General features: G+C 48.0%; 4 protein-coding genes across 7 annotated transcripts; 2 read left to right on the top strand and 2 right to left on the bottom strand.

The window, feature by feature from the left end:
* Positions 1-32,798: 32,798 nt before the first annotated feature.
* ALX3 (ALX homeobox 3) lies at positions 32,799-42,300 on the top strand (the record flags this gene model as incomplete). The annotated part of the gene is made up of 4 exons (XM_079934193.1): positions 32,799-33,075; positions 38,215-38,531; positions 41,382-41,510; positions 41,924-42,300. The coding sequence occupies 4 exons, from the start codon at positions 32,799-32,801 to the stop codon at positions 42,230-42,232; spliced, it is 1,032 nt and encodes a 343-aa protein (XP_079790319.1). The 3' UTR covers positions 42,233-42,300.
* A 4,629-nt stretch (positions 42,301-46,929) lies between these two features.
* On the bottom strand, positions 46,930-65,325 carry STRIP1 (striatin interacting protein 1). 3 transcript variants are annotated; one of them, XM_079939313.1, is made up of 21 exons: positions 65,066-65,325; positions 62,561-62,633; positions 61,741-61,815; positions 61,175-61,309; positions 60,956-61,076; positions 60,107-60,175; positions 59,006-59,112; positions 58,770-58,897; positions 57,327-57,509; positions 56,720-56,937; positions 55,463-55,528; positions 55,294-55,357; positions 54,129-54,200; positions 53,578-53,652; positions 53,283-53,380; positions 51,855-51,981; positions 51,544-51,644; positions 50,721-50,787; positions 50,085-50,189; positions 49,252-49,473; positions 46,930-48,085 (listed from the first exon to the last, which is right to left on the bottom strand). In XM_079939313.1, exons 1-21 carry the CDS (start codon positions 65,243-65,245, stop codon positions 47,906-47,908), a joined length of 2,466 nt encoding a protein of 821 aa, XP_079795439.1. In that variant the 5' UTR covers positions 65,246-65,325; the 3' UTR covers positions 46,930-47,905. The 3 variants fall into 3 exon arrangements, with proteins under 3 accessions (XP_079795439.1, XP_079795437.1, XP_079795438.1); XM_079939311.1 differs by having other exon boundaries at positions 46,931-48,085; positions 49,269-49,473; positions 65,066-65,321; XM_079939312.1 differs by having other exon boundaries at positions 46,932-48,085; positions 49,269-49,473; positions 62,561-62,630; positions 65,066-65,320.
* A 9,368-nt stretch (positions 65,326-74,693) lies between these two features.
* Positions 74,694-75,311, top strand: LOC307189636 (thymosin beta-4-like). The gene has a single exon (XM_079927898.1). The coding sequence runs from the start codon at positions 74,748-74,750 to the stop codon at positions 74,880-74,882; it is 135 nt and encodes a 44-aa protein (XP_079784024.1). The 5' UTR covers positions 74,694-74,747; the 3' UTR covers positions 74,883-75,311.
* A 6,710-nt stretch (positions 75,312-82,021) lies between these two features.
* AHCYL1 (adenosylhomocysteinase like 1) lies at positions 82,022-122,811 on the bottom strand (the record flags this gene model as incomplete). 2 transcript variants are annotated; one of them, XM_079909848.1, is made up of 17 exons in its annotated part: positions 122,406-122,810; positions 96,527-96,638; positions 93,869-94,012; positions 92,607-92,707; positions 92,070-92,172; positions 90,811-90,905; positions 90,123-90,229; positions 89,163-89,279; positions 88,844-88,907; positions 87,950-88,038; positions 87,516-87,586; positions 87,045-87,139; positions 86,861-86,959; positions 86,398-86,466; positions 85,863-85,941; positions 84,602-84,722; positions 82,022-84,080 (listed from the first exon to the last, which is right to left on the bottom strand). In XM_079909848.1, the coding sequence occupies exons 1-17, from the start codon at positions 122,523-122,525 to the stop codon at positions 84,074-84,076; spliced, it is 1,593 nt and encodes a 530-aa protein (XP_079765974.1). In that variant the 5' UTR covers positions 122,526-122,810. The 2 variants fall into 2 exon arrangements, with proteins under 2 accessions (XP_079765974.1, XP_079765975.1); XM_079909849.1 differs by lacking the exon at positions 82,022-84,080 and having other exon boundaries at positions 84,598-84,722; positions 122,406-122,811.
* Between the last annotated feature and the right edge of the window lie 10,757 nt (positions 122,812-133,568).

The following is a 133,568-nucleotide window of genomic DNA, read 5'->3' as shown; positions in this document are numbered from 1 at the left end:
TCCGCTGCCTGAGCCAGGGCTGGTTATTCATGCTGCATCCGCGCCTGCGTTCCACAAACATTCCTCACACACTAAATCCGTGCCAGACGTTTGCGCTAGACGGTGAGGAGTAATCTCCGCTCTGCAAATCTAGCAGGGGCAAAAGGTGGGGCTCGGGCTGGACTCCGACTTGGCAGGTGGGGCACCAGAGGGGCAGGTGAGAGGGAGAGAAGCAGTTTTCTTCTGTCCTAGAAAAAGGGACAGGCATGAGGCTCTGGGAAGAAAGCTAAGGCAGAACCAGCCATCACCAGCTTCCCAACATCCATCAGGGCAGCATGGGGGGGGCTAACTGTGAAAAGCCTTGTTCCAGGCCAACTTTAATTTAAAGTCCTCCGGGAGGCTGTGAGCAGCAAACGATCAGATAGTGTCAGAGATCTGGGGAGGGATGTGTGCGGCGAAATAGTAAACTGCCTTCGTCACTTGGGGCCGGGGAGTGGGGATAGCTACAGGGTCCTGGCGGCTGAGGGAGGGCCTGATATGCCAGGCCGCGTGGAGCATTATGGGGCAGATTCTGGTTCCATTAGGACTGACGCTCTGCAGCCCATCCTGTGTCCTTCAGTTCCTGAGTTCTATTTCCCCCTTCACTTCCTAAAAAAGAAAAAAAATCTATAGTTTTGTCTTGGATGCAGCAATAAGAAAGATTTATTCACATCTAAGCCAGATTAAATGGAGAAGCAAAGGGGCTCCTGGGTCAGGCAGAAGGGTGGTAGCTGGGTCCATAGATCCAACTGAGGGCCAGAGTGGTTCTGGAGGGCCTAGCATTGGCGGGTACCGCCCTGGGAACAGCTTTGATTAATCCTCCCCTCCCTCCAGGGATGACTGCTCTTTGAAGATCTGTGTCATCAATCAGAGTGGCAGGAACCCTCCACCATGCAGCAAAGATCAAACATGATGCATTAAAACTGAGGACAGAGGAGGTGCCCACAGAGCCCTGCCCTGAACAAACTCCTGCTCTTGCTGGTCTGCGAGTCCACCACTGGGTCTGGATGGAGAAGTCAGTGGCCATCCTATGCTGCCACACTGATTCTGCAGGACCAAAGGGGCCCCTTGCCGCTCCTGGTGAGATGCCAAGGCTGGTCCTCCAACAGGGCAGCTTGTTCCACCATCTCAGTCTGGCTGTTGACCTAAGGATGCTCAGGCCAGCCCTTGGTTGAGATTGTTGCCCACCAGCCCCCTTCCCTGAATTGATTGAAAGGCAGTCTCCTGCCAGGGAAAACGGCATGTAACCAGCCACAAGACGGTTGCCCCAAAGACGCTGGGACCAAAATGGAGGTCCAGAGAGAAAAGAGGAAAGAAAGCTGGGAACAGACCAGGTGAGGCTGGGCTTGGGGGTACTGAATTACCTGGCAGGCAGGCCTCTGTCAGGAGAAGAGGGACCGAATTACAGCTGACAAAGGAGCTAGTGAACTTGGATTTGACTTGGGCTTGGACAACTACAAGGACATCCAGCTGGCAGGTGGGGCACTGGGCTGGGCAGACTGTTGATCCTGTAGTGGTTGACTTCCTGCTCTTCCAGCTGGCAGTACTAACCAAAGGCCGTAGCCAAAAGCAAGAGGGAAAACTTCTAATCCAACCAACAGCTGGTTGAATGTTCCAGGCAGCAGCATGGGCCGTATGAACCAATGGAAAATCTCGGGCCCAGTCAGGAGCTGCCTCACCCTTCCTAGGAGATATCAGAATTTCTTCAACTGAGTCAGTCCTGGTATGGAATCCCAAGAGACCAGCAGCCTGAGATCCCAGCTGATGGCCTTCCCAGGGTCACCAACATGGGCTCAAGAGCTTCTCAGCTGTAAGAATATCACCCTGGACATTTTGGATATTAAGTCCATTTCCTAACAAATGCTCCTGGGACTCCTAGACAAGTCAACCCATTATTCTCATTCACAGGGGACTGATTAAGAGTTAAGTGTCGGGGATAGCAGGACTCAGGGTCAGGCAGGGAGCACACAGCAGCAGGACCAGATTCGAGAGTGGCAGGGGCCCTTTGCCTTGGAGAGAAGTAGAGAATGTCCAGGGAGCCACGAGCCAGCTGTCAGCCCTGCCCCTCCCTTGGCCTCTCCAAAATACTGTCCCCCATTGACACCCTTAATATACCTGTGTCTTCCCACCCAGCAGAACTCTGTACCTCAGATTCAGTAACTGATGGCTTGAGGCTGTGTCTGGCATTTTCAGTTGGTTTGGACACAAGGTGCTCAAAAGAGGCCTGGGAGGCAGCGGGCAGGTGGCTGGGTGATGGTAGGGCCAGGCTGAACAGAGGCTGAGAACTGGTCCTGCAGCCCTACCCCTGGACACCAGCTTCCTGGCAGGATGGCAGCTGCCCGTCAGACGCCAGTGTGTGTCAGGAGTGGTGTGTCTGCAGTGACAGCCCTGGGGCCAGGAAGCGGGGTGTGGGAGGCAAGACAAGAAGAGGAAGGCTCCAGACTGGAGAGTTGTGCGGAAATGGAAACAAGGCCCTGGCCTATGGCTTCTGACTAAGCTTAGGTGCTGGGGATCTGGTCTTCAGCCCTGAGGCCCTCTGGCCCACTGGCTGAGGAAAGGCAGAAGCGACCGAGCTGCGTTCTTTGCCAGGCAGGAACCACTGGCCCAAGAACAGGGTCTGGTGGGAATCCCGTGGGTTGGCAGATCGGCTCTCCTCACCCAGCTGCTTGAGCGGGTCACAGAGTGGTCAGTGCAGGAATCACCTGAGCTGTCCAAAACCACAGTGCACCCTCTCCAGCTCATGGCTGGGGAGAAGGGCAAAAGGGGATCTGGGTTCAGAAGGATTTAAGGTAACATTTAGGGAGAAATTTCTGATATGAAACTGGGATGCTGCTTCGTGTAAACTTTTAGCAATAAAGAGAACAAGCCCTGTTTAATCGACCCAGTTAGCCAGGAGGATGGAGACACAGATGACCTTGACAAGCAGATGCCCTTGACAAGCCTTCATGGTAAACTCAAGCAGGGGTGCCAGGACAGAAAGACCCCTGCACTCGGGTCCACCAGGCCTCAGCCTAATGCAACAGGAAAAGAACAACTGAGATGTAATCCTTGTGTTCTGCTCAGTAGAAGAGGTGATGAGACGGTCCTGCTGTGGCCTAGCCTGGGGACCCCTGGGTGGTAGAATCATAGGTTGCCAGAGAGAAAGGGGAGCTCAAAGAACAAGACCTGCTACCCCTATCAAGAAACTGGGACCAGAGAGGTAACTTGCTATTTTCAGCCCTATTTTGGAGGGGTTTCCATGCCCGTGGACCCCCGGGAGAATGCCTTCCAGGAGAGGAGCTGAAGCCCAGCTCAAGGAAACGAGGGAGGACAGCCACGGGGAGCTGGGTGTGGGGAATGGTCCCCAAGGCCCCAGCCAAGCTTCTGGGCCCCAGATGAAGAGTGAATCGCTGGTTCCCCCTGGAGGGGAGTAGTCAGCCACCCCGTAAAAGTTTATTTTTATACATGTCTGATCTATTTCACATCCTCTCAGATATTTTGACACATATACAGGAAATGTAACTCTCCCCCATATGGCAGTGTTTGGTTGGCCAGACCTGGGGAAACTCAATAGGGTCACAGAGAAGCAGAGGGGAGCTGCAGCGTCAGGGAAGAATGCCAGAGGCCTGAGGCCACAATGGGCACCTGGGGCCAGCAAGCCAGGGACAGGAGTCAGAGCGAAGTCAATGCAGAAATCCCCCTGCCTGGGTACAGGGCTCCAGGGCCCCAAGCCCAGGAGGCTGAATGTGCTCCGGCCGCTGCTCCCAAGGAGGGACGAAGCGATCCAGGAGAGGGCAGCTAGAGCCAGGGAATGGGGCTGTTAGAAAGACAAAAACAAGTCAGGCCTGAGAGCCAAAGGCTGAGACACCTCAGCCATCAGCAGGGCTCTTCTCCCCGCCCCGCGCCCTGGCCTCTGAGCGAGAGACTTACAGCTCAAATGAAACAAAGGTAAGGGGGAAAGAGCTCTGGGATGGGCACTACCCACCTGGACCTTCCCTGCCTCATTGAACTTCTATGGGCCTCAGTTTCCTCATACACACATCAGGTTGATACTATTCAGCTGGGAGGCCGGGAAGATTAAAGCGGAGAATGAATGTACTGTTTCTCAAAAGGGTCTGATAGAGAAGAGCTTTGGCAAATGCTAGTTCTCTGTCCTGAACTATAAAATGCGGAGGATGCTGGCGTCTCCTACGCAGGGCAGCGGGAGGTAAAAACGGGACGATGTGAGTGAATCACCCGGCACAATGCCTGGCTCCAGGGGTGGCCAGACTCTTTGGTTCTTTCCTTCGGAACACACCGGGTCTCTACATGATGCTGGCATCCGCGTAGGGGTGTGAGCACAGGATGCTGCGGAAGAACAGAGAGGGGCGGCGTGCCCCTCCACACGGGTCAGGGAGGGTCCTTCTCAGCTCTCCCAGAGAGGAAAGTAAACTCCTCATTCCATGACGGACAGTGGCCAGAATAGCACACTCACTTTATGGGGCCTTTTTTCCCTTTTGTATTTTTATTTTTTGAAGTTGAAATTCATGGACGTCGCATTCCTACAGGGTGCCCTTCGGAGACAGGTTGAGGGATGGGCACCCCTAACTCACAGAGATGGGGGCAGATGCCCAGCGCTCTCCCCATGATCCCTTAATGCTGGCATCAGACGCAGGGCATGGCAAGATGGGCCATGGAACAAACTCTCCAAATGGAGCCATTTGGATTGTCCTACTGCTACGTGTTTGAAAACCACACGGATAGCCTGGCCTCTGCCTATGTTTCCAGGGCTTCCTTCCCCCTGGCTGTGGGCATTGCCGGCCTGGAATATGTCCCTGCCTTGGTCACCACTGCCCCAGCGAGCTGGTTCAGGATCTCAAAGAACCGAGGAAGAGCCTCACAGCGCCGGCTTGGTAAATGGAGTGTGACAGCTGAGAAGTCGCTAAGCCCTCCACTTCCTCCCTTCTCCTGTGGGACCCAGAGGGTTGAAGCTCTGAAAAGCCTGGGGAGTGTCAGTCGGTGGAGGCTGTACTTGGCCTCACCTCACCCCATTCCCCCACCCATCTCCCTGTAAATCCTGGCGACACAACAGGAAGGCCCTTTAACTAGCACATAAAAGTGCTTTGGGCTTTCAAAGCCCTGCTCTGCATTTATGGGGAGCCCGAGACTTTTACGGGCCATTTCTAGTCCTCCTCTCCCTGACCTACTGATGCATCGTGGTTTCTAGCTGTGGTGTGGGCAATTGTCACAGCCCAAGGCAAGTGACCATGGGGCAGGGAAGGAGAATGAGACAGCCCTGAACCTGGGAGGCGAGGATGCCTCAGCAAAGCCAAGCTGGTCACCCACCCTCAGTGCGCCAGTGTGGCCCTCTGATTGGCCCTCTGTCCTTCACATGGGGCTCAAACTAAGGTTGCACAAAGTTGGTATTGATCAACTGACCGACTTGCAGTCACAGTAACTGTGGGTCAGTCTTGGAAGGGGCCCAGCAAACTCCTCTGAAGGACAGGGAGGGCCTTGTCCTAAGAGGTATTCAGCCCATTCTGGAGTTGGCCAGGCAGGTGAGCTGTTCACACTAGCATTCAAACAATTGATTTTTAAGATCTTGTTTAGCCCTGAAAGACTGAAGCTATAGACATCTAAGGATTTGGGGGAAAGATGATTAAGCATCTCTCCAACGTAGAGCTAGAGCTTCACCCCAGCAGCCTCACAGAAGAGCCCAGGAGAGTTTTCCCCACCTGGGCCTCTGATCCTACTCGGTGCAGAGATCTCTCTGGCTCAGTGCATAGGCAGTGGGGATGGGGTGGGGCAGCCTGGGAGCTGACAGAAGCCTGGTGGAGAGGAAGAAGCGGCCAGGGTCTCCACCTGCTCCCGGGGTCCCCCTGCTTCTCCTGCCTGGAGACCTCAGCCAAGGAGGAAGCCCAGCCCTCCAGGCTCCCAAGGCAGACCCCGAGACCCCTCATTGAGGCCTGCCTGTGTCCCCTCTCCATCCTGCTCACTGCCCCTCCTTTCTTGACTGTCTTCTCTATCAAGCTCCTTCTCTGCTATTTCTGGAGCGGCTGTTGTTAGTTTTTCCTCTCCCTCCTCATTCTCCCCTTTTCCTTTTCATTAGTCTCACCCCTACGCTCATTCTCTGGACCCTTCCACTTTGTATTTACCTTTTCTTTCTCCTCTTTCCCTTTCTATCTTTTTTATTTGATCTACCCATCTTATTCCCTCCTCTCTTGGACAAGACTGTCCCTTAAGGTCTCATTTAACAACGAAATCACATAATTTTTAAGATTCAATAAACACAGCACTTTCGTGGTTATTATTACGTTTAAACTTCACCATCATTCTCTGAGGTTGAGTCTGTTCCCATTTTACAGGTGCCAAACTGAGGCTCAGAGAACAGGCATGATTTGCTTAGAACCACACAGCTATTAGATGACTGATCTAGGATTACCTCCACCTGCCTTCAATAATAACGATGATCAAGATTTCTTATGGTAGCGGTATATAGTAGAGTGTCAGAATATAGTATAGTATATGCCAAATACAGATGGTATATTTAGTATAGTATACAGTACAGGGCTGAGTGTTTGTGTTTGTGTTCCCAGCTCACACCCCTAGGAGGTAGGTACTGCTGTTACTACCCCGTTTTACAAATGATGAAACTGAAGTGCAAAGAGATGAAATAACTTGCCTGCGTAACTAGTAAGCAGCAGAGTAAGATTCAAGCCCGGGCACCTGGCCTCCGGACTCTGTACGCACCATCTGCACCATCACTGGGCCCTCCCTCCTCTCCATGCTCGACAGCAAGTGGTCCCTTCATCAGGAAATTCAGGGTGATGGAGGCATCATCTCTGGCTCAGACAGTAACAGAGTCCTCAGGGGCCTATGGGCCTAGCCTACCAGGGGAAGGTGTCCACAGTGTGTGTCTGGGTCTGTGTGTCCTGAGGAACTCCAAGGCCAAGTGCTGAGCAGGGATGTCACAGGGGTCGGCTGAGACAAGAGGATTATGTCTCATTTCCAGACTAGAGAGAATAAAGGCCTCTATTTGGAGCCCCTGCCCCCCAGCTGGCCACTCTGCTCCCAGAAGGGCCTCTCGTTCCCCTTCTGGGAAGGCCTGGAGAACTTGTCCCTCCTCCTGACCTGCCCGGGGAGCAGCAGCTGAATCCTGCTCAGGGAGGGGTCCAACCACTATTGCTGGACAGCACCCCACTTGGACGCATGGCCTCCCCAGCTGCTGCGGACTTCTTGGCGGGTACCTGGTCTGGCTCTCCCCCCCTGGCATGGCGAGGAATGTGCTTTTGTCATCCTATCCTCCCTCCCCGACCCTAGCCCAGCGCACAATTGGATTAAGAACAAAAATACGAGCTGTGTTTGTTTTAATCAGCTTCAAGACATGGGGGCTTTTAAAGGGAAGGAGAGCAGGCCGGAGCTGGCCCCGGGGCAGGCAGGCTGGGCGGTGATGCCATCCCAGGGTCAGGAGCACGCCGAGCAGTGAGTGCATCTGCAGGTCAGATGCTGGGGCAGATAAGGGCTGAGAGGGAGAGGACCTGGGGGGCCAGGGGGCTGGGGGCCGAGGGAGGATGAAAAGGATAGGAAGGAGGGAGGGAAAGACACAGGTTTTCCCTAAGAGTGCAGAGGGCTGGCAGCCTACAGTTCCCGTGCTGGCACTGGTGTGAGGCAGGAGGGGAGGATGCTGTGAGGCTGGGGGAGCCCCCTGGAGCCCAGAAGAGCCAACGGGGAGCCGTTTTTTCCAGAGAAGAGGCTTCCTCCTGGCCCTTGGAATGAGAGATGATGGGAAAGCGGTGAGGGAGAGTCAACCATGGTCTCCACCACCCAATGGCAGGAAAAACCCCTGCCAGGGGCCACCACGGAGTCTGAGCAATGGTGTCTGGACTCAAGCTTCATGCCAGAGGTGCCAGCACCAGAGGGGACAGGTGCTGATGGTGAGTCAAACACGCAGAACCCAGTGGAAATTGCGAGGTGTCAGGGTCAGGTTGAGGGAATTAAGGCCTGAAGGAGCAAGAGGCTGGAACAATAATGCCATGACTGGGCAGATTTCAGGTTTGATGAAGACCTGGAGGCTGTGCGGTGTAGAGGAAGGGCTCGGAAGCCGAGCCAGTGGGTGCTCTGGGATCCTGGAGCAAATGCTTTTTAAAAAGCTCCTGTGACTACACAGCTGTACACTTGCTATCCGAGTGGCTAACCTCACATTTGCCCTATGAGCCAAGTAAAGCGGCCCAGACAGGTTCAGGGACTGGTCCAAGGTCACACAGCCTAGGAGAGAAGAAGCTGGTACAATCACCGAAGCCTCGGGATATCTAGCCAGTGCTCCAACCCCCCTGAATGGAACGGCCTCGGCTAGTTCTCAGGTCAAAGCCTCCAGATGGAAACAATAACATCAGACAGTTAAGGGCAGAACCCCCAGAGGCCCTTCCCAGACCCCTCCTGCTCCCCGGCCTTCCGAGCACCAGGAGAAAGGCCTGGACTGGCTCTGCCCATGCCCCAGTCACACTCCAACACTTTGGGCCACCCTTGCCCGGAGGCGACTATGAGGTGATAGCTGGACCTCTGGGCCAATCCCCACTCCCCCTTAGACCAAAGCATGGGCTCCTTGGGACAGAACTGGGTCTTCTAATTCGGGTCCAAGGAAGGGCTTTTGTCCACGATGATGCTTTTACCAGTCAGAGGTGAAAGAGAAAAATCGATAATGAATTCTGTATATGGCAACATTTAGTCAGCCTTTAAATTTGAAATATCGTCTCTTTTCTGATTTAAAATGTTCTTCTTTCTTGTTACAAAACATGATGAAAGTAGGACTTCTAGAAAACCTATTCTTGGCAAAATTATAATTGTCAAACCTATGTCCATCCCCTTAATTTTTAATTGGTCCATAAAATCCACAAGTTTGGGAACAACTGTTATTATTTTATTTGGAGACATTCTTACCTAGCCTGAGGCACAGTTCAGACCTCTGCGCGCTGCGAGTGCTTAATACACGTGGAGCATGGGACATATTACAGCCTGGGTCAGCAGGGACTTCGGGTGGGGAGATCTGGGCCATAGAATCTCAAATGGCTGGGCAAGCCTGAGCAAATTACTGCACTTTCAGCCTCAGTTTCCTCTTGTGGAGGAAGAGACAGAGGAGGAGACAGGACTTTCAGGCAACCTCTAAGATGAATCCCAAGGGCAACATTCCACGGCTCTGGGAAGGGTGACTGAGCTCCCGGGAAATAGACGGGCCAGTCTCAAGCACTGAGTCTGCAGCTCTGCTCCAGGCAGAGGCCTGAAGGGGGTCGGGGAGAGGCACCTGTTCAGTCAGCCCACATGAGAGAAGTTCTAGTAACAACAACCAAGGGTCTGCTGGCCATGAGACAAGAGCTTAATCGGACAGTAGACAAGACTTAGGCCCAAACCAAATGAATGCCCACTGGCCCACGCCTTTGGATGCATCTCCCAGCCCCGCCAGGCTGGGACCAGGCTGAGAGCCATCCTTCCACCGTGAGTCTCCCCACCCCTCTGTAGGTCAAGTGGATCTAGTCCAATGCAGCCAGCCTCCACTTAGCCCCTGCTCTGTGCCAAGGGCAGGGGACGCACACATGATCCAGGAAAACGGAGCATACAGTAATGCCACATCAGTTAAATTTAGAATAGAAGAATTCATAAGCATCCAAGTGTGTTAAGAGGCAATCAGACTAAACAAAATACGAGCAGTCTCCACACTCAAGGACCGGTCCTCGGAAAATAACTCTACTGAGGGGGATACGGAGGAGAGAGGAGACCCAGTCCTCCCCTAACGAGAATTCTGGACAGAAAAGGTGGGTGTCGTGCACAGACCCAGCAACAAGGTAAAAGCAGAGGCAGAAGGCATGGACTTGGCCATCCGTGGGGCCTGGGATGCAGCCATCTCTCTGAATGCGGAGCAAGATTAGAAAGGACGTGTGCCGGCCCAGAGCCAGGCACTGTCACCCCAGGCACTGTCTCCAGCGTGTGGGTGACTTTTTAGCCCTGACCCAGTTGTGAAGCAGGAAAGAGGTGTCTTTGCCAGGGTCCTTGGGTGCAGGGCAAGTGGGCACAGATGCCTGCACTGAGTATGGAAGGAACAGGGAGCCGTGGGGGCAGGGTGGTCGTAGCCCTTCCACCCCTCGGGCGGCTCAGCTCTGCACAGTCTCAGCCCCATTCCCCAGACGCCAAGGGACACCCGCTGCTGACACCATGGCATTGGGTTTCCCCTGGGCTGGCTCAGGCTACTGTCACCAGGCCTGCCAGGAAATTGCTGCTGACACTCAGGGAAGGGCCCCGGGAGCGGGGAGGCTAGGGATTGTGAAGTCGGTGAGTTCTGAGCAGGCGTTAGACGGGGCTGGAGCAGGGGAGTCAGCTATAGGTCTGAGGGGGATTCTAGCCATGTGAGTACAGGGTGGCAGTGTGGGAGTCCAGCCAGGGGACCCCAGAAGGTGATGGACAGGTCCTGGTACCAGGCTGGCAGCCTCCGACCTTACCAGCTGGCAGCTTGGAGCCTTCACCCCCGACAAAGACAGGTCTCTCTCCAGGAACCCCTCAAGGGCAGGGATAGAGCATCTCTGCAGATGACCAATCCATCTGTCCACCCATCAGCAGGTGTTTTAAATACCTGCCGTAGGCCTGACACAGTGACAAACACGCAGAATTTTCTCGGAAAGGCCTCTCTCCCCCTCAATCTAGGAGACTCGGGAAGGCACCTGAGAGCAGTGCCGGGCGGGGCAAGGCAGGGGGTGGTGTCTAACTTGCTTGAAATTATTATTCAATGTTCTTACTTTTCATTTAATCAACTAAGGATATTAAAGAACAGACAAAAGGAAAGTATTTTAACACTTTTTAAAAAAACTAAAGAGGATGAAAGACAGTTTTTCCCAATATCAGTTAGTGATAGAGGTTAGACTAAGGGTTACTTTGTGGGGAACTGAATCAAAGCGACACCAGGAGGCCTGGGGGGTACTAGGCCAGTAGTAGCTCCAGATCCGGGAGTACGTGGAAATTTGTTGATTTGTACTCTTGGTTAGAACACTTGGCCCACATAAGTTACACCTCAACGAAAAGAGCAAATAGAGACAGAAGTCGGACATTAGATTCACGGAAGCTCATGGACTTGGGGCCACGCTTCATGAGTTCAAATTCTAGCTCCACTTCTTGGTATCTGTGTGACTTTGAACAAATTACTTAACCTCTCTGTGCCTCAGTTTCCTCATCTCTAAATGAGGATAATGATTATACTTACTTTAAATCGTCCTTGTGAGGGTTAACCGAGTTAATACATGCGAAGCCCATCAAAGTGTTTGCCATGTAGTCATCGCTCGGTAAGTGCTAGTCATTGTTATGAATATTATTCCAAGAAAGTGCAGCTGCCAACTTCATGCTGAAATATAAAAATAGATGAAACAACCTCAAATTAAGAAAACATAAAGTGACATTTCATAGTATGAATTACATTACATGATACTGCTTTCTTACACAAACTTATTAGAGGCTCTATATTTGATTACTCATTCATCACTCAAGAAATATTTAGCGAATGACACTAGCCTCCAAAACTATTCCAGACAGCGGAATAAAGCAGTGAATTAGACAAAGTCCCTGTCCTCATGAATTCACATTCTCGTGTGGGAGACAGGACAGAAATAATCAAATAAACATATAATACAGCATCAGCAGAGGACAGCAAGCAGGATAAATACCAAAAAATCTACACAAAGCCACAACACACTGAAATGGCAGAAAATCAAGACAAATAGCAAATCTTGAAAGAAGTCAGAAGGAAAAAGAATGCTTCCCACAGAGGAACAAGGTAAGAATTACATCAGACTTCTCCTCAGACACTTCATCATACAGACAGGATGAAAGGGGAGTGAAATATTCAACGTGCTGAAAGAATTCTGTATCCCGTGAAATTATCTCTGAAAAGCGAAAGAGAAACGGACTTTCTCAGGCAAGCGATGTCAACGGTGGTAAATGCCGTGAGGAAAAAGAAAGCAGCATAGAGGGAAGGTACCATCTCAGAGAGGTCAGGGCATCTCCCAAAGGGGGTGCCAGTTCCGTGGAGACCTGAACAAAGGGAAGGAGCAGAGCTGGAGCCCTGTGGGGATCAGGAGTGAGCGCTCCTGGCAGAGAGAACAGGAGGTGCCGAGGCCCCGGGGTTGGTGGGGTGTTGGAGAAGTAGAATGAAGCCAGCACTGCTGGAGCGTGACAAACCCAGGGCGGAGGGTGCAGTGAAGAAGGAAGGACCCAGGGCCCGGGTCACGGGAGGAGTTTGAGTTCGGTTCCGAGTGCCAGGAGAAGCCACTGGAGGAGTCTGAGCCGAGTGGTGATACAATCAGGCCTCTCACTTCCAAAGATCACGCTTGGCCTTGGTGTGTGGAGAACGGGCAGGAGCAGGGAGACCAGGTTCGGGGCAGAGGGGGTGGGGAGAGTCATTGGCTTCTGCATACTTTGGGAAGGTGGAGCCAACAGGATGAGGGATGGACTGGATCTGGGGTGTGAGGAAAGGGGTCACGTGGGTCTTTGGCCTGAGCAACCAGGGAGGGGCAGTGCCTGTAGCTGAGGGGGGGCGCCTGCGAGAGAAGCTGGTTTGCGGCGCAGTGGAGAGTTCTGCTTTGTTGAGACGACTTTTAGGCTTGCAAGTGGAGAGGACACACGGGCAGCTGGACATACCAGTCTAGAACTCAAGGGAGCGGGAAGAGTGGAAAATACTACTGGGAATCGGCAGCAGCAGGAAGTCGAGTTCAAATGCCCTGCCTGTTCTCACGCTTGGGGTTTTCTCATAGTCATGGAAAACTGCCTGTAGCTCTGCTAAGAAAAGTGGAAACATTCTTTCTAGGGTTGTCTCATTAAGGCTGGAATATTCTACGCAACATCAGAGAAGGGGAGACGGGCACCCTTTGTCTCCAGCAACTCCATCAGTCCTCTCCCAGTGGGCAGGTGAGCAGACCTCTGATGGCAGGAGCTCCAGGAAAGGTGTGCTCAGGAAATCAGCCGAGAGGGATGCTTTGGGCCAGTGGCCAGAGGAAAATACCTCCTGGGCAGAACCACTCAGGGCTCTGGGCAGAACTGGAGACAATCTTATATGGTGCCCTGAAGAGACAGTGAAATAATCATTCCGGTCCAATTCTCTCTCGGACCTGATCACAATGTGACTTTTGAATTACAGCTGCATCTGGTCACTAAAACTGTGGCCGATGGGACTTGAACTGCCTCTAACACTTGCTGACATTCCTGTTTAAGGGAAGAAAGCAAATCTTAGACTCAAAGCCTTCCAAAGGCAACTCTAGCTACAATGTAATCACATCCTGTGCTTTAGTTTCATTTATTTTTCTGGCTACCCTCTGTTTAAGACAAGTGCTACTGGTGTCCCATTTGGAGTTAAGAATGTACAATGTCCTTTTGAAAGATATTCGTGTGTATGTGTGCATACGTGTGTGTGTGTGTGTGTGTGTGTGTGTGTGTGTGTAGTCAGTTAATTTAAAGAAAAATGTTAACAGTACAAGTGGCACTCATATGAGGCCAAAATGACGAAGGTGCTACTCATATGACTACAGCCTGAAAAACCATGGCTATAAAAGATGCAGAAATGAAAATAAGAGGGCATCCCTGATGGTACAGTGGTTAAGAATCCACCTGCCAATGCAAGGGACACGGGTTCAAGCCCCGGTCCGGGAAGATCCCACATGCCGCGGAGCAACTAGGCCCGTGCGCCACAACTGCTGAGCCTGCGCTCTAGAGCCCATGAGCCACAACTACTGAGCCCGTGCACCACAACTACTGGAACCCGCGCGCCTAGAGCCCATGCTCCGCAACAAGAGAAGCCACTGCAATGAGAAGCCTGCACACCGCAACGAAGAGTAGCCCCCGCTCACCGCAACTAGAGAAAGCCCGCACGCAGCAACGAAGACCCAATGCAGCCAATAAATAAATAAATAAAATAAGTTTATAAAAAAAAAAAAAAGAAATGGAAATAAGAGCCCTGAGCCTCATATTCATACACAAAGCTCATAATCACCCGAGATCAAGGGCGAGAGCATCTTCCTTTCCCTTTATAGCCCTGTCAGGCTGCAGGTGGATAACTTTTTCTCTTCCATGTTGCTTTTGGTATTTGCTATGGCTAGATTTCACCAAAGGCAAAAATTCTCTGCATAGAGAATTCTCACCATCTCAAGGCCACGAATTTGATGTTACCAATGTTATTTCCCCAAATGCTGCAAACTTATGAAATGCCTTCTGAATCAGCAAAGATTATTATGTGCCCTTTAAATAACAGCTGCATCTGATCACACTCCTAATTCATGGGGATTGAAGTTCTGGACCAAAACGTCCCCAAATGATGCACTTACCAAATGATGCACTTACCAAAAATAAGGAGTGGGTTTGGGCATGACTCAGGGCCTTGAGCAGGCCAGACCTCAGGTAACTCTGTGTATCAGGTGGTCCCTGCACCGCACTGCCTGCCCAAGTCAGATGACAGTGTCCACGTGCGGTCCATAGAACCAGGTAGAGAACAGAGCTCAGGCAGAACAAGAACAGAAGATATTCAGATGCGAGTCGTGCTGACCTCTTAGGGCCCCAAAGAAGCCACCACACCCCTTCCCTGGAGACCTCTTGGCCCAGTGATGTTATCCCAAAAGTAGGAATTGTGGGTCCTGGGTTCTCAGCACCCCCAGCTGCGCGGCTGGGCTGAGGGAGGCACAGCTGTCTTGCCCGAGGCTGTGTCTCTTGTGAAGGAGAAACATCCGGCCAATTCCACCAAGAATGTCAGTCAAAATGCAGCGCAGGACTCGGTCAGCTCAGCCATCCTGCCCAGCAGCTCTTGCGTCCTGGGAGCAGGCGCCTGGACCGTCCTCGGCCAGGATAGGGAGAGGCTCGTGTCCCAAGGGCTGTGGCCTTTGCAGCCCCCTCATCCCCGCAGTCCTCTCCCACCTAAAACCTGCAGCCTGGGGGAGCTGCAGGACTTGGAGGATGTGACATAGGATGTGGGGACCCGGGGGCTCCGTGGAGAGATATGCAGAGGTGAAAGGGCAAACCTGCTTCTAGTCTCCTTATCAGGAATGGCCGAGGGAAAGGGAAGTGGGTAGCCCTGGAGGTCAGGCTGGGGGGTCATGGCTGGGGCAGGGTAAGACCCAGGAGACCTAAGAGGAGACCCTGCTGGGTGGGGGGAAAAGGAGAAAGGGGTGGGAGACTAGAGGAGGGCCAAGGAGGAACTAGCTGCTTGGCCCTTTCCCGAGGGGTTGGGGGGGCGGAAGCTAGGGTGGCCAACCCTCCAGGTTTGCCTGCGACCGAAGGGCTTCCTGAGAGACAAGACTTCCCGGTTTAAAACCTGTGTGGTTGGTCCCTCGAGGAGCAGTCCTGCCTAGGGACTCACCATGCCACCCTGTTGGAATGCCTTCTGACTTCTCCCCCTCCGTTTATCCACGCAACACATAATGAAATGTCATTATTTGCTCAGCAGTGAAAGGACAGGCATGACCTGGCCATTGAAGCCCGCAGACTGGGCCTCCCTTACAGCTCAGGCCCCCGAACATGGGGACTGCGTCTAGTTCATGGCTCCACCTCCCGCTGAGCTGGCCCTGGGCCCTGAGCGGGACGGGTGCTGAATACATGTCTTCGGCTTGAGGGGCTAAGGCACCTAGGGCAGGCTGGGAGTGGGGACACCTCGGCGACCAGTGAATGCCCACAGCCTCTCACCCACACCAGCCCACAAGCACACGCACCTACGCACACGGGCCCACCTAGTCTTTGAGCGACATTCTTCCTGACCCAGCACAGAGGGCACCCACCCCTCTCAGCTGGGAAGGGGGAAGAGGACACACGGCAGGCCTGTAGGCAGACGCCAGCCTAGGTTAGGGGAAGGTGGTCCCCTAGATGAGGGGGACCAGAGCTGGCTTGTTTTCCCCTAGCTGCGAGGTCTTAGCCTCGGGCTCCAGCATCCTGTTCCCTCAGGGGTCCCACCTGCAAGGAGCCCACAATAGTCAATGTACCCCACGTATGTCTGGGGTCATCACGGGAAGGCAGAGGCTTCCCTTGGCCTTGGTTCTTGCAGCTGGAGAAACCAGTGGGGACCCTGAGCGGAGACGAGGCCTCCGGGGCACAGCAGGAACTGCTGGGGTAGGGGGCGGTGCTGGAAGAGGCTAGGGGTTCCAGCTACAACTCCGACTGACTCCTCTGCCCACTTAAGGAGTAAGGAACTATATTACTGAAGTCACCACGGGACTGTAAGTTTCTTGCAGGCAGGGGCTATGTGCACTCATCTTAGTCTACCCTGAAGGGCAGTGCTTAGACGGGCTATGGACTCTCCACACTGTCCATGGACAATGCCCTTGGAGAGCAGCACCCCACGTTTCTGTCCTGCCCCCTGGTGGCGTTTTGTCATATTGCAACTCATGAGATACAACAAAAAGCAAGGGGTAGGATTTCGGACTGGCTGAGTTCAGCCCACTGTACCCCCCATTTGGGGAGCCGGATCTTGGGATATCATTAGGATAAGACCCTTTGAGTGTTCTAGGAATAGCTGGAACCTAGCCACTCCCAACCAGCTGAGGAGTGGGAGAAAAGAGCAGGATGTGGGAAGACAACTTCAGAGAAAACAGCAGCCTGGGACCTGATGCACACTCTATCCACAGACCACAGACAGACAGTGAAAGCACAGAAGGGACCTTGGATCTTTTAAATCAAAACTTAGGTGCCCAGAATTGGATTATCACAGTCTTTGGCAAACATACACTCATGCTTTCATTTGGTTAACTATTCACTTAGTTATTTTTCATAATTCATAAGTACCTATGAAGTAGGGATTTTCTTTCTTTTCAAGCGGTAGAGCCCCGCTCTTCTTCTAAAGGAAATTTCACAGGAACCCCGGGATATAAAAAGTGGAACTGGGCTTCCCTGGTGGCGCAGTGGTTGGGGGGTCCGCCTGCCGATGCGGGGGACGCGGGTTCGTGCCCCGGTCCGGGAGGATCCCACATGCCGCGGGGCGGCTGGGCCCGTGGGCCACGGCCGCTGGGCCTGCGCGTCCGGAGCCTGGGCTCCGCGGCGGGAGAGGCCGCAGCAGTGAGAGGCCCGCGTACCGCAAAAAAAAAAAGTGGAACTGCCCTGGCTGCTGGCTGCTTGGCCTCCCCTTCACTGCCCCAACGGCCCTGAGTAGCCCCTTAGAATTCTGTGCAACAGGATCTATAGCAACATGATCGATCTATGCCAGGACGGCAGAAACCTGTCTCCTTCATTCCTATACCCTAGTGCCCAGCACATGCCCAGTTCGGTGCCCGGTTTCAACAAATGTTGGGTGAAATGAATTGAATGAGAGAAGCTTGCTCTAATAACTGCCCAGGTCTGATTTGGAGAGAGGGCACCAAAAAGCGCCTCTGCCTCCAAATGTCTCCCCCATCAGCCTACCACAGTGCCTACTGTTCCGCATTACCACGCAGTCTAACCCTGCATGTCCTCCAGGACCCAGAGCAGATGCTACCTCCTCCGTGAAGCCTTCCCAGATGTCTCCAGCCAGAGTCATCTTGCTGCCTTTGAACGCTGGGGCCACTTTATTACACCTCTTTCCTGCATTCTTCACACTCACTCAGCCCTCAGCCCAAGTTATTTGCATACATGTCTCCTTTCCCCAACAGTGCAGATGCTGCACTCCTTAAGGGTAGGACACGTTTGATTGACATTTGCTTCCATCTCAGTGCCTTCAAACAGTAATATTCAATACATTTGTTTGAGGAAGAAGGAAGTCTCCTGATACTCCTAAGGACACTGTGTCTCCAGAAAGGCCCGTTAAAGTTCTCAAGAAAGGCACCTGGAATCAATTTGACCTACTGAGACACGAGCATGGAGTGGTTTCTTCACTTCACAAACCGTCACCAAGCAGAGAGCATGGAAGGAAATCGAAAATAGGCAGGTTTGGGTGGAAAAGAGACACCTAGAGCCGCACTAGTGCCTGAGCTGTGTGCAGAGGATGGGTCCCTGGCCCTGAGAGAGATTCGAAAAATGTGGCCAAGGAAGAGCTGGAGGAAGGGGCCACAAGAGGAGAGAAGGGCTGGAGTGTCCTGGGTCCTGAGGCACTTGAGTTCGCCTCCCCACGCCTGTCTCCAGTGCCTGACAGGCTGGGACAGGGGGACTGGTTCCCTTTTTCTCCCCCAGAACATCTGGGGCTGCATCAGACATAACGATCTGGTAAAGAAAATTGTTATGGAAATATGTAACCGTGAGACGTTATCAAAGGCGTCTTTAAAGTTCCTTTTCAACCCCCAGCCGGGTGGAGGGGATTGGAAATTGGAAAACTGGGAGACGATTACAGGACCATCAAAGTGGTCGAAATTCAATCCAATCTGCAGGTTTAAGGATGGCTAGCAGACCCCTGCCCCAGCCCAGAAGGCTGCAAACCCACTGTTTAAAAACCAAATCAACAGCATCATCAGATCTGGGTCTGGAGCAAACAAACGGCGCCCACAAAGGCTTCCCTGGATTTCCCTTGCATTGAGGAAATCTGAGAAGTGAGGCCCTGGGGAGGCGCCTAGCCCTGGGAAGGCTCCCAGCTTCCAAGGCTTCTATCTTCTCCTCTCCAGCCCACCCCACCCCCATTCTGGGCTCCGCTCTTTGTCTCTCCATCCTTGATGCCTTTCTTCTACATCTTTTTGTGCCTACACTTTCTCCTTCCATCTGTCCCTCTTCTCCTTCCATCTCTCTTTATATATTTCTTGTCCTAACAGTGCTCTACCTCTCTCCTTTTCCCCTCTGTTTCCCTCTCAAATCTGTCTTTTTGTGACATTTCCCTCCCTTTGTTGTGAATTTCTATCCCTTTTGTCTTTCAGCACTGCATCTGTCTCTTTACATTTTGTCTTTTCTTTCTTTCTTTTTCTTTCTCTCTCTCTCTCTCTGTCTCTCTCATTCTCTTTCTTTCTCTGTCTCTCTCTTTCTCCGTCTCTCTCTCTCTCTTCCTTTTTCTTTTTCACAGCAACAACCTCTTTTCTTCAGCCTCTCTTTAATTTTTCTGCCCTTTTTCTGCTTGTGGATTTCCTGTCATTTCAGGCTATGTATGAGAGGAAATCGTCTTTGGCTGGTGTATTTACCATTATGAGTCCTGGGTGTTTCTCCCGGGGGTCCAAACACAAAGAGTGCTCCATGCATATGCTCATCGAATGACTCTTGTCCCAACGTCCATCGCCATGAACTGTCCATGGCGGCAAGATTACTGTGCCAGCACACACAGGCACACAAAATAGACATGTGGTTTTACCTATGAGCAGGCTCTGCAGACATGTAAATTTATGTCCGGAGGGGTGGAATGCTACAGCACATAAAATTGATACAGGCAGAGAACGTCGGTAATTTACAATTCTTTTTTATGTGGAGTGAGAGAAAGAGACTATAATTTTGCTACTAATAAAGTTCTCCATATTTATCCTCAAGATGTGAGGGTTTATCTTCATTCATATTTCTTGTGGTCGTAACTTTGAAGCCTCTATGAGATTGCAGGTTTATAATTAGAAAAGAGCTCAATTTGCACGTCTCATTGGAAACACCGGGGAGTTTCATTCCACCCTGCAAAAGTTGCCGGTGACTAAGCACGAGAAGAAAACTCCATTTGGTCATTCACCTTAGAAGAATCGTTTTGGGGACGCAAAGGGAAACACACGTATGGAAGAACGGAACGGAGAAAACGAAAGCAAACGCACAGTCCGCGCCGCAGGAACCCAAGGAAGACGCGGGAGCCGGCGCGGCTCGGCGCGCACAACCGACGGAAAGTGGCAATTAGCTGCCGGGCCGCTCGCCACGGCCTGCGGCCCGCGGCCCGGAAGAGAGCGGGACGAGAACTGCAACGGCGGGTTCGGAGCAGCCGACACCCGCCCTCCTGTCTGCCACCCTCCCGTCGTGCCGTCTGCCCGTCGCGGGTCGCGGACCCCGCGCGCCGCGCTCCCGGCTCGCGCGTTTCCTCTGCCCGCCGCCTCCAGCTCGGCTCTCGGAGAACCTCGACGCGCGGCGGACAACCTGCGTGCCGCTCTTAATTCACCAGGCCCCAAGTTCACGGGCGCCGCCCCGGTTCCGCTCGCGTGCGCCCCGGCCGGGCTCAGGCCCCGGGATGCGGTGCTGGAATCCTCGGCCCCGGGTGGAGAGAAGAACGCGCCGGGCGGCCGCGGGCTCAACCCCCGGGGCCCCCTGAGCCCCAAGGCCCCCGGCGATCCCGGAAGAAACCAAGCGCCTGTTCTCTTTGATCTGGTTTTATAGAGATTTGATGCTGACATTAAACTTCGAATGCTTTTATCTATTTCAATCTCTCTCCTATTCCTTCTTTGGGCGGGGACTCCTGTGCCAGCGCGACAATGTCTAAGGGCTGGCCAGGGCGCGCGGTTGGGACTAGGGCACCGAGGTCAGCGGGCCCGATGGCATGTCGGCGCGAGGGCGACGCTGGGCGCAGCCACCTACCCACCTTCACACGCAACTCCCGATCGCCCCACGTATCCCTCCTTACTCCCACTCGCGCGCCAGGCCGCTTTCTCCGCAGCGGGAGAAAGCAGAGCAGGGTTGGGAGGCGCGGGAGGCAGAGCAGGGTTGAGGCGCGGCGGAGAGACCGGGGCTCGGAGAGGCGCAGAGCATGGGGCCGGAGAGGAACTGGGAGCCGCCGCCGCCGCCACTCCGTTCTCCCTCCGCAGCCCCTGTACCCATGCCGAGACACTCAATTACTTTCAGGTGTGGACCACTTAATAAAATAAATCTTCCGGGGCAGGAGGCAAGTTTTCAGGGGCCTAATTCAAATCAGCAGACTTTGCATTGTAAAGAGGGGTTTCCCTAAAATCCCTACGGTTGGGGGACGCGAGGGAGTCGAGAATAGAGGTCTTCCTGGGATGATACTGCCAGTGGCTGTGTTGGGGGACCCGGAGAGCCCCTCTCTTTGTTTCTTTCCGTCGCTCCTTGGCTGTGTCTTTTCTATCTGTGTTCCCGGTACATCAGAACGGAATCAACCATTTTTGGACTGAATTACCGTTTAACTAACTAGAGCCCTCCAGCCCACACAGGAGACCCAGTGGAAACAAAAGGTTCTGCCTCGCCCCACCCCCCCACCTCTTGCTCTCTTTTCTCCTCCTTTGTCTCCATCATCCATTGCCCAATGTCCTCTTGATCTGAGATTTCCAAACCTGGTTTTGCAGCACTCTAGGGAAACTCCAATTATCTCCAGGGCTTTGTGAAATGCTCAAAATGAAATAAACTTAAATTAACTTTAATTATTTAACTGCAGGTTATGGACCCCTGATTGGCAGGAAAAGCAGAGGAGAAGGTTGGTGAATCAGATAAAACATCCCTGGGTGTCACAGCTCCCTGAAGGTGAGAAATGCCAGCTTCAGAGATTTCAGGGCTCAGGAAAGAATCCCAGGCTCGGGAAAAGAAAGTCAAGTTCCCATTAATGTTTGGGGCCGGGGAGGGCTCTCTAACAAGAGAGGCCAGGGACTCTGTCCTTCCCTGGGGCTTCCTCCCCTCACCCTCTTGCAAACCATCTCTATCTAGGCCTTTGGAGGAGGAAGGGAGTGGGTTTCTCCCTTCCTACCCCACACCACTCCCATTGAAAATCCTTCAGGAAGGTCCAGTTTACACTGGAGAAAGCAAACTGGTTCCTTCCTCTTTTGCTAGGAAATTTAGACCACAACAGAATTTTTGTATGAATTTCCCAGGAATCTGGGCTGCTGTAAACAGGCTATCTGTCATGGTTCTGCTCTTTTAGAGGAGTTACTCACCCCAAAGTCTTGAAGGGCCCCTCATCCTCCTCACACCACCGGATCTAGGAAATTGCCCTTCTCCTGAGCACAGGTACGGGAGCCCCAAGAGGTGACCCGATGGCCATGGTGGAGGGCAACTCGCTCCCACGGCGTCTGACAAGGGCCCACATGTTTCCCGTACAGAGAACAAATCTGCCCCATTAAAGCGTTACTCTGTTGGGGAAAACACTGATGCAATATTGGAAACATGCTGGGCCCACTGTGAGAGCCGGAAGCAGAGGCAGGTCTTCTCAGGAAGGCAGAGAAGGCCAGTGGGCGAAACTAATCCCACCACGTCCACCCTTGCTTGGCCCTGCAAATTGAGGGAGGGATTATTGACCAAAACATCCACACACAGAGGGAGCCTATGGGGCTGGTGGTGCAGTTACAGAGAAGGCAACTGGGGATAGACAGGGGAAGAAGGTGCTGGTGACTTGGGGGCCGCTGCAGGAATGGGACCTGGCTGCCTGGACTTGGGGCCAAACTGGAAGGAGAGTCCATTTCCCCGAGCCTAAACTTTACAACCAATAACTCCAAGGTTTGGGCCCCAGCGACACTGCTGATCTAAATGGTTTATTAACAAATGGAAAATATATAAACACATAACAATTGCCTCTAAGAAAAAACTTATTAAAATCCCCCCGTGTTATTTTCAAGATAAACAGCTGAGACCATGTGGGTGAGGGGGAAGGTGGCTGTGTCCTAATTAGCTCTCTGTTCCTGGCAAAAGTTCCCTCTTTAGGCCTCAGTTCCCTCATTTCTAAGTGAAGATGACAACCTAGATCAGTGATTCTCAAGCTCTAGTCTGCATCTGTATCACCCGGAAAAAAAATGTTAAAACAGAAATTGCTGGCTCCACCCCAAGAGTTTCTGACTTAGTAGGTCTCACGGAGCACCAACAATCTGCCTTTCTCACAAGTTCCTAGATGCCACTGCTGCTGGCCTGATAATCTTTGGGCTAGATGCTGTTTAAACTCGCATCCAGATCTAACACTCTGTTCTATCTCCACGCCCTTGTATCTTCCCCTCATCCCTTGAGGTCTTTGGAGCCACATAAGAGAGGGCTGATGTTTTCACACTCAAGCTTGTATCCCCTGTCATCAGTGCAGGATAAATCTTTCGCTGGCCAACAGGGACTGGTCACCCTGCCCACTGAGGAATCCCTGCCCTCTCAGTACACATATTCCAGTTTGAATTAACCCCAGCTGGCTGACTGCAGGGCCTGAATCTCCAATAGTGGCTCTAATGCTTCTTTCCCTTTGTACCAAGCAGGGCTGGGCCTAATCCTAGCTAAATCTCAAGCAGGCCTTCAGAGGGGTTGGCAAGAGCCCAGGGTACATCTTCAGGCCCCTCGATGTAGCCTAGTATCTGCCAAACACTTGGCCCGACACACACATGCGCACACTCCGTCACACAGAGAACCCCGGTCGTCAGGAGAACTAGTTTTACTTTGATGTACCTCTCGCCGCACATTTGTTTCAGCTCCTCTCCTGGAGCCACGGCCTTATTTATCTTCTTGGCATGGGTTCTTAGAATACTTCCATTCAGGCAGCAGCAAAATCACTCAGCTCCACTGTTTTACGAAGTTTATCAAACAGCAAAATATCCGGTCTCTTTGTCCGATGGATCTGGTGTGAATGTGCCTACAGAGCTGCCTTTCCCCAGATGCCCTGGGGTCTGTGTGTGCTTATAGATACTCTCCCCTCTGAGGACCCCAAGAAATCCAGGGCTTGCCTACTTATGCTGCAAGGGGCCCCCAGAGCAAACGCAGGGCTTCGCGGCATCTTCCCGAATAGGGAGACCCAGCCACCGTACTCCACACGTGCACGCACACTCCACCAGCAGAGCCTCAGGCGCCCACAGCGGACTAACAACCCGGCACCTCACCCCCGTGGCCCCTCTCCAGGCCTGGCAGAGCGCCCCCAGCCCCAAAGGACGGAGCTGCTTCTAAAATCATCACTGTCATCTCAGTCCTGAAGTTTGGGAGCTCGGTGGAGGGAACCACCTCTCCCGCAGCTGAGGGCTCGGGCCCTCTCCACCCACTTAAAGGGACCAAGGTTTCGACTCAGAACAAGGTCTCCTCCGCTGCTCTCCCCCCACCTCAAGCATCCTGCTTGCTTCCCAGGAATCATCCTCAGGGCTGGGCTCCCTGCCTCCGACAGCCCCTGCAGCCTCACAGCCAGGGCTCTTTGAAGAGCAAGAGAGTCAGTAGCCAGGCCCACTCTCACTCAGCACCTGGGATGCCCCGTGCTGTCACCAGGATGGCACTGATCACAGGGTTCCAGAGCCCAGAAAGTCCACTCGGTGCCCTCCTCCCTCTGCCCCTTAAGGAGATCCCCAGTGTCCAGCGGGTAGCCTGGGGCTTTGGAGATGCACTGGCTTTACAGTTGACAACGTGCACTGACTGAGTGAAGGACCCCTTTCAGGATGGAAATCTGGCTCAGAGGTTCAAAATGTCCCCTGAAGCCATGTCTCTGTGCCCTGTCTCTGCAGCCCCCGTTCTCTGGGCTGCGGGTCATCCATACACCCCACCACCCATGTGACAATAAGTCTGGTCTCTCCTTCCCACTAACTACCTCTTCCTTTCAGCCGTCCCTCTTCATTTCCTCGGCCACACCTCAGTCAGGCCTTAGTCACCCCATGCCTGGACGACTTTCCTATATGCTGACTATGTCCCTTTCTCGTCTGTCCCCTGGCAACTCTGGGCAAGTTACTTACGCTCTGTGTGCCCTAGTTTTCTCATCTGGAGAAATGATGGTACCTGCCTCATAAGGAATTACATAAGACAATGTACTTAAAAGACCTGGCTCACAGTAAGTGTTCAATAAATGTCAGGTACCATCATTACTATTATGATTCTGCTCAAGCTACCAAAATCATATTCCCAAAGCACAGCTCTCATTCTCCTGCTAAATAACAACAACAACGATGACAACCGTAATAATACTAACACTTATTATGGGCCAGGCCCTGCTCCAAGTGCCTCTCAATACCCTCCCCACTGCCCAAAAGAAAGTAGGCGCCATATTCTGCATGTGCCACCTTCTGGTGCTGCCCAGCCTATGTGTCGTCATGTCTGCTACTCCTTCACAAAACCCCCTGCAGGAGGCAGTCGAGCTCCCTGTGCCCAGACGCGTCCTGCCCACTCGACCCACGCTCAGCAGCTACCCTCCTCTCCATCGGCCCACATTTTCCTGACCCTTCACATTTTCCTGGGCTGCTCAGAGATCTCCCAGGATTCCCTGAGAGGGGGAATGATCCTTTGCCTTGGTCCTCAGGGTGTGCAGCTGGGAGTCCAGGGCTCAGTGCTAATGTGCTCATGACCACCGAGTGGTGTCCTTCTGCACCTGGAAGTGACCTGGGAGTGCAGCAGCCCCTCCCTGCTCACATCTGTTCCTCAGCAAGGGCAGCCTGTCTCACCCTTAGCAGTTATCTTAGAGGACTACTGTTCACCTGTCCAAATCTCATCTCCCCAGGAGAAAAAATCTTAGAAGAAGGACCCACTCCGGCTTTGGAGTCGGGGTGCATCCCCCCGGTCCGCAATTCTGCCCAGCACGGTCTCTGCCTCACCGAATGCTCAGATCCACTGAATGGCTGGGGCAGGTGCAGCCCTTGTCTGTCTTTGAAGACTCAGGCAGTGTGCCTGCTGGAGATGGTGCAAGCTGACCGGGCCACCTGCCTGGGGGCCTCCTGGTTCTGTCATTTAGGAAGTATGTGACATCTTGGGCCACTTACTTCATTTCTCTGAGTTCTATATTGTCATCTGTAAAGTAGAAGTAATAATAGCTACCTCCAGAGCAGATGATATGAAATTTTAAAATGTAGAGTGCCGAGTTCAGGCAGACCTCACGATGGGCTCTCAACACTATTTCCCCTCCCCATCGCTCAGCTCAAGCTCTAAGGCCAGGGTTCCCTCTGCTAAGCTGACAGCGAGGCAAACAGGGAATCTGAATACCCTTCTCAGATGAAAGGTGAGTCTGCTTCCTTCCTCCACCCATGTGAACAAAGGGCCCCCCGTGGAGCCCTGATATCAGCTCACTGTACTGAGGGAGCCCCCTGGGAGTTTGCCTGCTGTGACAGCTGAACACCCAGAGTGCACAAAACGTGTATGGTCCCATTTGGGGATCTCCCCAGTCTCCCTCAGGACAGGCAACGTGGCTCTCACTGCCCAGTGGGCTTTGCCACTTGCCTGCCAGGCACCCCATCATGCCCCGTGAAGTCCCCTTCTTAACCCATCAATGCAGCCACTCCTCCCGACCCAACATCTGACATTAGAGCCTTGCCTTCGGGGTCAGGCAACTTGGGTTGGGATCCGAGCAGCACTCAGCAATGGTGGGATACACGGTGGCGCCCAAGGAGCCGCAGTGTGGGATCCTCTCCTACGCAAAATCAGGACTGATTTGTGTGGCCAGTAGAATATGGCAGCAGTAACGGTGTGTGAGTTCCGAGGCTGGGCCATAAACGGCATCTCAGCTTCTACCTTGGTCTCTTGGTTCATTCTCTGTGGGGCAAGCCAGATGCCAGGTTATGAGGCAGCCGCGTGGAAAGGCCCACATGGGGCTGAACTGAGGCCTCCCGTCAACAGTCAACACTAACCAGCCAACCATGTGAGCGGGCCACCTTGGAAGCAAATCCTCCGTAGCCTGGCCAATGTCTGACCTGGGGTCACGAGGCACCTCAAGACAGACCACTCGGCCAAGATGCTCCTGAATCCCTGACCCGCAGTCACTGACTATTGCTGTTTTAAGCCACTAAGTTTTGGAGTGATTTGTTATGCAGCATTAGATAACGAATACACAGACCAGTCTCAGCTTCTTCATTCTGTCAAATGGGAATATTACTACCGACTCTGTAACACAGTTAGAGAGGACGGGAGACGGTGTGTGCCTGGCACACTGTAGCTGCTCTGTGAGTGGTGGATACTATTATTGTTACCAATCCTGCTCCCTCTCCTTCCCAGGAGACTCCAGAAGAGGCTGGGCAGAGGCCCTTCCACCCTCTTCACTTGCTTTTCTCCCAGTCCCTTGTAAGGTGCAGGCCCGGCCTTCATATTCTCTCTTCCTCCAGCGCAGGAGCAGACCCTGGGCTGGAGTGGATGTATGTGTGACATGGTGGTGAGCTCCATCCAGAACCGTGGGGTGGGTTCCGCTCACATTTCTAAGGGTGTTCAGTGGTGTGTGTTTGCATTTCCTTTGAAGGGCCCCAAATGTGATAATTACATACTTGTTAGCCCTGTAAAATAACAAATCTGGAATCTACACTCTGGAACCAATGGATTTCCTGCTGAAATGAGTTCAAGGGGTGCCCTGACCAGCATTCCCGGTAAGAGCCCTGCCCCACGAGGTCTTGCAGACCACCTGTCCGCCCACATCCCTCAGCTCCTCTGCCCCTCCACTCAGCTCTCCACCTCATGGCTCCCGGGAGCAGGTGTGCTTTTCTGTTGCTGTTGTTTTCCTGTTTTCTTAATATGCGCCCTCTGGGTGTGGCTCCTGCATTCCCGCCTTAGCTTAGGGAGGCCTTTAGGGACTGGGGCTTCCTCCTCTACGCCTCCCACTAGCGAGTCCAGCACTTGCAGCTGGGCTTGGCAGATGGTAGGGACTGACACCTGAGGTGCCAGCCTGCCCTCCCCCCAGACCTTCCCTTGATTCCTGTGGACTTCCTCCCACCCCCCCTCCCCAAACTCTCTGCCCGCCCAGGCCCCAGAAATATTCAACAAATCCAAGTTCCCCAAACTTGGCTTCCTCTTTCTCACCTCTGGGCTGTTCTCTCTGGAATGCCCCCTCTCCCTGCCGTCTCCATACACCTTCCCCTGGTTGACCCTCACTCAACTTTCAGGGTTCAACCTGGAAGTGTTCCATGGCCAGCTGCCCCCAGCCCAAGGCTGGGAAAGTGCCCGTCTCATGGCCCCCATAGCCCCCTGTGCCCTCCTGCCTCAGCACAACATACCCTGCTATATACGTGTCTGTCGCTCTGTGTCTCTCCTTGCTGGTGTGGAAAAGCCCTGAGAAAAAGTGGCCTGTCTCTGAGTCTATCCCGACCGCACAGCCCCACTGTCTGGCACATGGCAGGCGTTCAACAAATGCTTGATGACTAAACGAATACATAAAACCGATTGATCAAAGTGCGAAAATTGCCAAGAAGTCTAAACCTGCCCCCCTCTGTTTCACACCAAGAAAGAGTTTATCAAAAACACCCTCACAAAATGACTTCCCCTGGTCCATGCCGCCACTTGCCTCAGAACCCAGTCACCTCCACTCAAAGGCAGCAAGGCACACATCAGGGCAAACCAGACCCTTGGGACACCGCCACATCCCAGACATAGCTCCACCTCTCCGGCCCCTGCCCCCATTCCAACCCGACCCGAGGGAGGTGGGTGGAGAAAATGAGCAGACAAATACAGGTTCGGGGGGACTCGGGCTCAAGAAACATCTCTATGCATACTGTTTCATTCATTCCAGAAAAGCTGAACTACAGAAGCATCCCTCTCAATTCTCCAGGGGAGAAACTGAGGTACAGACAGGTTAACTGGCTCTCTCAATGAACAAGATCAAATCAACAGAAGAGAAAAAATAGCTCCCTAACTGTCCAGAAATTTTACTCCGAAGCACAGACTTCAGCCTGGATTGTCCGAATGAAAGCCAAGGATTCTGGGTACCCACAGCACAAAGCTACTGCTTTCTTCCCCCCCGCCCCGCCCTTCCTTTCTTTCTTTTAAATATCATGGATGAGGAGGAAGTACCGGATCTGAAGGTTTATTTACCATTCCTTAGCCTGACCTTCCAGGAAGAATGTCACTAATGAGAAACAATCTACTTGGGCTCCCCGACCCAGAATTTTCATAGGGATCAATTTAGGATTTCAAAGTCTAAACAGGACAAGGGTAATACTGACTGTCTTGCCTTCAAAGAAAAAAAAAAAAAAAAAAAGCAACTGAGTTTTTCCTGTCTGGAAGGAAGTTTTGTATATGTCAAACAAATGTCAGATCTGAGGTTCCATCTTTCCCGTTGTTCTGACCGCGTTTGGACATCCACTGGGAGAGAAAGGAGCACATTCGCCTTCGTGTGGTGTAGGCTGAGAGAAGTCGAAAAGGAAAGGAAAGCTGAAGTTGGGACTGATGTTTCCCTAATTCAAGAACTGACCTTACAGTCGAGCCTAGAAGCCAGGAACTCTGCTCTGGAGACCAGATTCCATTCTCATTCACATCCAAATGACGATTTTTTTTTTCACTGTGGAGGAGACATTTCCATTCCAGCAAAGTTTACACTCCACGAAAGCAGGGGTCATGTCTGTCTTGCTCTCTGCTGTATCCCACTGCCAGCAGATGCCTGTCACATAATAGGTCCTCCTATTAAATGAATGAATGAATGAAACAACCAGTCACTGTAAAACAGTTGCCTAGAAACAGCCAATAAGTATCATTTCCTTTTTTTTTTTTTTTAATTTATTTTTTGGCTGCGTTGGGTCTTTGTTGCTGTACGCGGGCTTCTCACTGCGGTGACTTCTCTTGTTGTGGAGCACGGGCTTTAGGCATGCAGGCTTCAGTAGTTGTGGCACACAGGCTCAGTAGTTGTGGCTCGTGGGCCCTAGAGCACAGGCTCAGTAGTTGTGCAGGGGCTTAGTCGCTCCGCGGCATGTGGGATCTTCCCGGGCCAGGGCTCAAACCCGTGTCCCCTGCATTGGCAGGTGGATTCTTAACCACTGTACCACCAGGATAGTCCTTCATTCCCATTTTAAAAGTAGGTTTTCCTCAGCAGGTGGAGACATTTTTTTTTACATGATAGGACCCAGAATTGTCTGGATCATCCTATCAGCTCATCTCACTGAGTCTTTGGACACTACATCAGTGACAAAATGCTATTGTAATTCAGCTGGTTATTAAATAGCACGAACGGTGAACTCACAGATTCTCTTAAAACTCTGCCCCACGTCTGGCTGTGTTGGTGGGTCGTAAAACCTCTCAGGTGTTAGATGCCCTGTTTCATTTGGTCTCAGCTTAGCAGAAACCACTCTCCACCTACTGTCCTGGCCACCACAGCTGGGTATGGCGAGTCTCAATAAACTGTCACTTGGTGATCAGAAAGGCAGCAGTACGGCTCCATCTTGGACCAACTGTCCCCATCCACTCTGGCCTCAAATTCCCTCTCAGGAAGAAGTTCTGACCTTCCTCTGGGAGAAGGAGGGTGTGCATCGAATGATTCCAGCTTTGTTACGTTAGCTGAAGAACGACTGAGAGACAGCTGGTGTCAGGTGGGAAACCATGGATCTGAGCGTAAATTTAGGTTCTGCTACTAAGTGGCTGTATCCACGCTAGACAGATGGCTCCCTTCTGTGGCCTCAGTCTCTCTCTGTAAAATGGGGATAATAACTGTGCCTCCTTCCTGGGGTTGTTGTGAGGGTTAAGTAAGTCAGTATAGAGAGAATACATTAGACAGTGCTGGCACACTCTACATACTATGGGTTAGCTGTTGTTTTTATCTGTAAAATGAGGGCCCTATACTTCATGATCCCTCAGCCCTCCTAAGAAGGGAAAACTTAATAACTCTGAGGTTGCATTTTTGTTTTTCCTATGCACCTGCCCAGACCATATACGGATAAAGGTAAGAGTTTGCACTAGTGGTTTAAAAGGAGAGAAGGAAAGGCTCCTCTCAGTGCTCTGTTTTGCAGGGTCCTGGAAGAAAACCCTCCCAGAGGGGCAACCCCATCTACCTAACCCAACTTAAATGTAATCTGTAATTTCCTGCTACCTCAGTGCAATTGGCAACACCATCTCAGCATGGAAATTGGTTCTGTTCAAAGAGCGGGAGAATGGCAGGAGGAACTTCTGGGCTCGGGAAGGGGTGCAGGTCCCTAGGGCTCTCTGTTCAGCCCCAGATTCTGGCCCCTTCCACCTGGGGTCAGGAGCCTTCCACCAATTCAGTGATGTAACCCAGAAATCTGGGCTGCAGTTTCTGTATCTCTTAATGATAATGATAATCTCTTAAATGAACACAGTTCATCACAGCCATCAAAATAAGTGCTTCTCAAATATCCCTCATCCATGTGTGTGGCCCATTTTTATGATGAGTAAACTGAGCCTCAGAACGGTTATCACCGGAGGCAAAACACTTGGCATTTAAGCTAAGCTGCCTTGTTTAGACTGTTGATGATGTTTTTCCTGTGTCATACTTCCATCTTCCACAGTAAACTGCCTGATTACTTTGTTAAACAGAAGAGGTGTCCTGAATTGATATTAACGTGCTCCTAAAAAAGTCAACAATATCTACAGCCTTACCCCAATATCTGTTATTTTTTAAATTGAGGTATAGTTGACTTACTGACCCAATAACTATTGAAAAACCCTTATTAATGGGCAAAAGTGATCGATACAAGTTGGTTGCCCAGAGCTGGGATCCACTGGATCCTGGAGAATGGATCTCCCTGGGGAGGCCAGAGAGGAAGCTTAATTCCAAGCTAAGCCTCCCTCTTGGCTGGAAATAGCAGCCCCAGGTGCTCCCATCTCACTACCCCAGTCTGCAGTCTGTGATTAGGGGCCCTAATGGCCATAATGCCTCCAATGTGGTGTTTAAACCAATAAGGCTTCAGAGAAGTTACGGTATGTTTAATAATGGCTTAATGACTACTCGTGAGATGCAAGGCTTCTGGTTCCTGTTTGGCCTTGATTTACAGCCCAACTCTGGCTGAGGACAGCCAAGAAACCCCCTCTAAGCCCCCAGCGGAAGAGGGAGGTGTTCACACCAGGGCCCTTGGATTCCTTTAAAAATTGAGAATTCAAATGAAATACAAATGATGTTTGACTCCCCATCCCTCTTGCTAGCCTCTGGAGGCACTGAAAATAAAAATCGGTGTAACCAGACCTAGGGACTCCTCAATCCACTGAAGTAAGCAGGGTCCTAGGGCCCTTGGGTGTTTCTTCCCAGATCTTGGGTAGGGTGGAGGTTGTTTCACTTTTTGGAAATTCTAAGCTACTGCTTTAGTCCTCTGCTTCCTCTTGGCTAGGGAGACCCAGCTCTCAGGAGATGGAGCTCCCACCTTGGCCTCCTTCCAAGGTGGCAGGCCTGGGGCAGCAGAGCCCCGAGGTCTGAGCTGCAGACAGCCTCTCTCCAGTGGTTCCCCAGGCACTTCCAGATCATTTGCCCACTAAAAGGCATTCACTCCCTGCCTGCTGTTCAAACACAAAACCCTCTAGGTATTCCTCCACCTGCTCCTAAGGTAACCTCTGCTGGACTCTGTTCAGTCCTGAGCTGCCTCTGGGAGAGCCCCTGTCTGCTCTGGCCCTGCCTCTGCTTCTGAAACCCACCAGGAATATACAGAAAGACTATGAGGATTGACTCTGTCCAACCTCCACAGTCAGATGAGGACACTAAGTGGCTAGTTCAAGGCTCCACAGCTAAATAATGATCGTGCCCAGCTCCCAGCCCCCATTGCCAGATAAGAGCTGTTTCCACACAACACTCCCAGTGACTCCTCTCCCCACCTCTCCCCGAAACAAGAGCTCTCTAACGGAGGTGTTTTTGCTGGAGGCAAGTTTTTCCAACTCCCAGTAAAGAGAGTTAGATAAAGTCCCAGCCCAGCTCCTACCTGCTGCCTGGCCATTATCCCAGGCTAATGTCAGGAGACCAGGCCTAAAAGTATTTGTTGTGGGTGGAGGTGGTCTCTACCCCTGAACTGCCTCACCCCTCCAGGGTCAAGAGCCTCCAGGCCAGATATCAGGGCCAAGGGTGCTGCTCTAAACAAGGGACTCACCAAGATGGGCAGACAAAAAGGACCCTGCCCTCGAGAGGGGGTGGTTTCCTCCCCCTCTCCAACTGCTTCTGATACCGCGACTGGAGTGAATCAGGGGGCTCCCGGGCTCCGAGGGGTTAACCCGCGCGGGGCCGCACGTGACGTGGATGGTTCCAGCATTAAGTCAGAGTGCGGCCCCCTCCCCTGTCCCCCGCCCCCCGCGGCGCGCGCCGCTCCCGGGGGCTCCGCGCCCCCGCGCCCAGGTCCCTCCCCCTTGGCGGGCGCTCACAGGCCGCGCGGGCAGCGCGAGCCCCGGAGCCCCCGGCGGCCTGTGTGCCCCGAGCCGGCATGGACCCGGAGAGCTGCGCGCCTTTCGGCGTGGGGCCCGGGCCTCGCCCCTACGCGGCCGCCGGGGATGAGCCTCCGGGCCCCCAGGGGACCCCGGCCGCCGCGCCTCACCTGCACCCTGCGCCACCCCGCGGCCCGCGGCTGACCCGCTTTCCGGCCTGCGGGCCCCTGGAGCCCTACCTCCCGGAGCCGGCCAAGCCGCCCGCCAAGTACCTGCAGGACCTCGGCCCCAGCCCGGCGCTCAACGGCGGCCACTTCTACGAGGGCCCCGCGGAAGGTAAAGCGCGGCGCGGGGCGTAGCGCGCAGCCCCTACCAGCTCTCCGTCTTCCATCCCCGGGCCCGCAGGGGCCTCCCCGCTTCCCTCTCCCGCTCACCTACTCTTAACTTTTTACCTCTCTCGCCCTTCGCCGCGGCTCCCTCTGAAGCCGGACCGGTGCTGGTCCCGGCCGGGCGAAAGCCAGCGCGGTGCGGGAGGCAGAGCCACGCGTGCCTCTGGTGGCGGGAATGGGAGGCGGGAGGTCGAGAGAGGGTGGAGTGGCGACGGCCCGGGGCCCACTCGGGCCCGAAGGAGGCCGGAACCGGGAAAGAGAGATCGTGCTTGGCCGGAACTGACACCGACCCAGAAGCCCGGACCGGGCCCAGGACCCGGGCGCCACACTTAACTCTTGGCCCGCATACGGGGAGAGAAGCGCGGCTTTTGTGTCTGGCGCCCGCTGAGGGCCCTGAGGCTGGCCCCGACCTACAGTGGCCAAGCCGGGACTCAGCCGAGGGCTACGGCCTGGCCTCCCCGGGAAAGGCTCTGCTGCCTGCGCCTTAGGCGCTCGGCGCAGTGGCCGCGGCTAGTGCCGCAGTGCCGGGGCCGTTCTCAATACGGAATAACTGTGTTCTTATTTCCCAGACTAACCTGGCCTCCCCGTCGTTATGCACGGCGATGGCCGCCCTTCTCGCAGTCTTGGCTTCCTCGCACTGGATCGTCATCGCGGGGCCGTCGGGAGCGGGCCTAACCCCTGGGTGCCTCCGGCTCCTGGGCCAGTGCCCTATTCACTAAGGCCAGTTGGACCGCGCAGTCTCCCAAGAACGCGCCTGAACTCCGGGGCCTGGCGGGCGGGTTCGCAACCCCGCCGCCGCCCGCTGCACCGGCTGACCTGTGGAAATGTCGGTGCCCGCGCCCGCCTCATCTTTGCTGCTGCATCCCGCAGCTTAGGCCCAGAGCTGGATCCTCCGAGATCGGCTGCAACCCGCCTCCGCCCCGCTGGCGCCTCGCGGGCCTCCTCGGAGAGGCCAGGCAGCTCGGGCCTTCGCCCAGTCGGGGCGGTGGGAATGTGTAGGGGAGGGCTGGGAGGTGTGTGGGGGTCAGCGGAGGAAATGAGCGAGTCCGCGGAGCTTCGTGTCTGTGCCCTTTGAAAGAGGCTCTCCTGATAAAAACCACAGTTGGGACTTAATGAGAAGCAGTTGGCCTGGCTCCTCTGATCCCAGACAGACGGCGGCGGCCGCGCAGCGCCGTGAGCACCGCCGGGGACAGGTACCCGGCCTGGCTTGGTGCGCCACGTCCGGCAGGACCCACCCTGCAGGTCCGAGTCCCTGCTGGGCGCGACGGATCCCGCACTGACCGCCAGGATCGCGACCGGCCCCGGCCCCAGCGCCGAGCAAACTACGGAGAGCGCTGGAGCAGAACGAGCGGGCGGGGAGGAATCTAGCGACGGCGAGGGTGTTCACAACGAAATGCGTGGAAAGAAAACCAAAAAGTGTAAACAACCACCAAAAAGAGGGAAAAGGAAATTGGACAAAACAACAGAGGAGAGAGGAAAGAAGGAGAGCTAAAAGGCGGTCGGCGAACTGGGCAGAACGGAAAGGAATAAATGAACGAATGAAAAAAAGAAAGCAAGGGGAGGATCGAACGAAGCGGGTAAATGGAGAAGGAGGGAACGGAGGAAGAGAGAAGCAGCAGACAATACGAAAGAAAAAAAGGACATCCTAAAAGAGTAGAAAATAGCAAAATGGGAACAAGTGGGAGAAGGAAATTAACGATTCCAGCTGAGCAGAGGACAGACCAAACGAAAAGGAGGTGCGGCGGGTGCGAGCCGAGTCTGGGTAGAGACCCCGGCTGCCACTGGATTCCTCAGTGCCCTGGCCTGAACTCGGCAGGCGGGCGGGTGGCCTGCGTCCCTGTGGCAGAGCTGGGCTGCTAGGGAGGGACAGCCTCGGGGACTGGGGCCCGCGGTCTGCTTGGTGGGAAATATTGGTCAAAGGGAGAGCCCGCTTAGTTTCTTGGCTTTTAAAATAACGAGCTCCGAGCGTTTCCAGTTCAGACCAGTGAGCGCGCAGCTGCGCCCATCTGCTGCGCGATCCTTGCGAGGCCGGGCAACTGCGCGCTCGAGAGCCTGGCACGGCGCTCCTCTCCAGCCCTTGGCCGCCCTGTGCGGAGAGCGCCCAGCCCTGGTCTGCACCGCGGTCGCGTCCTGGCGGCGCCAGCCATCTTCGCGCCCTCAGCGCGTGGCTGCTCAGAGGGACGGAGAAGTGCCTGGCTGTTCCTTCCTGCTCTGCCGGGGTCTGTCCCCTAGCTTGGCTTCTTGATCTCGGAACGCGCCCGCCGCCGCTGAGGCCCTGAGCCGGATAACCAGGCTGACCGCGGTCTCCGGGCCGGCCGCGGACTTCGAGAAGAGTCCTCAGCCGTTGGCCCCCGCTGAGGCCTCTAGGGCAAGGCTGGGAACCTCGAGGGAGAGCACCAAGGCCCCACTGGGGGTTTACAAACGGCGTGTAGGTCCACACCAGCTTCGGATATTCAGCCGGAGCAGCGGAAGCGCAGGCTTCAGAGCGCTCTGCGGGTCGCTTGGGAAAGGGCGCGCGCGGAGCAAGGCTGCCGCGAAAGCTGAAAGCCGGATGGCTGGTCCTGCGGCGTCGATGGACGCCATCCATGGGGCCAGTGGGGCTCCCGGTAGGCAGCCGGAGCCGTGCGGCTCCCGAGCTGCCAAGGCTTCGAGGCAGCCGCTAGTAGGGGCTCTGGCAGCCCCCCGCGTGGGGGAGTGCCCGGGGTGTGAGAGCCCAGTCAGGGACAGAGCTCTGCTGGTTCTTGTCTTTCAGGCCCAACAGACTGCTGCTGTGGTTCTGCGGTTGTGCAGGCCACGGACACCCCAGTGCTGAGCTCCAAGGCTTCTTGTCTCCAACGGGAGCACTACCCTCTTAATCACCCAGTGTCCCCACCAGGTGCAAGTGACTCCTGTACAGAGCCTGTGCACATCTTAAACATGCACCGGGCTTACAGTGCACCTTTCCCCTGATAAGCTTAGATTCAAGCTGCTGGCTTCTGTTCCTGCTCTGCCTTTCTTTGATCGCTGCCCTTCGCTTAGCCCACCTCCATCTCTTTTCTCTTCCGGGCCTTGCTCCTCGGGAGGCCGCTTGGTGTTCTATGAGGCGTGCCCCTGTCTCCAAAGTGGGGGACTGCTGCCCTTACACTGGAGTCCTCCAGGCGGATGGAGGTTCCAGGACAATGGCAGTGAAAAGGGAAGAAGTTCTGTGGGCGTCTGAGAGGGCTGCAGAATGGGCAGTCCTGGGAGGCCACGTCCCAGGAGGCCAGCAGGCTTGGCTCTGTTTTTGGATAGCTATTCCGAGACGGGACCTGCTGCATTTTCATCCTTTATCCTGGTAGCTAGGTGGCTTAAGGTCAAGAGGGCAAGTCCCAGAGCTCCAGGTCTGATCACTTCCAATCTGGGCAGATCCTATTGAGATAGTCACTGAGGGCCCAAGAGGCAGATGAGCCAGCCCCAGAGCTTTGGGGAGCCCTCTGCAGTGACATCAGTGCTCCTCTGACCCCGTCCCTGAGCCACCCTCGCCCTTTTCTGCCTGGAGTCCAGCTGTCCCTCCCTCTGAATCCAAGATACCGAGAGCCCTCCCTCTTAGGCCTGCTGTGTGTACAGTGCCCCCTCCCAGTCTCCCTGGTCTTCCCGACCATTTAAAATTATTTGGTTTAACTTCCATTGAGTCCTCCTTCCTCAGGTCCTACCAGGTGGAACTACCCCAGAACCAAAATGTGTTGCCCAGGAATAGAAGTCAGGGACTGAAGCATTTTCCCCACCTATGCTCCACCTGAATTACGAAAGAAGCCTGGTGTCTGGGCTGTCACTAGGCACTGGCCTGAGAGCGGGCCCTACCTGACTCTCCCCGGCCTCCAGGACACACTCACAAAGCGTAGCTTATTTCACGGCCTGGGTGGTCCTGGGAGGTCACCCACCACCTTCCAGCTGGGGGGGACCTTGCCCAACTTGTCCTCCACAGGCAGACAGGGACTCGTCAGACCCAGAACCCCAGCGCCCGTCTCTCCATTTCTATCCCCACCCCCCAAGCTGTAAGTCCTGGGAAAGAAACTGCCTCTTGGTGCCGGGTCACTGGGCCTCCTGGGGGCCAGGCCCCCCCTGGGGATGGGCCTGGGGCCAGGGAAGAGGCTGTGTGAATCAGAGGGGCATCTTTGTGGCGCTGTTTCTGCCATCCCAGAGGACTGTTAAGAAGAGATTTCATGGCGACGCTGCTGGGGGTCCTTGCCAGAGGGAGAGGGCGGGGTGATCAGGGTGACCTATTTTTCACCATGCCCCAGTTGTGGCAGAGCTCCATCAAGTTTCCTGAGTGAGGGCTAGCACGTCAGAGTGGGGCTGCTTGTTAATCGTGGGCAGTGGGGGAGCCATCAGAAACTCCTGGGGAGGGGAGGGGCAGACGATGACAAGAACGATGGGCTATGGAACTGTGCCCTGTTTCCACTGTCCCCTACCTCTCCTTTTCCGAGCATAGCCTGTCTCTATCTCCTGCTCTCTACTGCTGGAGCTTAAGTCCTTGCCCAAACATCAGTATTTTCAGAGGAATTTGACAATCCTCTTGAAGCTTCTTTGCCCCATCTTGCCTTTCATACCCCAGGGCAGGGGGACTTGACATTGTCCTGAGACTCGGGGTTCAGAGAATAAGGCCCAGCCAGACCGGCCAAAGGTGGTCTGAGCATCCCTGTCCCTATCCAGTCCTGGAGCAGAGGCACGGGCATGGGAGCCAAGGCCTGCAGAGTCAGGGTCAAGGAGGCCACCCCCACTTCCCGCCCCTGTGCTAGGCCCTGCCGTGGCATCCATCCTGGTACCTCCACACCCTGTGGGACGCGCCACCACAGAATACTTCCCCGAAATGAACCCCCCTCCGTCCCCAGCAGATCCACCCAGACCACAGAGCACATGGCTCCCCAGGGCCCCCTCCCCAGCTGGAGGCTCAGCAGGCAGGCCTCCGAATGCCAGGCTCCCTTGAAGGGTGGCTGCCAGGAGGACGGGAGGAAAAAGGAAGGGGGAGGCGGGGACTGAAGCGTCAACGTTCTTCCCCCTCCCTCTATTCCACCCACAAAACCCCCCGGTTCGGTTTCCATCCTCCTTTTTGTGTTTTCCATTGCAGCTGAGGAGAAGGCCTCCAAAGCTGCCAGCTTCCCCCAGCTGCCCTTGGACTGCCGAGGGGGCCCCCGAGACGGGCCCTCTAACTTGCCAGGCTCCCCAGGCCCCTGCTTGGCCGGCCTGCGTGTCCCTCTGTCCCCGGGACTCCCTGACTCCATGGAGTTGGCCAAGAACAAGAGCAAGAAGCGCCGTAACCGCACGACCTTCAGCACGTTCCAGCTGGAGGAGCTGGAGAAAGTCTTCCAGAAAACCCACTACCCTGATGTGTATGCCCGGGAGCAGCTGGCTCTGCGCACGGACCTCACCGAGGCCCGGGTACAGGTGAGGGCACCCCGGCCACAGGGCTCTCTGGCTGCCTCAACCATCCAGACCATAAGCCGGGCCCGGAGGGGCTGGGAGAGGTGGACGCTGGTTCCACACAGAGTCGGCCTGCCCCCGTCGGCCCTCCTGGGCTCCCCTCCACGCCCTGCTCTGCTGCAGCCACAGGCTTGCGGCCCAAGTTGAGGCTCCTGCATGGGATGGGGGTGACAGGCTCCTGGAGTCAAAAGACCTGTATGGGAGTCCTAACTCTGCCACTTCTAGCTGACCAGGTGACTTGGGGCATGTCACTGAATCTCTGTCTTGGTTTCCCAATTTAAGAAAAGGGAATGATAGTACTACCTACATAAGGAGTATCTTTGAGGATCACAGATGTGTGCATTTTGGAAGACGTGAAATGCTAAAACACGAATCCGGGCTTCTCCCAAGGTAGCTGCCCAGAGTGGGGAGGGTCCCTGCCGGGGGGGTCTCAGGATCGGTGATGCTTAAAGCCATCCTGAACCAGTGACCTCAGTCCTGCCCACTCCCAGACTGTGGTTGGGAGAGCCTGTCCGGGAGCCCCTGCCCACAACAAACTCTTCCCCAACAGAAATCAGGCCCCGGGGCGGGATGGGGCTGTTGCCAGCTTCACTAGGGTGGAGCCCAGCCTGTGTGGATGGGGTGGGAGGATGGAGGAATGCTGGGAAAGGACAAAGGGAAGGGAATCCATGTCCAAGGCATGCTGGAAGCGAGCAAGAACATGAAGGTGGCAGACAGGAGGTGGGGATGGAAAAGGAGGCTTCAGTAAGCGTCTGGCCCAAGAGGAAGATGGTCACTGCTGCCTTGCTCTGAACCTGCTTCATATGCAGCAGGCTCCCTGATGCCAAATAAGAGGCACCGGGAGAAGGCTTGGTTCTGGGCCTCTTGGGAAAGGTGAGGAGGTGACCTCTAAGCAGAGGACAGTCCCTCTCCCGGCAGAGGAGACTCACAATCTGGGTGGGGCCCCTCCAGAGGCTCCGAGGGCACTGGGGCAGGGGCCAGCTCTGGCAGAATATGGGAACCAGCAGTCAGTCTATAAAGAGGCCAGCTGCGGCCTAGCAGAGAAGGCCCTACAGCTGGATTCAACATAGGATCAGAGGGAGTTGGGCTGTTTCCCCTTCTCTGCTGGGTCTTCCTGCTTCCGTGTTCCTACCAGGTGGAACCCAAACCAGACTTCCAGAACTGTTCCTCAGGGCTCCTCAGGGCCTGGGGCCATCAGGGTAAGAGGCCCAGCATTCAAGGTAACCCCAGACCACATAAGCCGTAGAAGTCCAAATGTCACCTATCCAGACACCCCAGCAGGCCTTAGTGAGGGTGGGGGGACTCTGAATAGCTGCCCCGGTGCAGCTGCTTTGGGGAAGCGAAGCACACTTCCCCCACTGCTCTTCTAGGCCTTTGCAACCCTAAAAGCGTGGAGGCGTGGCCACAAGGCCCCCCAGACCTAGTCTAGAAGCTTCAGTGATGATTGAAGCCCAAGAGTAGGGATGCTTGGCAGATGCATGACACCACCCATAGACCTCACCCCGTTGGGAGGAATAAGGGGACCACACACGGGACAGTGCAGGGGGCAGGTTCAGAGCGAGGAGGGGAGAGCGGGGTGGTGACAGGGAAGAATTCCCAGAAAAGTGATCAGCAACTCCAGGCTCTTTCATCTCCTGCAGGGAAGGGAGAGTAGGGAAAGGAGAGCCGGTTGTGGGTCCTTCGTCAGCCTTGCCCCAGGCCTGCTCTGGGATGCTGCCTGCATGAGAGGCGGTGTGGGGAGTGAGGGACTCAGGTAGGGTTACTTTTACACACTCGCAGCTTCTTTTGTTGTGGCTCCCAGCTAAATCCCTGGAAAGCAGGAGGATTTTGGGGGTTTGGTTTGGTTTTGATATTGCCAATGTCTAGCCTAGAGCCTGACACATAAAAGTTTATTAAATGATAGAAATACACGATACGTGCACCAACACACATAGGGCACACACCAGATGACAAATCCACCCCAGATATGCGCACAGCACACAGGTATGCCACCCCACCCGCCAAGAGCTCACAGATGAATGGGAAAGGCGGATTCCAAACCAGATAATGGTAGTGGGATGTGGTAAGTATAATGAGAGCAATGCTGGCGTATTTAGGAAGTCCAGTGGAGGATGCCCAGCTCAGATGTATGTGTGTGGTGGGGATGGGTAGCGCAGGCAGGGAAAACGTGGGCAAAGGCAGGAGGAGTGAGAGAGCAGTGTTTTAAAGGCGAGCTGGGGTGAGAGGCAGCTAAGAAGAATTGAGAAGAACTGAGTGTTGTTGCCTGACAGGAGATGAGGCTGTGGGGAGGGGCAGGGTCAGTGCCAAGGGGCCTTGTGAAGGAGCTGGGCTCTCGGCCGAGGTCTCCAGGGAGCCTCTGAGAGTTTAAGCGGAAGCAGGACCCAAACAGAAGTATCTTTAAGATTTCTCAGATGCGGTAAGGTGGGAACACTGGGAAAGAGATGAGGCAGGGGGGCTAGACACCCAGCATATGTGTACTGGTCCAGGGCCTCTGAGGCCACGGACCCCAACGATACCCTTACCAGACACAGCCAGGCTGGAGAACCAGAGAGTGACTCAGCCCGGGAGCGGGGGAGGGCCTATGGGGCCAATAAACCCGCTCTGGGCTTGGGCCTCTCTTAGGCCCCATCCCAGCTCCCTCGCTGGCCCTGAGGATGATGTGAATTTATAAGCTCCTGCAACTCGAGATCCTCCAGCCTGGAGCCAGCTCCCCACCGCCCCACAAGAGGATGCAACCATCAACGGTCTCCCCGGTGGGCTCCACGCCTCAGGGCTGCTTTATCACCCCCTCAACCTCTCCCAACCTGCCCCCAGGTCTGGTTTCAGAACCGCAGAGCCAAGTGGCGGAAGCGTGAGCGTTATGGGAAGATCCAGGAGGGGCGGAACCCCTTCACGTCTGCCTATGACATCTCCATGCTGCCCCGAACCGACAGCCATCCCCAGGTGAGACCCCTCCCCCCCCAGACTCGGGGCCTGGCAATTCCGTGGGGAAGCCAGCAAGAGTGTGAACTGTGGTCCCAGGGAGACCTGGAGCAGCATTAGAGCTCCAAGTGATTGTGGGTAAATCACTTCTTCCCCTGCAAAATGGGCTCTTACCAGTCTCATGAATGGTGTATGCAGAGCAGCTGGTACAAAGGAATCACCAGAGGAAATCTCATTTTGAGATGTAATGGCAGGGGCCTTCTGAGATGCCACTGCAAGTGTTGGGGGCAGGAGGGAGCAGATTCTAGACCTGGACCAAGTGGAATTTTCTTGTAAAGTTTCTGGAGCCGTAAGGGCAAAGAGAGAGTCCCTAGGTAAGGAGGGCCCCTCAGGCTCCCGATTCATGGGTTTTCTTTTTCTTTCTCTCTTTTCAGCTGCAGAACTCCCTGTGGCCCAGTCCAGGGTCTGGGAGCCCCAGGGGGCCCTGCCTCATGTCTCCAGAGGGCATCCCCTCCCCATGCATGTCTCCATACTCCCACTCTCATGGGAATGTGGCTGGCTTCATGGGGGTACCAGCCTCTCCTGGAGCCCACCCTGGCATCTACTCCATCCATGGCTTTTCCCCTGCCCTAGGGGGCCCCAGCTTTGAGCCCTCCCCGGATGGTGACTATAAGTCTCCAAGCCTCATCTCACTCAGGGTGAAGTCCAAGGAGCCACCCAGCCTGCTGAACTGGACCACATGATCTGTCACGTGGACATGCAGACTGAGCTGCCCAACCCCGTTTCTGTTTCCAGCTGCTCCCACCCCACCCCGGCCTGGATGCCAGAGAGGACACACCTCTGCCTCCAAGGCCCAGATGGTTCCTGGAGGCCCCGGCAGAGCAGCTGGGACCCTCAGGCTTCCGCAGGGAACAAGCTACAGAATCTTTTCTGTTAGAATAAGGTGAGGCTGCCCAGGAGAAAAGGGGCTTCAAAGCAGGTAGGACTCTTCCTACCACACACTGGGTCCCCTCCCCCAAACCCTGGGCCAGAGGGAAAAAGATACTGCCCTGCTTCCTTCAGACTTTGTCTGAGTTTAACTGTCATCCCTCCAGCTGAAACAACTTAACTGGCGCTTCATTCAGGGAATGCAGGAAAATGGGAGGACGAAACAGGTTGAACTGGGCGGCGCTCTCTGCCTCTTAGGGGAAACAATCTTGTATGACAACCTAGGGCCGGCCTCACTTCCCCCTCCCACCACAAGGGGGCGTGCACCCAGCATCTGGCGCTGACAAGGGCCTGTAAACTGGAGGTCAGTGTAAAAGGTACCCCTTCTCCCCTGCTCAGCCGTCTCTACTCTTGACCTGCAACATGTGCCCCCTCCTGCAACATGCTATGGAGTCCTCTTACCCCTCCAAGGGGCAGAAACTCCACCAGAAATCACCAAATATTTGGATTCTCTTCCATGAGATCAGGCCAGAGCAATGCCATAGAAACCTTAGGCTCCCTTGGTTTACTCATTGGCTGTTGGTAAGAATAAAACAGATTTCCACAGACTCGACCCCTGAGATTCCAAACCCCACTTTTGTAAAGGTACTTTTGTAAAAAATGTGCTGCCCAGCATAATAATAAAGGTGGCAGTATTTTTTATACCAGGTGATTGTGTATCCTCAGGGTTTGGCACTTGGTTGCTCTAAGGCTGGTCTGTGCCCGGGGTCCAAGCAGGGATCCTAGAGGCTAGGGGAAGATGGGCCTGCGGCCAGCCCTCAATGTGTGCCACGCCTGGCTCTGTCACCTGCTCGGGGTCCCTGTGGCTTCGGCTGGTAGAAGGAGGAAGGGGGAGAAGCCCGGCTCTAGGGTTGCTGGGCTCATCTGGAAGGGAAAATGTGGCATGGGAAGGGGAGTGAGAGAGCTGAAATAAGATTGTGGCTGAACGGACACTGGAGGGGAGATGGAACGGAAGTCCGGGGAGCCCACCGAGGGTTCTGAGCTCCCCTAGGCTGGGACCCCAGAGTAGTGGGGGTGTGGCCATTCCCTGCTCCCAGACGCCCAGGAGCATGTCTGAGCTGTAGGGCAGAGACGAAAGCCAGGACTCTTTCTTGTGGTTTGAGAGTATTACCCATTCTATCCTTCATCCCCGCTTTCTGCCTTATCTTCCTGGAAGGCAGGAAAAAAGCAGGCCTGGCCCTCCCACCCTCCCAGTAAACACAACCACATTGCTCAGAGCAGCTCAGCCTCAGCTAGCAGCCCAGCTCCCCCGACCCCGGGCCTCCTCTCCTCCAGGCCCAGAGAAACCCAAGCACACAAAGATTCCAGTGGCCAAGGCCGTGCTTCTTCCCAAGGAGAGTGCAAATCCATCAGATCGGATTTGCCGGCCAAGACAGTTACTGTGACAAGGCCCAAGCAGCACCCAGAGGAAACCAGTGTCCTCCTTCTCTTCCCTTCCCTTCATCTGAGGGCCTGGCTTCTGAGGTCCAGGTGCGAGCCCCATGTGCATCAGGAGGGGAAGAGTCTGGGCAGTAAGGAGAGGCAGCCCCAGCTACTGCTGATGAACAGAACCACCTTTGCCCAGCTGGGCAATAATGAACTGGGGTACAAACCCACCCTTCTAATTCCAGGGCTAAGAGAACTGCACTAGAAGTTTCTTCACCCAAGGAGTGGCCAGCAAAATTTTGGACTTTTTGTCTCACAAAAGTTAAGAGAGATGCAGAGAGAAAGATTAGTTTGTTCTACAAATACTGAGTGCCCACTCGTGCTAGGTATTGTGCTGGGTGCCAGAGACAGAGTGATGGTCAAGAAAAACCATGATTCCCTCTCTCACGGCTTAGAAAGAGGGAAGAGGAAAGAATCTGTGAAAGCAAAGGAAGCAGAAGTGGGGAAGAGACAGGCAAGAGAAGAAACTAAAGTTGAGTCAGAGATCAATGCAGCAACGGCAGGAGAGGCAGACAGAGGCCAGAGCGGGCCCTGTGCGGGAGGGAGGCCCTGGTGGGGGAGGGCACAGGGAGGCCAGAGACCAGCTACTGGCTCCCATCCAGGGGCATCTGCCCACAGCTCATATTTTTCTGTCTAGTGACAGCTAAATGAAGAGAAAGCTAACTTTACAACCGCCCACTTCACACATAATGAATATGAATGGGCATCCCGGAGCCTGTTCCCTAGGATTATCTGTGAGTTGACGGGTTCTCCCACTGACTGGGCCATCCCAGCCAGCCTGTCCCCTGGCTGGGACTCAGGCAGCCCTTCCACCTGCTTCCCATTAGCCGTCCTTCCATCTTCCCCTCCTCCTCCACACCCTAGGCGTCTCACCCCTAAGACAGCCCCCAGGTCTCCAGACGCCCCTGCCCCCATGGCCTCACTCCAGAGGCAACCTCAGCCCTCAGCCTAGGCCCGATGTTTTCCCAAGGCCGGGCTGGGGCTCTGGTCGGCCCCTCTGAAAAAGAAAAGGGAAGTGGCCCCACTTGGAATCTCAACCTAAGAGAGGTGCTAGGCTCGGTCTCCCTTTGCTAAGGTTCCTCTCTGCTCCTGTGAGGCCCACCCAGAGAAGCCCTAAATCTTGGTCCTGGCAGGGGCCCGGACACCAGGCCCGGAGAGGAGGGCCCTAGCCAGATCGCCCTTCAGTCCCAGCTTCTAGCCTCAGTCCAGCATCAGGAAATGCTTCTCATTAGAGGCATTCAGTTTTCATGCCCGGCCTCCCCCAGTCCTTTACACATCAACCTGAATTACAACCCCTAAGTGCAGACCCTCTGCAGTCACAGACAGGAACAGAGCCCAGTATCCCCAGGAACTGGGCATTTCCTGTATCCGGCAGAGGGAGAACATACCTCACCCCTGCTCCAGCCTTGGCCACGGGCTCATCCCAGCATGAGCACAAAGCGTCCGCTCTTGGAGCCCTTGTTCCTGATGCTGGAGCCCCCTTGCCTTGCCCTCAACAACTGCAGCCTCCCCTCGCCTTGTCCCTTCTCCAGTAGGTGGGCACCAGCTGGGAGCAAAGGGTCCTGTGGAGCCCTGAAGATGTCTGTCTCAGTACCTAGCACACTACTGCTCTTACTTGCTTTTATGGCCAGCTCTCCATCAACTGTGAGCTTGTCAAGGAAAGTAAGAGTGTGGTGTCCTATTCACCTGGACACTCAGGGCACCCAGAACGGGGACCGCCAGAACAGGCCTCCAAGGTATGATGGCAGGGCTGATGCTCCAGAGGTACTTCTGTACAAAGACCAGGCTTCAAACAGCCAGTCTGCCAGGTACAAAGACCAGGCTTCAAACAGCCAGTCTGCCCAGAGCACACTCTGTGGCCATGGTAAGGCAGCTCCCCTCCTGGGCCAGCCCCTGGGCCCACAGATGCGGGATCCACCTGCCCAACCTTTACAGCCCTTGCTGCTTTGATATTCTGTGTTCTTTCTGCACAGAGTTATATAGAGATATTTACAGACATTTGCAAACCAAGAGAGAAAAGGGCACCTCTAGTTAAGGTGAAGCCTCAGAGAAGCTTCAGAGGAGAGATTTGGGGAAATCAAAAAATGGGAAGGAGGTCAAAGCCTCAGCCAGACGGCTTCAGTAAACCAGGCTGTGTGGTCAAGCAAGAACGTGAAATTCCAGCTTACTCAAATTGCCACCTCAAGATGCATACTTCCTATTGACCCTAGTAAGAAACAGCAGAGGATCCACTGTGCACACATAAATTGTGTCAAAGTCCCTTGTCCTGTGCAAGTTACTTTGTGGCAAAGGCCAATCACAGGGACTTCCCATCTCCTAGGCCGTGTGACTTACATACGGACGCACTGCTGGCTCCTACCGGCTGCTCATAATCACACTGGCGCATAAAGGCCTGTCCTAGAAGCCCAGCTCAGGGCCTGGACTGAGGCTCAGTGGACACGTACTGAACGGAAGAGCCAACAAAGGGGAGATTTCCCCCAGAATACGTTTCTTCTATTAGTCAAGACCCCTTGGAGACTTAAAATCCCCTACAGGTGGCCTACAGGTAAGATAAGGGAACTTGAAGCAATTCCTAAAAGGGAACACTCCTTTTCTCAGCATCAGAACGGTAAGATCCTCAGAAGCAGAGCGTCAAGATGGAGCAAGGCGGAGGCAGACACGTCCGGGGATCTGAAGGCCAGATGTAGGCTCCAGAAGCCTCAGACTGACACTGACCACAAAGGTGTTTGCTTCTCCCTCAGCCACGCGGGCCCCTGGGCCTCCCGACACTCCCTTTCCCGGGACTCCTGACGGTCTGCTTCCCCAGGCTCTGGGCACTTAAGCTTCCTCTCAGTTCCCATCTACCCCAGTGAGAGTCCAGCACAGTCGAGCCCCTCTCTGACCTGCCCCTCCCTCCCTAATACTGATACCAGCTCAGGGGTGTGATCCAGAGAAGCCTGGGGCGCCTACTGTAATACCTCTAACCCAGGGGTGCAGACAACTTACAGCTCCAGCAACCCAGAGCCCTGGGGCTGGGCGCCCTGGAGCAAAACCAGACTGATGTGGGGAAAGAACACTTGGGATAAGTGCCAACTCCCCCCCCTTCCCCCTCAGATGAGAAAGGTGGGCAGCTTGGCAGGGACAAGGGGGTGACCTATCAATGCTGGCAAGAAAACTCTCTTTCTAGACCTGGAGGAGATATTCAGGGGCCATATTTCCTGCAAACAAGGCAATGGGCATTGTTTTTGCTTCCTTTTAATGTAAACAGAATACACAAACACATTAAAAACCCCAATATGACACAAGAGAACACACACAGATTCATATATATTTACAGACCCTTGCACACCAAGAAAAAAAAAAATGGCACCTCTGGTTAAGGGAAGCTTCTCTTCCTGTCCCAACCCCGTCCAAAACCAAACTGCTGAGGCAGCTGCAGGAGCCTCTGCAATTGCTTCTAGATGAAACTTAGCAAGAGGCTGGAATGACATCAGAAAGCCCCCAAAGCAAAACCAAGATTCTGACTTTCTGGCCTGGCTCTAATCGTAAGCCCTCCTCTTTGGCAAGCTGACATGCCAAGGATTTGTGTCTCAGGAAGAGTCAGCGTGACCCCTGAAATTCAGATGCAGCGGGTTCCCAGCCCATCCCAGGTTTTCCCAGCCTTGGGTGGAATGACAAATGAGCTGCAACCAACTATGTCCAAGAGAGGAGGGCGCGGAGGAGTGAAGGAAGAGAGGATCCCAAGCAGAGAGATGACCACTCACGAGCAGGACGCTGGGAATCAATGAGAGGTCAGATGCAGACTCCCCAGCCAACCCAGCACTGGCTGGGAAGGGCACAGTGGGGCTGTGCTGCCACCTGGAGGGGGATGGGAGCACTGCAGCAAGGAACCAGGACAGCCCCTGGGGTACCTGGAGATCACCCCTTCTTTCATTTTCAGTCTCTTGCCCAGGAGCCTCACTGCAGCAGCTCCTCCCAGGAAATGGGCTTGGAGAAGACCTCCCTTTCTAACCAGAGGTCGTAGTTCATCTGGAAGTCCTCAGGGAGGTCCACCCGCTGGCCCAGGACACTTTGCAGGCAGTTGTCCACAGGCAGGAAGTCGGGGTTGCTGTGGACCCGGTCGTACCGCCTGGCGTTGAAGCGCTCGATGTTGGCACGAAGGGCACACTCCTCTGCCTGGAAGTCCCAAGGCCGGGCATCAAGATCTAGGACAAAGCAGGAAGCCATGGTTAGGAGCCAAGCCCTTGTGGCAGCTCCCCTGGGGTTCACTGCAGCTTAGGGCCACGCCAGCCTGGGCTTGGAATGTTGACTGTCAACCAGGAGCGGGAAACCTCCGAGCCCCATCCTCGGGAAAACTGACAGGACTTCTTTCCTAGACACACAGGTAAGTCAGGTCAAAGGCGAAAAGCCAGAGCTACGGAGAAAGAGGCTACACTGCAGTTTATGTGGATCCAGTGAGGGAAAGCCAGGGGTACAACGTGCTTCTCTCAAAGTCACGCTCTCCCTGGCTCTCTGGGATCAGAGGCAGGAACCTGCAGATCCCCTCCTGTGCTTGTTCTCTCAATTCCCTGACCAGGTGCTGTGGGCCACCTTGGCTCTGCACGAATTCAGGGCGTTGCGAGTGCAGATGCAGCCGTATGGTCCTGGTGATGTGGCCGGGAATTGTAAGGGTGCGGGTAGCATGCTCAGGGGACACCGGGAAGACCCACTCTGCCAGGGAGGCCAAGGTGCGGAGGGGAGGAACACATGCAGATACAGAACAACTAGGGGGTACGGGGAGGTGCGCTGCCGGGAGAGGGTACAAACTGGGGGAAAGCATGGCCAATGTGCACTGACTGTGCCCAGAGCCCTATAGGTGTGATGGAAGTTGGGCTGAGGGAAAGCTGGAACAGATTAGATGAGGACACGGAGGGACAAAGTGTGGGCCTTAAATACGTTAAGAGTTTGGCACTAATTCTTAGGGAAATCAGAAGCCAATGAAGGATTTTACTCAGGGAGGTACCACCACTGGATCTGTATTTTAAAAAGATCACTAGAGCAAAGTCTGAGGCACTGATGGAGAGAAAGGAACTGGCAGGGAATCCATCAGGAGCTGTGAGAATTTCAGTGACCAGAACCACGGCAGCTGCAGGGGGGAGAGAGGACGAGAGGACAGAGAAAGTCTTGTGACCATTTCTGGAAAAGGAAAGGGGAGGCACAGAGAGGAATGGGTATGATCACAGATGCCAAGCCTGGCAGCTTCTCCAAGTCCTTCCCAGGGCTCCCATCCTGATGCTACAGAAGCAGGAGCTGGGCTCTTCCAGGTTACTCAGGGAAGCTTAGAGGGACAGCTGTCACCTCCCCGCGCCCCTCCACCCCCGCCCCGCCTCGCCTCGTGGGGAGCCTCACCGTTGCCGTAAGCCCAGTCGTCGTTCAGCCGATGCCGCACCTTCTGGTAGATGGCAGACATCGTCTTCATGTTGCTCTTTCGCCACTGCCGCCCCAGATACTTGGTCTGCACCTTGAGCAGCTTCAGCACATAGAGCTGCATCATGGCCTGTTTCACCTTCAGGGCCCGCTTCAAGATGGGGGCTGACTTGAACACCACCAGCATCTGGGAAGGGTTAAAAGGGAGGCCCATGTTGAGGGCAGAAATAAATACCTGCACCACCACCATGCTGCTATCCCTTCTGGGGTTAGGGGCAGGGTGACCAACTGCTGCAGTTTCCCCCAGACTGAAGGGTTTCCTGGGACTTGGGACACTTCCACTGCTAAAACCAGGAAAGTCCCAGGCAAAGCTGGATGGTTGGTCATCCTAATTATGGGTCATTCTGGAATCTGAAGAAAGCTATGAATTCCTTCACCAGAAATATCCCTATGTGCACATATACACAATTTCAAAGGATTCATGGACCTCCCCGCCCCAAAGGGATCCACAGACTCAGGGTTAAGGAGACTCTCAGAACCTTGGTGGAGAACCAGCGGAGATTAAGAGGATACAGAAAATTCCTTCTATATATGTAGATTTGTTTCAGCACATGACTGAGCCTCTTCCAGCTTCCAGTTCAACTCATCAAGGCACCAGAGATCAGCCCTTAAAACGCAAGGATGTGGCTATAGGAAAGTTAGGTGGGGACCCCTGCCCTCTAACGTGAAGGGACCAGACAGCAGGTGGCACGCTGCTTTGAGCTCCAAGATTCATGCCTGCTGACTGCGCTGACTCACCATCGTCCTCGAATGCTTCCATTTTGTCAGCTTGTTCAAGATCCGAAGCAGATTAATACAGGAAAAGAGGTTCCTCCAGCAAAACTGGTTATTGTCACCTGCTTCCTACAGGGAAAACCCAGGAACAATCATCTCTTGCACAGCTGCAGGTGCTCCGCAGTTTCCAGGGCCCTCCCATCTGTGACGTCAGCACTGCTCAGCCTCTCCACACGTGTACCAGGAACCCTCTCCTCCCCTCAGCCCAGGGGGACGTCCATCCCAGAAGCTGGCAGAGGGTAAGGGGTGCTCCCTAGAATTTTCCTGCAGGAAACATGGAACATGATATTGGGGGCTGTGGCTCCCTCGGAGCTGTGGCCCCAGAGAGCTCCAGTGTGGGGAGAGGGAAACAACTCAACCAGGTGAGCTCTGGGTCGGCAGCACCTGAAGACCACACTTCTGAAATAAGCCCTAAATCCAAATCTTCCCACTCTGCAGGGTCCGCCCCTCAGCCCTTCTATGCAATTACAGTGCTGCAAAAGCCCGGCACTTAACAGTGACCGCACCTGTGAAGAACCTCTACCCCTGTGAGGGGGAGGCAGGCTCTCCACCACAACCCTCACACCAAAGGGACCGCCGGGGAAGAGGCTAGTTACTCACCAGACTCTCGGCAGTCAGCTCCGGCAGCTCGTGCACCACGCACTGAGGGTAGTCTAGGACAGAGATGCTGCACAGGGCAAGAGAGCCCAGGCACCCGCCCTGAGCGAGGGCTGGAGTCTGGAGGAGTAGCTGCTGGCTCCTGGCCTCCCTCCCTCACTTGTGGGAGCAGAAGCAGTAATCGGCCTTGTCCGCACCACCCCACTTTCCCCAGCTCTAAGACGGGGAAACACCTGCTACAAGTGAACTTGTAAGATCCCTCTGTAGCCAGAGACAAGCTCGTAATCTTGTAAGGGGTGGAGAGAGCACATTATCCCTCACAGCAATAAATCTGGAGCGGGGGGCGGACTTCTCAAGGCAATTAATTTATGCCAAGCCGCCACTGGAGACTGTGTCTGGCTAACAGCTCAGCTTGTGGTGTTATCACGCTGATGAGCCGTCAATGTCAAGTACAGCTGGCGCCAGGTGATGGGGTGGGGACAAGACATTATAGTGCACGGAGCCAAACTCCTTTGAGAGCAAGCGCCCAGCCAGTCCCCTCAAAAAAAAAGGGCACAGAAGGGCAGTGAGGGCAGTTTGGAGCCCAGGATGAGAACCCTGCCATCCAGGCACAGACAGACTGAGTCACCTGACACTAGACTAGCTAGACTCAGGTTTGACAAACTGGCGCTCTCTATAGGCAGGCACCATGTCTCATTCATCTTTGGGTCCTGACGCCTGGCAGAGCACTGGCTTGTGGGTGCTGAACGGACTCAGTGGGAGAGGCCAGCTGGGAGCCCTGCCATCTGGCCATACCCACCCCTTCCTGACCCCTGGTCCTTATCACCTGTTCTTGGCAGTGATGTAAGACATAATGTTTTGATTGAAGAATTTCAGGATCAAAGGGATGCAGTTGGCAAACACCAGGTGCTGTGCCATATACTCAAACTGCAAGCAACAGGAAGAAATATAAGCATGCCCGTGGGACCTCACCCTCCTTCCTCCAGGGATAAAAGGCCTTGGCTGGAGGACTGTGTCTTAGAACATTCATGCAGAGCTCAAGGAGGTTTGAAGGCCAAGGCCTCTGTTCTTTGGGGCTAGAGGAGCAGCACTGCCTGAGGCCCTGGCCCAGTGGACAGAGGAAGGGGCTGCAGGTACCTGGTAGACGTGGTTCAACTTAAAGTGCTTGAGCAGCAGCAGCAGGACTGCAGAAATGGCCTTAACAATGACCTCTTTGTGGCGGTTCACATCCACTCCCAGCTTCATGCTCTGCAACACTGTGGTGCTAGAAGCACAATCACCCGGGTGGGCCCCCAGCAGGTGCAGCACCCTCCTCTCTGGTGGTCCCAGGAGAGATGGGATTCCTGAGCCTTCTCTGGGCGAAGCTCCCACCTCACCCCCACCCTACGGACATCTCAGAGGTTACGCCCAGCTCCACCCACCCACCTAACAAGCAATCTAGCTCAGCATAATTGATTTCTTCCTTGTGATGCCCCAAACACATCCTTAGCCTATTTCTTTGCTTTTCCTCCAAAACTGAACTTCTCATCTCAAGATCTCCCCTAAGCTTCTGCCACCATATGAACCTGTGCTCCTCAGAGTGTGTTCTGTGGAATACCAGTATATTGAGATGTTTCATATTATGGGGAAAAGGGGTTTTGGAGTCAGATAAACTTAGGAAGCATTTACTTAAATCAGTTTCTTGCAAATTTAGGAGCTCTCACTATAAATCTTTATAAGAGGAGGTCAATATTTGACTGTGGAGGCTTTTTCCCAAGGACCATCACGATGGCCTGGTGCTCCATGACATTCCCTTTGGTGTTAGCCAACGCTGCCTCCTCCCTCACTTGGCTGTCACCACCAGACGCAAGGGGTCCACCCACCAGGGAACTGGCCTCAGAGCTGGGTGGTACTGGTAGGCAGGCAGGGGATCAAGTGCCCAGGTCCTTCTCAAAGCACAAAGTGATCTTAGTTCGTACTCTCACATCAAAAAGATGAGGTCAGCGCCCCAGGGAGGAAGAACCCCTAAGGATTTTACTATCACCCTGAGACATTCAAAAATATTCTGCATGCCAGTTCACTGGCAAATAGGAAAGAATCTACACCCAGCTCAGGTCCAGCTGTTGGCTGATTTTTGTCCAGAAGCTAAAACTGTACGTCCTGGATGTCCCAATCACATAGCTTTCAAAGGAGCCTTTGGGGAAATGTCAAACACAGTCCGATTCATTTTACAGGGGAGGAAGTGACTTTCACCAATTCCCTCAGATATGCACTCAGCGGCAGAGTCTACACTAGAATCCAGGCCAACCAGATTAACCACCTCCCCAAGCAGTAAAACTGAGTATTTCACCCAGTACGTTTTCTTTCTTCTGAGCCAGGAATACCCTAAACTTAATCTGCAGAGAAGTTGAGCCAAAACAACAGCAGCGGCAGCAACAACAAAAACAAAGAATGACAACAGCAAACAACCTAGCAAACAGTGGGACCAAAAGGCAAACACTTCCCCTTTCGCCTCTACCCTTCTGCCCCTGACCTGCTCCATTCATAGGAGCCATACACACTCAGTACTCAAGACTTGATACTCACGGCATCTCCTCAGGCAGGACATCTGCTAGGATGTTGATTGAGTCCGTTTTGGCCTTTGAGGTGGGAGCTGCGGCCAGCAGGATCTTCAGCAGCGCAATCTGGGGAGGAGCAGACTGTTCAGACGGTGTGGATGAGAGGGGCCAGGGGCAGCAGTAGGCCCTGAGAGGTGGTCCTTCTGGAGGTGCTCAGGCAGCAGGAGGAGGGGTTAAAGGACACTGGCGGGCATGCTCTCAAGGCCAGTGTTGTCGGGAGGGGACCCCATGGCAGGTAGAACACTCAGGAGAAGTGCACTCACCATGTACTGCGGCAGGCTGGGGAGCAAGCCTTGGTAGAGGGTTTCTGCAGGGACTTGCTCAACTTCCTCTTCTCCCTTTCAACAAAATGGGTAATAGGTACAAATACAAAGCCCGGTCCTGACGATGCTCTCCTGAGCCAGCTTGCTGGCTGGCTGGAGGAGAATCTGTAAGTATGGATGTAAATGATGATAATGATAGCAAACCTTGAATGATACAACATGCCAGACACTTTACTTGTAAAAACACATTTAATCCTTACTACAACTCTATGGAGAAGGTACTATTGTCATTCCCATTTAACAGGCTAGGAAACGAAAGCGGAAGGAGAGCCAGTACCTTGCCTAGGTCGCTACCCACTAAATGGATTCAGAGGAAGGTGGCCGGCCCAGAGTCTGTGCTCTTAAGCCCTGGACCTGCCACTCGCCAGCCCTGCAGCGGGAGCCAGACTGGGAGCTTTTTGAGGGCAGGCCTGGGGCATTTTGCGGTCTAGGCCCAGCACCGTGCTGGGAACAGCTGGGATCCTACGGACTGAGGAAGGCCTCCAACTCACCCCTGAGAGAGGAGAGCGAAGGTACTCCTCCTCCATCTGCGCCTGGACCTCTGCAATCGACGTGTACTTGTGCTGGAGAGAGAGGGAACGAGGCGCCGGGGAAAACACCCCTCATTCTCTGGCCAAATGCCCACACCTGGCAAAGACCCCACACAATTTTCCTCAAACACCATCTTCTCAAAGAGCGCTAAGTCACCATACAGATCCCGAACTAAAATCCCAAACCTGAAATATTTTTCTAAGTGGGCACCTACCTCTTAAAACCAGTGTAAAAAAGCACACAACAGATCAGGAAAAAAGCAAATTAAAGAAGAAAAGGGGTTTTGCAGATAGTGACAATGACAGGAGGAAAACAAAAGCAGAATCAAGCACCCAGGTACTCAGAATCAAGGGCTCAAATGCTCAGAAAGCCCCTGCACGAAGCCCACTTGGTACCACAAATTTCAAAAACATATAAACATTTACATTCCAGACATGCTATTAGGGGCCACACCTCTTCCCCACTCGTGCTGCTTCCTCCCAGGTGGAGGGACACGAGTGCACAGAGCACTCCTGGCCCCTCCCCGCCCCTCCCCCCACACTCACTCCTCCCCTCCCGGGCTGGCCAGTACGGGAGGAGGAACAGGACAGTCTCAGCCCCTCTTTCTCTTCTCTCTTCAGAAAAAAGAAAAGCCTGTAAACTCTTCTGCTCCTTGACCAGGCTCAGCAGGATTCTAGCACTGCCTGGTCTGGGTAGGCGAGTCTGCCTAACTCTGGAAGTGAGGTATCCGGACACCTATTGTTGTTGTGTTCTCATGCCTCATTCTCCAATCACTCCATGGGCAATAAAGCTGGCATTTCAATCTCCCTCTGCCTACTCCCCTAACTCAACTGCCTTAGAACTTGGGCAAGGAAAAGGCAGGCTACTTACTAAGCCCCTTAAAACCCAACTGTCAGGTAATATAATCTTTCACGAACCCCCAGTAAGTGCCCCAAACAAAAGCTCAGTTAAAATAAGTAAAACGCATGAAAAACTGTTTTAAAGGATGCCGCCACTGTCCACCTGTTCCTCCACCCGCAGTTCCCTCAGGCAGACAGAAGTCTAAAAAGGCTTCTCCCAAAGGGCTGGTCTCACTTTACTCACTTGGGACCAACCTAGGCCAAAAGCTCACCCAAAGCCACCTACCTGCTTCAGAGTCTTGATGCTTTCGTGGATTGGCCTGGGCAGCCCCACCACTGTGTTTGTGTCACTGGAGAATAACAGAGGCCCTGTGTTAGGCCTGGGTCCCCACACACCAAAGGCTGGGAGGGTGACCCCACTACCTTTCTTTAAAAGGAACTCGGATCACACTCACCTGCCCAGAGTGTAACCGATGAACTTGCTGCGGCTGGACTCGAGGAACACCTCGATGTCTTTCTCTCTGCCAAAGGAAAAGACTGCAGCTTTCTTAAATGTTATCTCAAGTCATCATGGTTAACAAAACACAGAATGTCCAGAAACTGTGAAGCCAAAGAAAAAGTCTCCCACAATTGTTTTTCTTTTTGGAAAAAAGAAAATAAAAAAACAAAGAACTGAAATCTTCAGACTATTTTAAGGTCCTTCATAATGCTGTTGGATCAATAATCTAAAAATGTGTAACTAGTTTATTCATTAAGATTAAGGTGATACATCAAACTTAAAAGCATACTTTATTCAGATATTAATAACAAGTTTGTCACAACAGAATTTCTCAGATATTCACAATTTTTACAATTAGAGCTGTAAGCTACTGATTTTTTCATATGAGTCATACTGTCCTGTCTCAGACAATCAGGCTAGCTTGCATTTTCTGATGACTTGTTTTGTATTCCCATCACAGATCACTGAAAACTGGGGCTTTAGCCTGGATCAAGAAAATGACCCCTATATCTTTTCACATGTCCATCTATTTCTTAAGTTGGTGCCCTTTCAAACAGATACCATTTATATACATCCAGGAACCTTGACATCCACCGACTCACGCACATATATCTCAAACATCTTAATTATGGTTCTAAAGAAATTCTTCCTTAATCTATAATATTCTGTCAAAAATCATATACAGGGCTTCCCTGGTGGCGCAGTGGTTGAGAGTCCGTCTGCCGATGCAGGGGACACGGGTTCGTGCCCTGGTCCGGGAAGATCCCACATGCCGCGGAGCGGCTGGGCTCGTGAGCCATGGCCGCTGAGCCTGCGCGTCCGGAGCCTGTGCTCCGCAACGGGAGAGGCCACAACAGTGAGAGGCCCGCGTACCGCAAAAAAAATCATATACAACCCCAGGGTGGGTGGAGATGGGTTCACTTAAATGTCCTTGTTTTAATTTTTTCCCGCTCCCCTTCACTAGTATCATGTCCAACCAAGAGCTAAACCACGTTACTGACTCAAGAGCCATATAAGGGCCTCTCTGTGCAAGGCCAGCACCCTGACACCCCCAGGGCCAGCACTGGGCACTTTAAGAGAGGCTCATCGCAGGGCCAAGGCCAGCATGGCCCTGCACAGGACCTCACGTGACAACTCAGGCCCGGTGCCAGGCGTGGGGATGTGACAACACTGGTTTCAGGAGCACAGAGTGTTGCGGAGGTCTGAGACTCACCTGACCTTGGGAGCCCACGGGAGCCCCTTTGGGCAGGTAAGCCTGTCAGTCTGGGGGTGCTGCAGTGGGGGAGGCATCACCTCATCCCGCTCAAGGGGGAATGTCTCCCCCTCCAGACTGCTGTCGTCATCATTCTCCTCTTCCTCCTCTCGAGAGTCATCAGCCTTGTAGGGATCCCGCTCGTTGAAGGCATCCAAATTGTCCTGCTTTATCAGAGCCTGAGAGCAGAGGGACGGGAGAGCAGACAAGTGCCAACTGACGAACTGGATAAAAAGGGGCATGGAAGCTAAAGAAGTGATCACACAGAAAGGTGGTAGGAAGAGAGCCAGGAGCAGTGGAAAAACCTGAGAGGAAGTCAAGGTTGGGCCCAAGTGACAAATCAGTCCTTGCCCAAGTCCCTCACAAGTGCCACATTCTGAGTGCCCACTATAAACTGGGCCCTGGGCTGGGGACACAGTGTCCCTGCCCTAAAGGCATTCATTCTGACTTGCTGATCAGGGGAGACTTCAACAACCGTCCAACAACCTGGGGCTCATCCAGTGACTATGCCACTGCACCCGTGCACCTTGAGAACTCTCAGGAGTCGTAGGGACCTTGTTGCCCTCACCTTGTGCTCCCGACGGCCCCGTTTCTGCTGCTGCTCGATCAGGTCAGAGGCAGACGCTGGGGGAGAGGCGGCCCTCATGTTGCGGATGACTTTGATGCTGTCCTCAGGCAGCGGGGGGAGGCCCAGGATGGCACGCTTCTCGGCCTTCATGCTCTGCAGCTCCTCAAAGCCGCCCAGTGTGCACTGTGTCACAGACAGGTGCAGAGCCAGGACGACATGTCCGTAAGCGGGTCCCTGTCTGTGTCAAGCTCAAAAGCATCTGGGACACCGTGACCCATATCTTTAGAGACCCACACAACCTCCCAACAAGGGACTGAATGCACCCCGAGGAGAAACGAGCGACATCAACATGGGAGAGGAGCACAGGGGCAAGGAGTGGAGATGCGCAGGCTGACTGAGCCTAGTGCAGAAGGCACGCCTAGCTCTGTGTGTACAACAGACTCCTCGAGTGACACAAAGGCCACCTGAAGAGCTTAACCCTTCAAGTTCCTAGAAAAGTAGGTGAGACTCAAATGCTTCAAAAGCTGTACATGCCAGTCTTTCAAAGTCAAATGGGGAATACACTGTTGGATGTTCAAGTTAAAAAACAAACAAACAAACAAAAAACCCACCTTCATCTAAACATCCCCCTAGAAGCAAACCTCAGCAGTGTTCAGCAACTTTAGGCTGCTCAGTTTCACTGTTTCTGAGCAATTCGGCTTTCCTCTCTGGCTTCAGTGAGGCTTCGTGGGGGTCAACAAGCTTATCTGGCCAACGTCACATGTGTAGAGCACTCTAAGGAGGCCTAACCTCGCTGAGCCCTGGCTCCACAGAGCTGGCCCACTCTGAAAGAGGGGAAGGTGAGTCCCAGCAAGAGCAGGAGTCCAGACCCCAGCTCCACTGTCTCCCCAGGTCGCTCCTCCTGGAGGGAAGGGCTCCTGGTTTGGCCTGGGCCTGGCTGCTGACAGCGGCTCCCAAGCCAAGGGTGCTAGCCAGCCCACTCTGCTGGACCCACCCCTTCACTAGCTAGAGAAAGAGTCAGCTTTCACACCATACCCTGAGGAAAATGTAGGCACAGGACTCACTCTTTCTTCTTTCAAGTGACATCTGACTGAGGGGGCCCCAATTACACCAGCTCTAATTTTGCCTCAAATCACTTTGCAAACTCCAGGTTCAAGAGCAGCTTGCCTGGAGAGACGTGTCCTGTGACTGCAGAAAACCGCTTCCAGGAACCAGGGAGCCAACAGTCTATTCTGATTCAAAGGCCAAGTCCTCTTTGGCTGCAGTGAGGCCAAAGTGACACTTTTTTTGCCATCACCTTTCAGGAATCTTCTTTCAGAACTTTTTTTTTAACCAAAGCAGTAATATATTCATATAATTCAATACTCAAAAGGATATACAGTGAAAACTCTCCCTCCTGCCCTGTCCCCTAGCACGGGAATTCCCCTTCAAGGACGCACTCACCAACACTGTCTTCCAGAGCAGCAAGAGAACCTTCTTCATGGGGAAGTGAGGGGCATGGCCGCTGCAAAATTTGGTCACCATCCCAAACAGCATGATGGCAAATGGCTCGCTGTTGTACAGAGGGGAACCTGGGGTACACAAAGGTATCAGGGCCACAGGCAGGAACAGGACCCTCCCAAAGCCCTCCAGCCTCAATTCCCAGGCAGGGCCTTGAGCCAGGATCCCCAGAGTCCTACCCAGCTCAGCCCTGAAGGTCTGTCGCATTGTCCTCCATTCGGCCTTATCACCCTCACATTCCTGGTGAACGGTCTCCACAATCAGGTACATGATGTTTAGCAAGACCCTGGCGACAAAAGCCAGCTATAATGAAGCAGGATGGGGGGTCAAGGGAGCACCCCCTGGCTTCCTCACATCCCACACGACACGAGAAAGGCCTGCGCACCAAGGCTGGCTGGGGGGGAGGGCTGTAATGTAGAAAAAACTACAAGAGTCCCACAGAGCACCTTGCGGTGGGTGCTTCCTTCTCTGTCTCTGGTGCTAAGGTTGGGACCAGATCGTCTTCCGTTTCTAGCAAAGTGCTTGCTCAAAGCAGGTGCTTAATAAGTGGCTGCTGAATGGATGGATATGAACAAGAACGGCCAAAAGCATTTACTACCCTGAGCTTCCCGGAATGAGAAAAACACAGAGGCAGGCGTGAGCTATGGAAGCCCGTGTTGGATCAGACAAAGCAGTGGATGATCAAGGTGAGAGCAAGGAGGTGTTCACCATGATGGAGGGGAAATCAGGAGCAAGCAGGGCGATGGCCAGGGACCGTAACTACAGTGGGGAACACCACCAGTATCTATCTGAAAACTTCCAAATTCACAAAGAGTCAGATTCTAATCCTTACAAAAATGGGAAGGTGTTCTTGTTCTTTAGCAGTTGCTATTACTTCCGGCACAGCCAGGAAACGTCATGAAGTTGTCAGGACTAACCCACACAGACAGGCATCAAGCTGTGCACGGAAAGGCAGAAGCAGAAGGAGCCACCTCATGTGCTTTGTCCAAATACAAAATGCCACTCCACCGAGTTTCCCAGCAGCAGTGTGGGCAGGAGGCCACATTTCACTGTGGCTCTGTTAAGCATCTTCACCCTGGATTTCCGTTGGGAGTCTCAACCCAGGGCCCCACCTAGGGAAAGCCCTCAGTAGGGCCTACCGATCACACTGAGTCCATCACGCCTGCAAATTAGAGGGTGAGCACACACAGCGAGGAAACCCAAAGGTGCCCGCCCATGCCCTGCCCTGCCCTCGTTCTCCAGCTAGAGCTCAGGGAGTCCAGGCTTGCTGCTCGCCTCACCTCAGGTCCGTGCTATCAGCCAGGGAGATGGCCGGCTTCCTCACCGCACTGCTGCAGGCAGCACTGTTGCTGGAGGAGAGATGCGAGAGTCAGTGCCTTCCCCCAGGAAGGAAGAGAAATGGCTCCCCCGACAAGTGTCGCCCAACAGGGGGATAAAACCCTATGCTATGCGCTTAGATTGCAAAAGAACCCACAGGACCCAGTGGATAAGGACTCAAGCCCAAGACCAGACTGCCAAGGTTTGAATCTTGGCTCTAACACTTACTAGTTATGTGCCCCTGGGCACTCAACTTCTCGGTGCCATAGTTTCCTCATCTGCAAAATGCGGACGGTAATAGCAGCTAACTCATTAACATGAATTAGTACAGGTAGTGTCCTTAGAACAATGCCTGGGACATATAAGCACGCAATGAGTGCTTTTATTATTGATGGTGTTTTCCTCAGACGAGCAGCAGCTGACCTGTCCACCAAGCAAAGGACTAGCGGAGACACAGGCTACAGCAGGCTTTGTTTGAGCCCATGTGTCAGACTTGTGCCTGGCTTCCTGCTGCAGGGAAACCTGTGGTGCAAACACAATGGAGTCTGAAGGTTCAAAATGAGAAGGCTTTTTATTTTTCTGAGGGGCACTGTGGGCCTGGGCAGGAGCTGCAGTGTCTGGCGAGCTCTCTGGTGTTCGCAGGCTGTGAGGCCCCTCACTGGTCTTCAACGTTTGGGTAAGCATCTCCCGTTATTCAAACTGGCTGGTTAGAACAGAACCCCATGTGGCGCATATAACCCTCTCAAAACCAGTTCTGCAAGCTCTGTCCCTCCGCTGCCCTTTCCCTACTTTAGCCCCTCAGAAGAACTCACTCTATTTCCATGTTCAGAAGCTCCACCAAAGCGTTGAACGTGCCCACCTCCAGGAGCAGAAAGATGTTGTAGCGCATCCAGGACTGCACCTCTGCCTCCGAGCTACACTCCCCGAAGGTGCCTGCAAACACAGGGCACAGCTCACTGAGCCCCTGTCCATATCTGACTGGGCAGCATCACTGAAGTGGGTGCCAGGGGTCCCTGGGTGTCCACTCAGACCTTGGGCAACGTAGAGGATCGCTCGAGCCACCTTCAGCCTCTTCTCCCTGGCAGTGACCTCCAAGCCATCCAGGAGCCTCATAGCATGGGTGCGGTGCTGGTTGGTGTCCAGCTCAGTCCACTTCTTATCTGTCACTGCCGGGCAAGAGACCACTTACACTGGAGCCCACAAAAATCCTCACAGTGGGACGGACACCATGTCAACCCATCAAATTCAGGACTGCCACAGAACCAGAACACTCAGAAAGATAAATTACTCTCTATATAAGGGATGCGGTCACACTGCTGCCCTATGAACCTGAATTTCCAGCCTGAAACACTGCTTTTTTGCGTGCAATTTTAATCACATAAAGGTTTTTTCCCCCAATACTCACATTCTGAAAAGGCCCCACCAGAGTACCTGCAAGCCCACCCTAAATGTCCCATCTGGCCTTGAATAATCATGGTTCAGCAGGTTTCTCAGGCCACTCCAGGATGACTTAAGTCATTCAGATGACTAAGAGAAGCCCTGCAGAGCTCTCATGATGCAAGTTGAAAGAGCCAAGAAGTTGGGGGAATCATCTCACCGTGCATCCGGAAGTCCTCCTCAAAGCATTTTCGATTCATCAGGAATTCTGGCCCTTCTGTATAGCTGTAAAGCTCTGTCAAGAACAAAGTGTCATCGTCTCCATGTCCACGTCCTACAGCAGGTGTCACATGTAGCAGAGAAGGTATGCTTCTAGACCCAGCTCTGTCCCTGAGTCACAGTGACTCCTGGACTGTGCTGTCTAATGACTAATGGGGTCTTAATGCTCTGATGTGCACAAAGGAGAGAATGCTGACTTCCCTTGCAGCCGATAACCAGATGCCAGTTAGGCATAAAGCCAGGCATTTCCAGTCCGACGTGCATCAACCCCACCATGCCATGCCACAGGATGACCGCCACCGTGAAAGTGTGTCTCGCAACTGGCTTGAGAATAGGGCCTGTGCTATGGAGGCATGAGAATCAACTCAGGCTGACTTCATATTACACGTGAGCAGCAGTGGCAGCGACAGATGGGCACAGATGCAGGCACACTTGCTGGCACTCCTCAGGACCCCTGTTCTAGGAGAGATCACTGTCAGGGGGATTGCATATGGCCAAGGAACATCAATGTCCACACTGGGACTGGGCCACAGCCAAGTAAGGTGATCATGCAGAGATGCTTCATAAAAGTAAAGGACAAGCCGAAGTTATGAGATACAAAGGGCTTGAACCCAATAATTGACATGTTTTACATATACACATCACTACTAGGACTATCTAGGGGGAAAAAATGAACTCCAAGATGACACTCACTCCTAATTTTATTAAAGACCAATAAGGAAAAACAGCACCCCCAAATAATACGAAGGCCTGTGCTTTACCTGAGAGCTCTGCAGCCCACTTGTCCGTGTCAGCATACTCAAACTCCAGGTCTGGAGACTCGGAATAGCCCTGCTGAGAAAAGGAGAGTTATGCAAAAGATCACTGTGTTTTCCAAAGGAACAAACACATATGCTTCCAGAGACACTGTTGTGTTACAGGACGTCCTTGCCTCTACTTTTCTGATGTTGTATCACAGTATATTGTCTCCTGGGAAGTTCAGGTCTCCCTAATAAGCCCTCTCAGAGCACCTTGCACTGCTCCTTCACAGCACTTATCATAATTCATAATCATATATGCGCATGTGTATCTGTTTAGTGTGTGCCTCTCCATGAGACTGCCAAGTTTCCCGAGAGTGGGAGTTTTGTCCATTTTGCTCACCAATGATTCCACAATGCCCAGCACACTACTTGGCATGAATGACTGACTGACTGAATGAATGAATAGCTTATAGTCAAATAAGTACTTGTTGGATGAATGAACACTGAAGCTTCCATGTTCTCTGTGCAGTGAAATGACCATTCCACATGGTGCTAAGATTTTGGAAGCCTCATTTCTTTCTGGCTAGTGGGCTACCAATAGCTCAGAAAAAAATGAGTATTGACACCCTCAGCCTTCCTGCCCTTCTCTCAAATTTCAGTGAGAACTGACAGAGAAGGCAGCGGCTGAACAGAAATGGGTTCCCTCCCACACACAGGAGAGACTATGACAAAGAGAATCTTTTTACTGCTGGGGATAGGTGAGTACTGAGAACACACCATCTTGGAAGCCCTGTTCTGGGAAAAGAGGTGAAGAGAAAGGGAGTCCTCGAACTTAATTACAATCTACTTGGGAAGACAAAGACCACCCACAAAGTGATATACCCACAAACAGTGAATAACGTGAAGAACTCTACGCCTTATTCGACGCAACAGAGTGCACACTCTCATAAGTTCCTGAGCTTCAGTTTCTTCATTTATGGAATGAGGATGACACAAATCTATCTTGAAGGTTTTTAAGGACTAATCAAAACTGTGTGGCACACGGTGGACTCTCATCAAATATCTGCCTCCCTGGCCTGCAGGCATTCCTCATGCTCCCAGCCTCCTGATTTCAGCTATGACTCAGAAAAGAGCCACATCAGTATCTGTAAGAAAACAGATTTACGCAGGTCTCTCAGCTTAAATGTGCTCTCTGCCTGACCTTCCACGTGTTGCGTCTATATAGAAATTAAAGGGCAGAAAGAGCAAGTGCATTTAATGGCCACTATTTTAAAACTAGGACTCCTCTCATGATGAAAGTGGATTCACGCCTACCACTTTCATAATCCTCCATACTTGAAAAATTATTAAGAAGTCGCCACTGATGTGCAATAAGCCCACCATGCAAGGGCTACTAAAACGTCAGTTTCATTGCTTTTTCAAGTCATTCACTTCAAGCTCAAAGTGTATCTGATTGTAACTTGCTAAATTTTGATGTTTTATCAGAGGTTTGCTCTTGCCAACAAAAACCAAAAGCTTGAGAGGAACTGATTTCACATGTCTAAAGATAGCGTCATCACTCTTTGGTATGACCTGGTACATTATGTCGGGACAATGAGGAATTCCCTCTCACCAATAAGCACCTGACTGCTAATCAGCCTCGGTGTCCTCTCAGGTGAAGAAAACCTCACAGTAAGTGCTCTGGGAACAAGGTGATTAAGAAGCCCTAAAGCGCTGCGACGTGCGTGTCTTCATTCATGAATTCTACAACGGAGGCAGTGGGAGTAATTCTTTAACTCGGGGTGAGGTGACTAGTCAGCTCCAGACTACTGTGTCTACGGAATGGGAGGAACAGCCCACTAGCAAGAGAAGAGGGATGCTGAGACCTAACGCATGTTTAAATATATATTTCTAATCTTTAACAGTTCAGCATCGGGCGCACTGGGCACACCAACCACCGGGCACTGTCAAACCGTGGCCTGAACCTGCAGTGGCTAAGGTCAGAGTGAACAGGACTGCTCACCCTCCTACTCTCGCAACCTCGAGGCGCACAGTGCATACTACTAGTGCTAATTAGCTCCGTCAGTCTTCCAGGTGCCTTCCCAACCCTCGCCAGTCCCTTCCCTGCCCACACACGCCGTCCGCCGCGGAACCCACGCGACCAGAAGCCGGAGATGACTAGGGGGTCTGGGGGTGCAGCCGCCCCGCCCTCTGGAGCGCACGCAGACCACTGACTCTTCACCCCGAACTGAAGCAGGGGGTGGATTCCCCAGGGGCTGGGACCCGGAGGTCGCGCTCACAGCCCCGGCCGCAGAGGAGCAAACGAGCCGACAGCGGCTCGGGGAGGTTCTCCCGGTCTGCCAAGCTCCGGGCGGGGACCCCGCCTTCACGCCTCCGGCCTCGGGGAATGCCAGCCTTGCTTCCTGCACCTTTCGCTGTAAATGACAACTTCCCTGCCGAACCCAGCCTGGACCCGAAAGTGGCCCCGGGCCCGGACCCCCTGCCGCCGCCTGCCTGGTGTTAGCCTCGCCCCCCGAAGCTCCTGACCTCCGAGTCTTTGCGCTGGTTGCGGTTGAACTCTCGGGCTTTGCCCCCGGGCGCGAGGCTCCCGGCGGTCCGCGGTGCCCCAGTTGGAGGCTGCGCCGTTGCGGGCGGCGGAGGTGGCGGCGGCTGGGGCTGCTTGTTGTTCATAATCAGCAGGCCGGGACTGCCGACCGCCGGCTCCATCTTGGCTGCTCCACACCCCCGGCTCAATTCACAGACTGTAGCGGTGATGCAACTCTCGCGTGATTTCCTCCTGCAACGCTCCCTGGTCGCCATATTAAGTGTGGCGGCAAGTGGTAGAGCCATCTTGGCTGTCCAACATCTCGCGAGATTTCTTCTGTTTGAAATCTAGTCCTTCTACGTCTTTTTAGTTTCTACCCTGTTTCTTTTCCAGTTTAGAGGTCGTTTTATCTGTGAAGGTTCCCTTAGCCCCTTCAGTCAGTTTAGTGCCCCTCCCCTTCCTTTAACATCGCTTTGCACTTGTCACTTTTACAGCCCTGTCCAAAGGTTGGGGGTATTGTAGTGAACAAAATGGACACGATCCCAGTCTTCACGAAGATTACATTCACGTGGGGGCGATGTGGGAAACAAATGAGTAAATCAATGAAACAATTACAGTTTTAACATTAATTAATCATTCATTCAACAAACATTTAATGAATGCCTCCTAGGCTCCAGGCAGTGCGATAGAATGGGGGACAATATCAAGTTCCTGCACTAATGGTACATAACATAGAGCCTAGTGGAAGAGACAGACAATGCGGTCACAATTAGACAAATAAGTGCTGAGAAGAAATGAAAAGAAGTGTAAGGGATTGGAAGGTGACAGTGATGGGGGTGGGGGAGGTGCAGCAGGGCTATATTAGATAGGTTGCTCAGGGAAGGCAGGCCTGAGAGTGCGAGTTTGAATGAGTTCTCAAAGCAGTCAGGGAGGGCCACACCAAGATCCATGGAAGCAACACAGGCAGAAGGACCAGCTTAACTGCAGGAGCTCTGAGGTGCCGTGGCAGGAACTGAGTGAGCCAGGGGAAGAATAGTAGGAGATGAGGGCCATGTAAATGCAGGGGCCAGTTAAATACAGAGGCTTGAAAGGCATGAATCGGAGTTTGGATTTTATTCTAAGTGAAATGGAAAACCAGCAGAAGTTGTTAACCAGGCAGATGTAATGGTCTGATGTTTAAAAGACCAATCTGGCTGCTTTTGAAGAAGGGATTGGGAGAGTAGGTGCAAGAATAGGTGAGGGTAGACAGGTTAAGAGACTGTATAGGTGGAAATGATGGTGGTTTACACCGGGGCAGATCACTGGGTTGATATGGTATTTCTATATTATGTAGGTAGTTTCAACAAGATTTGCTGAAAGACTGGAATCCTATCAGCAGGATAGAAAGGAATAAAGGATGAGTCCTAGATTTTTGGCTTGAGCACTGGGTGGGTGGTTGTATTGCTTATTAAAACAGAGACGTCTGGGAGAAAGAAAAATGGGTTTAGGGGGAAGATCAAGATGTCTGTTTTGGACATGTCATGTTTGAGATGCCCATTTGACATCTTAGAGGTGATGTGTAATAATTACCTGTCACTATGTTGTGAAATCCTTAAAGGCACTTTATTCATCTTTGTCTCTCCAGAACTACATTTTGGCTGCTCCACACCCCCTGCTCAATTCTTGTAAAGTCATTGTGATGCAACTTTTGCATGATTTCTGCCAAGGTTCCATCTAGTAGGTGCTTTAAAAGTCTTTGCGGCGAAATAATGAATAAGCCCAAAGCTGTTTTGCCGGCACTTCCTCCCACCTATCTTCCTATCTTTTGCCCCAGTTCCTTCTCAAATCCAATAATACACTTTATAAATAAGCATTTCATCCAAGCTGGGCTGGGTCAAGCTGATAGGAAAAACTAAGGAATTTGCAGGAAAAGGACCAATGCTGAGAGGCTTTTTAGATAATACCAGCAAATCCCACGCAGCCCAACACCTGACATCTAGTTTCAGTGACCACAGTTTGGTCAAGTTCTAAGGCTGACCAAAAGCTTAGAAGCTTTGGTCAAGTTCTAAGACTGACTACCACAAGTTCTATCACCCAACATAGCCAAAAATAAAATAAATAAATTTATTTAAAAAATAGTACAGAAATAGTATTCCATTGTTTATCCAGTTACCTGTTGATAGACACGTGGGTTGTTTCCAGTTGTTCTCACTTGTTCAAACTTATCAAGAAGTAAATGCCAGAGCTTCCCTGGTGGAGCAGTGGTTGAGAGTCCGCCTGTCAATGCAGGGGACATGGGTTCGTGCCCTGGTCCGGGAATATCCCACATGCCGCGGAGCGGCTGGGCCCGTGGGCCATGGCCACTGAGACTGCGCGTCCGAATCCTGTGCTCCGCAACGGGAGAGGACGCAACGGTGAGAGGCTCGCGTACCGCCAAAGGAGCACAGCCCTGCCGACACCTTGATTTTGAACTTCTAGTCTCCAGAACTGAGAGAGAATAAATATCTGTTGTTTTAAGCCACCCAGCTGGTGGTACTTTGTTACAGCAGCCCTAGGAGACTAATACAAATGGCTTCAAATGTTTTAAATGTATTCGTTCGCTACTGCAATCAGCAGATGTTAAAGGAGCACTCTTTATGTGCCAGGCACTTGGCTAGGTATATCAAAGATAAATAAGACATGCTTCCTGCCTCCATTCCTAGAATGTGTCCATCAGGAAGGACAGCTATGTAAATACATGATTGCAGTACTTGGTTAGGATTGTGTATGAAGTTCAGTGGTGGCACAGTGGAGCTGGGAGAACCACGGACGGTTTTACAAGAGACCTTTATGCTTGGTTTGAAAGAAAGATCTGAAATCAACCTCTGTGGGAACTCTGCTTGATTCTGCTACCACTAGTGCTATCACCCCTAACTAGTTCAAGGTATGTAGCAACCTGTTACTAGAATTCTCTCACCACAGACCAGTCAAAGTAATTTTTATGTTTATTTTCTTATTTTGGCTGTGCCGCACAGCTTGCGGGATCTCAGTTCTCTGCCCAGGGATTGAACCTGGGCCTCTGCGGTGAAAGCACTGAATCCTAACCACTAGACGATCAGGGACCTCCCCGAAGTAATTTTTAAAACGCAACCAGATCATGCTACTCTGCTGAAAATATCGATGGGTTCTTATCACAATGAAAATAAAATCCAAACTCCTTTTCATCATACAGCCCCATAAAATCTGATCCCTCCTAACTTCAGTCTCATCTCCTTGTACAGTGGTCTCCTTGCTGTCTGTGAACACTGTCAGGTTTGTTCCCATCTTTGACTTTGCACTTGCTCTGCCCTCAGACCCAAGACCTTCCGTGGCTCCTCTTCCTTCAAGTCTCAGCTCACCTTTTGCAGGGAGCCTTCCCTGACCACCCTATTTAAAAAGCACCCCTCCCCCATCTATCTTATTACCTTTTTTTATTTATGGCACATACTACTAATTGGATTTGTCTATTTCTTTCTTTTTTTTTTTTTTTTTTTTGTGGTACATGGGCCTCTCACTGTTGTGGCCTCCCCTGTTGCGGACACGCAGGCTCAGTGGCCATGGCTCACGGGCCTAGCCGCTCCGCGGCATGTGGGATCTTTGTGGACTGGGGCACGAACCCATGTCCCCCGCATCGGCAGGCGGACTCTCAACCACTGCGCCACCAGGGAAGCCCGGATTTTTCTATTTCTGCCTGGCTTCCACCCCCACCTTACCCTCCATCCCTGACACCATAGAATGTGTGGTCAGGAATCAGAGATCTTGTTTATACTGTTTGCTGCTTATACTGTTCACTGCTGTGTCCCTAGTGTACAGGACATAGGAAGTGTTCAGTACAGAAGAATGAAGAAAAACTTACTCTTTTAGTCTCATGCTTATCATGTCAGATCATATGTCCCTATGACTCTCTTTGGGATGATTCCCAAACTGTATTCTTATAATTTCATTTTATAGTCCCAGCCTGTTCCCTCCCTGCAAAATTACACCTTCAGCTTTATACCCTTTCTGAGCTGCCCTCTGTAGTATTGGAGCTATCTTAATCTCTAAAATTGTGTAGTCTTATTTAAGAATGCACTTAGATTTAGAAAAGTTGCCCAAAGTAACACAGCCATAAATGGTGTTTCTAGGATTTGAACTTAGATCTCTCTCTGACTAGAGGGCCTTTCTGGCTGTGCTCCTATGGGGGCTTTTTGGTGAGTGGGAGGTAAAAATCCAGAATTAAAATAGGAGCCCTGTCCATTTGGACTAGAACTAGCAAACACTTATTATTTGTTTCTATAAAAAGAGCTGGGTGATATTTGTTTAAAGGAATTCTAAAAAGTAACTTTAGTTTTTTTTGGACTAAAGTTAATTTGCTTGTTATAAAGAAGAAAGTAAACATCTACCACCCAGAGACATATTTATGTTAACATAAAGAACATTTTTATCCGGTATTTTTCTGTGCAGAAAGAAAATAATGTCATGTCATTTTCCTACACAAATCTTTCTCTGAATTTTGAAATAACTTCCTAATGTAATTATTAGATCAAAGCATATTGCCAAATTTTTTTCCAGAAAGGTGACCCCAGTTTACATTTCCATGAGCAGCACGTGAGTGCCTTTTCATACCATGCCAATATTTTTGGTTTCCACTTCTTGGATTTTTCTTGATATTAAACTTGGAATATACGTTTATTAGTCACCTACTATCTTCTATGACTTGTCTATATCCATTGCCTATTTTTCTATTGGCAACTTAGTATATTTTAAATCAGTTTTTGAATTTTTATATTGATAATGAAAATTTTGTCATATTTGTGGCAAACTTCCCCTTTTTTGACTTATTTTTATTTTAAAATTTACTTATTTTATTTATTTATTTTTGGCTGCGTTGGGTCTTCCTTGCTGTGCGCAGGCTTTTTCTAGTTGTGGTGAGCAGGGGCTACTCTTCGTTGCAGTGCGCGGGCTTCTCACTGCGGTGGCTTCTCTTGTTGCGGAGCACGGGTTCTACGCGCGTGGGCTTCACTAGTTGTGGCACGTAGGCTCAGTATTTGTGGCTCACGGACTCGAGAGCACAGGCTCAGTAGTTGTGGTGCACGGGCTTAGCTGCTTCGCGGCTGTGGGATTTTCCTGGACCAGGGCTCGAACCTGTGTCCCCTGCATTGGCAAGCGGATTCCTAACCACTGTGCCACCAGGGAGGTCTGTTGACTTATTTTTAATAAAATGATGTTCTACCTGTACTGCTAAGCCGTTATCCTAGTAAGTCTTATCTCTTTAATGATGTAGTCATCAGAGTGAATTTTTGTTAATAAAAGTTTTCAGCATTTTTAATTCTTCCACACAAACTTTTTGTCTTCAGCATACTAATTTGATAAAAAATCTTTCTTATTTTAGTAAGTTGTATGGACTAATTGTCAATGACAAATTATAGCTAATTATCTCTGTGTATTTTAAATATATTGTAAGAGGAAGGTGACATAAGTACTTTTCCAGACTAGAACCAAAAATGTGAAATTGGAGGAAAAATTTTATGCTTGGAAAATATATTGAAAATGAATGACTTGAGAACTTCTGAGTGTACTTTCTAAGCACTCTCACCATTAAAGCATTTGGCATGCAACCTATCCCCCTCCTGCAAACATCTTTAATTTTGTGATAATAACTCAAATTTTGTAGTAAGAAAAATGGAAAATAGGAGCCATTTTACATGGCTTTTCTAAAATCTCTAAAATTTTAGAGAGGATTTACGTCTTACAAACATTTAAGAGGATTTTTAATGGCTTATAATATTAACATAAAAGAGGACAATTTGAAGATAAAAGCAAAAACATAGGTTACCTGAAATGTGTAGAACCAACATTTTCATTTTTCTTTCATCACAGTGAAAATACTCGAAATTCATTTTCAGAGAAAAACTTTCCAGAAGTGACTTCAAGAATTATTTGTGGTTGGCCTCAGTTCATTTCCATTTGAGGTGTAGTTTTAATAACTTTTTCAAGGCTTTCCACTTTTATTTCCCCATCAGTGGTGTTTTGTAATTTCCTTTTCGTCATTTTTTGCTTGTTTTGTTAGGCTCCCTTAGAGCAGGATTCAAGTGGGCTGTGCAAGAAGAGCCATTGAAGATGTAAAAATAAAATTTTAGAATGTTTATTTTTAATCTTATTGTTTCAGATCCTAATTTTATTTATGTTATATGGAGTACATAAAATTATATGTATCTAATTCATAAATAAATGCATTACAAATTTGGAGAAAAAAACAAAACAAAAACATGGTAGTTTTTCCAGCTGGGCTCTGTAGAAGGAAACTGGCATATACTGTGTGTCTATAGGGGGTCAGGTACTGGGCAAGATGCTTCACATCCATCCACTCCTAAATGCATGATGGGAGGCAAAGTGAGCCTATTTCTGGCAATCTCCATCTTAGCTCTGGCCAAGATATTGCTAGTCACTGAAGTGCTCAATGTTAAAGTCATGACTCCTGGAGCATCTATGGGCCAGGTCTTAACCTCCAGTTGCAGTGCCACGTGGAGTTCTCTTCATTAATGGCTATGAGAAGAAGACAAGATTAATAATATTTTAGTTAGTTAGTAAATTAATAAATAAGGCAAATAATATTAATCCTGTCTTCCAAAGGAATCAGTTAGCCTAACTCTGTCTCAGGTCAGATTAATTTATAATCTCCTAGCCTCTTACATACAGTATGGTTTGATCAGGAGAGGATCCAAACATACATCAAAGGGCTGATTTGACATCTCACTTGGATGTCCATTAGCATTTCAAACTTAACATGTTACAAACAGAACTCTGGATTCTCCCTTTCTTGCCCCAAGCCTGCTGTTCTCCTGCTTTTCCTTATCTAAATCAATGGTATTACCAACCACCCATTTTTTCCTCAAGCCAAAACCAAGGAGACATCTTTTATTTTTAATTAATTAATTAATTTTTGGCTACGTTGGGCCTTCGTTGGGCCTTCGTTGTTGCACGCAGGCTTTCTCTAGCTGTGGCCAGCAGGGGCTACTCTTCGTCGCAGTGTGTGGGCTTCTCACAACGTTGTGGTTGTGGGCGGTGACTTCTTTTATTGCCGAACATGGGCTCTAGGCAAGTGGGCTTCAGTAGTTGTGGCACACGGGCTCAGTAGTTGTGGCACATGGGCTTAGTTGCTCTGCTGCATGTGGCATCTTCCCGAACCAGGGATCGAACCCGTGTTCCCTGCTTTGGCAGGCAGATTCTTATCCACTGCACCACCAGGGAAGTCCCCAAGGAGACATCCTTAATTCCTCTCTTCTTCACCTCTCACATCTAGTCCACTCATGACTCTCCTACCAAAACATATCCTGGAGCTCCCTATTCATGATCATTGTCACGCTAGCCTTCCTCACTTACCCTCCTGCTGCCCTATAGCTGATTATCCCTGAAGCCAGAGCTTTTAGAGCCACGGACCAACTCGTGTCACTCACTTGCTCTCAATCTGCCATGGTTTCCCACCTCACTTAGATTTGAATCCTAACTCTTTATCCTAACATGCAAGGCCCACATGGGGCCAACAGGGATCTGCCTTCTTCTCTGACCTCATCTCCTACCACTCTTCTCCTTTAGCCTCATGCCCTCCATCCTATCTCCCTAACATGCCAAGCTTGCTACTACCTCACAACCTTTGCACCTGCTGGTTTTCTGAGGGTGACAGCAGGGGCAAGGGAAGGAGAAGCCTGGAATATCTTTGTACAGATAGTAATAATGATAGCATGCACACATATTTATGTGTGCTTACTGTATGGCAGGAACCATGCCAAGGACTTAAACTCATTGAATCCTTACAACAACCCTCTGGATGGACACTGGTATTTCTCCCATTTGGAGATGAAGAAACCAAGGCACATAGAGTTAAAATATTTGCTCCAGGTCACATAGTGTCTTGGGTCAAGGTCCCCAGAAAGCAGGCTCTCAGTCAGAGATATGCAGTTTGGAGATGTTTTGGAGACCGTCCCTGTGCTCCTGGTAATAACACCTACCAGGAGGTGAAAGAAACAGGATTGGGCGGAGGGAGAAGTTGAACTGTGACACAGCTGCAACAGAGGTCTCAGTGTGTCCTTCAGGGCACTCTAGAACTGAGATGATCCCTCAGAGTTGTCCCGCACTGGAGGCTAAGGGGCCAGGCCTTTATATACCTGCACGGACAGAACCATGGATGGTAGACTGTCCCTAGGGAAGGGGCATGCATATCTTTATACATGGTAGCTTTCTTTACCAAGGGCAATAACTGGAGAAGGACTTAGCTGTGAGCTACCAGCATCCAGCTTTCCTGGCAGTAGAAGAATGAGAGCCCCAGCCCTGGATGGGGAATTTGAGCAGTGCATCATAGTATCCAGGATACATCATGCATTTTTTTCTAGTTTGTGGAGCAAATTACCCTAATACTTAGAGGATTAAAAAAACAAACATTTATTAGGACTTCCCTGGTGGCGCAGTGGTTAAGAACCTGCCTGCCGATGCAGGGGACACGGGTTTGGGCCCTGGTCCCGGAGGATCCCACATGTCGTGGAGCAACAAAGCCCACGCGCCACAACTACAGAGACTGAGCTCTGAGAAGCCCACGCACCACAATGAAGAATAGCCCCTGCTCTCTACAACTAGAGAAAGCCCACACGCAGCAATGAAGACCCAACGCAGCCAATAAATAAATCAATAAATAATAAAAAGATAAAAACACTTGGAACTTTTTTTTAAAAATAAAACCCAAACATTTATTATCTCATAGTTTCTATGGGTCAAGAATCTGGGGATGGCTTAGCTGGGTGCCTCTAGCTCAAGGCTGTTAAAGAAAAAATTATTCTGACACTTGTTAAAATGGTAAGGAAGACTTTATCCAGGACAATTATGATAGGTGTCAATGCTATTGCAATAGGTGAGAGAGATTGGACTCAACTCCAAATACGACAAAGACAGCTGGAAATTTGTAGCCAACAAGCGGAATGATGGGGTCAGTGGATGAAAAATTTCTTAAGAGGAAACATCAAGGGTAGGGGGATTCTTGCTAAGCTGACTTAATAGGATTCTTGCTGAAGGCAGGCCAGGATGATCAGATATCATGGGTAGGGGATGAGGAATATGTTGAGATATCAAGGGTAAGGGGATTCTTGCTAAAGTGACTTAGCAGGATTCTTGCTACAACTGGGCTATGCAGGCCCAGCAAGGATGGGGGCCAAGGCCAAGGCCTAGACAAGAAGAAGGGTCAGAGAGCCTGACTAGAGTTTGGTTAAGCGGAGAGTATTTGTCAAGGCCTCTCCTGAAGTTACAGTCAAGCTATTGGTCAAGGCTGTGGTCTTCTCTAGAGGCTTGAGCTGGGAAGTGGGGAGATGGTGGAACATATTCAAATGATATTTAAGTGGTAAAATGGTAGGAATTGTGGGAGAGGATTTTGGGAAGATACAGTGGAGTAGGAAGCCCCAGGAGTCTGGCTCCCCACCTAGACAACATTTACACTGGCAGAATAGTCTGATGTAATTCTTTTGGAACTCTGGAGTCTGTTGAACGCTTACAACTTGCAGGGGAAACTTGGAAGGTAAATTGTGGTGTATGCATGAGCGAAATATGGTACATACATACAATGGGATAGTATTCAGTCTTAAAAAGGAAGGAGGGCACTCGGCGGCGACCACTGCGCAGGTCGGACCTCGTTCGCTCGTAACTCGCTCCGCTTCCTCTGCAGCCATGTCTGACAAACTCGATATGGCTGAGATTGAGAAATTCGATAAGTCGAAACTGAAGAAAACAGAAACGAAAGAGAAAAATCCACTGCCTTCACAAGAAACGATTGAACAGGAGAAGCAAGCAGGCGAGTCGTAATGAGGCGTGCGCCGTCAATATGCACTGTACATTCCACGAGCATTGCCTTCTTATTTTACTTCTTTTAGCTGTTTAACTTTGTAAGATGCAAAGAGGTTGGATCAAGTTTAAATGACTGTGCTGCCCTTTTTCACATCAAAGAATGGAGAACTACTGACAACGAAGGCCGCGCCTGCTTCCCATCCGCCTGTCTGGCTGGCAGGGAAGGAAAAGAACTTGCATGTTGGTGAAGGAGGCTGGGTGGGACGACAGTGAAATCTAGAGTAAAGAGCAAGCTGGTCCAGGGTGTCCTGCGGGCTGTAAAATGCAGTTTAATCAGTGCCATTTTTTTTTTTTGTTGTTGTTCAAATGATTTTAATTATTGGAATGCACAATTTTTTTAATACGCAAATAAAAAGTTTTAAAACCTGAAAAAAAAAAAAAAGGAAGGAAATTCTGGGCTTCTCTGGTGGCGCAGTGGTTACGAATCCGCCTGCCAATGCAGGGGACACGGGTTTGAGCCCTGGTCCGGGAAGATCCCACATGCTGTGGAGCAACTAAGCCCGTGTGCCACAACTACTGAGCTTGTGCTCTAGAGTCCGTGAGCCACAACTACTGAGCCTGTGTGCCACAACTACGGAAGCCCGCGCGCCAGAGCCTGTGTTCTGCAACAAGAGAAGCCACCGCAATGAGAAGCCTGCGCACCGCAACGAAGAGTAGTCCCCGCTAGCCGCAACTAGAGAAAGCCCGCGCGCAACAGTGAAGACCCAATACAGCCAAAAATAAATAAGACAAATAAATTTTTTTTAAAAAGGAAGGAAATTCTGATACATGTTACTACATGGATGAACCTTGAAGACATTATAAGTGAAATAAGCCAATCACAAAAAGGCAAATATGTATTATTACACTTATATGAGGTACTTAGAGAAGTCGAATTCTTAGAGACAGAAGTATAATGGTGGTTTCCAGGGGCTGGGGAGAGGCGGGAATGGGGAGTTATTGTCTAATAGGTACAGAGTTTCAGTTTCACAAGATGAAGAGTTATGGGTATGAATGGTGGTGATGGTTCCACAACAATGTGAATATATATACCACTGAACTGTGCACTTAAAAATGGTTAAGATGGTAAACTTTGTTATATGTATTTTTCCACAATGAAAAAGGAAGACTTCAATTAAAAAATCAGTTGAATATAAATATTATAAATATTTCTGGGAAGAAATGGTAGGGGTTGCAGCATCTTCATTTTCATATTATTTAGTGATATTTTCATCTGATTTTTAAAGGTGCTTTTATTATTTTTAATTTTTAAAATTTATTTATTTATTTGGCTGTGCCAGGTCTTAGTTGCAGCATGTGGGATCTTTTAGTTGTGGCATGTGGAAGCTTTAGTTGCAGCACGTGAACTCTTACTTGCGGCATGTGGGATCTAGTTCCCTGACCAGGGATCAAACCCAGATGTCCTGCATTGGGAGCGCGGAGTCTTAGCTACTGGACCAGCAGGGAAGTCCCTGTTTCATCTGATTTTGAGAGGAAAATTAGAAAAGAGCAAAGAGCTTGTTTGCTGGACATTAGGAAACCCATAGCACAGATAGGAAAAAGCTGCAAGTGCTGGTTTGCTCCCCATTGTATGTGTGTGAGTTTCTCCTTCTCATATCTTACCATTAGACTTGAGATAAATTAGTCTTTCCTTGAAAACAAGTTTACACAAACCAATCACCTCTGTTGACAAATTTGCGTAAAAGCAAGCAGTGAGAGCTAGTGCACCTCAGAGAAGACTTCGCTCAGTTGACCTTCAGCTCCGAATTACACTTCTATTGACTAAAAAACACTTCTAAATGGCCCTTGGGAAGTAATTTGCCCAGATAGAAATACAAAGGCAAGAGAATCATTGAAGAGAAGGGCATTTTGTTTGGCGTTTAAGCGCTGAAATAGAGGAATCAGTAATGAAATGTGTGGTAACTTTCGTGATTTAAAAACAACCAGAGCACAAGGGCCCAACTGCTCATCAGTGAATCTTTGGGGCCCCAAGAGTAGGTAACTCTGCCCCAATTTGGCTCAAGCTTCGAGAAGCAGAGGCTGGTGCACTAGGATGCAGCAGGTTCCTTAGGTGTTCGGGGCTTGCATTCAGGAAGTATTAGGGAAGTCATGGCACCTGCAGTTTGGGTCTTCATGCCCATGTTAAGTTTCTTCTGCTGAGATATGATTACCAGGGGATTACTGCCTGAAAGTACCCTTGGGGAGTCCCATGGTGACTCCAGAGAAGGGCCACAGGAAGCCAGAAAGACCAGGGTCAAATCCTAGCTCTACCTATCAATTGCTCTGTGACTCTGGAGAGATATTTGACTTCCTTATAGCCCTGAGAGTTTGTTTCAGTAGGTCTGAGACAGGATCTAGGAATCTCTATTTTTAACCAGCCCAGCATATGACTCTGATACTAGAATCCTGGTTTGGGGCTGTTTCCTAGAATTGGTAGTACCTAGAGTCAAGCATGAACCCTGGAGCCAGACTGCCTGCGTTAATTTCAGCTCCACCAATTTAGGAGTTGTATACTCTTGGGCAAGTTACTTCACTTCACTGTCTCAATTTCCCTATCCATAAAATGGTGATAAAGGTCGTACCTATCCCATGCGGTTATTGTGAGGTGATCTCAAGTATGCTAATTGCATAAAGCATTTAAAACGAAGCCACTTACACAGCAAACACTGTGTTATTCTAGAGCTACAAACCTTTATCTACAACTCCAAAATTAAAATACTAAAAATCAAAAAGTCTTCCCCTGACGTTTGGCACAAATTAACTTGGCAGCAAAACCTGATCTAACTGACAGGAGGCTATTGTTAGTCTGTATTTATCCCTTATTCTGTATTAATAAACTTAAGAGATATCAACATGTTTGATTATGGAATGCTGCTCCACAGCCCCAGAATAGGTGTAACATCATAAATTGTATATTTGTGTATTTCCTAAAAATCTGAAATATTCTCAATTTCAAAACACAGGAGTTTCAGAGAAGGGAGTGTGAACCTATATTTTATTATCCTTTGTTGGCCAGAGACCCTGTGTGACAACCATTGTGAGAAAACTCGCCATCTGGTGGTTGCAGTGGAGAACAAACAAAAACAGAATAAAACAAAATAAACAAAATGCCATTATTAAAAGTTCCAATAGTGTAGAGCTTCCAATACAGTATATATACAAAAAATTGATTGTAACTTAAAATTGATTACTAAGTCTAAATTGATTAGACTCTAAATTGGAATCATAAATTTTAAAATATTTTAAAATTGCTTTATCAGTTTGCTGAGGTTTCCTAATCCCAGAGTGACTCCTACTCCTGGCCAGGATGCAGGTGGATTTAGCATGTGCTACTTAGACTAGAATACTCTTTGATATTTTTTACTTTCCAATGCTTTCATTCTCACTTTCTTCTGAGACTTTCTTTTCTTACCTAATAGAATGCAAATCAAATGCCTTTGGACACCTTTCCCTTTATACCTAACACAACCTTTATGCCTGGGGTCAGCAAACTTTTTCTGTTAAGGGCCAGTTTGGACTTTGTGGGCCATGTGGTTGCACCTACTCAACTCTGCCATTGTGGAATGCAAGCAGTCATAGACATTACATAAATGAATCAGGGTGGCTTGTGTACAAAACTTCATTTATGGACACTGAAATTTAAATTTCATGTAATTTTCACAAGCCACAAATATTAGTCATGATTTTTAAAAACCATTTTAAAATGTAAAAACTATTCTTAGCTTGTGAGATGTGCAAACACAGGCAGTGGGCCAGATTTGGCTCATGGTGTAACAGGGAAGAGCCAATTCTGACTCCATGTTGGATCTGTTTCTTTTACTTTAAGCTTTGCTTTTTGTTGCTTTTGATATTGTAATCAAATTACAGTCTATAGCTGTAAGCATACATAATGGCCTGCCACAGGGTACCCTGCCCCTCTGGCTGTTAAACTAAAAGGCTTTTGTTCAGCTCACAGAGAGACATTGACCCTGCCCACCTGTGAATGGCTGCAGAAAAGAAATTAACACATCCCCTCCTATTTTTTTTTTTTAAAAGATTTATTTATTTATTTATTGTTGGCTGTGTCAGGTCTTAGTTGCGGCATGCAGACTCTTTGTTGCGGCACGTGGGCTTCTCTCTAGTTGTGGCACACAGGCTCCAGAGTGTGTGGGCTCTATAGTTTGTGGCACACAGGCTCTCTAGTTGAGCCACGTGAGCTCAGTAGTTGTGGCACACAGGCTTAGTTGCCCTGCAGCATGTGGGATCTTAGTTCCCTGAGCAGGGATCGAACCTGAGTCCCTTGCATTGTAAGGCAGATTCCTTACCACTGGATCACCAGGAGGTCCCCATCCCCTCCTATTTTGCAAGATAAATGGCCTTTTTACTTTACTTCCTCACCTCCTCCCCCTCTGTTCTACAAAAGAAACTGGCATTGAGACCCCAATAAGATGGTTTTTTGGGGACCCTAGTCCGCCATCTTCTCGGTCTGCTGGCTTTCCAAATAAAGTCTCTATTCCTTGCCTTAACACCTTGTCTCTCGATTTACTGGCCTGTCATGTGGCGAGTAGAGCTTGGACTTGGTAACAATGGGAGGGCTATAGTGTGCTGATGCCTGCCCTAACTCAGGGTTTCACAACCAGTTAAGCAGTGATGTCAATTCTTATTGTACATTCTTTTAAAATTCAGACTTCTCTGGAATTTCCCACATTCAGAAATTATTTGGCAGGTAAGATTCTGTTCAGGGAGCACTTTGGAGTCAGGCCACACCCCTTATCCCCACCTTCCTGTTGAACCATCCAGGTCTACGTATTACTTTCACTGAGCTTGTCAAATGAAATACTTTGTTTTGTGCAGGCGTGTAAAATATTGTTTTTCTGTTGCTTTCTTTTCCTTTGCTAACCCAGAAGGCTTAAGACCTTTACTATTACTATCTGGTCTAAGACGTTCCTAAATGGAGCAGATTTTTAAAATTTTCTAAATCGATAAAGCCAAAGTCTCATTTTTTTGTTTGTTTTGGAACTATCATTAAAAAAATTTTTTTTTAAATCTTTGCAATAATCAAACTTACAAAAACGTTAGTACATTACAGATAATCTTCTCCTGACCCATCTGAGAGTCATTGACCTGATGACCCATCGCCCCCTAATACTTCATCAGGAAATTAACACATAGTCCTCAGACTCGTTTCAGCAACTGTTCTAATAATGTTCTTGATAGCGAAATGATCCACTTCAGTTCGTTCAGTTAATGTATGTGTCTTCAGTTCTTTGGTTATTCTTTGACCTTGGTAGCCTTGGCACTTTTGAAGATCATAGGCCTGTTATTTTGTAAAATAACAATTTTCAATTTGGATTTACCTTATACTTCCTCATGATTACATTCAGGTTTTGCATCTTTGGCAGAAATATCACAGAAGGGATGCTGTGTTCTTCTCAATGCATCCTATCAAGTGGTGGAAGACTTAGATTTCTCCCATTCTGTTCACTTAAGGTGAACTCTGCCAGGCTTCTCCATTTTAAAACTCCTCTTTTTCCCATTGTACTTAAAAAATATTTTATGGAGAGGTACTTTGAAATTACTTACATATCCCATGCTTCATTAAACTATTCATTCATTCATATCAGTATAGACTCATAGTTTTCTCTTTTATTCAGTGATTTATAAGCCATTATTTGGATGCTCAGATTGTTCCAGATTTGCCCGGTAAGTCCCTTAAGGCTGGGTCTGTGTCCTTTTGACATGTGATTATTTTTTTGAGTACTTCCTTGCTTTCTTGCTCATCTTGTACTTTTCCTGCCCGGCCATGGAATCCGCCATTTCTCCAAAGACTCCTGGCTCCTTTAAGTGGAGAATGTAGTGCCTGAATCTGGATGCTAGGTGTATATGCACTGCACTGGAGGAAGAGGGGAACTGCTGCTCCACGGCTCACTTAGTGGACAGTGCTCCCCTATATTTCTTTATGTTGAAATTCATGAGTTCACACCAAAACCCAATACTCCCTATATTCAAACCCAATACCAGAGTTTATTCTAGTCTTTTCCCTTTCTGATGTGTAACATCTCCTCTAAAAATGAGAAAGCTGGCTTCCGTTATCCTTAATATTTCTGCTTATTTAATCAAGTTCCCTGTTCCTACCCAATCCACCATTGCCATCCCTCCCCTGCGTGGATGCCCTCCCCATCCCAAGTGTAGGATGACTTCCAGCACTAGGCCACACCCCCAGCTCCTACCCACACACACCAGGCTGGGAACCCATGTGGATGCCTGCCCCCATCTAATGGTGGAATTGTGGGTAAAGGAAAAAGGGGAAGGGGAAGGCTGAGTCTTGTTGAGGTTTTATGTAAATTCCACAAAGGAAGAGATCTTGGTTTTCGCTGATGTATCCCAAATACCTAAAACAGATCCTAGCACGTGGTAGGCAATAAAAACACCTTGAAAAATTTATAAAACTATAGGGTAAACAGTTCATTTAAATTCTTTATATTCAAATATTTAACTTCAAGATATTTCCCCATCATAATAGATTAACTTTTTATAACTATAAAGTTATCAGATTCAGGAAACAGTTAAAAAAAAGGTTAAATCTCTGATTAGGCAATGTGAAGTTTGTCTTAAATTTGGATTTATGTGCATGGATAAAACCTCACAGAATTGCACTGAAAACATCAACATTGTTTGGGACCAATTTAACAAAATAGAAAAGGTATTACTTCTGAACAATATTAACAGATACATTGTTAAATCAGAACACACGGAGACAACTTCAGAGATGGATACAGGTATGGGGGGGTTGAAGCTTACATAACTTTGGAGGCATTTTTTAAGGAAAAGAATTAGGTACAGGGTCTTATAAGGGGACTGTGTAAGTGAGGAGCCCTGAATTTTAGGTAGCAAGTCTGCTCCTGGAAGGAAGTCAGAGTGAAAGTGTCCAGGCCCAAAGCTCAGCACAGAGCAGGCATACAAAATTTTAAGATATTACTGAAGAACTCTGCATCCAGCCTGTTCTTCTACATATTAGGTCCTAAACAAATCTCTCTTAGATACTGCTAACTGACCCCTGACTTGTCCCTTCTTAGAAAACAGGTTTTAACGAAAGTTTTGCTGTTCAACCAGGAATGACACAGGATTCCAATAAGGTCTTATCATTTTAATTGACTTTAATGATTATTGCTCATCTGCAAGGATTAATATTGCATTCATTAAAAATCATACAAAATAAACTTGTTCCTCCCAAGTTGCTCTCTACACGCTCCCTCTGATGCCAGACATTTTCCCACAGTGTCCTTTGTTACATGGCTTGACAGAGACGGAGCCCTTATCTAGTATTCCTATGGACACAGTAATAGATATGGGAGCAGGGGGCAGGCCAGAGGTCAGCAGGACCTGGGCCCCTTCCCTCCAGCAGAACTCACACGATGGATACCACTGTTGGCCAGGTTACCTCCCCTAAAGGATGTGCTGTTCTGATTGGCTGGTTAAACGCCTTGGGAAAAAGGGCTTGAACCATTAGCATCTACAGAGAAGAAAGCATGGTCACACTGGCAAGGAGTGGGAATGGGCTGGTTACGGAGAAACAGGAGAGGGAAAAATGTTTTGGCAAGATCACTGACCCCTGCTAGGAAGTCACAGAGTGAAAGCTTTCCTTCTTAAATTTCTATTTTTAATATCTGTCTTCTCTGATCAATGGCAGTAGGGAAATGAAAATTTCTAGTACCTAGCACTACTGCCTGACCCAACTTTGAAGGATCACCAGCTAGAACAAGTTGAGAATTTAGAATCCTGGATAATTATACACTTAAAGCTCATGAGCACAAAGCTCACCTGACCATGCAGAAATGCTGGTAAGCAGGGTGCATGGCATGGGAGTACATCTCTCTTATCTCTGAGGATTCTTTCAGAGTGTGAGCCAGGACACACCGATTATTTTCTCTATGCGCAAACTGCCCTTTAAGGTCTCAGTTCATAAACTTTCTGTGACATGCGTCAATCAAAAGTGGTACTGCTTCTGTAAAACTAAAGCCCCAGACAAGTTATATAAAGCTAATTTCCCTCAGCCTGACCCAATTTATCATTCCTCCTCCCATCCACATCTACCTCCCTTTAAGTATTTTAAATTGCAGAAGCACAGCTGATTAGAAACTTGCTCTTAAAGGATAAATCCTAAAGACAGAGCTCAGTGCTGTATACTGAGTAATGGCTCAAGAAATTTGCTTTCAGCACAAGCTGATGGGGCAGAGCTGATAAAATTTACTGTTATGGCCCCAGTTCACTGATGCTATAAACTATGGGCTAGAAACAGAGGGATTATCAGAGTTTGAGATCTGCATTTCTCTAGACTCAACTCTGCACTTTTAGCTCCAAAGGTTCAAAAGATAAACTGATAACAACCACTCAAGCAGCTCCTCAGTATTAAGACTAAACATTTTTCTTACTTAAAAAAACAAAATAAAAAAACAAAAACCAAAAAAACAAACAAAACAAAAACAAACAGAAAAACCCAGAAATAAATGCTAGGGGACAAAATTCAACTTAATAGAGTACAGTCTGGATAAAAACCTGGAAAATGAGAGGGTCTGGTGGGAGTGGAGGAAGGGCTGTACTAAATCCAAGTGGGCCTACCAGATCTTAACAAGCGACACTCACTAGTACACATCTCTGAACCAAACATACCACCTTTACACAGGAAACAGGGCTTGGAACATCTAGGGGAAATTAACATGCACCACCTATATATAACCTACCTGCCTGGTAGGTACCATCCCTGCTCCTCTGAAGAAGTGAAAGAGCACTGATTTCAGCAGCTAAGAAATGGGCTCTTTTAAGGCAATTTAGACATTGCAGATTGTTCCACATAGAAGGTACCTTAGCATTTCCTGTTAATAAGGTACCCAATTAAGACTATAAAGTCCCCAGAAATGGTAAAGAAAGAATCACCTTTCTGGGCTGGGAGAGTAAAATCCTTCTTTAGTGACTAGGGTGAGAAACCTTGAATCTCAGTTTCATCTAAAGAGCCATGAAGCAAGTTCCTGTGTGGTCTGCAGAACTTGGATAATGAGATGAAAAAACAAGAAAGAAATTATAGGAAAACAAATCAAGAGGAAAGGATTAAGAAGAAAATAAAAGTTTTCTTAAAAAATATTTCTTTTAGAGTTGTGTGGTTCATGTGGACTGGTCCTTGGTAATACGGTCCATTAGTATCTGTAAAGAAAGAGATTGACTGTTTAGCATTTGTGTCTTCCACATGAGCGTTCCAAGAAAAGAATCCAAAACAGAGAACACTCTCCAGGGTCCTTCCCCTGCCCAGGCCAGGGATGCCTGCAGTAATTCCCCAGGGATTCTTCCTCCCTGCGCTTCCAAAGGATTTCCAGCAATGCCACCTCTAGCTGTATCTCCTGCTCTCTAACACTATACATCAGTGGTCTTCAACCCTGACAATACATTAGAATAATCTGAAGAAGTTTTACAAAATAAGCCGGGGCCCCATTCTAGACTAACTCTATTAGAATCTCTGGGGGTGAGGCTCAAGCTCCAAAATCTTAGGACATGCTGACTTCTTTACATCTACTACTAGATACACAATTTCTCTGTTTACCTTGTTAGTGTGGGGCAGAGTTCTTGTACTCTTCAAAATTAGCTATAACACTATTTAAAAAAGCTGGCTAGCCTGCATGGCTTAATATTGGGGAGAAGAGCTTTTCATTTACTTTCTCCCAAGTTACCTGTAATAATTGGGTTTGAATGGCCCGTTTTTGTTGAGTCCCAGATATTTTGCTTGGTCATCTGTCAGCTCTGTCAGGTGGGCATCAAATGATGGCAGGTGCAAGCTGGCAACGTACTCATCTAGGAAGAACAAAGCGGCAGGGGGGCAGACTCCATTTCAAATATGCCTCTCAGGGCATAGCTTCCCCCTATTTTCATCTGAAGCTTCTTTGAGAGAGAGGACAAGGCTTGGAATAACTTCGAAAGAATCTAACTCGGAATATTTGCTTAATTTTAAAAAACCCCTCAAAGTTGCCTTTAAGGTATTTCTCTCAGTACATCCAGAGTGCACTTAGAAAGCCATTTGCCAGTGGGACAAAATGGGCCGACTTGTTCCTCCCCATTCTTCTCTGGCAAAGCTTTTGGGTTCACCTCAATGGCCAACATACCATGTACTATTCTCACTTCCCTGCAGCAACTTCCTTAGCTGGATCATAGTCAAATTATGAATCAAAGTGGACACCAGTAAGGTCAAAAGAGTTAAGTCATCAACATTTACTTACGATAAGATCCAAAAAGGCCTCAAATCTTAGGATCATGGATTTCTAAGGCAGCCGGCACAAATGTATTAGTTTTCCATAGATAAGCTTCCTGGGCTTTTGCCTTTATGAATATGAATTAAAAACCAAAAGCCAACACCCAAAGGTAAGCTGAGGTAAGCTGTTGAAGGGGACAACAGCAAGAAGTTTTTTAGCTTTCAGACGACGGGGGTTTGGGCTGACCAATGAGAGGGGAGGTTGGCACCATATTCAGAAAGGTAAAGAACTAAAGAGGATGCATTATGTCACGTGAACACAACACAGTTGACCCCTGGAATGACAGATTTTTTGTATATCTCATAGAAGATGGACAATAAAAACTATATTTCTTTGTTTCTCTCATTTTGGTCCCAGGCTGTAATCAGTGGTAGTAAGTTTACTAAACTTCATAAAGCTACTCAGGATAAGAGCATCTACCCTAGACCATTGTGCTAAAGCACCTTTACTCATTAGCTGTAATTCTTACTAAAATTTTGCAATATATTTAGTATTATTCTCACTTTACTGATAAAGAAACTGAGGCTCATGGAGATTAGAACTTGTCCCGAGGTCCAAAAACCACTAAGTGCTAGAATAGGGATTAGAATCCTGACTCTAAATCTAATGCTTTTCATGATATTCATTTTACCAAACCATGCAACAGTCTGGGGAATCAATATAGGTTTCTACTGTTTTCACTCACCCATTTTCTTAGGAAGCAAGTATACATCTTGTTTGTATCGCCCCTCAGGTGCATTATAGAGTTCTATCAGTGCCAAAGCCTAAGAAGGGAAAAGAGGGTCAAAAAACACAAAAACGCTTCTTAGGGACATTAAAAAACAAAAACAAAAGAACTAGATTTAACAGGGTCTTGGGGTAAATATTTAAGTGATCTACCACAGTGACAGCACACAGGACTTGGACTGTAATAAACACGAGCACACAACATGGGAGGATTTACTGGTGCTTTTGTTTAGTTCCTAATAAAAGAAGACACTAAATACAATTGAGCTGAAACACTATATTCTAAATTAAAACAGCCAACCAAAGGGACACAAACACTGACTCTGCCTGCTAATGATTATTTTCTACACTTGAGAAAGCCGAAATCTTGACAACTTGTAACCTGAAGAAAACAGGTTGATAAGAACACAGGAGGGCACACTCTCACTGGAACTCTGATCTACGCCCAGTTCCACTCATCTTAGTGCAGGCTAAGCTGGCCTTTTGTCACATACCTGTGTTGTAGCTGTGATGGACAGAACAAAGGTGGGAACTGTGGAGCAGCTCAGATTGAGCAGACGACCCTAAAAAGTTGAAACAGTTGTGTTATCCCTCTGTCATGTCATGCAAGTCACACAAATGCTGGAAAGGACTTTATACTCCTTCTAGACTCAGTTAGTAGAGGAAGAATTACAGCTCCAAATCAGGACTCTAGGTTTTATCTTATTTTCTGCAAGTCCATCTGAGTCTGACAAACTGAAGAATCAGCTGTGGTCAGGAAGTAGTATGTTACTTAGTAAAAAGTAGGTATTTTTTGAGTGATTCTATTCGGAGACCAGACTATTTGAGAAATATACCTCTACCCAAAGACAGAATTCAGGGAAACATAGGCCGAATATGTTTACCCTGCCACCCCTCCCCGGATGGCTCTAACCATATCGTTTGTGCTGTACTGCCCGAACCCTTCTGTGTGTGCACCTCTGCCAGAAGGACGACGCGTTTGCCATCTGGCCAGATGACATGATCCACCTGAGAACGTACTCGCTCCCATGTCAGCTCCGGAGTGCGGAGGCTGGTCTGAAAGGAAGAGAGCGCAGTTGACTGGCTATAATGGGAGGAAGCAAAAAAAGGCCTAGCAACAAATCAATGAGAGAAGGCTTACCACATCAATTTCCGTGTTTGAGTGGCCCATATTGCATACGATACAACTGTTTTTCATGCGATCCAGATGCTCCCGTGTCACTACGTTCTTATTTCCTAAAAGTAAAGGAGAGTGGCTGAGGAAACAGATCCTGGCGGGGAAAGGTACTGACTAGCTTTCAGTTAGAACGTGGGACAGAGGTTTGCTGGCACTGAAGAGCATGTATACATTGTGAGGAAAGAAGTGTGTGTTGCCTAACAGCTCTTTAGGCTCAGTTATTTGGTTTTAAGATCAAGCAGGATAAAAAGCCACCAAGGAAAAAGGCTCTTTGTTCAGGAAAATATGTTAAGGTTCTGATAGCTTACTCTAGTTCTCAGACTTCTAAACACAACACAGGTCTTACCTACTTTATATAAAAGTTAATTAGATCATTTTCAAGATTTAACCTCAGAGTTAATACTCCTCCATGTACACCAAAGCACTGACACTTACCTGTGCAAGTTATTACGACATCAACTTGCCGGATGACTTCATTCAGCTTTACCACCCTGAACCCATCCATGCTGGAAGAAAAGGAAGGAACACTATGAGCAAAAGCAAGGAGGCAGTGGGACAGAAGCTGGTCACAAAATGAGACAATTAAATGTCTTTCTAAAGTTAAATCCAGGGCTACCTCGCTGGAATGGTAGTAATAAGCTGTGCTAAACTATACACACTGGGCTCTTCAGACTCCCCAAGATTCCATCCAGGAAGGGAAAACACCAAGAAGCTCTATGAGTGCCCTATGATTACAATGCAGGGAATAAAGCAATCTTAGCCTTCTCCTTCTTTGAGAAATTTCTCCAAGGAACGGTTAATACAATAATCAAACTCTTAGAAACATAAAGTCCCTGGAGTGAACCTAATGGTATTACCGCTGTTCTTACCAGGCCTGCAGAGCACAGATGGGGTCAATTTCTGTGATATAGACAATTGCTCCGAGGGCCTTGAGAGCAGCACAGCAGCCCTTTCCCACCTGCAGAGCATAAGGAAGAAGTCAGGTCCATTCAGGCACAGATATTTAGGCAGGTAGGCTCTCTGGGAGATGGGAATTAGCCTCCCTGAAACCACCAATCATCTAGCAAGTCCTTGCAAAGATGCTCCAATCCAAGCAGAGGAGAAACAGATCCTGATTATGTTGTGACCCTTAGAGGAGTGATTTAGCAGACATTTCAAGGGCTTTAGCAAGGGCTGAAGCTTGGGATAGTAAAAGAGATAAAGGAAATAAAAGTATCACCATCAAGGAAACAAGACCAAGGAAGATCAACTGTAACCTCTAGTTTCTTGTTCCAGGAAAGCCTGATAACTATCACTTGAGAAGCATCTCACTCAAGGACAGCCTAGCAGCTCAGAAACTTCTGTGGGTCACTGTTTATGACAATAAATAAAGTCTCCTGTCATCTATTCTAGTTTAGAGATAATCAACTATATGCCACTTCAGGTTTTACCCTTCACTCCACTAAGTCACCTGTGGGACCAAAATGCTACATATTTCCTTGAATTAAGTCTCATAATGAAAAGGTTACTGTTATAACTGGGGGGAAATGATGGCAACATTCCATACCATAAGACAAAGTGGTGAAATCTGAAAACTCAATTCGTTCTATATGTCTCTATTCATAAATCTGAATAAAGGACTTTTGCTACTATTTTGAGACACTTTATCTAAAAGCATATTTTAAACCCTGCATCAGTAACTCTACACTGACAGCACAAGTCTCCTTCACTCAAAATTTCTAACAAGTCTGTGAAAAGGCAGACACTGAGGCCCAGCTACTTACCTCACCATAGCCACACACCACCACTTGTTTCCCACCAAACATTACATCTGTGGTCCTCTTCAGGCTGTGGAAACAGACAAGCCTCAACTCAAACATTATTAGATCAAATACAGTCCCTCTGAAAATTTAAGTGTGGGCAATGCCCCATAAGAACTTCAACTGGAAGTTGGCTGGGCTCAGTATGAGATAGAATGCCTCTAACAAACTTTTAAAGCCATAGGAAGACCAGGGGGCAAAACTGGAGGGATATCAGACTAACATTATAACCCAACCCAAATTTACCCCCTATAAATTTGAATAATTATACGTTTCAACCTACCCATCTAAAATGGATTCTCGGCAGCAGTATAAGTTATCAAATTTCTGTTTGGTAACAGAATCGTTGACGTTCATGGCTGGAACACAGAGTTTCCCAGCTTTGGAGAGCTGATACAGCCTAAAGGGAGAAGAAAGCCACAAAAACGAAAACAAAGTTAGCTGGTAAAACACAGTAGCTGGCAAAGTCTGCCTAATTCTCTTCAAGCTCTGTGCTGCCCTCCCCAGTCTTATTTATTGCCCAAGAATATTAGTAAACAAGGTAATTCCTTGTTATCCCTCCTAACGTCTTTTCATTTTCTCTTTCCCAACTCCCCCCCGCCTTTTTTTGGAAGGAAAAAAACCTTTCAATTGAAGAAATTTACTTCTCTTTCATAAAAGGGGATACATTTCCTTAGACCAGCATTTTCTTAATCTTTAAAAAAAATCCATGCCTACTTCTGATAAAGATTATCAATGATTCTGATATGGTTCCGTGTGTGTGTGTGTGTGTGTGTGTGTGTGTGTGTGTGTGTTTAAGCATGTGCAAGGTGCCCCCAAAGGAGAAACACTCTCTCAGATATTTTATAGGTACTCCAACAAGCAAATAATATTTTGCCCAGTTTTATTTTTTGTAATGTGTATAACATATAGTTTTACAATAGATTTTTTTCGTATTTCAGATATAAAATTATAATCCAAAATTGAATACAGTTTTTCAAGATATATTCATTCCCTACCTCCCAGCAATGACTGAGAATCACAGTGGAATAAATGGGAGAGAAAATCTCTGAACTAGAATCTGAAATAACTTCCTTTTAGGGTCTCCTTGATTTTTTCCAAAGGTATATATACTCAAAAGTTTTATCTAATGAAGATACTCCCATTTAGTTACAAGGCTGAAACATAGCCCTAAAGCCTAAAAGAGACCAGAAGAATCTGCTGAGGCAAGGACACAAGGGGCAGCTACTCCAGAATCTGTTACCTGTGAACACCAGTCACGCTCTCTTCCACAATGCCTCGGATCTTCTTAAACACGTTTGGATACTTCTTATAAACCCAGTGGGTTAAGTCTCCCCCATCATCCAGGATCTATAGAACAGCCAGAAGACTTCTATGGGCATTCAGGCTGCTAGAGCTGGGGGGAACTTTGAACCCACTTTCTGCACTAGTAAGAGAGCCCTGTATGTTTTGGAGAGCACTCCTCAGAGCTCCTTAGAGCAGGTTTAGACAGTGGAAACACAGTCAAATTTGTTGGTGTAAAATGGTTAAAAGGATTCCTAAGTTTGTTCTAGGCTATGGTGAAGAGTAGTAGGCTAATCACAGACTCATTTTTTAGTCTAGAGCCCTGATACAAAAAGCCCCTTGGAACGTAAAAGGAGAGCTGGGGCAGGAAGGAAAGAAACCAGAATTTTACTCCAAAGAGGTACCATATCATTTTCTTCTATTGCATTCTGCTGTGTATGAGCCACATGTGTTCAGTTGGTCTTACCCTTCCCCCGCCTTTCCATTCAGTACTCAGACCCATCCTGAATAGGTATCAAGCTAACCATTTTGGCAACAAAGTAAGTGCATAAGACCAAACATCCGAAACATATTTAGGGAACCATGCTTTGAGGGAAAAAAGGAAAGAAATCCATTGTCAAAAGTGTAGGATGAATATGCGTTATTACCATGTTGGCTTGCCACCCATCCATGTTCACACAGCGGTCAATACACCACCAGAAGTCATCTTCTGACTCGCCCTTCCAAGCAAACACTGCAACTCCTGTAGAGATGGAAACAAATCAGCTCATTCCTCTTTGGGGGAGTGTCCTATACCAACATCACTCTCTGAGATCCAGGTGAAGAGAAAAAGGCTAAAGAAATTACGCTGGAAAGGAAACAACTTACGGAGGGCAAGAAGTCAAAAGAGCATCTTTAGTTCAGAAATTAGTTAAGAATTTAAGGGATTTTTGTTTTTGAAAGTATTTTAGAACCTTAAAATGTTATTCTCTTCAGTCAATTTTATACGTGGAACTTTATTCTAAGGAGATAAAATGAAGTGAGAATCCAAACAAAGCTGTTCACTACAGCATTATTTATATTAACAAATATCTTGAAACAAACTAAATGTTCAACATTAGGAAAACAGTGAAGTAAAACCCCATGGCCATATGACTATTATAAATGATGCTGTCGAAGTTTTCAGTGACATGGAAACTACTTCTGAAAATGTTATATTTACGTTATAAAATTGTATATATACCGAGACTTATTTCTGTAAAAAGTGAACAGAAAAATGGAAAAATATGTCAAATATTATCTCTGTGTAGCAGGATTTTAGTTTTTTTGGGGAACCTCTTAAATTTTCTGCAATAAACATCAGAAAAGAGTAAACAAGAAAAACAAAAGTACTATACAGTTGTTTTCTGAGGATCATAGGAAGATGGGAGAACCTTAAAGAAACTTCAGAGTGATTTTCCTTTGAACATTTTAACAATAAAAATTACTTATGTTTAACTGAACTCGTAAGTAGTTCATATATTTTCAATGAAATATTGAACACCAAATTATCTAATGAACTATCAAATAGATGGTACCTCTTACTTGTGTTCTCTCAAAAGTGAGGAGACTTTTGTGAAAGGAGACCAGCTGAGCTCATACTCACACAGCTCACATAGTTTAAAGTTCTTTCTCGTTCATTTAACATTAGAATTGGGCATTTCCCCATATATTATATTCTTTACAAAGATCATTTTAAATGACTATACAATATTCCATTATGCATATGGACCTTTATTATCCATTTCCTTCCTGTTGACACTTTTATTACCCTCCACATTTTACAGCACCTAGACCATACATGACATTGTAAAGATAATTCTGATATGTAAAAATTATGTTTAGATAATTATTTTGCAGCGAAGTCGGTGAAAAAAGCCGAACTTACCAGCCTCAGCCAGTGCTGCAGCCACTTCATTTTGAGTGGAGTAGATGTTGCAGGCAGACCAGCGGCACTGAGCCCCCAGGGCACAGAGTGTTTCAATCAACACCTATACAGATGTATAGGAAGACAGTGAGAAGGAGGAGGGCCATACTTGAGTGGTAACTAAGAGAACAATGCCCAGCAACTCAGCAGCAACAGGTGCTACACTGGGAAGTTACAAAAGGGTGTGTAATCCACTAGTCAGTACACTGGAATCTAACTTTACCCCCCCAAATGGTCCCAAACATCTTAATAACATATTTATAACAATCACATTTTTTCAAATCGAGATCTCCCTAAGTCAGGTTGGTTAAAAGTAGGTTATATCTACACAATCAAAGTAGAAAACCCCATTATTGTGTAACTGGGAGGTTCCACTTAATAGTTAGCACTTGGAAGTTAGATAGGGAAGGAAAAGCAAGTTAAAAAAAAAAAGAAAAAGTGTCCCTCCCCACCCCCACTCCCATCAGAAGACCATCACTTTTCTCCCAACAAACTCACCGCTGTCTGGGCTGTGATATGTGTACAGCCCACTATTTTAGCACCAGCCAAGGGCTTCTCTCCCTGAGCACGTTTCCTGAGTGAAATCAGAGCAGACATGTCTGTGAAAGAACAGAGTATTTGAGCTAGGTCTGCACTAGCAATATCATTAATTCCTGCCCCAGCGACATCTAGGGCTGGTCTGGATCTGTTGAGATATGGTGAGGTAAGGAAGAAAAAACTCTAAGCACATTTTTATTTTTATTTTATTTTTGGCCGTGCCACGCGGCTTGTGGGATTTTAGTTCCCCGACCAGGGATTGAACCCGGGCCCTTGGCAGGGAGAGCATGGAGTCCTAACCACTGGATGGCCGGGGAATTCCCTCTAAGCATATTTATTTGATGTCTGGCAGCTTCAACTGCAGAACAACAGCAGTGAGTTGTCATCTAATCACTTGGAATTTCTCTCTTCCTCTACAGTTTCAGCCTTATATACAGAGGGCTTATATGTAGTCAAATTCTCAAAAGTGATAGAAATGGAAGGTGAGTGTCACCATTCATCTGGGAGAAGAGGGAGGTAGTTATGGCATTGGCTAATGGATTCCTATATACTACAATCATCAGACCAGGAAGAAAGACTTTACATCAGCAGAAGCCACTTGCTTCTGTTTTTCTACGCTGTCTAATCCTATTCTATCAGTTTGTTTGAGTTCTGTACTCCTGCCCAGTATAGAACATGCCTCCAATGTGAAAACAAGAGTAAAGAGACATTATTGCGAGTGGGGCTGGGTAGAGAAACCAAGATTTAACTGATTGTCAGTCATTTTTACTCTTGCTCCAGCAGAGGGTGCTCAGGATCAAAGACCAAAAGAGACCCTAGGCCACCACATCCTTAGCTGAAAACCCTCCCACATTTGCTGCTTCTGGGAAATCTGGGTCTCTGAGATTGGCAGCTATGGTAGGATCCCGCAGAACTAACCACCATGTACTGATCCAGGACTTGCTGACTCTGCAAGCAGATCTTTGAATATGGTATCATGCGGGAGGAAAAGGGCAAGTACTCTGTGTAATTACCACACGCTGAGAACAGGAAGCAGCAGGGAGAACAAGAACAAGAATCCTGAGGCTCAAGCTCCATACAGATAGACTTGTTTATACAAAAGCCCAGGATACTGGAGTTTCCCAGGAGACTTTCAAGTTAGCTTTCCAGCCTTAAGTTGTTTGTGCATTCTGATGGCTAGCAAGTGGGCTGCTTCTGGTCCCCTACCCACTCCCTTTCTTTACCTTGCTCTGCAATCTCAATCTCCCGGCGTCCAAATTCTGCCTGCTTGATGTTCTTCACACAGAAATTGCTGCTGCCCTTGGAGTTGGTTTGCTGCTTTTCTCGGGGGGAAACCTCATCATCAGAGCTATCTGTATAGGACGCAGCTAGAACCAGGAAAGAAAGAAATGAGGAAAGAAAAACCTCAATGGCCCCAACTCCACAGAGTGCAGTCACCAAGGGACTCTCATTTAAGTTAAGCGAACACTCTTAATTGGAGCCACCTTTTACGTCTCTCTCCGTTCTACTCCTCCAGGGTCTAAGAAATGGTATGAATGAAACTGTTGTAGATCTTTCGGTATTGTGGCCCTTTCCCCGCCCCGCCCCACCATGACTTTGCCATTAGTGCCTGTGATAAGGAGCTATTGATCCCAAACCTGCACCAGCTCAAGAGAATCCCTCAAAACAGGGGCACTTGGTCCCAACCGGGACTGGAACCAGACATGGCAAAAATGGAAGAATAATTTAGGCCATATAAGGAATGTTATTTCTATAGATCACTATTCTCAAACTTAAGTATCTAAAGCATCTGTCAGAATCACATGGAAGGCTTGTTGAAACACAGATGGCTAGGGCCCCACTGCCGGAAACTCCCATTCAGTAGGTCTCAGATGGGACCCAAGAATTAGCATTTCTAACAAATCCCCAAGTGCTGCTGATATTGCTGTTTAGAGGATCATACTTTGAGAACCATTAATGTAAAAGAATAAAAACAGTAAGATAACCTTATCTTATAAAATCTTATAAAGAGATTTTACACTAGGTTGCACTAAGGAACACAGAAATGCCACAAAAGATGAGCAGCACTGATTCTGTTGCCAGCCCTGAGATCACTCAAGATGTTCAACTTTAAAAAGCAGCTTCACAAAAAGCCAAAAATGTCCTTGCAGATAGATACGCAGGAGAATATAAAGCAAGGAGAATATAAAACAATCACTCCTTACCTCTCAAATCACTTTTTTTCTCTCACTGAATATTTTCCTGATCACCGTCTCTGCCAGTGTACCAGGTCTCTCGCTGACTTCTACATACACATCCTCCTCTGTCCAGCTAACACAAATACTACTAAAGGTTATCTATCCACTAGGACAATTTAACTCTACCACTAAGCTTTTAAAAATGCTCTACTAGGTCCCCATAAAACATGGCCATCAAGATCTTTAAAGACTTCTTAAAGCTTCCATCACTCATCCCAACTTTTTCTCTCATAACTCAATCTTTCAAATTTTTTTCTCTTAGCTATAATTAGCCTGCTTGCCACCTATCACTTTTTGTATCTGTCTCACTCCAAGACACCTTTTCACTTATGACAGCCATTATATTTTGGAACCTTTTCTTGCACACATGCTCACAGTGAGACTGCATATTCATTTATTTCCGTACTTAACCCTGTATACCACCATTTGTACTTGTCTGCCTATCTTGTCCATAATGGGTTAACAGTGTCACAGGGCAGAGAATAAGTTTTTAAAAATTGTCTATCCGTTTCTTTTTTTTTAAACAGTCCTTATACCTCAAGCCCAGTCCTAATGTTAGTAATGCAATGCAAACAAGATTATGGCAAAAGAAAATAAATGGCTTTTGGTACAAATTCCTTTGCTGACATTCATAGCAATCTATGACCTTGAGCAAGCCTTTTAATCTTTTAACAATGTTTCCTCAGTTGAACAATGAGGGGGTTGGATTAGATGCCCCGTTTCTTCCAGTACTCAAACTAAGATTCTATATCCTTTTCCATGTTAATTTTCTAATACCCGCCTCTAAAGTTGAGAAGGGCACAGTTCAAAGCAGAAAAAAAGACTGCTTATATAGGGATAAGATAGGAGAGGAGAACTAAAAAGAAACAGCTGGAGCCACATTAGTTGGACTCTTTCCCACTCCAGAGGTTAACAGGGGAAGATATTTCAACATAAAGGGTAACCTAGTAAATAAAAAGAGCTAAATACTAATTTTTTTTTGCGGTACGCGGGCCTCTCACCGCCGTGGCCTCTCCCATTGCGGAGCACAGGCTCCGGACGCGCAGGCTCAGCAGCCGTGTCTCACGGGCCCAGCGGCTCCGCGGCATGTGGAATCCTCCCGGACCGGGGCATGAACCCGTGTCCCCTGCATCAGCAGGCGGACTCTCAACCACTGCGCCACCAGGGAAGCCCACTAATTTTTATTGTTGACAATTCAAGCAGTCTTAAAGGCAAGAAAGAAAAATAGGTGGCAGGGTATATCTTTAACAAAGAAATCAGAAATTATGCTTCCAAAGTACACCTCTTCTTCAAGGCCAGTTCTGGCAGCCAAAATACCATTGATTTTCTCCCTTCTCAATGTGGGTGAATAAACGTGGGAATGGGAACCGGCCCAGTACTACCAACCAGGAACTGGCCACAGACCACACACAGAGACCATCGGGGAGGGAAGTCTCACGATGACAAAAGCTTCTCCAGCTACAACCCTGGCTGGGAACATTCCCACTGCCCAACCACTAGTTATCAGCTTTCAGCACAAAGACAGGCAGTCCTGACATGAGGTATTTTCAGATCCTAGATAAGTGAAAAGAACTGGGTAGAGTACTAGCTCAAGACTCTGGAATAGGGAGGACAGATCAGAAAGAACAGGAAGTTCACACCTACCGGAACTGTAGCTGTCAGTGGAGGACTGAGAAATAGAGCGAGACAAAGATCGTCGACCAGTCTTGGTGGGGAATTTGGTGAACTCCTGCATGTCATCAGCAAACTGGATTTGCTATAAGAGGAAGACAAAAAGTTGAAACTTACAACAAGGATTCTATGAAATGTTTCATTTTTAAAGGCTATACATTGCCTCCCCTAAAAGCTAGTATTATCAGGTGGCTCCTACTAAGCCAGTAATTCTTCCACCAGAAATGAGGGTGGAGGAGGCTATTCTTTGACTCCTCCCAAAATGCCAATTACTATCTCTTCCCGATGGCTTCAGCAGAATTTTGTGGGTACAGGGGGAGGAGAGAGAGCTTAAGACCCAACTTCGTTTAGCATTTGTCTAATTTCACAGGTCTTCCTTCCCACGTTCCATAAAGTTTTCTTTTCTCTTCTCTTATAACCCTGAGACATTAAACTCTTTACCCTTGCTCTCAACTCTATCAAAAAGCAGGCATAATCTCTTAGGGCTTCTGCTTGATTTTTATTTCAGAATATTCTCTTGTAGCATATTCTTATCCTGAAGTTAGCAATGGTCTTGTTTTTTTGAAAGAATTACGAAGAGATGCCTTAAATGGTGATGGGCATTGGGGTGCTAATAGTCAGAGTCCAATCATGTACCTATCCTTCACAAAGCCAATGGAATATTGCCAGAACCTTCTATACACAGTAAAATACCAGAATATTCTAATAAAAATTTAAAAACACACATACCATAGTAAATTCCAACTAATTAGGACCAATATATATATATATATATATATATATTTTTTTTTTTTTTTTTTGCGGTACGCGGGCCTCTCACTGCTGTGGCCTCTCCCGTTGCGGAGCACAGGTGCCGGACGCACAGGCCCAGTGGCCATGGCTCACGGGCCCAGCCGCTCCGCGGCATGTGGGATCTTCCCGGACTGGGGCACAAACCCGTGTCCCCTGCATCGGCAGGTGGACCCTCAACCACTGCGTCACCAGGGAAGCCCAAATTAGGACTAATTTGAAGGAAGGAGAGAATAATGACTTGGTAAACTCTGTATTAAAAACTTACTTAACCATAATTCAAAAAGAGTCATGTACCACGATGTTCACTGCGGCACTATTTACAATAGCCAGGACATGGAAGCAACCTAAGCGTCCATTGACAGATGAATGGATAAAGAAATATGGCACATATATACAGTGGAATATTACTCAGCCCTAAAAAGAAACGAAATTGAGTTATTTGTAGTGAGGTGAATGGACCTAGAGTCTGTCATACAGAGTGAAGAAAGTCAGAAAGAGAAAAACAAATACCATATGCTAATACATATATACGGAATCTAAAAAAAAATGGTTCTGATGAACCTAGGGGCAGTACAGGAATAAAGACACAGACGTAGAGAATGGACTTGAGGACACGGGGAAGGGGAAGGGTAAGCTGGGATGAAGTAAGAGTAGCACTGACATATATACACTACCAAATGTAAAATAGCTAGTGGGAAGCAGCTGCATGGCACAGGGAGATCAGCTCGGTGCTTTGCGACCACCTAGAGGGGTGGGATAAGGAGGGTGGGAGGGAGATGCAAGAGGGAGGGGATATGGAGGTATATGTATGCATATAGCTGATTCACTTTGTTATACAGCAGAAACTAACACAACACTGTAAAGCAATTATACTCCAATAAAAATGTTAAAAAAAAACTTTCTTAAATGAAATAAGGCAGAAACAGATAACTTTTGAAGGATACTTGGAAGACCGGCTTTAATAAATAGCAAATAGCTTACAATTAACATTATTTATAGTTAAATTATTTAGTGTTTCTAAAGTGTAGGAAAACACTTCTATTAACTGGTTTAAACCTTCCTCCTAAATGCCTGTTTAAACTCTGACAAACCCTTTCTTTGAAATATAAAATAAACCTCGACCTCCTCTGAAAAACAGAATGGTTTGAGAATCTGAATCAAGCTTCTCCTCACAAGCTGATTAAATCTGAAAAGGTTCCCATGGAGAATTCATTAAGCTAAGTTTTCAGCAAATAATATCTGGAAATGTAACCTATTACAGATTAAAATCTTCTCTCCATAATGCTAGCAACCTGGTTATAGGCATTTTGAAGCCAGGAATAGTAAAACGCCCATTAGTTACAGCTGCTAAACATTCCCCTCCTCTGTCATATGTACCCTCCAGCTAGGGTAGCATCTGGTGGCAGTGTAAGAATCAGGCATAACTGTGCAGCCTAGGCACAGGCAGCTAATATGAGCAAGGCGATTACTGAATTAGTAGGATTCTACAGGTAATGAAGCAGTAATCAAGGGAACACAGACTTGTGTTTTTACACCAAGAATCAAAGCGGAGAATACTGATGTCACAGATAATACTACTGGGCAGCAGGCCTGAAAGAAAAACTTCAGTGTACTTTCATTTTAAACCTACCTTGGCTTACCATCCAACTGGGCAGTTTTTCTTTAGGTTACTTTGTGAAATAGAGAGGAGGCAGAGTCCACAGACTGTATTTTTAAGTTTAAGGACAGATCCTAAAGGCATGGAAGGGAAAGAGAGCTACATATTCTGGCATCTAGACCAGGATCTTGCACATAGGAAGCGTTCAATAATTATTTGTAGAATGAGTGACTCTTTCAAATTTCTTTCTTCTATAAGATCAAGTCAATTGAATTTCAAAAATAAATAAGTAAATAATAAAGATTCAAGCTAAACCACAAACACTACACCTGAACTTGATTAACAAGTATCTTCGTACACCTGAAGAAGCAGCTTTTTTAGTTTAGGTGCTAAAACTTTAATTAGCTTAAATGTCAAAAACACAACTGCCTTTCAAACCCAAACCAAACCAAACCAAAACCATTTATTGAAGTGACCACAAGTCAGCATCTGCCCTTCTAGATAGGATTTCCCACTGTATGTTCACATGACTTCTGCAGTCAGCAAAGCTAGATTTACTGAAGGGATTAATCCAGGGCCAAGGTAATGACTTTCAACCCAATATGCAGTTATTTTGGTGGCAGAAAAAACAGTCAAGAGACCATCAACACCGTTTAACACTCTCCAGAGGCAGCTCTTCCTCCATCAGCTTCCTTGCTCCTGGCCTAGGCAGCCTATTTGGAAGTTGCTCTCCTCTAATGACTGTTACGACTCCCTCCCTGTTCATCTTTTTTTTCCCCCAAAGGTTCTGGGTATATTCCCAGACACCACCTACCTGGGGGTAGGAAGGGTGAGGGAGGGAAATGCAATAACATTTGCAGTTTTTTTAAATAAAAAATATAGACAGCCTGCTGTGTCAAGACAGATATGTATTTCTTTAGTAACCTAAGAACTAATAGTCATAATCCCACCTTGTAGAATGGGATTAGGCTTTAGTAGCCTAAAGCTTAGCAAAATCTTTCCCATCTAAAAATATGAGACTGTTGCAAGCAGCTTACTAATCACTGCAGCGCCTCATCTCTCAGATAATGAACATGGTCCATATTTGAAGTGGGCAGAGAGTTAACTCAGGCCATGACATAAATGGGTCACTGTCTATTCTTGCAGCATATTGATAATCTCAATGCTTATAAATAAAATGATTCAGCTACACAAAGATACATGATAACCTTGTCTTCTCTCCCACCCCAAACTACGTGCAGAAGAGAACCTATATCAATAACTGCTGCTGTGAAATGCAGCTTCTCTGCTAGTTTCCATCAGGCCTGCTAGCTCCACTGGCTGTCTTCATAGCTAGTAGCTCTGTCTCCTCCTTGGTGAAATACCTCCTGGAGTGTTGTTCACCTTCACATTGTAAACAGACAGTGCTGCCAAAAGCAATTTACAGATATCACAAGTTTTCTCTCTAGTGAAGCCAGATCTCAATAATAGCCTTCTAATTGGGTTGGACTCACTGCATTTAAGCAAAACATGGTTATTTAGTTGAAAACAAAATACAAAAAATGACTACAAAGTCGTCTGTTTACATTACTTCCTATTTATCATGATTTCTTCCAATCATTATTAAGTCTTAATTGGTATGCTTTCATGTTTCTTCAATCTAGACCTGTAAGGAATGCCAGGTCTAATATGATGTAGGATGGGGATGAGGAGGAGGGAAAAGAAGATAGTTGAAGTCCAAAAAGGTCTGAAAATCAAAAAGTCCTATGTTAAAGAACTATTCTGTTTCAATACTCACTACCCCATATAAACAGCCTTACCCACAACAAACACACCAGTGTTCTATTTTTTTGGCCGGGCCACGTGGTTTGCAGGATCTTACTTCCTCGACCAGGGATTGAACCCAGGCCCACGGCAGTGAAAGCATGGAGTCCTAACCACTGGACCGCCAGGGAATTCCCACCAGTGTTCTATTCCTGAACTAATATCAATCATATATGAGAAAGGTTAGAATATCAGATTGACCCATTCTGCAAATAGCACATCCAAATACAGAAGTGTACTTGCTGTGCCTTAGCGACTCAATTAAATGTCAGGCCAATTTTATGTGCTATTTTAGAGCACCTTTTAAAATAGCTTGGTGGGTACAATGGTTGACTCTTCTATGTGATACTGAGAATGGTAAGAAAAGCTCTACTGAAGGAACAATTTGGCGTATGGTACATCTACCACCTAGTGGTAAGTCTAGTGACAGTCTGAGCTAAAAGAATTGCTCTACAGAACCTAGCAAGAAGAAGGAATCATAGGCAATCGATAACAGCTATAAGACTCCAGAGAAGAAAAACAGTCGTATACTACTTGTTTAGTTGATCTTAATTGATATTTTTTACCATCAGAAGCTGAGAAGTTTACTTCCACAAACACATGGTCTATCTACTCAGATTAAGTAGCTTAATTACACTTCCTTCCCAGGTCCCATCCAATTTTGCCTTCTAGGTCCTAAATCAGAGAATTAATAGCCACCAGAATTCCGCTATGACACTATGGCCAGTGGAGGGTGATCAGGATAATATTCAGGGTATTACATTCCTTTAGTCAATACATCTAGTAGGCACCAACTAAGTACTCAGTGCTATTTCAGGGAAGATCTATGGAAGATCTATGGACTCCTTCCAGGACTCCTACCACATCTTTTCTAATCCCCTTTTCACACATCTTCTGGCTAATTTATTCTTTCTTCCACAGATTCTACTCTCACCTGCTTTTTTTTCAGAGGAAATGAAGAGAGTATGGCTGTCAGCATAAAAAAAGTCCAAGACCTTTTCTTGATACTTACCACTGATCAGTCTGATTCCCATTTCAGATGAATCCAAAGAAACAGTTATCAATAAACACCAACTTCTTGGTACAAGAACTATTTCAGACTTTCAATCAGGCAAAAGAAATTTCCCAAATGAAAGGCATCCCTTTCTCAACTTGTGGCCCGCAGGTACACCAACAGAAAACAGCTTATCTCAAGGGAATCAATCTCAGGCCACAGAGTCGAACCCAGAGCCACCTCCAGTCACTTCTTCCATTCCCTGGTGCAGAAACCAGTCTTCTGAGACTCGGCAGGTTTTGGCTGCTCACTGTCCTCCTTCCCTGTCTCAAGTTTCTTAAGTTCTCAGTTTCCCCAGATGGGGCCTGAGTTTCTAGAGGGAGGGGGTAGGCAAGCTAATCACAGCACACATCTCCCTCCCCCACTCCACTGGGCTGTGTCTCAATAGTAACAGGATATAACACACACACACACTGCTAGAAACCAATTCCACTGTCACAAGAAACACTCCTTTCAAAATGGGACTCAACTTGATCTTTCTTCAATGTTGGTGGGAGCAAGGGGTGTGGCAAAACCAGGGCCCACACTGCTGAGTCACTTAAATGGTGAGGAAGGAACATAAAGCTTGAAAAACTCTGCCAAAGAGTGGTTTTACCCTTATCAGCTACTCCCCCTCTCTTTGTATTAGAGAGCACACTTCATTGGCTTTCTATTATCTCCTAAAGTGCTCTAGTGAAAGTGAGTGATCTAGGCCTCCAACTGCCAACTAGAGGTAAAATTAAGAGGTTTAAAAAATGGCAACAAGTGGGCTTCCCTGGTGACGCAGTGGTTGAGAGTCCGCCTGCCGACACAGGAGACATGGGTTCGTGCCCCGGTCCGGGAAGATCCCACATGCCGCGGAGCGGCTGGGCCCGTGAGCCATGGCTGCTGAGCCTGCGCGTCCGGAGCCTGTGCTCCGCAACAGGAGAGGCCACAGCAGTGAGAGGCCCACGTACCGCAAAAAAAAAAAAAAAAGCAACAAGTAAGAGGAAAGGCTTCCTAATCTTTTGAAAACCACAAATTACAACAGAACATAACATGCAACCGGACTATGTTTCAATTGCCTATTTAGCTATCTACCTGTCCAATTGCCTGGCCAGTTCCAACTTTCCTCATCCTCAATCCGTCTACCAATATTATATGAAAACATTCCAGTCATTCTTTTTCTCCTGACACTGAATTATCATTAACTCTAGGGTTGTTTTTTTTTCGTTGCTGTTTTTTGTACAGGTGACTGAAGAAATCTAGGTTCTTGGAACATACCCATGGCTTTACTGATACGCCAAAGTTCCCCCCACCGCATCCCCCAGCACCAGTTGGCACGTTCTATTTATTTTTCCAACTTTATTACGATCATTTTCAACATAAAAAAATTAACACAATATAATGAACATTTGTATACCCTCCATCTAGATTGAAGCTTTCCATTTTCCATATTAGGTTTCTTTCTCTATCTCTATACATATACACACATGCATACTTTCAAACAGTCCTGCAAAAAAATTTTTCCAAATATAAAAATTCATAATAAATTCTTCAGAATGCATCTTCTAACAAAGATATTCTTCTACAGAGCCCCTATAACATTATAATACTTAAGAACATTAACAACAATTCTATATCATCAAATATCCAGTCTGTATTCAAATTTACTTAATTTTTCTCAAGTATATCCTTCATAGTTGTAAACCCGGCTCTTCCAACCCAGGATGGAATCAAGGTTCACTAAATGCATTTGGTTGTTAGGTTCTTTTAGTTTCTGCTAATTTAGAAGAGTTCTCCTGCTTCCCACCTGCCCGCCCCCCCACCGTGCTCTGTGATACTGACTTTTCCTCCCGGAGTCCAAGCCAGTTGCCTTATAGAATCTCCTTTTTTTTTTTTTTTTTTTTTTTGCGGTACGCGGGCCTCTCACTGCTGGCCTCTCCCGCTGCGGAGCACAGGCTCCTGACACGCAGGCTCAGCGGCCACGGCTCACGGGCCCAGCTGCTCCACGGCATGTGGGATCCTCCTGGAGCGGGGCATGAACCCGTGTCCCCTGCATCGGCAGGTGGACTCTCAACCACTGCGCCACCAGGGAAGCCCTCTCCCATATTTTGAATTTTTCAGACTGTTTCCTTCCTGTGAACTGGATGTTCAGTTTTGGGGTTTGATTAGAAAGAGGTTAAAATTTGGCAAGAATATTTCATAGTTGGTGTTGTATACTTTACTTCGCAGCGTATCAGGAGGCACATAAAGTCAGGTTGTTCCACTACTGGGGACACTAACCTGAAACCCCTGGTTAAAGTGACGAACATCAGTCTTTGAAAGGAATATTTTCTCCTTTGCAAGTAAAGGTTAATTTGTGGGGTGATCCTTGTCAGCCTGTGAATGTCCTGTTCCCTAGTGACTTTACCATCTGTTCATAATCCTTGCCTGAGCCAATTATACTGGAGGGGGAGGGGGGTTTATAGAATCATGATTCCTATCATTCTTTCCACATATATTAGGCTGGCATGTAAAGAAAAGCTTTTCTTCTTTCTCTTTCACTTTTTTTTTTTACGCGTCATTCATATTTTATTTATCCAATATGTTACACTCAATTATATGAGTGCACTGAATGCTCCAATTGTCCCAAACTGGGCCAGTGGGTGCCTCCTTTAAGCTGACTCTTCTGTTCTTTTGACATGATCCCATTTAAATGATTCCTTTCTTTCCGACATAAGAAGATATACCAGGCTCATCTTGTTCTTTCTCTGCTTCAGACCTAGAATCAGTCATTTCTCCAGGGAGCCCTGATTTCTTTCAGCGGGGAAAGGTATTTAGAAACTAAAATCTGGATATAATGTCTGCCTATTGCTATGAGAGGTGTCAGTGCTTCTAAGTTCTTTCAGTAGAGAGAGAAATTAATCTTTTTTGTTTTACTCATGAGTACATATTGATACTTTTTTTCAAATTTAACATTACCATTTTTAAAATTTTTAATTTTCCTATTTGTATCTTTTTTTTTATGGTGACAATCTTGGTCTCTAACAGCAATACAATATTTACTTATTTGCTTTAGTCTATACTACACATAAAATAATTTCAAAATTACAAGGCTAATATTATTAACAATAATCTATGCAGTGAAGTGTCAATATTTCATTGAAGTTCTTTTTTTCCTTAGAATATATTTCACAAAGAGTATGCATAGTCAAAGTACTTTTTTCTGGGTGATTGTGTAATCTTCCTGATATGTAGTTAGGTTCATTTGTTTCTGTTTATATGCAATTTTAAGATTTCCTTTTTCTTCTCTTAATTTTATTTTTTGACATATAAAACACATCTCAAAAATTTTAAAGGTATACTCAGAGAAGTCTCATTTCCATTCCTATCCCCCCAACTCTGTTCCACTCTCCCCAATTTTCATTAATTTCTGGTTTAGCCTTCTTATGTTCATTTTTTGAGGTAGGAAAAGCAAATATGTATTTATATTCTTATTTTCCCTCTCTTTCTTATTCAAAAGGTAGCAGCTAAAATATTCTGCACCTTGTTTTTTTTTTCACTTGTAAATCACTTTGTATTGGTTCAGAGAGTATAAGAATCAACAATTCTTGAATGTCAGGAAAGACCAAGCCTGGTTACACATATATACAAACCTTACATGTTTGTAATAAAAAGTCATTAGCCTTAATTCGCAGTCCTCTTTAAAGCCAATACTGATTTTAAGTGAAGCTCACAAGATGTGAAACTTGCAAACCTTACTGCAAAGTACACTGGGATATTCTTTAAGATGAAAACACAACTGCTTACAAATTAGGCAAATCTGTATTTTTCAAACAAATTGCTATGAGAAGAAAAGTTATCACTGAAAGCAAGTAATCAGTGGATATCTCTAGAAGGAAGATGGAGTCTGGCATTTTGGAAGGTGGCCACATAGACTGAGTAAATGCCATCTGTGTAATTTCTTAGCCTATCAAATTGGAACAAGATTGGAGATGTTATAAGAACAATTCTTCCTTCCTTGATCTGGAAGTCTAGCTTAAATAAACTTGAAAGCCAATTACATCTTAGAAATTTAAACCCTCTTTACATATTCACTTGAGTGAGTGAATCCCACCTGTGATATGGCAGAAGAAATACAAGTAGCTCCCAATAAGTAGCAGCTGAGTCCACGAGGGTCAGCATTCAGAACCCTAGACTAATACTCAACAAAGGTTAATGAGACCTTTTTTTTAGTCACCATCCACTGCTTCCCATCAAGTACAGGCTCAAGGGAGGAAAAAATCACCAAAACTCAATATTAAATAACATTATCTGACTTTAAAGACCTAATGTTAAATACTATGTAGTAACAGGTATTGCTTCCAGAGATGAGTGGGTCAATGGGACTCTTCAGAATCCATTCTGTAGTTAGACTGGATATTTTCAGGTTCAAAGAACAAGGTGAAACCACTTTAAAGATCAGCTGCAGCAAGCTTTAGTTTCCACAGCTCTTAAAAACAAAACACAAAATATTAAGCTTCTAATACATGGACAAGAATCTATCAAAGATCATCAGTCACATCAAAAACATGATTGTAGGGCTTCCCTGGTGGTGCAGTGGTTGAGAGTCCGCCTGCCAATGCAGGGGACACGGGTTCGTGCCCTGGTATGGGAAGATCCCACATGCCATGGAGCGGATGGACCCATGAGCCATGGCTGCTGAGCCTGCGCGTCCGGAGCCTGTGCTCTGCAACGGGAGAGGCCACAACAGTGAGAGGCCCACGTACCGTAAAAAACAACAACAACGACAACAACATGATTGTAGGGACTTCCCTGGTGGTGCAGTGGTTAAGAATCCGCTTGCCAGTGCAGGGGACATGGGTTCGAGCCCTGCTCTGGGAAGATCCCACATGCCATGGAGCAACTAAGCCTGTGCGCCACAACTACTAAAGCCCGTGTACCTAGAGCCCGTGCTCAGCAACAAGAGAAGCCACCACAATGAGAAGCACGCGCACCACAACAAAGAGTAGCTCCCATTTGCCACAACTAGAGAAAGCCCGCATGCAGCAACGAAGACCCAACACAGCCAAAAATAAATAAATAAATAAATAAAACATAATTGTATTTTTCATTGTAGAGAGGCAGTATTTGCCATCCTTGATGTTCTAACTTGAGGTGTTTATGTTCAATTTTAGATAAGTCTCAGTATAAAATAATGACCTTAGATAGCCTACAAGAAACAAGCTGGTTGAAAGAAATTGTAGGCCGAAACATCTTTGGAGCTATTGAAAAATAAGAGCTACCTGTTGTTCCAGAATGAATACAGTACAATCCCCCTATTCTCGCTGCCTCCCAGACCTGAAGACAAAGTTTGGGTTTTCCTGACCTATGACTTTCTGATTAGCCATATTCTAATGAGTAAAGTGGACAGATAAGCAAGGAGAAAGGTCTCTTGCTTTTGGCTGTATGGTAAACCAAAAGCCAAAACCAACTCTTGTATAGGAAAAGTTATTCAGCTAATTTTACCAGTAACACTGCTAGAATATCACTGATCTAAATGTTTTTCAAACCATTTTTGTTTAAATCTTGGCATACAAAGAACAAGCAAATCCACTCGAGGGCACTCAATTAGGACTTTTTACTTAAAGCTGATTAGCAGTTTGAAATCCACACTTGCTAGCATGGTGAAAACCAAGGTCCTGAATGCCTAGATTTCTATGACTTTCTAGTTTAAGCAGCTGCTTCAACATTAGTGGCTGTGGCTAAGATTTTCTTATAGAGGATTTGTATTTTCAAAACATTCTGGAATCCTTTGACTGCTGGATCTACCCTTCACAGATGACAAAACAGAACAGGGGTGAGAGTTAAGTGACTTGCTCGAGGCAATTTGCTACCAACATTAACAACAACAACAAACCCAGTTAAGTAAAAAAACAAAACAACCCCCCCCCCCACAAAAACAGTACTATTATCCTTCGTTTGTAACAGGCTGGGGGAAACAGCAGCGTTCCCCTTTATTTTCAAGGAGTTAGTTTACAGAACAGTCTACTATTGCACTAAAGCTTTCTGAACTTACAATATCAGTTGAACATGGTGAGCTTTGGGGGAGGGAAAAGAACTCTCAGTTCCAAAATCCACACTGGTTTTGGGAGAAGTGAAATGATGCAAAGAAAAGTCATATTAAGTTGCCAATGAATTGCCATTGAGAGATACTGCTCCTTAGACGTGGAAAGGGTGAAGAGAGAACAGGAGAGCCCAAACATTGTGGAAGCAAAAAGCTCCACTCTGGCATATGCTTCAACTGTCTTTTGGGGATGGATTGAGGAGGAGGAGAAAGTACAAGCAGTCTAATCCTGACACTTTCTGATGAAAGAAATGACCCATGAGCTTCCCATTGGAATCAAAAGCAATTTAAAAACTCCACCTGATATATAAACCAATTCAAATGATTGTGCTAATTTATTTCTTCTAGTTGAACTACCTATAAAGTAGAATTACATATTTATAACTATATAAGCCTAAAATTTTAGACATGAAATTTATTATTATTCTTTTAGCTGTATCAAAGCAAGAAAATATCTTAAAACGTAGATTTCTCCCAATAGTGAGTATTTACTTCCTTTTAGGAAAATGCCCCTTCTGTTGATATTTTATATTTGGGTTTTAATGTAATTTGGATTGGATACAGAGTTTATCCTTTACCCCTCTACCCTTTTTTTTTTTTTGGCTGCACCTCACGGCATACGGGATCTTAGTTCCCCAACCAGGGATCGAACCCGCACCCCCTGCAGTGGAACCTCGGAGTCTTAAATGCTGGACCACCAGAGAAATCCCTACTGCTCGTATTTTAAATAATTTCTGCTTTCTTTTAAATGAGAAATATCTGATCTTTTAAAAAATATATAAGTAGAACATTTAAATGTAATTTATTTAGTACCTTTCATGTAAGGAGGAGAAGTTCGTGTGAAAGATTTAATATTTAAATTTTAGATACTCTTAAACCTTCCAATCCTTAGTGTCTCTAGTCTTTCAGAGCCTCTTAAAAAAATATAGTAAGTCCCCTACATACAAACCTTCAAGTCGCCAACTTTCAAAGATGTGAACGTGTCTGCTTGTCCAATCACGCAAGTTAGTTCACGTGTCTGGCATACGTTGTGCATCCCCTACCAGTGGTTGTGTTTTTGTGTACTTTACTGTATAGTACTGTATAAAGTACAGTAGTACAGTATCTTTATTTCAAGCCCTGGATGTCCAGAAGCAAGTGTAAAAGCAGCAGTGATGTAGCTCGTACTGCTAAGAAGAGCCAAGCAATAACGATGGAAACAAAAGTGAAAATAATTGAGAGAGTGGAGCGACAAGAGGAAGAAGTAACTGAAGAACCAAAGAGATTCACAACCCAGGAAATGGCAAGGGAACTTTCTTTATTTGACGAGGCACTGTTAGTTTTTGAGGCACAGGACCCGAACATAGAATGGTACACAAAGGTTGCAGCAGCCTTCAGAATGTTCAGAATGCAATCCAGTGCTACCGTGTTAACTATGATGAGAAAAAAAAGAGCTACTACCCAGACATCACTGGATTGTTTTTTAAGAGGGTAGATAGAATTGAATCCAGCAAGGAACCAGAACCTGTGCCATCAACGTCAGGCATTTGAGTGAAATTGCAGTTTGCCCTCTGTCTCCTGTTGCTGAAAATCCTTCAGCTTTCCCACCTCCTAGCTCCTCCAGTCAGTAACTCTTCTTGCCTGTTCACTCGATACCAGCCCCTGTATGCCAGCTGCTGTACTGTACTACTGTACTTTTCAAGGTACTGTACTGTAAGATTAAAAATGTTTTCTTAAAAAAAAAAAAACTCCACCTGTATTTACTTATACACAGAGGTTTTCAATTTGGTATGGTTAAAACTGACCAATGATTGTTTTTTCTGGTTATCTTGGAAACCCGCTGGCTATCTTCATAAGATATGACGATGCTTTAAAACATGCAGCAAAGAATATATTTTAAATGTGCTTTTTATCAGCGTTTATTTATCCTGTGCAGAACAGTGATGGGGGAACTTTTCTTTCACACACTAACACTTAGTATAATTAGAGAACATGCCCTTAAATTGAGAACATTCTACTAGGTTCCTTTCTCAACTGGGGTGTACCACTCAAACACTACCTACTTCAGGTCACTTGCACTTTATAACATGTCTGAAAGATCTAGTGAGGTTGGATTTTCCCAATTCAAAATGAGCTATAAGTAAATTTGGGAACCTCCCAGTAAAATTTTTAGATAAAGACACATTTTGTCACTGATGCTTTCCCACTTTCTGGTACCACTTCTCTAACTGACTCTGCTACAACTAAAAAAAAAAAGTTCTTGTAAGGTTATTAATTTTATTGAAGTATTCTGGACTTAACTGACATAATATATGATTACTGAATCTTGGTTTCATATCCACGGTAGACATTATATAAAGTACTCATTTAATGAACAAGAAAAAAATCCTGGCTATATGGTTTTTAAGAACAGTACAATTTTCCCAAAAACTCAATAGTAGGTTTTAACTATATAGCTTCATAAGCTGAACAGAACCTCAAAATAAATCTAAACAGACCCAGGAAGTGAGGTCTGAAATTCCTTTGATCATTTTAAAGGGCTTCTTTAAAAATAGAAAATAAAGATAGTTGGTGGTGTGATTATATTCTACTAGATTAGGTAGCTTTGACTTTAATGCATCATTGAGCAAACAATGAGATGTCTTTTATATTAAATAGCAGGTTGTAAGGTTTCACAGCAAAATATTTTTTCCATATGCTGGAGAGCAGTTACAACTGGAACCATCTAGAGCCTCCCGGCTCCTCTGGGGAGGAGGACTGTGAGTACTGTTCTCTAACGGGCTCTGAATTTATAGAAGTTTGGCCTGGAAGGCCTTGAATACAGCACTTATTCAGCAACCCCTCAATGTGGGTCTGGAAAGTTCTCCTTAGGCTTAGGCAGAGAAACAAGAATATCCCTGTAAAGACCACCTTAAGAGGTCTTGGCCTGTGGTTATACTAAAGGCCAGATTTCAGGGAGGTAAAGGTAGAACTGGCATAGAACTCTGCAAGCTCGTTGTGCTCCAATCTCTAAATCTGGCTGTGTCTTTTCTACATAATTCTTTCTCCCGTTGCCCCAAATGAAATTTCATTCATATTTCTGTAGTACATGTTACACACTGGACTAACTCTGAGGAATGGTTCTGCCATTCATTCAAGTCAAACACCAACTTTTCTAGGGATAGAGACATACTAATATTGGTATAAATAAAGCAAAGCCTTATCTACCCTCCCCTTTTTACCCTAACGTAAACAGACCCCTTCAGGACTAAAAAGGAATCTTTTGTCTGGGTCTCAAATCTATTCACTTCGGCTTAAGGAGGAAACTGCTCTCCTGGCTACCTGGCTTACCAGCTTAGTTAATTGTCTTTCTGAGCTCTGCCCGTTTTTTCCTATCATCTTTCTCTGATCTTTTACTCTTTGGCTATTTCCTCAGTCCCTCAATCAACTCCTTCTGTGATTTTCTATGTTTTGAAGCCAGAATTTCACTAAAAAGTCCTCTCACGATCTTTATAATTTTACTATCTTAATCCAGGAATTCACAATATAAATTATCATGTTAAGGAAATTCTCATATTCTGACCTGATTTTTAATCTATTGAATCCAAGAAGCTCAGCCAACCAGAAACTAGAGATGAGGACAGAGAGTCAAAGTCATTCCTGACATTTCAAACAGAACACAGACTAAATAAATGCTATTGGTTTAGTGGAGGTCTAGCCATTCCTTATACTTTTTCTAGAGACACCTTTGAGTTCTTGGCAAACTACCTTGGCTATACAGATGAAGAAACCACAGTCCTGTCCTGCTAGGAGGTAAAATGCCCATACACCCAAACTCATGACCTTGCTTTATCCCAATCACGACATTAATCAATTCTAGGCAAGCAAGCTGTCTAGGTTTTTAGCCTGGGATCCATGGATGGGTTTCAGGCTGCCAACTCCCCCTTATATGCAAATTGTTACATGTATGTAATTTTTCTGGAAGATAAGCACAGCTCTGATAGGGCTCTAAACTCCAAACAGTTGGGACCACTACACCAGACTCACATGACCCAAATAGTAACCTCATAAGAGTGTAAATGCCACAGGATAGATATGGACCTTTGCCTTGTTCACCGATGTATCCTAAGCAGCCAGCACAGGTCCAGAGACACAGTAGATGCTCAACCTTGAGTTGACAGGGATGCATGATTTCTGGTTATGGCTTACTCTGCATACCTTGGGAAAGAAGAGTAAGTATAGGCTATTTTCCAGGACCTCTTTTATGGGGCACAAGATTTCCCTCATGGCCAAAGTCATCCGAGATAGGTGGTGGCTGCATTACCATCCAAATAGCAGATTTCACAACAATTTTGGCTAGCCTTGCTAGATAATCTGAAAGAGTGGTTCTAAATCTGGGATCTCTCAAGTTTAGCTGAGAAAGCTGTTCCAAAATGCACATCCCATCCCATTTTCCACCTGCCCCTTACTCTCAACCCCTCCCCATTCGGATTAAGTAGGTCTAGGTTAGGGCCCCGGTTACCAATATTTTGAAAAAGCTCCCTAGGTGACTCCCTAGCTAGCTCCCTAGCTTTTACTCCTTCCCACTCCATGAGGAGGACTGATCTGAGACAATCTAAGCAGGATCTGAAAAAGCAAACACAAGCACATGGAGTTTACCAGGCTCTTGATAAAGTGACTCAAGGAACACAGGGAACAAATGAGTTAGTCTTGTACAGAAATAAAACAAATAAGGCCAAGAAGTAGAAAATCTGCTTTTAATACCAACTCCATCTGTCAGCTACAGACAATCATTCAGATGGATCCACAAGGGTTTAGGAGAACATGACAAAGCCTGTCTGAGGAAGAGAGACTGTATTTTTACAATGCGTTGGTCCAAATTCAGTAAAAACTGGCAAGGTGCTCTCATTCCAAACATGCCCAGTGCTCAGCTAATCCCCTCCCTGTGAAGTCAGAAAAGAATGCGCAGAATTCTGAACCCTCTACTCCCCAAATAGGAGAGGTTCCTTCTCCTGAATGCAAGGGTTGAAACTAATCCCATCAACTCTCCACTCCTAATTACAAACTAGAGAAATGAGGTGCCTTCTCAACATAGGTGCTCTTTTTAAATTTATTTTTATTTTTGAATTTTATTTTTTATACAGCAGGGTTCTTATTATCTATTTTATACATATTAGTGTATATATGTCAATCCTAACCTCCCAATTCCTCCCCCCTACCCCCCCGCCCCCGCCCCATGCTCTCCTTCTTAACCTTTCTGATTTGTAAACATTCTTTACTCCACCAAATTAAAAACCAAGCCTTTTCCAACCTCAATTAATTCTCAACTGGCAAATAAGAACAGAAACCACCACCAGAGTAATGTTTCCCTCTGGGAAGTCCCGGGGAAGGGGTGCCACAGGGTCAGTCTATCCAGTATGCATTTTCCTTGGACTTACACTTAGAACACAATGTTCCCAACCAGCTTGGTCTCTTCTCTGTTACAAACCTGAAGTAAACAGATTCTACAGCAGCTACAAGCCTGTTACCAAGGCCACTGTATTGATCAGTATAATTAACATTCACAATTCATCTAGTCCAGCATGACAAGCCAGCTGGGCTATTCTCTATAAGAGCTGAACACTGGGAATCTTCATGTCTTGCTTGCAAAGAAGTCTGGTGCTCTGGACACTAAAAACTCAAGTACTGAATTAGAGGCTGGATGCCACCTGGCCACCCACAGGAAACTGAATTAGTTACTAGAACAACTGAACACACTTACCATTTCTACAAAGTACAGACTTCTACTTCCAAAACAGCAAAATTCTGGAGGTCCCCCATTCCCCTGAATCCTGCCTAGGTTACATACTGTGGGGAAACAACCTACACAGAATTCTCAGTGCCAACCAGAGCCCAAGCTCCTGATTAGGGCAAGCACTGGGCCAGTTCCCTGAAGACTGTGACTCTGAAGGTGTGTTTCAAAGACAAGGGCACATATAGCTTTTGAGCGCTGAGCTCAGCCTTTGGTGCAGAAGAGGCAGCCAGGGTTGCAGAACGAGAAGAATCAGAAGTTTGCTCAGCACTGCCAGGCAGAGCTGCTGTTTATTACTTTTATGATTCCAACACAGATTCCAAAATGAAACTGTTCAACTCATCAGTGGCCCCCAAATCTCAAACACCCTAAGAGTAAGCTTAAATCAAGAGCAAACCAGAATACCACTTTCAACTGTGGGCAGTGTCCCTAATGCTAAGGGTTTCAAACTTGGTGGGAAATTCAAATTACCTTTCCCATTATGTCATAAGGACACCTCTAAGCTTCTGGCCTACCGCCTTGTGGTTCTCATGCTACTGGACTAAGATTCTCAAATCTTAGCCCGAAGAGTCTCTTACCTATTTCTGGCATTATAAAGGGATCTACTAAGCTGTTAGAAATTCTCATCAATTTCTCACCTGCAGTTCTTGGTACTCCGTTATCACTCACGTGGGAGGGGGTCTAAGTTAGAAAAACAACACTGGCCAGCTGAAGGGGAAAGTGAGGCAAAGCCACCATGTGAGTCCAACTCACTTCCTCCTAGGGACAAGCATCTCAAAATACTTTACTCAGTAAACAATTATTGTCAGTATTATGTACCAGGCCCTACATACTATACATATGTATGGGATATGGTCCTTGTCCTTAATACTGTTGGTCTAGAGAAATCAAATGAAAAGTAAGATTCAGATATCACCGTCAGTCTTGAAAACAGTCTGAGAAGTACTACATTGAAATCAAACCTATTTTTGAGAGACACAGAGGAGCAAATTATTTTGTTTAGTTTTGATACGCAGTCTAGTGAGTCCCCTATTCTAAACACTGCTATGGAATCAACTCTGGAGATTTAGGGGTACCAACAGTTCCTATGAGAGCAATGGGGCTGAGATAGTACAAAAACTCCCAAAAGTTGCTGAAACGCTGGTTTCAGAGTGCATAAGTTCCTCAGTTGAACCCTCAAGGCATTGATAATGAGTCTCTTGGGAAGCTGAGGAGCATCCCAAAGAGGGGGGTGAAAAGAACACCAACAACCTCAGCTTTGTTCCAAGGACAAGCTGCAAGCTGGAAAGTTAATCTCAGCTGTTTCTTGATCTGTAAGGGAGAGAGATACTATGGCTTAGAGGCCTGGCCTTCTAAATCAGGGCTTTAAAGCCAGGATCCAGAGATGAGTTTCAGGGAGTCCCAAAAATCCTCTGAAAGTATAAGTTTCTGTGCTCCTGAATTTTGCCGAGGAAAGAACAGTGATTTTTATAAGACTTTTAAAAAGGGATCTGTGACTCAAAAGATTAGGAACCACTGTTCTGGAGTCTCTAATCCAGTGAATCTCTCAGGAGCATTCCCTCAAACTGGCAAAAGAGAAACCTATTTATCTACCTTTCACACATATTTGTCTACTTATTGACCTCCCTTCTGAAGTTAACAACAGGGGGTGGGGGGTGGGGGGTGCAGTTTGAGAATTTAAAGCGAGTAGCTCTTTTCTACATCTCCAAAATAAAGCTAACTGTCATGAGAACCCCAAAAGGTTTTCCTTAAAGCCTTTGAGTAAGGATACAATGTGGGGGTGGTCAAAGAGGGCAGAGCAGAATCTATCCTATTGACTTTCGTGACAGGTCTCCTTTTTGATTTCAGGATCCTAAAACCATAACTGGAATAGGTCATAGCCCAGAAACTTTGACTTGCAGTCAAGCCAGTCCTGGGGTAAAGGGAAAAAGTAATTCCCATTATAATACCCATGGAAATCTGTCCTTCAAAGGTTCACCTTAATACAGTTAATAAGTACTAGAAGAGTAGGAGCCATTTATTAAAAACAGAACTTCCAAACTCCTGACACTGCTCAAAACACAGTGGTATGAACAACTTCATTCAGGAGGCCAAAATGAATGGAACATGGTTATACTCATCTGCTCCAGGCCTTCAGCCCCTTCATTCTGCTACTCACCAGTTCACCATCCAGCTCAGAGAGCTGCGCACACTGCAGATCAGCACATTAGCATTTTCCTTGGCACCTTGAGCACATAGGCGCAGTGGGATTCCACTGATGCCATTGTACACACACAGGCTCAGGAAAGGAGAGAAAAATACATAAACAACAGGGCTTGCTCTAGCTGAGCAGTTCTTCAGATTGTAAAGAACTAAACCTGAGGCAGGTCCAAGATGAACAGCATGGAACAGTGAGCAGTCCCAAACCCCTCCCGTTAAATCCTCACTGCTAGCACACAACTAAGTACAGGGTGTCCATTTTAAAAGAACTGAACTGGTTTGGGCTGGTAAAGGAAAACACTTTAAGCCCATTAAGCCCTAGAAGTTAAGTACAGAGGCACATTAGCTGAGGCATTGGAGCTTTCAAGACAAGAAAGCAGGAACATGCTTTGCCGTCCTAGACTGGCGGTTCTGTCAAAGTACTTTCCCAATCTCTCCCCAGCATTCCAAATAATACCTTTCATCAGTAGTTCATTACACTGTTTTATTCTGTGTCCTGTTTGGGTAGTAAATGATTAAGCCCCACTGTATATTGCTAAGCAGTACCAATCATTATATACATTCTGAGATTAAGGCACCTGACTGAATCCTTTAGAAAAACTGAACAGAGATAGGAACAAAAATGAAACCAGTATGAGTGTTAACAAAGGCAAAGGGTGCTCCACCCTAGATCTGTAACTGCTATGGAGCAAAGGCCACACATTTCTGCAAGAGAAAATCAGTTACACGTAATTAAGAGCAGGCTGTTTAGAGCAGAGAGAAACAGTACCTGAGTGGGTGTGAGGGAGTTGGAGTACACAGGCCTGGGATCTGAAGGTGACCATATACAAACATAAGGTCACAGCTCAGATGAGCCTTTGGAATTGTTTCATGTGATTCAAAGATTCTAGTTTGGAAAGACTCCCAAACTATTACAGGTTGAGGAAATAAACTCCTGGACTCAGGCCAATGTCTGACAAACGCCCTCATTCTATGGGTACACTGTCATTATGGGGAATGAGGTGGGGGAGTGGTCAGGTAGAACATATCTCATTTCCATCACAAGCTCTAAACTCTCCCACTGTCTATATACTTCCTGGAAATCAACAAATAGTCTAGTGTTCAACCGGAGTAAGCTCTACATAAAATAACATTTTTGTCAGGGAAATTTCCTGTTGAAAAGATATTCCAATAGAAACATCTTTGTTTTGGCTCTTTGAGAATATTTTGAAATTCCATCTAAAGCAGGGTACTTTTCAGAGTGTAAGAAGGCACTCACTGACTAGCATGCTGGGATAACAGGCATAAACCTGAATTGTACCAGGTAAACCAGGACATATGGTCACTCTAGTTATAAAGGAATAAGTACACTAATTAGTATTTACTAAATGCTAGTCTCTTCAACAATCTTGTAGGACTATCATTATTCCTCATTCCACAGGTAAAAAAATGGAGGCTCAAACAGGTTCAGTCACCCAGCTTGTCCAAAGGTCACACAACTTTGAGATGGTAGAGGCTGAAGGTAAACCTCACTCCAAAAATCAAGTGCTTAACTTACATCATACTCCTCCTCCTCCTCACAGTTTTAAGAATAAAAAGGCGGAAGTTAAAGAGGTCTCAGGTAACAGCCAAACCACAGTGGGATAGCAAGAGAACTACCTGAATGAGTCAAAGGGAAATGCGGAATCAGAATGGAATTCACAATTCAATGTGAATTTTTAACTACTTACCATATGCAAGGCACTGATAGTGCTGACAAGAGTTGGAAGGAAAATTTGTGGTAAGAATCTGTCTTTAACCTTGGATTCTCGGACTTCAGGAAAAAACTCTGGTCTATGCAAATGTACTGTTCTTCATACATGAGGGGGGTGCCTCTGCGCCACCTCAATGTGATGTATTCTGAATTATTATACCCAGTATAAGGTTGGCCCTTCTTTATAAAATTTAATATTCAAATTTCCAAACTTGGGAAACAGATAGGTATAAATGATTCTCCTTTATTGGCCAGTTCCTTTAAATAACAGCCCCAAGAGAGCATTAAGGTGCTTATTTACAGATTGCAACTACTTGAGGTGACAGAGTAAACTTTTAGGAGTCACAGGCAACTAAAGATCTACATGATTCTACGTATCAAAATATCTTTTATAAACAACTTTACAAGAATATTATATTGGGTAACACACACTGGATCCAAATATACCTTCCTGATGAAACAAAAAGTACACATTTATAATCTTGCCAGCAAAGTATCTAGACAATGAACAGATTTCTGTTACAAGTTAAAAATCTAAAGGAATTTACAACAAAGTAATATGGAAACTGTGCCTAACAAACTAAACAGAATCAAATAAGAAAAAGAGAGGTAATCAATATCTGGGGGAGAAATCTAAAAGAGATAGGATCTTCTTACACCTCTGATAGGATCTTCTTACACCTCTGACTCCTGTTCAAAGACTGGCACTAAAACAGTAGTCATTCTAAAGAGAAGTAAGAGATACTAATGATGTGGAGAAGATAGGAAATGTCAACCTATCAAATCACTTCTCAGTGAATCTAAGAAGTACAGGTGTAAATTCTATAAAACTGCACCAAGGGCTTCCCTGGTGGCGCAGTGGTTGAGAGTCCGCCTGCTGATGCGGGGGACACGGGTTCGTGTCCCGGTCTGGGAAGATCCCACATGCCGCGGAGCGGCTGGGCCCGTGAGCCATGGCCACTGAACTTGCACGTCTGGAGCCTGTGCTCCGCAACGGGAGAGGCCACAGCAGTGAGAGGGAGAGGCCACAACAGTGAGAGGCCCACGTACCGCAAAAAAAAAACAACAAAAAACAACAAAACCGCACCAAGAATTAGCCATAACATAATCCTGATAAGAAGTGGATCATCCTCAACATCTAAGCATTCCACTGGGTCTCTACCTGGTATGCTTCCTAAGTCTCAGCTGACCCTTCTGATGAATTAGTGCTATATATGCTTTATTCAAATATATCCTACAAAGAATATCCTACAAGCAAAATTGTTCTGTTGTGTTCTTTTTCTCCTTTCTCCTATTGTGCTGGTGGTAAAGGTCTGACTGGATAGATCCTAGGTCAAATGCCTAAGGTATCACTCTAGAAAGTCACCCCAAATGTTCGTACAGATGCTCTGATAGACCTTCCAGAGAAACATGTCTATCTTACAAGGTTTTCATCAACAAGCTTGGGTTTATTCTATGGAAAAAAAAAAAAAACCCTTGACACAATGTCAATTTCCAAAGGCCCAAGGACAAATATCACAGCTGTAACATGAAGTAGCAGAAAAAGAGGGATAAATACCCAGTTATGATGGGGAACTAGCTGACTTGTTTGGTTTGACTGATAACTGCCAACATTAAACAAGGATTCTCTCCAGCTATGGTACAATGTACACCGCCCTTACAACTCAAGGACTCCTTTTCTCTCCCAAATTTTCCTGGCAATTCCATCTGAAAGCACCAGTGACAGTCATGAACAAGCCTTAACACGGGAATCAATACTATAGCTATTAATACTGTCCTGTGAAAATTTCCTTTAGAACTTACTACCAGCAGAAGTTGTCTCCCTGAGGAAGTGGTGTGTATCATTTCCCATGTCTGCTAATGAGACTATAATTCTGATTCCTTTTATCCTCTCGCTCCTACGAAGCTTAGAGTTGCATGTGATGATCAGCCTCGTCCACTGTCTTAGCCCTCAGGGTTAACAATGTTTTTTTCGTTTTTTCTATAGTTTGGACTTCCCATCTGTATTGTGTGTGTCCTGTGTTATAAGCCACCTCAAATGCTCATTAAAGACAGGGAGTGTAAGTATGCTAATGGACTTCTTTTTAAAAACCACTTTTGCTATCTTAGCTCCCAACACACACCTATCTGCACTTGTTCCAAACAAAAAGCACTTATTTGGCAGATGAGGAAACTGAGGCACAGAAGCTCACTTGCTCAAGGTGGTACCCATTTAGTTGGCTTTTTGACACTCAGATCAAGCTCTGAATCAAACCAAAACAAGTCCCATTATCTACACACTACTGTGGTAGATCCCGGGGCATACAAAAATGAGTAAGTTGTGATTATAGCTGAAGAATCCTGCTATCTATGCTTTTAGTTAAACGACATCTAGTCTATCCTAAAGTGAATAAAACTTCACTAGTTACAATGGAATCTGTTCTGACTGGAGACCATCAAGGTCACCCTGCAGTAACCTATAGCCTCCGACTGGCACCAGAAATGTCCTCATTTCCTGAGGGGCCTCAGGGCTTGGAATGATCCAAGGATTACTTGGTCTAGAGCCACGCTGGAATCCTCACAGGCAAAGGACAGCACTATTTGAAGAGGCCTTTTCTCACACCATTCAATACATGCCAAGATAAAATTTTTTCCTCTTACTTTGCTCATGCTTTCTCACATTATCAACACATGGCAGAGGTACAAAAGTGACTTAAGTCATTATGTCTGATTCAGCTGAAGTTATGAAAAAACAGATTACTTAGGACTTGCAATGTGACCTTGACTAGTCCTCGATCAACTCATTAACTAGATAAATGCCTTTCATCATCACTAGGGGAAGGGTAATTAGTCATCATAAAGCACTTTAATACAAAGTGCTGTGTAAACACTAAACAACAAAGCTCAGAAACAGCAAGATTAATAAGAAACACAGGGGTACATTTACCAGCAAATGGAACTTACAACAGGGTCTTCCCACATTCCTGGCAGAGACCCCTCCTTTCAGCTAATGGAATATGAGTCTCTAAAATCATTAGCACTTGGCCTGACAATAGTTCACATTAGCAACATTTCTCCTTGAAAGAAAAGAAGAAAATTTATTCCTGGTAGGCAGCCATAAAGACATCTCAATTACTAGTTAGCCAGATGGACAATTACTATTTGAGTACCTACTATATGCTAGGTACAGAGCTAGGCACGACAGATACAATGGTGAACACAAGTCTCTGCCTTTATGGAGTCTACAATCTACAATACAAACTTTGTCTTATTAATAGTGGCACCTGCAGAAACAAAGCCTTACTAAAATAAAGGCAAGTAAAAAAAAGATGCCTAATCCCTGAAGAACTAGACAAACAATAGGCTAATGGGGAGAGGAAGAGTTCCGGGAATTAGGTTACCAGGGATTTCCCATTCTTTCCCCTAACTCATCACAGGTACTATCCATATTCCATTAGCTTATAAAGACTGTGACTTTGTCTCCACACAGTGCAGATTACAAAGGTTTACTGCTCCAACAAAGCAGTCAGCTGAACTGAGAGCACTAAAAATAAGGTCAGTCAGACTTCTTAGAATCAAGGGATCTTCTACAAAGTGTTTTTAGGCATTCTATTGGTAAGATCTAAATTTTGTGGGAAGACAGAGCTAAAGCACACAATGGTGACCTGTCTTTTCAACCCTGCATTTGATTTCTGGACTGGTAGGTTAATTTCCTTAAAAGAAAAAAAAAAATCATCTCTCCCACTTATGACAGCTTACCTAGTTCAGCCTGAACGACTGTAACTATTCCTGCAAACCTTGCTTTGTGCAGCTTATACAAGCAGTGCATCCCATCAAACACTGCAGGAAGAGATAGCCTTGAAACTCTCTGTCTTTATATAGGAGGGAAATATTTATCCAGGTTCTTAACTGGTTTCAGAAAGGTCACCTCTCTGCAAAGGTTCTCTGGTCTACTGTTAACTGGGTACCAGTTATGTGGAAAATCAAGATGTGTTTGGCAGAAAATGCTCAGAAACCACTAGGGATCCCAATTCCACCACTCAGAGAGCTGGTTAGATTAAAACCTCCAAAGGCTGTCATTTAATCTTCCACAATAAGAGAATTAGAAGGATGTCCTTTGAGTTCAACCCACAGCACAACAGACTAAACTTGTTCTGCCTCACTAAGTGCAGTAAAGAATGAGCAATCGTTCCTTCCCACCCACCCCTCCAACCCACCCAAGCTCCTTTCTCAAGGGATGCCTAAGTGATCTATTCACATGACTCTACGATCAACCTGTATCCATGACAGTATCTGCTGTCACCAACCTCCAAAGGTTAATTTCTTAAATATGTCTAAACTAGACGACCACAGAAGGTGAAAATCAGTTTTCTTTTCAATTTCATGCTGCCCTCATCGTTTTCACCTGCATAAAAGAGCTAGCTCCACGCATTTTTTTCATCTTGCCTCCAAGATCGCACGCAGTTGTTGGATAAGCCGGCCACTGCTCCCAAAGAAGCACTATCAGATTTTCACTCACCTGAGAGGAGACTTCCCGTACACCCTCATCCCGAGACTGGTCACTGGGGTCACTTCGTCACCCCCTCCCACTCCTGTCTTCCAGGCCCTTCATCCAGGAAAAGTCAGTCGCAAATTTAAGGCCCGGCCCTGTCGGGTTTCGAAAAGATCCCGGAGGACTTGGGCCGAGGGACAAAGGAAAGTGAGGTCAGGGTCTGCCTTTCCAGCTCGGGATAGGCCTGGGGCCGCTCACCCTCCACCCCTCACACCACCTCCGTCGTCCCGGGTCCCTCAAACCTTGCCCCGTAAGTCCCGAACTAGCTGGACCCGGGCCCGGAGCTCGCTCGCGCCCCTTCCGCGAGGCCCCAGCCCGGACCCCTGCCGCCACCCAGAGCCCCCCGCACCTTCTTGGGCGCCTTGGTGACGGTGGCCATGAAGGAGTACTTCTCGGCGTCCTCAATCTCCTTGGCCTGCTTCAGCTCCTCCCCGACACCGGGCAGCGGCATCGCGTCAGGCATCGACATCCCCCGGCCGGCCCGGGCCGCGGCTGACCCGCCGCCCCCGCCTCTTTCCCTTACGGGCGCCCGCCCGCCTACCCGCGCGGCACCCTCCGACACGCGCTCGCCCACCCTCCAGGCGGGGCCCCGCGCCGAGCCGCGTCCGGTGCTGAGGTGCTGGGGCCGGCGCCTCGTCCGCTCGGCCGTCCAAGACAGCCGGACAGCAACGGCAGCGACAGGAGCACCAGAAGCAAGCAACACGGAGCTCCGACCGGCCCGCGCCACCACCTCCGCCGCACGCAAACACGCACGCAAAGTAAGGGTAGAGGGCGGTGACGCCACGTCGAGTACTGGCAGCTCCCGGCGGGCAGGGGAGAGGCGGGGAGAAACGGCGCTCTGTCATGACGTCACCACCCTGGACTGGGCCGCCGAAGCCACCCCTTTTCCTAGCTCGCTCGGGAAGAAGCTCCAGGGGTGAGCCGCGCCCTTTGTACCGCCAGGTGGCGCCATTAGCCTTGTGAGCGGCGCGTGGTTCCTGCAAGGTTGCCGCGAAACTGGAGGGCCTTTGGACTATGGGGTTCCAGGAATGGTCTCAGAAGGGCGTAGGGATGCTTGTGAGCAGACCAGAGCCCCACACGACACAGCCTTCACCCAGTCGTAGGAAGCTTCCGGGGCCCAAGATAGCCCACTCACTCACTGCCCCCTCCCCAGACCCTTTGAAACAGAAGCCCCTTCCTAAGAGGCAGCCTTTGCCTCTTTGACACCATAAGGGTGGGTAGAACAGACCCAGAGCAGTGTGGTTTCTGCACAACTCTTTGTGACCTCCTCCACCACCGTCTCCGCTGGGCCTTGCTTGTTTACAGGACCTTCGTGCCGCAGAGCTGGTGGGATGGGGCTAATGATGGGTCAGAGGATGGAGAAGGAGGGGTGGGGGAGGGGAAGAGAAGTCGTTGTGTTCCCCCCCACCCGCTCCGAATCAAGCATTATACTCTGACAGCTTCCAGGGCCGCACCAGGGCATTCATGGACTATTCACGTGCTATTACTGGGCTCTACTATGTGCTACCCCTGTGCTAAGGCCCTGGATAGTACAGATGTGTGTAATACATTTTATGTTTCGTTAAACCTTAGTCCAGCTGGCAAGGCAATGTCAGCTAAGGTTGCTTGTCCTTTGACATTCAAATGACACTGGCTGAAATTCCCACGTCCTGTGGAAAGTCCAATGCTCCCCCTCTCCCCTGATTTCTGTGAATTACTGGGGAGACTTAGATCTTTCAAGGTTACCTCTGGCTCTAGTTTTCTGCCTCATCTGAAGTTTTAGTCACTCTCCTGGTCTTGTGGCTGTTTCTTTAGTTCCTGCTGTCAATTCAAACATGGAAAACAGTCCCTTCTCCTTTCAACCCGCACCCCTATTCCAAAACAACCACAAAAATAATGCCATAACATGTAGCAGAACTTCTAATGAAGGTTTTTGGGCCACAGGGGAGAGGTTACATCACACCACAAACAACTTGAAGTCACATTTCTGAAATGTTCTGAAAAGTTATTTTGGCTATCTCGTCACCCGGGACTTCTCATTAGCCACACCGCCCCACAAAGCTCCCTGGCCCATGGTCGTTTCATCTCCCTTCCTCCTATTCCTCCCTTCCCATCCCTCCACCTCACCTTCCCCTCCTTGATTGACTTTGGGAAGCCATATTCCTCTCTACTCTGCTGAGTGTTCCAGTCTTCCCAGGGCCCTTTTCTTAAATTCCTCCCATCCCACCTTCTTATATCCAGAAACCCAGCAGGTCTCTGGCAGGGTCAGCTCTTTCAAGAAAGAAGTTGTGATCTGAAGAAACGTTTTCCCCACTGGTTTACATTCAAGGTTAGGAAGAGTGTGAAATACTTGCTTCTGGGGTCCCAGAACTCTTAGAGAATCCCATGTTCCAACCACCCAGCCCCATGAGGCTGTCCGTTTGAAGTAGGCTGTGGAAGTGCCTGGAAGGATGCACTTCTGCAGATCTTCATCTTTCACTGTTAAGATTCTCTCTTCTGCCCATTCTTTCAAGCCCCTTGACTTCCCTCTCAGAAGTATTCCTGTAGCAGAAGGGACAAAGAGATGGGGGAGCAGAATACGAGATTGATCCATAAGGGTGCCAGACTGGCACTTTTCTTCTTATTCCCCAGCTGGGGCCAGGAGCTATGCCTGCTCGCCCAGGACTCTTTGGATATATGGCCAGAAATAGCTTTCATCCTGTGGGTTTGCCCAAAATGTTGTCAGAGTCCAGGGATCAGAGCTGCCTGCTTAGAGAACAGAGGCAGGGCCAGCTGGAACAGAGGTGAAAACTCCACATCCCTTGAATAGGAAAACATGTGACTTAGGTTAGCTTATTTGAAAAAAAAAAATAGGTGTTTTTGTCTTTTGGGTTTGATTTTTAAAACTCCCGTTGTCTGAGAGCTTTGTGTGTCAGTCCCCCAGCTCTGCCGTGCATGTTAGCATTCAGACTGCAAGATGGCTGGGGACTGGAGTTCAGCCTCTCTTTTATGCCCCCTGAACCAAAGTAACAGGTTTTCCCTTACACTAGGCTCACAGAATTGCCTGCTGCTGCTGCTGATGGTGACAACAGGGCCAGGTCTACCGGAAGCAGTACCTTTGCAGTCTGAGGCAAAAGGAGATCAGCAGGTGTGACTCCACTTACATGAGTGCCTGGCCCAAGTAGAGGATGGGGAGGCTGACCTAGAGGAGTCAAGGTGCTTACATTGAAAGCGGGAGGGCCAGCACTCCCTGTCCTGGTGGAAAGGCAAAAGGCCTAGGTGGTTCATGTCAGGCTAGAGCCAAGGGCATTCCTGGAAACAAGCACGCTGTGGAGGACACGGATGGTTGCCATCCCCACTGCTATGTGTGGGCTGGAGATCAAAGAGCTCACCCAGTCGGAGGGTGTGACGACATAACATCGGTGAGAACCACCGCATGCTCCCCGCCCCCCACCAGATGACCCCACATGGCCCAGCTACGGGCATGACTGCTCATGGATGGAAGAAGTGACCTTCCCACCCAACCTGGCCCCAAGTCTAGCTACCAGTCTACTCACCCACCTGTCTGAGCTGAGCCTCCGCGCTAGGTCAGGTGGGTGAGTCAGGGCTCACTCCCCTGAACGGCACCATCCCGACGACAGATGTGGCTACCAGGAGCCAAGGTTTGAGAAGAGCAGGGACCCAAGGACAGGTACACCTGTTGTGTGTGATGGGGGGAAGTCTCCAAAGGGTCTAGAGCCCAGAGGGACCCTGCTCTAGAAGGGAGTAGCCTGAGGAGAGAGGTGAACTGGGAGATGCTGTTACCAGAAATATGGTAGCAGGAGGTACAGTATGTGGGCGGGGGCTGGTTAATCAAATTCACTCTTCTGTCTACCCCCAACATTACCCTCCACGTGCATTCATTTCTATTTAATTCATAAGATATACCCTGAATGCTGAAGATGTGCTGCGAGCAGCACTAGATGTTGGGACGACAGAGACAAGTGAAGTGCCGAGCCCTACCTGGGAGTGCTGGTGGAGTGGGGGATGGGAGGGTGAGCAGGAAAAGCTTTGCAGAGAAGATGCTGCCCCAGCTGATTCTTGACATATAAGCAGCTGGACAAGGCAGGAGAGGGATTCCAGGCTGAGGGAATAGCCTGAGAAAAGGCAGGGCAGTGACACAGCCTGGCATGTTACAGGAACTATAAAGATTTCAGTGTGGGTGGGGCATAGGGTGCAAAGCAGGGTGGAGCGAGAGCTGCAGCCGGAGCCAGATCCCACGGAGCCTGGTGAGCTGTGGGTGGCTGGTGGTGACGTCCCCCGGGGTTGGTGAACACAAGGAGGAAGAGAAGCAGGTCAGATGGAGGGGCTGCTAAGATCAGGAGTGAGCTTGAGACAGGATGAGTTTGATATGCGTGTGCAGTGCACTGTCCCAGAGGCCCAGGGGAGCCTATGGTGGCTGCTCCCTGCTGGCCTGGCACCCTTCTAGAGCAAGGCCGTGCTGTCCCTAGAGCCCATTCACCTCCTGGGGTCTGAGCCCCACTCTAGTCATTTTCTTTCTGTCCGGGAGCCCCCTTGTTGCACAACCCTGGGAGGCACCGTAGACACAGTAATTGATGTGAAGGGTGCCCCGAGATGTGACTCCAGATTGCTAATCTGCCCTGCTGGCCCTGAGGGGATGCCCAGGGGCAAGATTCCCAGCTGCACCTCTGTGGCTCTGGGCGCTGGCTCCCCAGGCGTGCCAGGCTCCTACTTCCCACAGCTCCCGGTTCCCTACTTCCAGCCTCCTTCCCTCCCCTCTCTGCAATCCCAGCCCTGTTGGGAAGAGGCTCCCGAGGGCCAAGGTCTGAGAAAGACTCCTCCTTCTCTGTCTCCTCCTCTGCTTGTTATGATCATATGTATTATTTATTTTACTATTTATTATTACTTTGAACATAATCTTTAGAGGAAAGAAAAACCTGTGAAGATAAAAATCTCTTTAGGTCTCCTTAAGTTCACTTCTGGTTCTTCTCAGTTTGCAGAAGCTCACTTTTGCGTACCTGTGATCTGTAGGTACATGTCATTTTGCGTTCTGCTTTGGTCAAATTACAGTATTTCAAAAACATGTTACCACATACAGGGATTGTTTACATACTTATCATTGTCAGTGCTTCCCAAGGGTGCTATCAGATTGCCAGAGGAGCTTTGCCTAATTGTTTTCCTATTGTTGTTTGAGTCGTTTCCAACTCAGTGAAATATAAGCAGAGTGTGCGTCGGGGTAGGAGTCAGAGTGGGAATGGCTTTCAAGCAAAACGGACAAGCTAGGGTTGCAGCATCAGATCCTTCCAGAGAGAAGGAACAAAAATGTTCAGCACTGGGGTCAATTGTCCCAGCTGTAAACAGGGCCTGGGGGAAGGCACATTTTTGCCATAAGGGCGTGTGAGGTCCATTGCCTGGACCTCACGATGGCTGACTCATGGGGAGGCTGCATGGTATGGAGGGAAGCTGGGCAGATGGAAGTGTGGCCTCAAGTCTTGACTCTACTACTAACTTGGCCGCTGGAATCCTGAGGTTTTCTGGGCCTCTGTTTCCTCCTGCAAAACAGGGTGATAGCTCTCCGTCTGAGGCTCGTGATGACCCAGTCCAACAAAATAATAAATATAAAAGAGCTTTGAACAGCTCGCAAGTATTGTGCACATGTAAGTTATTAACATGTGGATCCAAGCTAAAAATCTGGAGGGGAAAGGAGTTATTGTCGAGAATTTGAAACTCTCCCTGTGCCTTGCTTCCCAGAATGACAAGAATAAGCAGAAACCTGACTGCTGCAGAAAAGGATTGTCATTGCCGGTCCTGAGTACTTGTTTACACTGGGATTGTACTTCCTTGAAAAGGAAGGCTGGACCTGCCCCAACCATGAGCAGATGTTACTGCACTGGCCCAACCTGGCCCCTGGGTATGGCTACTGTGTGTCTAGCAGCCCCTCAAGACTTCCTCAGATGCTTTCTTTGGGGGGTTGGACCAGAGAGTCTGATGTATCTTTCTTTAGTTTCCAAAGCTGCAGCCCATAAAAGTCAAGGCTGAGAAGGCATCCAGTAATTGTAAACAATGTTCAAGGAATCTGTTCTGATGATTCTTTGTGCTACTTTGTGTACTTTTGACAGTGTGTATGTGTGTGTGTGTGTGTGTGTGTGTGTGTGTGTGTGTGCATGTGTATGTGTTTGTGGTGAGGAGCTTACCAAAAAAGGACTCCAGAAATTGTGAAACTGGCCTTGGCTTTCAGCCTCTGCCCATGCCTCTGCCAGTCAGTTATTTACTGAACACCGGCTCTGCTAGGTGCCAGGGAGCCCAAAGTCAACAAGACAGGCACAGTTCCTGTCTTCATTGGGCTTAGAGTCAATAGCAGGCCTTTGTCACAAAATCTGGGTCCCCCAATACCTTCTCAGAGAGGAGCCCTCCTCCTTACTCTCTCCATGTGCCCTACCCGGCAGAGTCCTTCCTAGAAGTAAAAGTCATCCTCTCCCTGCCTCTGAGACGGTGCCAGGCCCCAGGGTGGGGAGAAGGACAGCAGTCCATCCCCAGAGTTCAGATAGACTTACCAACCCTTGGAGTCGCCCTGAGTCTTTAAGAAGCTTCTGAAATACTGTCTCCCTGGCAGATATCCTTTCCCAAGACAATGGAGAGTGGGCTGGCAAGGTGGAGCTGCCGGTTTGCCGAGATCAGGCGCTGCAGTGCCTATCTGTGCCTCTCACAGGTACCGCCTCTCCACCCCCTGCCTGCCACTTGCTCCTTGCCAGGCGATTAGATACCCTGTTGGGGGCTAGTAGAGGCGTTTGCCTTGATTGGAAAGGCACTGGGACTGGATGGAGTGGGACAGGCGGAAGCAGCAACTTCCCAAATCCCAGGTGGCCAGGGTCTTGCCCCCTTCACCCCAAAGGACCTGCCCTGTGGCTGGTTTGCTGGAGCTGGAGGAGAGAGAGTGGTCAGCCGTTGGCTGTGTGGAGGCCTGCTGCTGGGTGGGAACCCGCCTTCCTCACCCTTTCTGGTGTGCAGGGCGGGCCCTATTGCGTCACCCTTGGAGCCTCTGCTCCGGCTTTGCAGCCAGCTGGGCCCCTGGAGGAGGGACTCTCCCTGTTTTTCAAAAAACCGTTAACCATTTCATCCTCCTAGGCCTTCCTATAGCAGATCTGGATTCCCCAGGCTGCCCCTCATGCCTCTGTCCGGGCCTTAAAAACCCCTGTTCTGCTTCACGATGCACAGATGTTCTGCCTGGGCAGCCTTTTGAGGGTTGAAGTTTCCACCTTACCCAGTGCACGCCTGGCCTCTTCCCCAGGAAAGGAGTTAACCTCCCTCAGCCCCACCCTAAGCAGTTGTCCCATTCTGCAGCAGTGAGGAATGATTCGTCAGCCTCTGTCATGAGCTCATGCCACTTCCACACTCCAAACAGCGTCGGACAAAGGGTCAACACAATGTTTTAGACCAAGAGGAAGAGTGGCGCCCAAGACAGCATCTAGGAGCTTGGACATTGGCCTTGCTCCACAGCAACTCTAGCCATTTCCTACAGACCTGCTCGGGCCTTTGCCCTCTTTACAGGGACCAGGGAATGTGTGGGTGGAGCGACGGTCCTAAGGGGCCCAAGGGTCTGATGGAGGAGAGTCCCAAGTACACAGTGTTTCCTTGCTCCTGTAGGGGCTGGGAGAGGAGGCATGGGGGGAAGAGTGGGGACGGGAGGAGTGCAGAGAGGCCCTTCCAGTCAGGAAGGCCCAGACTACATTCCTGCTCAGGACTTTCATCTCCCAGCCTCAGCACTCCCCTCACTACCCCACCCGTTCCAGGGCCTGAAATAGCCTGAAACTTCATCCAAGCCTAGGCCTAGGTCCCAATTTTAGTTCCACAAACATTTGGCTGCGCCATAGCTTGCAGAATCCTGGGCTGGGTCCTGTAGGGGATGTAGAGATGAATGAGGCCCAGCCTCTGCCTTCAGGGAGCTTGTAAAACATACCCTGTGACTGTAGTCAAAGGCATAAGACGTCTGTGGGAGAACAAAGAAAGATGGCTTTCTGTGGAAGGAATGGGAGCAGACTTGTGGAGGAGAGTTGTTCTTGTGGAATCTCAAAGAATGAGTACGATTTCAACAGGCAGAAATGAGGGACACTGATTCTGGATGGAAGGAACAGCAAGAGCAAACCTATGGAGGTGTGAAACTTACAGTATGTTCTGGAACATGGCCCGAAGTCTGGTTTGACTGGAGCACAAGGGGAACTATTGAGCGGTTTACAGTTTCCATGCATGTGTCATTTAATTTACCAGTGAGTTTGTCTAGCCTTCTTGCAGGCCGAAGGCTCCCAAGGGGCAAAGACCTATGGGTTCCTAGAACTGTGCAGGTCAGAAAATGGGGGCACAGAGAGGTTGATGAAACTTGCTTGGAGCTATACAACACATCAGTGATAGAGCGAGGACCAGGTTCCCCTACCCTTCTCTGTCTTGGCTCAGTTCAGGTCCCCTAGTCCAAGGAGCTTAATCCATGAGCTGACCGACCCCTTAGGAGGTCAGGAAGACGTTTGAAATGAACAGCCATCAACATCGCATCAACGATGAACACAAAGATTTAGCCACATGTGTGTTCCTCATGGTATTGCATATAAGCGTGGAATGAATAGCCCCACGACACTTGATGGGAAAGAAAGGCCAATATTCTTTATTTTTCCTAGTTTATTTAATCTGGTCCCAAGCCCCATCACAGTTGGTGAGAATTTTAGGATCACTATTAGGGCTTCATCCCTCGGCTCATCGGGTTTTACAAAAAACAAAAAACAAAATTCCCCAGACAAGCAAACAAAGAGCCTGGTCTTGTAGAGTTGGGGCAGCTGGTCCTTGTTCAGTGGAGATGGCCACAGTGTCATTGCTCCTTGTGCCCTGTGTTGAATGCCGGTCCTTTCTGTCTGCGGACACTGCTTCTCCAGGCAGGCTGCTAAGCCACCCACTCACAGCGGCCTCTCCCAACAGCTGGCCACTTAGTGGTCTTTCTTCCTGCCTCCTCTTTACGGCCATCTTCATACCAGTTTTTGCCATCCTGAGACGTGGGAGACTGTGTGTGTTCCAGGTGGCTCTCAACTTCTCCCACTTGTGGACGTTCATGATCCCCCACCCTCTGCTCAGGTACTGGAAATCACTGGCCCACAGGTAAGCCTACTCCCATTCCTCAGTTGGAAAACCAGCCCCAATCTTCTGTGACCTCCAGGACTGGAAGTCCCAGCTGCCCTCCTCGGAGGATGTGGGAAAAATACTTCACATTCTTTTTGGAAGAGTCCGCAGCCAAGAAAATCAGATACGACTGATTTCTCAATCAGGTTACGCCGCCACATTAAATGTTCAATTAATCACCCTGTCCCACCACTAATAGCAAAGAAGAGTTCAGCAGTAGGTGACCAAAAATATGGTAAAGGTCATACTGTACAACATGGAGACTGTTTAATAACATGGAAAGGTATTCACAATAGAACTGACAGCTGAAAAAAGCAGCTTTTAAGATAGCATTACAGTTTGAACTAATTTTTTGATAAACATAAAATTATGTGTTTATACAAAGGAAAAAGAACTGAAAAGGTAAACACCAAAATGCTTATTTCCTCTGTGTTGTGAGATTACAGGTCATTTTTATTTTCTCATTTTAGCTCGTTTTTATTTTCTAAAAATTCTACAGTGAGTGTGCATTGCCTTTTTTGGGTGAGTAATTTGAAGAAAACATTAATTTTAAATGATAAAAGTAATGCATACTCCTAAAAAAATCTAAAGCAACAGATGTATGTGCAACACAAGTGCAAGTCCTCTTCCCTGTTCACTTGCACACTCCAGGCTTAGAGTGAGGAACCTCACTCCATGTGCTATTTTTTGTATTTTCATACATACATTAAGAAAATTTCACAAACAGGACTATCCATATTACTCTACAACAGTTTCCTAGTAAAACTGAGATAACAATGTTACCTATCTTACTGGGGGTTTTATCACAATTGAGTTAATATATGTAAAGCGCTTAGAGCAGAACCTGGCATATAAAAAGCACTACATGAATTTTAAGAATTTTAGTGTATTTATTATTTAATTTCCCATTCTACTTCATAGACGTCACTTTATGTTAGGACTATATCAACTTAATACTTAGGAAAAATTAAAAATTATTTTTTTGAAAATTGAAACAAATAAATAGCTGACTTCTCATCTGTTCCTCCCATCATTTGGAGATGGGCTGCCTGGTGGAAAGTTCCCCCTTTGTTGCTTTCACATTGATGACCTGGGCTGGCATTTACCTGAATGACCATGGGCCTCAGATGGGCAATCTATTCAGCCAAATGCCATGTTTACCTAGAGGCCTAGGCTTATCTGAACTATTTACAACCTTCTGGAGGAGAAGGAAGCTGAAATTCCCTAAGCCCCCTGGAAATCTACATAGTTGTGAACTGCACAGCGACCTTGGCTCACCTGGTTGTAGATTTTGTCCAGGTGTGGCTGCAAAACAGAGGAAGAAAAACAGAGATCAGGTTGACAGTGCAGCTGTAGGAAAATGTAAACATTTGTTGCACATTAAACATTTGTAAACATTTGTTTTCATCAATCACTGAAAACACGTCAGCAGGGAAGACCAGTTTTAATAATTGGCAATAAGATAGTGAGATTACAAAAGTCAGTTATCACTGCAGCCAGCATGACTACCATCTGTATTTTGGATTCAGGAGCAAAACATAGGAGAAATTATATCCAATTCACAGGCCAGCAAATACGACTGTCTCAGAACCCAGGAAGTATCTTTCATGGGATGTTTACCAAATCTTTGTCATTTCTTAGGTTCTATCCTTTTTAAAATAAAGAAATGGCTCATTAATAGGATGTCATTATACTCAAGCCAGAAAAAGACATCACAAGGAAAAAAATTACAAATATCTCTCATGAACATAGACACAAAAATCCTGCACAGAATATTAGAAACTAAAATCCAACAATATAATAAAAAAGAATAATATACCAGCCCATGTGAGGTTTATCCAGAGAATGAAGGGCTTGTTTAATAGCTGAAAATCAATCAGTGTAATTTCCATATTTACCATTTAAAGAAAAAATCAATATGATTGTAGCAATTGATGCATACAAAGCATTTGACAGAATTCAACATCCGTTTATGATTTTAGAAAAGATATAAAAGGAATGTGGATTACAAAGGAAGAAATATTACTGTCCCTATTCACAGAGAAGACCAAAGAATTCTCATACACATACAAAAAAATCACCTAGAACTAATAAGTGAGTTTAGCAAGATTGTAGAATGTAAGATTGATACATAAAAATCAGTCATATTTCTATACACTAGCAATAAAAATTGGAAATAAAAAATGTTAAAAGTAACACCATTTACAATAGTTAAAAAATGAAATATTTAAATATAAATCTCCTAAAACATATACAGGATCTATGTGCTGAAAACAATAAAACGCTGATGAAAGAAATCAAAGAAGACCTAAATAGTGGAGAGACATACCATATTCAGGGATTAGAAAACTCAATATAAAGTATAGATTTAATTCTCTCCAAACTGATATGTAGA

This window comes from Stenella coeruleoalba (assembly GCF_951394435.1).
Source record: "Stenella coeruleoalba genome assembly, chromosome: 1".
NCBI classification, from domain to species: Eukaryota; Metazoa; Chordata; class Mammalia; order Artiodactyla; family Delphinidae; genus Stenella; species Stenella coeruleoalba.
This window is presented reverse-complemented; position numbering and strand designations above follow the sequence as displayed.

Excerpts from the sequence above, each read along its gene's own strand:
- STRIP1 (XM_079939311.1), bottom strand. The coding sequence starts at position 65,245 with ATGGAGCCGGCGGTCGGCAGTCCCGGCCTGCTGATTATGAACAACAAG. Across the intron at positions 61,310-61,740 it reads GGAGGACTTCCGGATGCACG|TGACAGATAAGAAGTGGACT; the intron begins GTGAGATGATTC and ends CTTGCCCGGCAG. Across the intron at positions 55,358-55,462 it reads ATCGGTTACACTCTGGGCAG|TGACACAAACACAGTGGTGG; the intron begins GTGAGTGTGATC and ends GTTATTCTCCAG.
- LOC307189636 (XM_079927898.1), top strand. The coding sequence starts at position 74,748 with ATGTCTGACAAACTCGATATGGCTGAGATTGAGAAATTCGATAAGTCG.